At 38.8% G+C, this 144,179-nt stretch overlaps 3 protein-coding genes across 6 annotated transcripts in view; all 3 read right to left on the bottom strand.

The window, feature by feature from the left end:
* Positions 1–47,677: 47,677 nt before the first annotated feature.
* Positions 47,678–102,067, bottom strand: uacab (uveal autoantigen with coiled-coil domains and ankyrin repeats b). 3 transcript variants are annotated; one of them, XM_046840417.1, is made up of 19 exons: positions 101,898–102,067; positions 71,749–71,879; positions 67,994–68,082; positions 67,640–67,704; positions 64,650–64,707; positions 64,290–64,360; positions 62,653–62,759; positions 61,189–61,367; positions 59,933–59,970; positions 58,002–58,055; positions 57,802–57,909; positions 56,402–56,434; positions 56,188–56,274; positions 56,039–56,069; positions 55,870–55,919; positions 52,242–54,929; positions 51,913–52,065; positions 50,365–50,430; positions 47,678–49,604 (listed from the first exon to the last, which is right to left on the bottom strand). In XM_046840417.1, exons 1-19 carry the CDS (start codon positions 101,943–101,945, stop codon positions 49,533–49,535), a joined length of 4,128 nt encoding a protein of 1,375 aa, XP_046696373.1. In that variant the 5' UTR covers positions 101,946–102,067; the 3' UTR covers positions 47,678–49,532. The 3 variants fall into 3 exon arrangements, with proteins under 3 accessions (XP_046696373.1, XP_046696375.1, XP_046696376.1); XM_046840419.1 differs by lacking the exon at positions 101,898–102,067 and adding an exon at positions 72,496–73,004; XM_046840420.1 differs by lacking the exon at positions 58,002–58,055.
* An 8,522-nt stretch (positions 102,068–110,589) lies between these two features.
* rxfp3.3a1 (relaxin family peptide receptor 3.3a1) lies at positions 110,590–112,661 on the bottom strand. Its single transcript, XM_046840517.1, is given in 2 exon segments — positions 110,590–112,252; positions 112,255–112,661. Coding segments are annotated over 2 exon segments (996 nt in total). The 5' UTR covers positions 112,574–112,661; the 3' UTR covers positions 110,590–111,575.
* Positions 112,662–120,362: 7,701 nt separating this feature from the next.
* pias1a (protein inhibitor of activated STAT, 1a) overlaps positions 120,363–144,179 on the bottom strand; it is a 58,217-nt gene continuing 34,400 nt past the window's right edge. For both annotated transcript variants that reach the window (XM_046840515.1, XM_046840516.1), the window contains exons 3-14: positions 136,012–136,096; positions 135,523–135,570; positions 134,641–134,731; positions 134,332–134,466; positions 132,482–132,587; positions 127,094–127,166; positions 126,438–126,599; positions 125,943–126,073; positions 123,594–123,780; positions 122,501–122,640; positions 122,018–122,058; positions 120,363–121,916 (exon numbers count right to left, since the gene is read on the bottom strand). In XM_046840515.1, coding sequence (XP_046696471.1) covers positions 121,647–121,916; positions 122,018–122,058; positions 122,501–122,640; positions 123,594–123,780; positions 125,943–126,073; positions 126,438–126,599; positions 127,094–127,166; positions 132,482–132,587; positions 134,332–134,466; positions 134,641–134,731; positions 135,523–135,570; positions 136,012–136,096 — 1,469 coding nt within the window. In that variant the 3' untranslated portion in view covers positions 120,363–121,646. The remainder of the gene's footprint in view (positions 121,917–122,017; positions 122,059–122,500; positions 122,641–123,593; positions 123,781–125,942; positions 126,074–126,437; positions 126,600–127,093; positions 127,167–132,481; positions 132,588–134,331; positions 134,467–134,640; positions 134,732–135,522; positions 135,571–136,011; positions 136,097–144,179) is intronic.

Below are 144,179 nucleotides of genomic sequence, written 5' to 3'. Positions count from 1 at the left end.
AAGATGTTCAATCACCATAGCAACCAGAGCAGGACAATTGATCATGATTTTTTTTTTTACAAATATTACTTTTACTTAGTCAGATACTTTTGTCCATTTTCCACAGTAGGATTTCTTTTCCAATTGGTCATTACCTATAAAGGAGGCAGGCATAATTCGAGCTGGAAAAGACCAAATTTGAAACAAGTCGATAACTCACTGCATAGAGATTCTTTGCAATGTTTGTTGATGGATTTGTTGTCCATATTTCAGTCAACAGTTATATTCATTAATGAATGTAAAGCAATTAAAGCATGAAACTTTTCTTCCAAATGAGACAAAATAAACTAATTTGCCCCATGCGTATTGATGCACAAGCAGGACAAAGCTGGAGCTCCAGAGAAGAAACAGGGATAACGCTGGACCAGCCTGAAGTCGGAGTTCATACCTGTGTAGGTCTCGACTGTTGGCTAGAGCTGGCCGTTCTAACCCAATCTCTCTAATCCAAAATCATCTGAGCAGCCATGCACTCACTCCATCACCCTGTAATCCCTGTTAATCCCACTGAGTCCACACTCACTCAGTTCGCTGTCAAACACACCACAAACCCCATCAACCAGCACACACCATGTGCATCTGATCACACACTTACATGCACCATACACTAAACAAATGTATATGTATCTATGGCTATATTACAACAGCGTTTTAATGCCATCTTAAAAAAAGAAAAATATTTTAGATTATTAGATTTAAGTCGTAACATTACAAGAACAACGTTGAAATCATGGAGAATAAAGTCAACACTCGAAGCTTTTTTCTCATAGTGCTACATATTTATTGAAGGTGGTACTAAAACGCCTTTGCACAATATAGATGTTTGTCAAATGTGGGATTTTTAATGAAACGGAGAGCAAAATCTGTTATGATTTTGCATAATAGATCAAATGATAGAGAGAGCAAACACAAGAGAGTAAACAGAGGGATCAAAAGAGCAAGCGAGAGAAAGAGAGAAAAATGTTGATTACTTTACATAAGATCTTGAGAGATGTAACTTTGTGTAGAGCTGTGTTTTCCTTGAGCCAAAGAAAAGGTGATAACCTTGTGTATCTCTGTGGTATTTCGCAGCAGTCATGACCTTTGACACCTCAGCAATGTTTTCCGGCTGAAGACACTCTGTGTTTATATTTTTATAAGTAATGTGAGTGCCGTGTCACTTTACTTCCTCTAACTTCTCCCTCTACATCTTCCTTACACTTTTATTTCTTCCGGTCCGCAGTGTGTGTTTAATACTGAGAAAGAAAATGAGAAAAGACGAGAGGACAGGAGGTGCAGTCTAACACCCGCCTTTTTCTTTCTTTCTTTCACTCTCTCGTTCTCTCTCTCTTTTTCTCTCTCCCTAGTAGCAGCAACAGCTCATCAAGCCTTCTCTTTCTAGGGAGGTGGCCAAGTGGAGTGTGACAAATCTCCATTTCCTGCAAGCGTACCGACTCATAGGGCCCCCTGTAAAATTAGAACTCCACGACCATGCTAATTTCATTTCTTGCAAATTAATAAGTGTTTTTTTCTCTCCTCCTTCATTCGCCTTACTCACTGCATTCCTTCGTTTCCTCGACGAAAAAGCATTATTGAGGGAAATTATTGAGGGAGGAAAAAAAAAAAATCAGCTCATGCACTTGTAATGAGCCATTGTTAGGCTAATCCCATGCTGGTTGTCTTATTGTTTATGGAATAAATACTTGATTATCAGCGTGGGAACAAAAAACCCTCTGTTTCGCTGCAGGCCAAGTGCAGACTCGCTCCCCCTCCTCTTCCTGTTGTTGTTATGTTTTTTTCTTTCTTTTAAACAGTGCCATTATATCCTCTCTGCTCCAATGTTTATTGTCATCATCATTATTGCGTCCTGCTTGACGAGAAAACCACTCTCAGTAATTAGGTGATTAATTACTAAAGTAACACAGTGTGGGCTAAAGTACCTCAGGTGCACTAGGTAGCAAATGCTGCATATTCATGAACAGCTAGAATACAGATCAGTGGTAATGGAACAGCACTGAGAGTAGGCAGAGTCAACAAACATTCAGTACGAATCACTGTGAAATGAGACATGGGTCAAGCGCATGAACATCATGCACAATGTCTCCACCACTTCCAGGTCAATTAAAAGCATAATGCTGCATTTGAAGTACTTGGGAAATAGGAAGCCGTAGCTTGGAAAAATATTATTTTATACCTTTACAAACCAGGAAATTAATATGAACACTCCCATGTTCCATGATGCTCAGCAGCAAAGTAGTCAGCTAACAGTAATGACTGATATACAGTTTCCTGCGCAAATAATTATCTAGTTGTTATAGATTCAACAAACCAATATTAATTTATCTAAAGCAAATACTTTTACATACAGTACAGCATAAGGTTTGAAGTGCTACATGTTTACTGATGATGCTGCGCACGGCCATGATGATTTTTAATGTACAACTAAGCAATTGAAGAAGAAGGCCTTGCTCAAGGGTCAAGAAGTGGTATTTGAACTTACAACCTTATGATTGAGGTAATTATGAATGATACCATTCATAATTACATTTGTTAGAATGTATTTTTCCATAGGAAAACTGCAGTAAATACTGTATTTTAAATGGGAAATAAAGCTTTAAATTGCACAACATGCAATCCTAATAATTAGCAGCAGTCAAATGGTTTATTGGTTATTAAGATGATTCAAATGAATAGATTTAGTTTAAAAATACATTGAATTTATCTTCACTAAGCGCTTTACACTGATCAGTGGATCCGGAGTCTATATTCGGACTGCTTGACATGAGGTGAGAATAAACACTGGACGAGTCTCTTGTCCATCATATATAAAATGACACACTCACTCACACTGAGGGGCAATTTAGAATAGAAACCCTCCCAGGGTTTTGAGAGATGGAAGGAAACCTGACATCCTGAAAAACACCCAGGCAGATGTGCGGAAAAAATGTTGCTTTTAAAAAGGAGTTGAGTGTAAACATGTTTGTTAGAAGACATTTTGTAATCCACTCGTTGCGTGTGCAGCATTTATATGTTTGTTCCACACTCCACCGGATATATTTGGAAAGAAAAATGCATTTGAAATAACGGTTGGAGATGTTCTGTACAATCCTTCGGCCCAAATTGGACTGTTAAGGCGATGGCTTGTTCTTTTTGCTTTGTAGCTGTATGTAATGGGCTTGTCTTTTTCAACTCTCTAGACAGCTAACCAGAAGGGCCTCTTGTCCTGCTCTCAGACCCTGTGAGATTCTAATGATGGTCATCTCTGTGATCATTGATGGCACTAAGGGGGAAAAAAAAAAAGGTGTGATGGCCTTTGCTTCTCAGATGCGCACGAGATAAGACAAGCTTTCACAGCAACCAAGGCAACACGGATCAATAGACCAGGACCGAGAGGGGGACGAGACAATAACAACATCTCTCTCAAGATTCCCTCTACAGCTAGCTACATCATTAGTACCTGACATCATTAAGCATGCATTACCAGGCTGCCAGAGAAGCAAAGTGTGAGAAGCTTTGTGTTTAATGAATATGGATGCTCGCTCTTTTTCTCTCTTCCTCTCTCTCCTTTCACTCGACACTCATTCATTTCGGTCCTTTCTACCTCACTGACTCCAGAAAAGATTAGACTGAATGAATTGAACTGAGATCTCAATCCACTGGAAATTGTGAGCATACTTAAGTGAAAAATTCGCTGTGATTGAGTAGTGTGCTCCAGAATTATGGACACAGAGGCACATTTCTCAAATTGCTTGCCCATGAATTAGTAATATACTATTGCAAATCTTATACAAATACCAGTATTATACTGAACAGTTGTCCTACAGTGGCTTTTATGGCATATTATAAATACGTTATCTGCTTTTTAGCTTGCTAATGTGATGCATTAGGTGCAGTTTAATCCTACTTACCTTGTATAATAACCGCATCAGCAACATCCATTTCAGGACATTAATATTAAATCAGCACTAAAAGGAATAGTGCAGGATTTGAGAAACAAATCTCTCTATATAATGTTGGCAATGCATGTGCAGCTACAACAAAAAAATCATCTCAACATGTTTGCCTGTCCTAAGAATAGAATGGAAAATCTGTTTACTGAAAACTAATAATGGAAAACTGAAGGCAGACGTTCAAACAATAACCGCCCCTGTAACGCTCCATACATTTCTATTTACAGAAATATATTGTTTACTTATACAATTAAAAAAACACTAAAATATTCTTTTATTTTTCTGACCATTTTAGTGATTTCCAATAACTATGTAATGTAACACACTTAGAAAACGGTGCTATCTGACCTCTTCCACATACATGACCTCACAGACACTCACAAGTGGCTAGTGATCCTGTCCAGAAAGTAATATAATCCCTTCCACAGAGAGATCATGGACAATTTGGTGCCTTTGGCTCCTGGCCATGGATGGTTGTGACACCTTTGGGATCTGGACAAAAGGGAGAATTTAGAATTTCATTCAGAATCATTCCATCACTCAGGAGCTACTTTGAGCAGCATGATGTGAAGTAGCACTGAAGTGTTAACACTTATAATTGGATAATTGGGTGGTTTGTAAATGGAATACCTCTATAATACTGCAAGAATTAATACTAAATTACATACAAAGTTATTACTTTGAATTTGGATTTAAGGATGAGAAGCTCAGCTCAGATTCCCATTTATATTTAACCATATAATATTGTTAAAATAAATTTGGACATAAATTTATCAGGGTGCTATTTCAATTTATCGCACTACCTTTTAGCAACAACTGCTAGTTTATCTAGATCGGGTGTCCGGCCTAATGTGAAATGATGAATTAGGGATTAGTTTGGTGATCGTGGTGTTGTGTATCCCGTGTAATATTTGTGTTTTAAAATAATCTTTGAACATGGAGTGCAAAGAAACATTTATTTACCCCTTTAAATACATGAACTAACATCCACGATATTGGTTTCTAAAAATTTCTAAAACTTTTTTAAATCACTTATTTAAAACCTATAAATTGAGTAACAGTTGTAGTCAATATCACAATACCACAATATTAAAAACAATAAAAAAGAATGAGAGAATTTAGATGTTGAAACTTCCTGTTGACTTGTGAATAGTCCATATGTTCCACAAGGCTGAATGTGTTTAATGTAAATTTTTATAACCTATAATGGGACCTATATAAAATTCAATGCAGGATATGTTACATGTATTTCAATAATAATGTATTTTTAGAAGAAATTAATAAAATCTTTGGGTATGGTGATAGTAGACTGGGGCAGGTAAAAATGCTGTTTTCTCAGCACTGTAGATTGTATAGGTTTTATAAATGTTTAATTTGAAACAAGTACATAGATTGTTGTCAAGGCCATTTTGCACACATATATGGGACACAAATAGATCCTTACATAAAAGCTTACTCTATATAAAGCCGTATAAGAGCCTCAACCAGGAGCTCCATGCTGAATTCTCAGCTAACTGGAAACTGCCGTAGTGAAGTCAGATGTCAGCGATGAAGCTTTAATTATTCAACAGGAATTTTATGCACAAATATCACAGCTTGCCAAGCCATTTACCATGGATTCCCCAGGGGCTCGCCTGTCATCAAAGATGGAAATTATATATTTATAACGCAGGATATTGCAGCAAGTTTGTTTATAGCTTTATCCATTTTCTAGGGGTATTTTATCAGAAGACATCCAAGCTGTCTACCTTTCATGCCCAGGGCAGAAGACGCACACACACACCGAATAGGTAAACTGAAAGAGCAGGTTTTCCATTATTTTCTAAGGTTTCAGACACAACCAGCCTATTTCCCTGTTTGTGTGCGGTTGGACTACAGAATGAGAAATGGTTGTTTTCCAAAGAATACCTTCATCCAACATAATTCTTTTGTTATACCATTTCCTTATAAATCTGATTTCCTTATAAATTTGATTTTTATGATCTGATTATGTTACAGAATTCTATGCTCTTATTCTATTAGGCCCTAACTAGGTTTAATCTTTAGCAGGTCAACTAGCCCTTCAATTATAGCCACGCTTTTACTTCACATGCATTATCTTCTGTCTTCTATCTCTTCATCCTGAACATCTCACTATAAAAGGCAATGAAACACTGGCAGAATTACTATAACCAATGAGGCAAAGCCTATCAGGCAGTAACGTGAAATGACAGCGACAGAGAAATTTCAGCCTTCAATAGAGACATTAACCTTCAAATATCACACCTAATGATGTCTTAAACTGAGTATTGACACCGAAAATAAATCCACTACATTTATTGAAGCAAAAAAAAAAAAATATAACGTTCTAGCTGAAGTTCCCTGCTTCCTGATCTTAAACTGGATTTCCACATAAAGAAACAGAACTATCATTCTACCCAGCTATCCGGAGACACATTCCGAGATTTAGGACACAGAAAGGTTACACTGTAATACTTTATGGAAAAATGGCTGCTCTCCAAAAAGATTTCTCACCATTTCCACAAACAGAGCAATATCTCACCTGTGAAGGGACGACAGGAAAAATCAGCAATCTTTGACAGCTGAATAAGTCCAGTTCAGTCGAAGAGGCCAGATGCTAAGAATAAGGTTAACGGGTTTCTGAGTGTAAAGAAAGCTTTTTAGATTGGGGGTGTGGACGCACTGCACTTGGACAATATTAGAATTTTCTCTTGCTTACAATAGCCTGGTTTTAGCATCTCAAAATTATGGAGATGACATGACTTCATCTACATTTGACCCCAAATATCCATATGATATGCAGATATGTGGATGAAATATAAAAAAAACCCAAAACCATTTAGTTTAAAATATCGTATCATTAAAATGTTATCCTCAACACCCTCAATGTGGCTCATTTCAGGTTTAGAGATCTTCAGATTGAAATCTGCCTTAAGACAATTCTGCCTCAAACTAACTTGACATTAGTTCTATTCTGGGCTCAATATAATTATACTGATTAGCACTCTTTTATTGTGTAAAAGACTCTGCCAAATAGCTAACAACAAAACTAAGGCAAACATGTTGTTCCTGTATAGCTAACTAATTAGTATGATTTATGTCTTGCCTACAGTAATACTCCCTGTTTGTATTCAAACCTGTTAAATGAACTTCAGCTAAATTTCAGGTCATCTGCCACTTTTAGCAATTAGCACTATTAGCACAATAGCTAACAAAGCTAGGTAACATTAGTGTAGGTTGGTTGAAACGTGCATAGTGCTAGCTGTCTAACTTTAGATCCTTGTTTTGTTTTGTTTTGTTTTGTTTTACCCCTAAAATGATAGCTAATCTCCTTTTTCACAATGGTAGCCTAGATATTTTCCAATATAGCTACCAAAACATTTTTTAGCTGAGTGGTCTTATATTTGTGGTTTATATTTGTATTATGTAGCCAATGTTTTGACTGTTAAAACTCTGTTACCTTTTTGGTGGGTGACTTAGTCATGTCTTATTTGAGACCATTTTGAGCATCATTTTGACTTCTTCGTCAACTGAATGATGCAGAATGGGTGTAGAAAAGCTTGTAATATAGAAAACTATAATACTTATTTATCCAAAACTAGAATGTGTCCTTGACTTTCTATAACATATAATAAAGCTCTAGGCTCTTTTCTGTCTGTGCCTGTAGTATTTCTTTGCTTTGGCCTCTCCTACTCTGATTGACACAGTACTTACAAGGTCAGGGGCATGGGCAGAGTGCTGAATCGAAGTAATGGATGCTTGGCGACATCTTGGCCATCCTGAAACTAATCTGCGCTAGAGATGTAATTGTCCTCGGTCACCACTCAGCCTGGGTTGAGTGCCTAGCACACACTATTATCTGCTATATATTGTTTGTGGTTCAATGAGCCTCCTAGAGACATGATGACACTTTGCTGACCTGTTTTTCTTTTCCTTTTTTTTCTCATGTTAACGTGTTAAAATGAATTGCATGTATGCAGACACACGCACACACCTGACAATAAGCTTCCATAGTTTTTCTGTGCACTTCACATTCAGGATAATAGGATTCAGAAAGAAGCCTATTAATTCGGTGATCAATATATGTATGTATTACATGCAAGGAAAGTGAGGCATGTTTCAAAACGTATGACCTTTAAGACACCATTCTCAGTGTGGTGCATATCTCAGATCAGCAAATGATCACTCAAATTAGCTCAGTGGTTACAGTGATTTAATCCTGGGTACAGCACATTCCCATCCTACCCTGCAGCCAGAAGCAGTTTAGTCAGATTGATCTGTAATTACTGCAGAAAGCCAAAGACCACTCATCCTCCCAGTAATTAAGATTGAAAATGTTACCAATCAGTTCGGCTTAAGGCCATCAGGCTGTTCCAGGGCCAAGAGCTTTCAGCTCGGTGCTGTTATCTCTGTCTCGAATACTTTACTAATCAGTACAGATAGGCTTCTCATCTATGGCGCTTTCAGTCTACATGTCGCTAACCAGGATGGAAAACCGACACCTTTCGTTACATTATACAAATGTGGCTGCCAAGCAAACATGAGACGAGATGCTTGGTTTTACGACTCGCAGTAATGTTTATTGAATTTAGCATTGCCACGTTTTTGTGTAATGTTAGAGCAATTCATTAAAAAAAGGACGTCAAGTCGCTTCATAAAGCAATGGCTCCTGCTTAAAAGGTCATCCTTCTGGGTTTCTGTCGAGCTTCACGGATCAGTTTGTTTTATGAGACTCCTCAGAGTGTGCCAGGGTATTACTGACTTGTACACGTAGCACATTTGAACAGAGCCAGTTTGATTAAGAAGGTGATTTTGCTGCTCCCTAATGAAGGCTAATGAGAATTACAACACTCTAGCTCAAGGGGCATTGAGCTCATTAAGCAATCAAAGAAAATCTTTCTCAGTCACTCACTCGCACACACACACACACACACAACACACACCACCATTAAAGGAATTAAATATGGCCAGAATGGGGGAAGGACTAGATTGCCTATTTATTACCTAATACCCTGTATCTAGATTTGTACTGATGCATCCATTTGTGAGAGTGGACACATTTCACATGGCATTTAAGTCATCATGTGATTAAATTATGTCATGCACTATATATAAAAGACTGGTTATTGGGACTGATTATTATATATAATAATCAACATTGGCTTAAATTTGGCCAAGCATCACACCCTGTCAATGCCACCCCCCCCCCCTCTCTAGTATAGTAACTGTAACATAAGACATAATGCATTATAACACAAACCCCTTTGTACTTCATAAAATGATTCAGCACTAAACCAGGCAGTATAGCATTTTATTACAAGTTTTTCATAAGAAAATCTAGAACAGAAAATCTAAAATGAAAAAGAACGAATATAGAGTGCATTTGGCTTCACAGGAACTGTTCCTGAAAATGCTCCAAACTCACACAAACCTCTCAGTCATTTTGTGTTCTAATCTGCTTAAGTATAAGTAAGAATCCGAGGTCCACGGCAGTTGGAGCGGGTGAAATGATGCAAGAGGACAGAAGCTCTGCGCCTACACACTTCCACAAAGGCTCTTTACAAACTGGCTGGCAAGTCCTCTGGGTTAAATTTAGAGACGCAACACTTTGCTTGCATCGCATTACACACTCGCTGCAGTAGAACAGCATTCGAATGCACACGCTGTCTCCTAAAGACCAGCCTGGGAGATATGACAGGCGTAAGCTGTTGGTTGAATAAATAGATGAATAAAGTAGCAGCTAGCTGTGCAAACAAAGATGGATACACACTCCTCCTGGCTGCGCTGGTGCTGTTGTACACATTAAACCTTCATGGACGCGTGGAACGTGTGAAAGTCGGCGTGCATATGCTCAGGCAGCATAGATAAATTTAATTCGACATTTCCATTGCAGATGGAGTGGAGCTTCTTATGTAAAATACGTGCCGCTTCCAAGGCTAGCTTTTTTTTTATGACACATATGGAAGCAGTAGCTCGGTCTGCTCGTATTGAGTTATATAAACTGTAAATATTTCACACAAGCGTGCTTTTAGAACCGGTGCTAAGTTATATTACATGTTTGTAAAAAGAAAAACATTCTTGATGATCCTTCAAGGCAAATTTTAACATTTTATAGACCTGCTGACTTCGAATCAGCTTCAGAATGAATTAGGACATGAATCCAAACACTCGTTAACAGCAGTTAGTGTCAACAGCACATTAGAGAGAGGCTGCATCAGCAAGATAACACCAAATTAGACACACACAGAGATGGGCTGTGTGTATGAGTGTGTGTGTGTTGGGGTCTCATATTTTTCCCTCAAGATTAGCATATTGGCAGAAATTACGATTTCACACCTTTGTGTTACATCACACAATAACACAGGAATCCCAACTGCACTTGGCAGTCCACTATACCTATTATATTACCCAACCCGCCCCCAAGCCTTTAAAGTTGTAAATTTTCACCTTCCAGATGTGTAATCAGGGGGATTGCTGCATTATTGAAATCAAGAAATCCTGCGCAATTCCTGTGAATTGTTATGAACACTGCAATTCATGGAAATTTCCATTCCCTATAACTACACATGCTGAAAAGCCCACTGTGTATAAGAACTTCTTAAATAGGGTCATAACTACAAAATAGCTTAAGAACACAATCCCCCCAACACACACATACATGCACTGATTTGTGCCTGAGAGTCCCTAAAGTGCTTTGTTGGCTTCTACCCTGTTCAATATTGCATGAGGACGCACAAAGTAAATTCATTCTTATTGTTACAGTAGCTACGTAAACACAACGCATCCACCGAATCACAGGCACATTTAGCTAAACAAATGTACTGGTTTCAGTGTGCTGTCTCATCAGTCCAAAGCCTGAACTACGATGATTGAATCAGTTTGAGGCAACAGCGGAAAAATAAACAGTTGAAAGTGAGCGACAATCAAAGAAAATGAGTTTCCTATCTTACTGCCTTAATCAGTAGAGAGAATCAGCATCCCCCACACCCCCACCACCACCAGCAGCAGCACCATTGAGAATGCAAAGAATTGTACGAGACAAAAATTGAGATATAACCCACAAACAGACTTGTATTCCTACGAGCTACTGCAAGTGTCAACACTTCAGCTTCATTAGCTCTTAGAGATTGAATTGAACTTCATATTCCTTGATATTTGATGGTTGCTTGAGAGCAGATGCAACAAGTACATAATTATCTTCGTAATTAAGCTGCCAAAACAAGCGCACCACCAGAGCACCTTTGAAACACTGAGTATTCCATTCATTAGCATCTCTGTAAGCTTATTAATCATCTAACAGGCAATTAGCCAGCTGTTACCGTTCGCGCCTGGTATGTAAATATATTCCTGGGTTAATTTCTCCCTCTGATAATAAAGAAAACATTATGAAAATTAGCTCTGTGTCTATGGAAATGATCCGTGCTGTTAAATGTGGAGCAGGGGTAACGCTCAGCAACGTTCGGCTGAGAAAATTCCTACAGAGACTCTTCGCGCGGTCAGAGCAGCAGACCACCACCAAGCAGATGGATGACCTCGATGTGGGTCACGTCTACAAGGTTGCTACCATAAGCAAGATGACCTGTATTTCCTTCGAAGAAATCAGACTCTCTCACACTCATAACGAACCTTAATACAAAGCAAACAATGCAAACTATCCATTAGCAAATTAGCTGACTGCCAGGCTGCACTCTGACACTCGCATAATCTTGAGCGTAAATGGGATTTTCTGCTTTCTGACCCATGCCAAAAACCAGCAAAGACCACAAATGACACATGCATAATAGTTCTTAGGCTCCTACAGCCAAATCATTTCTCCCACTGGACAAGCTGTTAATGCAGCCACTGAGAGGGTCGAAGCCTAATGTTTAGACAAGCCTACATTATTCCGACTGCTCTTCCAGTGGGAATATTAGGGACTCAAATACTTAAAAAAAGCAGAATCTGCTAATCTCATTAAACAAATTTGAAAAGCAACATACCCAGCGCATAGGGGATGTGAATAATTAGGTACTAATATACTTTGCTATCAGTGCTGGAAAGTAACGAATTACATCTACTTGCGTTACCTTAAATGAGTAGGTGTTTGTGTACTCTATTTTTTAAAGTATTTTTAAATCTGTATTTTTACTTTTATTTAAAAATGTTTTGTTCAAATATGGTACTTAGCTACATTTTTAAATCATAATAAGTAAAAATATAAATAAATAAAAAAAATAATTTAATCTCGCCACGGAAACTACTGCACTGATTGATTGATGGGTGGAGAACAAACGCGTTAAACTTACTCAAGAAAGATGGAGACGGACAAGACAGAGGCCAGTGATGCAGACTCAGTTCAAAGTAAAATGCAGTTGAATCGAAAGTTGTTTAGTGCGTGCCACACTGTCTGAATTCTGAATCTACATTTGTGATTTCTCTCATTAGCATAAATTACATTATAACAGGAGATTTTAATTTTTGCTGCGAAAGTGCAAAACTCACATTAGACTTAAGTCATGGACTGTGTTTATTTATTTATTTATTTATTTATTTATTTATTAAAAACAACTAGTTTGAGATTTATATCCCCTTTTCTTTTCTGAACTCCACTAGACTCCCCCACCCTTTACCGACTGGTAAAAAAAAACCTACTCTGAGTAACTTTTTTAGAAAGACTATCAACATTTTGTCTATAAGCTCTCTTTTGGCTTTTGGGCAAATCACTATAGCAATGCAAACACTGACAAATTGATGTGTTGTATATGTCACTCCTCCCACCAGCTCTCACTCTCAGTATAAAGTTTTATGGTGGGTGACTTGCTTTTTATAGGAAATAGGGTGAAGCTTATTTCTGACCCAGAAATTTTTTTAAAACAAAAACTATTACAATATACACAAATCACAACATCTTAAAGGTATCACTGACACTAAATGACTATTAAAGGTCCGATTGTCCAAAAATAATTGTTTTATTCTTCCTATGGCAAATTTAGCCTTAAAATCTGGAGTATACACACCCAGTCAGATTCACACACACAAACAGGCCCAGGTGCTTGTTCAGTCTTTTTTTTTTTTGTCATTTTGAGACTGGACGACTGCTACTCTCTGCTGGCAGGTCTTCCTCTGAACGCTATTCGTCCACTGCAAATGATCCAAAACGCAGCTGCACGACTTGTGTTCAACCTGCCCAAGTTCTCCCAAACCACCCCACTGCTGCTCCCTCCACTGGCTTCCAGTACTATAGCTGCATGTATCGGATTCAAAACACTGATGCTTGCCTACAAGGCCAAAAAATGGACCAGCACCCTCTTACCTCAGAGATCACACCTCGCAGATCCTCCAGCACTGCTCGACTACCTTCTCTCAGGGTAAGATGTAAGTATACTTCAAAGCTCTTCTCTGTTCTGGCACAGAGGTAGTGGAATGAACTTCCCCTAGATGTCCGAACAGCAGAATCCCTAGATATCTTCAGGCAAAATGTGAAGACCCACCTCTTCCTGAAACACAAACTAACACTTTCCAAGTTTGCTTTGTTTAAATAAAAACCTATCAACAGAGTTGTAGGCTGATTTATTTAGGTTGTATTCTAGAACACCAGTGTAGATTTATTCATTGCTAGAGACTCAAAGCACTTTTGTACTTCACTCTGTACAATGGCGTCTGCTAAATGCCACGAAGGTAAATGTAAATGTAAACTAAGCTGGATGAATACAAGTGCAAAGGATTAGCTCATCTAATACAAATCTCTACAACATAACAAATCTCTACATCTTGCTGGCCTCTTCTCCAAATATCTGGCATATGAATGGCTACCACGCATCTCCTAATCAAAAGCAATACAAGAAGCTTGAATATCCAAACATGCGTGACTACAGAGTCCTTTATGAGTCCCAGATGTGCACTCTCCCTCTGTGAGAGGTGATTTATTGATGTCTGGCAGGACTACGATTCAGAAGAAATGATGTAAAAAGCAGTCCAGAAGTCACTGTGCTCTTCTTGCTTAATCAAATACATCTTGAAGAATTTCTTTTGTGGACCCATGAGTGCTTTGAATACACAGTACTCACATAGTCTGCACATGCTGCACAAACCAGATTAGTCTGAATTCTGTTATTTCTATCGTATTTGGCACCTTTTAATTGCTGTGGATAAAGTAGTGTTTTAATACCCACCCCCAATCTCAACCTTGTTTCTTCAGACTGAAGCTTTTTCAATTAAAGCTAGTTTCTCTCTTCTCTAATTACTGCCACTTGTGTTGATTTCCTCTCAGAAGGACCATAATTTCTCCTCTCCTCTGCCTTCCAGTGTCACCCAATCAATTAACAAGAACAATATGCAGCCTATTAGAGCTCAGGCCACTGCCCTGGGAAGACGCTTTGTCATCAGCAGGACGAATGATTGCTTAATATAGCAGGCAGGCTCTGAGGACGGCGTTCCACCGAAATCAATAGGAACCGTCAGCCTATATCGTTTCAAACGAGGAGAGTGCAGGCTACAATAAACACGCTCGATAGCGGTGTCTAGCTCACCAAGACGCTGAGTGGGCATTAAGTGTACCGGGCTACAGGGAAGCATTACTCTCAGATGGGCTGATTCTCAGCATTCTGTCCAATAGCACTCTGTCTTTGCTATTGGACACATCCAGCCCTGATCCTTTAACAGCATGGACCTGCAGCTCCTAATGAGCTTCCAGGGAGTTTCTACTGCATGTGCTGTTGATGGGAATTTCCGCAGATGCCGAGTCGCTGACTTGTTAACAGCTTCCAGTGCTCTTTGGTTTTGGATCATCTCCCAGACTTTGGTCTACTTTAGTGATATGAGCTGTTTTGTTGTCTTGTTGATGTGTCCTGGTTTTCATCACCATTAAAAATCTTGTGAGGCACTTTTAAACAAACAGTTTGGACAATTTCTCCTTTACTGAGTAAAATGTTTTCCAATATGTCTGTCTGCATTTCACAGACCACCCAATGTGTCTTTTTGAATCCATCTAGAAGTCAGGAAAAATGGCGTTCTTATGTATACATTATTTTGACAGACACTACAAGTCAGCTACCTAAATAAAGCAAATCCTCTTGGGTTAGCTTTTTGCAGAAAATGCTAAACCTAGATAGCTTATTAACAAAAAGCTAACCCAAGAAGATTTCTGTGAGGAACTTTAACTAACCCTAAATGTTAAAAAACCTCACAGTTAGCCAGCATGCTAACCTGAAAGAATCTAAGATGAAATATCTGCATTTAGTTATATACAAATTTAGCTATTTGTAGTTAGCTATACAAATGTTTCAGAAATTTCCCCACTGTGGGAAGAAAAAAGGTATATCTTATTATTGCCAAAGCTATCCCAATGGCTAGCATAAGCTAGTACATGATTACTGAGGGGACTAAAGCCATGATGGCTATCTAATTTATATTATTTAATGGCCATCATAACTGTAGTGTAATCATTCTTTTTAGGAGGCTATTATAAGTATACATGCATGCAGTATTGTAATCATAGACTATGCCTAATTAGAACTGATTACTTGTTTCAGCTAGCTACTTAGCATTGTACATGGCCAATGGCTTGCTTATTAGGGATAATCTTACAATTATAAGGTACAAACTTGGCAATAAACTTATACACACTTTTATTTAACTGCTATATGTGTAAAGCTGCTTTGAGATAATGCCCTTTGTTAATATGCTATGCAAATAAAATTATTACAATTAAATTAAATTACTAACTAGAATAAAAAATTACTAGAGAATTAGATTTCTGACAGCTGACAGGACATATAATAGTGTTCACCTTGTTAACATGAGGTACAATGGATTATTCTTCTGTTCAGGAGTTCTCTCTAAATTCCCATTGTGCTTGAGAATGCTCCATGTAACATCTGCTCCATGCTTATGTGCTTATTGTGACAAGATAATATTTTCTTTAACAATTTTTTAGCAGCTTCGGGAACACCAGAAGAAAACACAGTGATAAATGTCAGCAAGTGTCGTTCAAGGTTAGCGACATATTCATCACTGTTGTTTGAAATAAATTGTGCAGAATAGATCCTTTTACAAGTTTTGAAGCCGAATAGAGCTGATCACATTCTCTGATCTCTGCTTTCATCTATTTTAACATCCATTTTTTTAAGGGCGTGACTTAAAAGAGAAAGTATTACACGGTAACAGCATCAGGCACCTGTATGAAGTGGTATTTTTCTTATTCTACCTACAGTATAGATTCAGACAGAATTCCGCAGCTACAATGCAAGCGAATACGTATATTTTATAGACCTGTATTTGAAAGAGAATGTAAAGATGACTGATCAACTACAAAATGGTTGCAAAAATGAGTTATGTGTGCATAATTTACAAATACTTCTACCCAAAGATTTCACAATTCCTTTGTGTTTTTCAATAAAAAGATTTTATGTCCTTTTATCAGGAAATGACTTTGAAAATGATTGCCCCCTGTAATCACGCATGCACTCAATTATTTTCCATCTATAAAGATTTAAAGCACTCAAACTATTCACAGAGGAAATCGCCGAATCCAGACCAGTACTATTTAAAATGGAATACTGATGTAGTTACACTTTTTTTTGTTTTGTACTAATGATCAGTTGCGCTTCATGAATCATGAACAAATCGCACGGCCTAAAACTCAGCTAAATGAGCATTAGACTCATGATTAAAAAAGAGGATAAATGCAGAGACTCAATTTAATCATTGCTCTTATCTTCCCTTGCTAATTTTTCCTCAGAGCTCCTCTCGTGTTCGCACAGAGGCAGCATTAAGATTCAGAGAGCATCCCTGGATCCCAGAGCTCCTTGTAGGGTCAGAGAAATCAAAGCGGCACACATCAGAGGAATATCAGAGTAGGACTCATAGATTAGCGCCTACAGGGTCCTAGCACTAATTAAAGAAAAAGGAGAAAGAAATGGTTCTGGGCTGCTCCCAGTGGAAGCGGTGTGGAATGATTAGCTGCAAGTGATCGATACAAGCCATCAGCCTATTGCACATCTCCCTGGGGGACAGAGGGGAGTGTTAGTGAACAAGACGTCTCAGAATTTTAAATAAAAACAAATACTCTCGATGCGGAGGAAGGATGAATTATTGAATGTTGGGGGAAAGGATGGAGGGGGTGAAAGCGGATTTTCAGATTTGAGGAAAAAGGACAAGTGAGTGGTTCTGATGTGAAGCACTACAATGGAACGTGAGGAAGAGAAGCAAGTGAACAGGCCTAATAGAGTCTGACAGCTCGCAAACCTCAGCAGATACGTTGCAGTACACCTGAGGAGAAGGATAGTTTAGATCCAAGCTGCTTCCTGGGAAATGTTGATGTCTCTGACACTTTTGATGGGGTAAGCGTTATCCAACCCCCCTCTGAATCCACCGCTTTCTTTCCCAAGACAAGTATACACTGTCTGAATCAATACGGTTAGACGCGTCTTTAAAGAGACAACATAAAACAGAGCTTGTAACGTGTTTAACATCTGCAACATGCCAGATTTTACAACAAATGAGATATTGGAGGCAGAGGAGGGATTTCTAAGAAGTGTAAACAGTACATACATTGATTCAGTACTTACATTGTTAGGTTACTCAGCATACAGGTCTTTTGCACAACATTTTGTTTACATTTTTGTTAATTACAATGTTCACTTTACGTCTTTTACACAACGCAGTGTGCAATATACAACAGGTTTACTGGTGGTGCTATTTTGTATTTTGTGTATTTGTCTTACACTGTCTTGTGTTGTCTTGCACTGTCTTGTGTTGTCTTACACTGTCCTCTATTATCTTGTACTGTCTTGTGTTGTCTTGCACTGTCCTCTATTGTCTTGCACTGTCTTGTGTTGTCTTTGTACTGTCTTTGCACTGTTAGCACATGATGCAATTTATGTGTGAAATGTTGTTTAATTTCACTATGTATTGCGTCAGCTATATATGGTTGAAATGACAATAAAAGCTTTTTGACTTGACTCTTGACTTGACTACAGCCTATAATTTAGTTAGTATGTCCGATTAATTATTCAGATAATGCAATTAAAATAGGGAAATTTTGTCATTATAAGACTGAGACATATAAACATGGCTCCACAGCTGCTTATTTTTCTGCAAGTCAATATTTCAATATATTCTGTATTTTTTTCTGTATTTTCTGTATTTTTCAGAGATTACTATTTTCATATAAATCAATCACTTAACAGACAAAAGATACAGTATTAGGAGAGTGGATGTTCAATTCTGACACAAGAATTATTATCCTTCTGCTGGGAATATCACAAAAAAGGCTTGAGCCAGTGTCCGCATGACTGATAACTGTACTTAGTCTTAAAATCCCCAGATCCCAAAGTCTGCAAGTCTCTAATGCTTTATTTATAGTTATGGGTTCCTTATTGTTCAGGTTGCCAGATTTGTTGTGTTACAAGAGGGTCTGGAATTGTTTAATTGTAATTTTAATTGTAATTCTAATGTAGTTTGTTTTAAATGTAAATGATTAATGCATACTCATATCTGTGGGCTGACCTTTGGATGTTCTTAATTTTTGATAAAAAAAAACACATTTTATGGCTTTACTTCTGCCTCTTGAATAGTAAAATGGTTCATGTTTTTGGACTTGAATTGAGTTAAACAACCATAAAAAAAATTTCTAGCTAGCTTAGAAATCACACTTAGTTGTTTTGTTTTTTTGTCATGAGACCTTTAAAAATCAGTCATCTCATCTTTTTTATTATTATTCCCGGAGAAAACCTACATGTCCTCTTCCATGTACACATTAGCTATCACTTTGCCTCATAGCCTACATACAGTACTAAAATAATCGACATAGGTGGGCAATATGTTGCAGCACCCCCCACCCCCATTTGTTCCAGAAAGCGATACAAAGTGCTCAGTGTGGGCATGTGCTGGAACTGAACTCATGGTGAGAATTCAGAGCAGAGAGCATGGTGAATGTGCTCTTTAGCGTGGAACAGGCGTGGAGTTTGCAGCGCTAATATGTCGGGGAATGCACGCAGCCCCATGCTGTTAACAGCACGTCTGTTCATAGAGCAGACAACAACAACAAGCAGCCAGGTAATTTCTCCAAGTCCCCTGGTGCGCCAATCATCTCAGTGCACAGCCGGCTGCACCACTCAATACACCAGTGTTCTTACACACACACACATACACACACCCACACATACACACATCCACACCCACACAGACATCATCTATACATCTTTATACATGGGTGCTCTCTACACAAAAGGCTCATTAGTACTTAAACATCACCCACGTTGCACTGAAAGGTATAAATTTAGTCACTGAATAACAAATTTACATGCTAATATCAAGTGAACGTGAATACTGTTATTCTTGTTTTGCATATTAGCTTTATATTTGATTGAGCATTTTCGGTATTATGAATCTTACACCCACACAGCAGCATAATTAATTGTATATTATGAGAGGTAACATTTACTTAAAAAAATATATAAATTATAAAAGTTTATAGAAAAAACAACAAAACACTAATCATTCTGAAAGAAATTCACTTCAGAGATTCAGAAATAATTATAAACATTATAAATGCTTCAAGTCAAATTACTATAAATATTCCTAATTTTGTCAGTTGTAAAACATTGTTTATTTGTTAAATTTACTATATGTATTATTATACTTCTTATACGTATTACAGAAGAAAAGACGTGAAGATTTGCTGTGGAATCTGTACTTAAATTCCTGTAAGTTTCCATGGATTGGACTTTTTTGTCCAGAAAGTCCTACAGATGCTTAGGATTGAGATCTGGAGAATTTGGAATTGAATTATTTTCCTTGAACTCAAATGCCACTTAAATCATTCCTGAATATTTTTTACAGTACAGTAGGGTGCATTATTCCCAATAGGGAGTACTGGTGCCATAAAGGGTGTACATAGTCTGCAACAATGTTTTGTTATGTGTCAGAGTAAGAACCACTTGTTTTTCAGGACCAGGTTTTCCAGCAGAACACTGCCCAGATCACCACACTGCCTCCTCGAACTTGCCTTTTTTCTGGTGCCATTCTTCCACAGGTGAACACCTCAGACACATGGACAGACATACATACATACATAGATTCCAACATGTTTTGTGACATTCTGAAGCAGAACATGATGCCCTCCCTCCAGATACGACGGTTTTCCAACATAATAATGACCCCAAACACACCGCCAAGATGTCAATTTGGGGGAGTGGATAAGGATCCCAGCAACAACCTGTGCAGCTCTGGTGAATTCCATGCCCAGGAGGATTAAGGCAGTGCTAGATATCAATGGCATTCACACAAAATACTCACTCTATGAACACAGTTTTGACATGTTAATTAAGGGATCAATCACTTATGTTGCCAGTTATTTAGATTATAATGGCTGTATGCTGAGTTATTTTCAGAGGAGAGTAAATCTGTACTGCTATACAAGCTGCACATTGACTCACTTTTGGGAGATACTGTATATATATATATATATATATATATATATATATATATATATATATATATAAAGATCTTCCACTCCAACAAATGTAATCCATATCTTCGTGCACAGGGGCATTGTCATGCTAAAACAGGTTTGGGTCTTCTAGTTCAAGAGAAATGAGGGAAATTGAAAAATCATATAAGCATTATATAAAACACTTTTTTTCTTGTTTCACAACCCAACACACTGCAGTCCATTTTAACCCAGATCACTGTGCTTCCAGCAAATAACATTAGCTCTCCTGCTAACAGCCCTTTTAGACACAGGGACAGGGGGTATCCTGTACGTCTAACAGCGCCGGATGAAAGCACAAACAGCAGTCTATGGCAGGCAGCACTAACAGTGTTTCTGCTGTGGAGATGTCAGCTTTAATTTGCCTGTAAATAATTGACTTCCCGTTGTCCAGATCCCAGAGGAGACATCCAGTTTGTTCAGGAGACGGCAGAGCTGTATGCGCTGCAAATTACTCTTTCAGATGTGTGTAACCTCATACATACTCACGCACACACCCAGTGTGTGGTTTTTTTTTTTTTTTTGCCCCTGCCTCTACAGTAATAACCTTCAACTAACCTTTAAACCACACTGAATAATTTAGATCCCATTTTCATATCAATAGAGGAGTCAAGCCAGGCAATTATCTTTTATCTGTATACTTCACTGTCAGACCACAGCATAATAAAGTTTTCCCAAGAGGCCTAAATGGAAAAAAGAGAGAGGGAGGGGCAAAGTAAGGGGGTGGGGGGGTGGGGGTGCAGTAGAGAGACAGTGCCGGGTGTGCCATCGTGATGTTATCTGAAGACATTAATGCAATCATGAATAATGCAATAATGACTGTCAGAACTGCAAGAAAAAAAAGCACAGCCCACATCTGCATTTCATTCCTAATATCCAGATGGAACAGAGTGTGTGTCAGCATTATGACGAGCCCAAAGACAAATATGACAAATTGTCATATCGTTCTGTTCAGTTAGGTGTGAGAGTGTGGAACGGAGAGAGAGAAAGAGAGATAGAGAGAGAGAGAGAGAGAGAGAGAGAAAGAGAGAGAGAGAGAGATACAAGATAGTGCTGACAAGACAGACACAAGAACGTCTTATGAGCCAAACCCCATGAAGGAAACCACCTGACAGTATTGTAGAAAAGTGCAGCGTGCCGATACCCACAATGAAAAAGAGGAGCAAGAAAGTGCTTCTCCCAAAGAGACTCATTAAAATATGCTCCTATATCCAACCAGACTCTTTCTGTCTCCCCACATGCAGTGCTCAGGGTCACACCACCCATGATTATGAAAATGAAAATGAATAAAATCTTCAGAATTTTTAATGGTATTGACAAGAAGATCTGCAGCCTTTACTGAGAAACACGCACATTCCCACTCACGTGCAAAATGTTCACATCATTTTTTACATGATTTATGCAGCTCATTGATTCTATTTTCACCATTCATTTATTAATTAATTTATAATTCATGCAAAATTAATTAGAATATTAATTTATTTTTAAAAGTAGCGATAAATTATTTGCATCACATATGCGATTTCAGCAAAACAGGTAGCCCCTTTAGTTAACTTTTATATGGACACTCAAAAATGTATAATCTTTTTCATAAGGCATGTGTTTTGTGTTCAAAACAAAGATCACAGGAAATGAAAGACATTCAAATGCAAGCCTTTATTTCAGTCTGCTTTATAATGCTAACACAGCTACGTAAGTAAACTTAAGATCACTGATTAGTGTCATTCAAATTGCATTTAGGAATTCATACTGAGGAGCCAAACTATTTATGGCACCTGTGGCATTGATTTAATGACTAAATGCATTTAATGATAGTTATAGACAATAATTAAAAATATTTTGGACACCTAAATGTAAGATTTGTATGTGCTTTTTGAGCATCCCATTCCACATTTACTCTCTATTCACTGTTATAATGATCTCAAATTCTATTCGATTTTGAGTTTGGTTGTGGAGATTTGTGCTCATTCAGCCACTAAGGACTAAAGTGAAATATTGATATAGGGTGAGGAGGCCTGGGGTGGTTGGTGTTCCTAAAGGAGTTCAATAGGGTTGAGGTCAGAGCTCTATGACAGAACACTCAAGATCTTCCTCACCAAATCAGGTGTCTGAAGCTGTCCCAGGTGTTGTGTCTAATTGCTGCTACTGGACTGTACAAATCATAGCATGTGGCGTTTTTATAATCTATTTGCACTAGTAGAGAAAAATAAGCAGAAAACTCAACCATACTGTGTTCAAAAAGTCTCTAGATTTTCTTGTTTAAACAGCAATATCTCTCAAACAAGAGTACATTTGTATTGAGTATCAGCTGAGATACAGATGACAGTCAAGTCCTGGAATAACGTTAATAAATGTATAAACAAATTAAATCAAATCAAACAAAGGTATCAGTTCTCCTCCATAATTTCCTCACTGCCATGACTGGTGTATTCTTATTTCAATCACCTTGAAAATGTCAAGCTTTAAAAGCTATTATGATTATCATGCCATTTCGAAATCAAGTTGCCACGCTGATATCTCAAAAACATGGTATGCAGTCCAATTATTGCAGTTCTGACTGAATTCCAGCATTAAACCAATATACAGTGTTGACTTGGTGTCACAGTACACAAACAAGTGACGATGAGTCAGCAGAGAGCACGCTGCTTTCTGCCCAGTGGACTAACTCTGGGGTCCTATTCGCCTCATTAGCAGGTATTGGCTTGCACTAGTCTCTAGTATGGTTGTTATCTGCTCTCTAAACGAGGAGAAGAATAATAGCAGCTTCTGCTGAAACTCTCCCTAATGTGTTCTGTGCAGTTAGAGAGATGAAGCCTTATTAAACACAAACACACTTAGGGAATAAAACTAATGATGCACCTCCAGCATATTAAAAAAAAAAAAAAAGTTCTGTAATAATCCAAATAACAGGCTCTCAGTTTTACTATTTCCCTTTGCAAACAGGCCCACTTCACAAGCGTACACATTCCTTTCTTCGTAAAAAAAAGCCCAAATAATTATATCAAAGAAAAGTAAATATCATTAAGATGTATCGTGGGTAATTAATTATGATGAATGTGGGCTGCTGAGTGAAGGAGGAGGCAGAGAGGCTCATCTGAGTGGGTGCAGTTGTGGCTCCCTGCTACGAGAGTTATAATAACCTCACTCAGGCGTTTTCTCTTAATAATAACACCATTTCTCTCTCTAATTATGCAAATTGGGCCACGCATTAGCATAACTAGCGTACGGTGTCACCACAAAGGGTGGAATTGTGGAATGCAGTACAGGATTTAAAAGGGGAGAAAAAAGGAAGTCTGTCTGCTAGTGTGGGTGTTTGTCCATGAAGAAATAATAAAGATGTTTAAGAAGCTCTAAATATATTAGCGGAAATAGCACAGGGATCACACAGAGACACACGCAATAAAAACATGACAATGGTCGAGTGGACCTTTATGGAGTGTGCACCTTTTTAACAGTTATAATGTAATATGTACTGCTTAAATGTCGACAAATCCATATTCCATGCTTTCTTTTAACTCGTGTTTTACTATATTGTTGTATGCAAAAACAAGTAGGCCCCGAGTAACGGTAGTTCGACTCGCGATTTTTCGATCTAATGATGACGATAGCGATATGACAAAATTGTGAATATATTTTCACGCAGCAGGCAAATGTAGCAGCATATATGCGGTACTATATCAAGATGTACGCATCTCCCGCCTTGTGAGGTGTCTTATTCTCGCAAGGGGTCGACAGAATTCAGTTGTCTCTATTTTTGTGGGTTTTTTGTTGTTTCAAAGCCCAATTTTAGCTTTTGTCTCTCTCCTTTTTATCAGCATTACTAGATTCTGAAACTCAGAATCTAGTCTCAGGAACTACAGGTGTACATCTCACCGCTCTTTTAGTCCGGCCCCACCCTCCACTCGTGAACTGGCACTTTTCCATGCGCCTGCTGCTAAAAATATACGTATACTGTAAAGTTTAAACAATACAGTACTGTAAATTGTTTTGCTAAATTATGTAAGATTCCTAGGTAGGTTAGGCCATGTCTCAACTTACAATATTTTTTATTACAATGGGGTCATAGGAACGAATCTCCATCGTAAGTCTACACATATAAAGTATATGGTTTTGCTGGGATTTGAACTCATGACGTTCTAAACAGATGTCCAACAGCTTAACCATAGTACAGTATTACATTTTATGGTTAAGATGATGGTTCATGTATTGGCACATTTACATGGATCATTAGTGCTTTCAAATATGCATCTAAAGTGCTTAATAATGTAAATCTGTCGCTCTGTCACGGGATTGAAGCGGAACTGGTGCAAAGATTTAACAGCGGTGCAAATATACAACACAAAGACAAAAAAAGGACAAAGAAACAAAACATAAAACTCCATGAAACAAACATAAATAAGACAATTATGTTTTGGCAACCGAGCGTGAAAACATGGACAAAAAACAACACTGACTGACGACAAAACAAAGACAAGGAGTGCTGTGAAGGGTGAGTCCATATACAAGATTGAATCAGCACGAGCATGATACAAGGATGCAAACAAATGCATGCAAACAAATGCAGGTGGTATGTGGGAACGAAGCCCTGCCCATAATCCTGACAAGATCAGGTAAAAAACTATAACAGGACCTAAAACAAAATGTGAAATATCTTTTACCGAGCTTGAATAGCGATATCAACTTGTTATGTGATAATATTAGTACAAGTGAAAAGATATGGAATGAGGAAACATACCCAAAGGCATGAACAAAAAGGAAATAATATAATTGGAAGGTAAGCTGCAAAGAATAATGCTACAATCTTCCCTGAATTTTCAATGTTTGTGGAATTGAAGATCATGTTTGTCATGTTCAGGGAAACCTTTTTGTTTTATTAGAAAAAAAAAAAAAAAAAGCACATGAAGCCTATATCTGAATTGTATATTCATTCAGTCAGCCAGTTCCACTGCAGCAGAGGGCAATGCAAAGATCTCTGAAACAGGTTTATCTAACAATTAATGTTCTTGTAAAAATATAAAACCAGGGGAAAATGTGATGTCTATGATTATGTTCAAGGACTCATTATTGTGGCTGGAGTTTGAGAATTTCAGACATTGCTGAGCTCCTGAGATGTGTACACTCGAGTTAAACAGAGCAAAAAAAGGAAAATAAATCAAAATAAGTGATTGGCAGTTCTCTGAAAAACAAGGCATTGTTCCTGAGAAAAGAAAATGGACAGACTAATTTGAGTTCACAAGAAGGCTAAGGAAACTCAAATAAACACTCTTAAAAACCACACTGTGCAGAAAAGCATCCCAGAATGCATAACATGCTGAAACTCGAGGAAAAGACCCTGTAAAACCAAATAACACCATGAAAAGAAAGATAACGAGAAGATTCAGAAAAAAGAAATAAAAAAACACACACCGAAGCCTGGAAGGCTAGAAACAAATTCTTATTGCATCCTGAACAAATAACAGTCCACTGAGATGCTCCCTACTCGTTTTCTCCCTCTACCACCATCTGTCTGTCTGTCTTTCCCTATTATTCTGCTCCACTCCGGACGCAACTGGCATGGAGAGCACGACTCCCTGATTGATATTCAGTCCTCTATGAAGCTGCTCAGGAAGGCTTGCTCTCCATGTTCAAACACTATTCCAAGCCCTCCTCAGTCCCTGCATCTCTCTTTCTCTGTCCTCCCTCCCTCCCTCCCCCACTCCATCCTTCTGAAAACACTTCCAGATTCATTACAGTGAGCCTCTAAATGAGCACCCAAAAAAATACTTTACACACACACACACACACACACACACACGCACATATATATATATATATATATATATATATATATACACGTGTACATTCAGCTGGACTGATGAAAATAGAGGAAGGGCCCAGCCTCACTCTGTAGTGTCTAATAATACACATTAAACCCCTGAACCATCTCCATTCCTCCATTCCTCCACCCTATCCCCCTTTCATTAAAGGTGAAGTAGTGCGCTTTGAGAAATTCATTCCCCCCCTCCTTCTCTCCCTCTCTGTGTAGCTGCAGGCAGTCAGAGAGGGTTAGCATTTCACGAATCTGTTCATAATTTAAATGGCGATGCTGTCTGTTGGCAGAGCGTGCTATGAATTATTCAGCGAAACGCCTCAGTCTTCACACAGACAAATAGAGCAAGTTCATGCCTCAGCAAAGCAAACAGCAACGAGTGCAATCAGAATGGCACAATTAATTAGGTAATTAAAGAGCTTAAATGAACATTAGCTTATTAGGAAATCGGGAAACGGCACTGCCAGGCCTTTATTGAATGGCTGTAATTTGAAAACAATAGACGGTGTTAATTTACTAGCCAATTAATTTACAGCTCCTACATGCCAAAATGGTAATACTTACATTTTACATCAAAAGGACTTCAGATCTTTAGAGAAGATCCTACACATATACATAGGGATAGACATCAGATCTGAACATGAAACACACCTACATCAGTAGGTACAGATTTCCACATGCACATCACATTGCTTTTATACACACACACACACACACACACACACACACACACACACACACACACACACATAGCAGGAAGTAAAACAGAGAGCATTTGTTATGAAGAAGCTTTGATTTAGATTCTAAAGCGCTGGTCTTGGTGTCAGACAGGGAATAAAAAAAAATAATAATCATTATTAATAAATGAACACGAGATAAAAAAGAAACGCGCGAATCTTGCTGTTTTATGTGAGTCTTTAATGCAAATGGAATCTAGAATGAGCTGGAGCTATCTTCAGAGACCGTCAGTGTTTTTCACCAAACTGTTATTAAAATTTATACCACCGATGATTTATACACCTTATTAATAGCCACACACAGAGGGAGAGAAGGGAATCGAGATAAGTTGGCTCTCTCGCTCGCTCTCTCTCTCTTTCTCTCTCTTTCTCTCTCACAGTCTCTTTCTGCACCAACTTTAATATCTTTTGCTTCCTCTCCATAGGTTTTTAGCCTCACATCCTCTCACGACACTGACTTTACAAGTGTTGCTCCTTTACCATTCTTTCTCTCGCTCTTTTTTTTCTTTCTCTGTCTCTCGCTCTTTTCCTCTCTGTCTAGGCCTGATTTCATAATTGGACTCATTGTTATTCAAAGCCCTGTAGAACCAATTAGTGCCAGCCCTCCTGACCTGGGCTTCCTCTCCAGCCATGCTAACTAAAGACTTTAAGTGAAGGAGCTGGAACAGAGGTCTGATCTTTTCTTTCGTCTGATTAATAATCCTGTCAGACCCATCTCACACTTTTAAAAGGAAAAGCCTGGTTAAGGCACTTTTTTTTTTTTAATTCCGCTGTCCCTTTTTTATGCCTTTCTATTAATCTTTAATGGTGACTGGGTCACCCGCTCACTTTTGTCTTGTCAGATAAATGTAGTGTTAACAGGATAATGAGCTTCCTGGGGATGGAACGAGCGAGACAGAGTAGACACGGAGGGTGACCGTACCCCTCCACACCCCCACATACACACACCCCTTCATCGCTCACACGCCCTCACACACCCCACCCCTGATATCTTGAGCAAGGCGAAGCTGAGAGTTGAGATGAAAGGGCAGTGAAAACGGCCACGCTGCATACATTCTACCTCATAGTAATCAACACTCAACTTTACTGTTGCTGTCAGGAGCTGAGTGAGGAGCCTATGGGAGAAACCCAGGTGGATTTTTACGTTTGTACTGACACTCAATTTTGTATTCAAATAGATAATGATCACACTCCAAGAGATTTCAGTGTTAGTGACACACAAATGTCATGAGCATCATAAACCCCAGAAATTGTGATAAGATTGCAAAAGAGTCATGCAGAATTGAGTCCAAAAAATAAGCCTCATTCCAACGTTTTAAAATACTGAAGGCTGTAACAGGGTGGACACTTCACACTGGAGTTGTATGAAATCTTTTTCAGAACAATACAGATGCTTCAAAAGACAGTATCAAACATGTCTGTTATCAATTCCCAAAATATTATGACATGCAGCCTTAGATGCGGTACGATTTTTTATTTATTTTTGCTCTAATAGTCAATTGTAGTTGGTTATAAATGTAATGACCTTCAGTATTCACTTTACACTGGTGAGGATTACAGTGGATCTAAAGCCAAGCCCTAGATTGATCCACATGCAAACATGTTTCAGGTAATAGGAGGATATGTGTACACGGGAAGAACATGACAAACTCAGGGACTGAACCATCAACATAGTTTTAAACACCATTACCGACTGAACCACCGTATTCCCTGCAAAAACATAAAAAAAAAAATGTATAACCACAATGAAATTTATAGAAAAGAAAAATAGCTACCAAATAAAATAATGTATATTATATTACTAAAAGTATGTGCACACCTGACCAATCACGCCCATATATTTTGAATTTAGTCCCCCTTTTCTAATGGATAATCATGTAGACCCTCAAAATAACTGTTGCAATGTAAATCTGGTCATATCTATAAGATACACCCTAGATGAATTGCCAGTCCATCCCAGGGCATCACACACACACACACACACACACACACACACACACACACACACACACACACACACACACACACAAAATATTCTTGTAAATGTTTTAAAGTAATTGTGGTATTTTACATTACGTAAATCATCAGGACACCAAACGGAACCTTTGCTATGTTTCCACACGGACTCCCTCTGTCTCATCCATGTTAACCCCAGACTTCTTGTTGCTAGTCTACGCCTGTGGTGTGTGAGAGCCAGGATGCACAAGAAAAATGGTGTGCAATGAGAAGGAAAAAAAAAATACATTTCACCAATTAGACTAAAACTAAAGTAACGAGCCTGTTTTGAAAATGTAAGAAGTAGAAAGTACAGATATTTGTGTAAAAATTTAATGAGTAAAAGTAGAAAGTTGTCCGAAAAATAAATGGTGAAGTAAAGTACTGATACCAGAAAAATCTACATGAGTGCAGTAATGAAGTAGTTGTACTTCGTTACTTCTCACCTCTGTTGGGAAACTAAATAATCCAGGAAAACCAAGACCCCTTCTAAGACATGGGTAACGCCACACTGACACTAATGTAAGCTATAAAAAAAATTAAGCATCTTCCCTGTGGTATTAAAAGGTTTCGAGACTTATTTAGTTTACAAAAAGTACTTTATTTATCTACATGTACACACTAATCACCTTTAAAATAGTCCCCTGGCACAGCAATACAGCGCTCCTACTGTTACTGCCAATTCTGGAATGTGTCCTGGAAGTTTTTTTTTCAGAGAGCCCCAAACGCCTTCTGCAATTCGCGCTGGATTTCTGCAACAGTTATCTTTGAGCTGAATCTTCATCATTGGGAAGGAAGAGGGCGAAGTCCGCAGGACCCAAATCAGCAGAGTAGGTTGGGTGCAGAAGTGAGATTCTCAGATGATCATCATGCACAAGTTGCCGAATGGTTTCAACATTTTTGGGGGTTAAGCTTGTTAAAGGCATTTCTGATCTCTCGTTGTCTTCCGCTCTTGAAGCACGTGTGGCACTCAAAACACCTCAAATGACTCATTGCAGCATGACGTATGTCATCTCAAACGTCTTTGTAGCAGATTTGCCCAGTTTTACACATTAGTCTTTGTTCTAACCTGCTATCTATTATGAAATCACAGACGTGGTAACGCACGTGGTCAGAATAACACCAGTCAGCAGCATTAGTCTCTAAACTTTTTAATACCACTTTGTAGTTTGAAATTTAATATGAAATATCAATCAGAGTCTATTAACAAGTGCATGTCAGCATGATTGTACTAATAAGAAAGGAGGCAGGGCATGTGTACTTTTATATCCCTCACAGTCTGGATAATGGGCTTCATGGGTTCAAATTTTTACAAGATCTACCATGTAGCAAGTAAATAAAACGTTTCTGAATGTTTTCTCTCATCCCTAATATTACTCACAGTCTTTTGTATAATTTAGTATGGGTGTAACGGGACACAAAATTCACGATTCGTACCTCGGTTTTTAAGTCAGGGTTCGGTTCAATTTCGGTATGGTTGAGTGGAAGAAATAAAATTGCTTTTATATTTATTTATTTATTATTGTTTACATTTGTGATCAACGGTTTACATTTTTTAAACAATGAAATTTTTTAAACATGAAATAAAATGCCTACTTGGTTAAACAATATATTAAATACTATTTTACATTATTTTATACAAAGAAATAAATTGATTAAATAAAATTAAATGAATTGAAAAATGTCAGTAAATAGTGTACATTTGTTAGAAACCATCTGGGTAATAGAGATGTGTATGCATGTGTGTGTGTGTGTGTGTTTTACATTTAATATTTAATTTTCTAAAGATATGATCTAGTTAACTCTTCTACTTATTTCAGCATACTGTAACAAATGTCTTTTTCCATCCTTCATTAATTCACTCCCTTGATATGTGGAATTGTCAGGATTTTCTTCTTCTTGAAGCTAGACACAAAATGCTAAAGAATCCATAGTGCTAGCTTTAGGCGCTATCCACTTCCTGGTTAGTGGCTAACGCTAGCGCTATGGATTCTTCAGTGTTTTCAAGCAGGCACAAAACAAATCTTATTTCGGGTACAGAGTGAGAAGCCACAGTGACAATGCACTAACTCTAGTTTATTTCTATACCCCTGGCATTGTTGTTTATGCTTTAAAGTTTTATAATAATAGTAATAATAAATGCACTCGAAGTGCGTGGCAGAGACTAAATAAACAAATACGTTCCTAAGGGAACTCAGATTTTACCTATGTTTCACACGGAAAAAGAATTGCAGAACCAAAAGCCCTGTACTGAAAAATTTCGATCCCTAAGGTACATTAAATAGACATGTATTTGAAAAGTATTAAGTATTGTAATAATTGGTAGAAAGCTGTAGACTAGAAAAACACATGCTGGAGCTCTTCATGACCGTAATAATGTGGAATAATTTAGAATGAGAAAATAATTTTTATATACAATTTGTGAGCAAATGTTTGTCCAAATCAGCATGTGTAATACAAGCTAGTGATTATTCCACTTTAAAAGGCTGGATGGTCTATTTATATTGAACCTGCTTTGTACTGAGTGACAAATTGTGTCCTAATACAAAGTATTTTTTCCCCGCTGCTCACCACAGAAAGCCATTTTTCTCTGATACTGTCCAATATTCACATTTATTACAGAGACAAATCAGTTTCATTAAATGTGGTCTGAGACAGATAGGATCTCAGTGCAACCTCAAGTCCTGGCCTAAGACCAGGGGAAATTGTTTCTTGATAATTCCTCTGTGTCGACATCAAAAGCATCGCCACTGGTCCTGTTTTTATTGCTCCCTCGTCTCTCATCTCACGGAGACATGCACATCAAAGCAGTCCTTTCCATATTGTAATATTGCGACGGGATTCACCCCACGGCTACATGTTTGTGTGGTTCGTACAGTCTAACGCAAAAGTCCCGTTTCATCTCTATTCAAAGCCATGGGAAAAAAGAAGCAATCTGTTGAAGGAATGGGAAATGAAGAACCCGAGCCTTCCTGTTTTTTCTTCTCTTTTTTTTCTCCCTGCTATGGATCTTATGATGGGAGGGATGTGGACTGTGGAGGGGAGGTGGGGGCAATGTATAAAGAGTATCTCCCACATAAACCAAAAGCCTCTGTGGCTTGCTTACAGACAACTTTGTCTCTTCCGCTCTCTGTCTCTCTCTATGTCTTTCTCTCTCTCTCTCACACACACACACACACACACACAGTTTCTCCCTTCAAACACACATTTCCTGTCAGCGTTAGCAGCCCCACAGGGAGCCAGACTGAGATGGGGGTCAGTCTAATCGCCCACACAAGCCACTGCATTAAATCAAGCGGCTTGGGCCACAGGAGCCATCTTTAATTGTCTCTGCCATTTCACCACACACATATACAAACACACACACACACACACACACACACACACGCGGCTAGTAAAGAGAACGGTTACTTACAAACCACACCATAAACAAGGCCTATTTGCCTGACGTTGCTCACCTCATAATCACACAGGTCCACTGATGGTTGATTACATTCTAGCGCATCAATTCCAAGAAACATCAACAGCACAAAAGCAGAACTCGTGTGGTTAGCACCTAGCTTTGGCTTAACATCTATGATCAGTGTAACAGATAGCAAGGCGTGTGGTTTTTTTGTAAAGCAGAAATAAAGTTGCAACAATTATGATGGTTACTCTGACCTTCACTCTCAGGGCTACTGAACGAATAAGGAAGTTATTACCTAGAGACTAAAAGAAATTACAGACAGTCCTATAAATGGCATGACATCCTCCACTACAAAAGATGTGAACTCATAAAACTGTAACAGGCAGAACGAAAAAGAAGCAGCGCTGCGGTCACAGTTTTGCCTTGGGTACGGTCTGGTTGTGAAATTCTCGATGATAAGGTGGTTTAATATGATGTGTTCTGTAACAGAAACTGACTCACTAGTCAAAACCTCATGGAGAAAAAAGAAAAACACAAAACAAAAAATATTATGTCAAGACTGGAAGTATGGGACATTACCCATGAATGTCCCTCTGTTCAAAGTTTTTTTAAACCTTTAATCCTGATGCAAAAGCAGAAGAACAATTTTCTGCCAACAATTCAAAATAAAACAACAGCATGATGCTTTAAAAATCCCCTCCACTCCATCAAAAAAAACCCTTAACCACAAGACACTCTCCTGGCAAACTCTTTACCTCCTTCATATCTCTGAAAAATCTGCAAAGTTTGTTTTTCTTAAATTCTCAACTCGAGATTTTAACTCCTCAATAATCAACCTTCCTTTCCCATCGCTTCGTCATCCCTCAGTCAACCAGAAAAAGGGGCTCTAAAGGTGCTCTCTCAGGTCCCTTAAGTGACGGCAGACCACTTTTCTGGCTGTAAATCTTTAACGACGAAAAACAAAGTTTTAGTATTTATGAATGGCAGCTAAACTCGAGAGTGTTGTTCAGCACCTGTAGTGCTTTTAAAAGATTCAACCTAGCACTGTTCTCCCTCTGGCCGTCCTCCAAAAGTGATATGGACAGCCCACCTTGGGCCGAGAGACCCACTTGCAAACTGTCTGCCTTGTAAACCAGCGCACTAAGAAAAAGGTACAGGAAGGAGGGAAACAGGATCTCGGTGTTCATGCCTGTCTGTGCTTACTGAATCAGGAGCAGATGGCATGTCGAAAACACGAGGAAATGTTCTAGATTACAATCTTTACAGAGAAGTGCAGAGGGTAGCTAAAAGAAAACATATTTACAGTGTTTGTTGTTGAATGACAAAAAAAAAAAAAAGCTGAAGCAAATGGAAAAAAAAGTTCACAGAACATTCCAAGCAGCAGAATTATGATCTACTGTGTCTGATGAGCTCAGTCTGCTTGTAATGAATTTAACATGCCTCAAATTAGTTTGACAGCATTCGGCCTGTGTTCATTAAAGTGTCTTATGCAACAATCTAAAATGCCAATTGATTAGAATTCCTAACAAATGTAAGGTTTTTCTTTGCCTGGCATTGTTGCCTGTTGCTTGCTGTTATTCAGCAAAAAAGCACAAGATAACAACTGAAAAACTTCATGAAATTCCTGCATTCATAGAACAAAAAGCGTGATTTGGTTTGTCCTTCTGGAAGAAACCTAACAGTTTTTATGCGGAAATCTGAACAACAAAGGGTTTTAAAAAACGTATATGTACTCATTTACATTTACATGTATTCATTTGGCAGGCACTTTCATCCAAGATCTTCCTGTTCGGCTGTAATGGTTGCACCAAGGAAAAGAGAGTAGGTAGACTAAACTAACATCTATACAGTGGAGGACTTGCCTGCAGAGCCCTCAACAACAGAGGTTTTTTTTTTTTTAAAAAGGTACATGTACTCATTTACATTTACATGTATTCATTTCCAAGACACTTTCTCTCCAAATTGACTTCCAGTAGAGGTGAGCATTAAAGGTGTGGTTAAGGGCTTAACATTGTAGTAACGGGAATTGAATTCGACAACCGTCGAATCAGTACTGTAGAGCCCTAACTGCAGAAGCATCACTTCCTCTTTAGAAAACTCTAAGTCGAAACCATTCGAGGAACTCCTTTTAGCTAACAGTGTGTATGGAAATCAACTCCAAGACTAACAAATCTGCTTTAAAAGGATTCCCTTACTCATAAAGAAACTAGAGCACAACACAGACAAGAGGAATGCAGCCAAACCCCATCAAAGATCTCCAAGCCACTCATGTTTTCACCCAACCTATTGTGAGCCATCAAAACCACTGCCTTGTGCACCCAATTCCGGTACTGTTACTATAAAATCCGGACAGTAGAAGTCTTTCAGGACTCTCCAGAATGCTAATTACTCATATTCAACCTTTTTTTTTTTTTTAACGTAATTCCCCACCACACAAACCGCTTACTGAGTCATGTGCAAAGGCCCTTAGGAAAGGAACGAGACTCCCAAAAGAGGGAAGGGAGAACCGTAAGCAGTGTGAGAGAATAGAGTTCTCAATCCTTCTCTCGGGGGCTGTACTGGATCTTGTATACTCGGGCTGTGAGAAAACTCTGGCTTTGTGGTTTGTAAGAACAAATCATCCTTCGGATCGCTGTAATAAATCCTGATCTGAAGGTCAGAATAGCAAAACTTCATATTTTATCACCCACAAAACAATGACGAGGCTTGAAACCACCACTCATCGTTATTATATGAAGAAACAGCTCTTCACATAAAGCAAAGTTAAATCATTTTTTAAAAAAGAAAGTAAAAAAGTGAGCACCGAGAACAGTGCTTTGGAAGACGAGAAGGGCAGCTCATGTGGATACTGTTGGGCAACTGACAGGGCTATTTGTCAGTTATTGAAGTCATGAAAGGAAACCACACGCTGACTGAGCTGTCCTTTAGCTTTTACTCATCACGTCAAAGGCCGTGTATATAGAGAAGTACTTGTATCTCACGTCCAATGTCCTCAAAAAGGACTATTTTAAGTAGCACACACTTAATCATCAGTGTAATCACATTGTATATGAAGGGAACAGCTCGCGATTCCCAGCAACGCTAGCTGCTTAATAATTCCATCATTTTAAAAGTGCAAATAAGCAAAGCCTTTGGCTAGAGAAGATAATTAGTCCCTCCTTGAAAAGCACCGATACACACCGCCATCAAAAAGGGAAACAAATGAGCTCTGAAACCCTTAACATTTGACACTCGAGCATAAAGAAAGTCAGGTGGGTTGGGATCGAACAACCACATGGGATCTATTTCAGGCTCCATTACGTTTGGGGTTTCTACTCCTTTCCCAGCTCTTTGAGTTGCACGAACTGTGTGAGAGAGTGCTGAGATCACATAGCTGCCAAGGTTGTTAACCTGCAGGCATTTGTAAAGCTGAGCCGGAGTTGCTTTATTAGCGGAGTGAAATAATCTCTACCAAAGTGGCTGAGATGACGACAGGCGCTGATTTACAATCGCTGTAAATCTGCCAGGATCTGAGCTGCTCCAGCATGCATCATGAAAACTAATAAGTTGTGGGACACACTGCCAATGGCTCTCGATTCATGCAGATTTCGATCTCGTAACATCTGCCAGAGTCAAATATTTTATGTCTCGAGCGCCACAAAGGGGCCTAGATGCCTTTTGATACTCGCTCTCATTCTGCTCGGGGAAGAAAGGCAAGGCCTCCAGTGTACTTTCGTCATGGGAGCTCTACCTGTCAGAGTGCAGTCCAAAGCCACAGGAATGGGGGATTCAGATGGAGTCTGATCAGAGCCAAATGGAGGCCTCTGGCTCGGTCTTCATCTTTTTAAACGACTACTTTCTCCTGGCCCACATCTAACTACACTCTTAAGTGTTGTGATCAGATACAGTAAGAGCTCACTCTAGACATGTGGAGAATGAATACAGCATGAGGACTGAAAATAAATAAATCCCTTTATAAGAGAAAACGTGAAATTCTGCACCAAACTGAATGCCACAGAGATGTTTAACATGACAGACGTGTGACATACGGCAATTCTGCAAAAAGTCGTTTGAGGTGTATTGAGCGGCACGCGTGCTTCGAAAGCAGAAGAACGTCTCTGGAAGATGATGAGAGATCAGGAAAACCTTCAATGAGCTCAACCCCTGAAAATGACAAAACCATTCAGCAACTTGTGCAGGATGATCGCCGGGGAATAATCCACATGATCTCACTTCCGCACCCACTGTACTCGCCAGATTTGTCTCCTGCGGACTTTGCCCTCTTACTGAAGATCCAGCTCAAAGGTTGCCATTTTGACACCACTGTGATGATCCAGCATGACTCGCAGAAGGTGTTTGACATGCTTCTAAACAAAGACTCCCATGACACATTTATTGTGGTGCAAGGGAACTATTTTGAAGGTCATGGTGTGCAAACATAGATAAATAAAATACTTTCTTGTAAACAGAGCTAGTTTCGAAAATTTTGATACCGCCTTGTATGTTCAGGGATGATGCATTCCTGGTTAATTTTTTAGCTTACTTTGGTACAGTGTGGAGTTACCCATGTTCTCGCTGGGTCTTGGTGGGGTTTTCCTGGGTTTTTCAGTTTCTACAAGACTCTCAAATACATGTAATTGGTAATTCTAAATTATAGGGATGAATACACATAAAATATTTGTGTGTGGAAATGATGCCCTGTGATGGACTGGCAATTTTATTTTGACTGCATTGAAGGTAGTCGTGTGTAAACGTGGATAAATAAAGTACTTTCTTGTAAACAGAGATATTCTCTAAACTTTTTGATTCCACCTCGTATTTGTAGCAACAATTTTGCTACTAATACCACATCCCTCACAATCATCATTTGGTTGTCATACATAGCTAAGCAGAGTCTGGCATTTCTAAGCAACCTGTATTGTACAGCAGCTTTAAATTTCTGGATCCCTATTTATATGTTGATATGTGAAAATTAAGTAATGGCACTAAAAATGCATCAAGTAAGCAAAACAAGGGCTCTTGCTTTTTTTCCCCTAAACATTAGCACGAATGTTTGAAATGGTCGAAATGCTCTTAACATCTCACAAAAATACAATTGATTACCAAAATCTAATCTTCCAGCAGAAACATACATAATGTATATACCTTTAATACACGTACACTTTTGGACACATTAAAACCTGTGAAAAAAAACCCTTAGCATTCTCTTCAGTTCCATTGCCCTCAATTGGAGCAGTTTGCTCAGGTAGAGTAATTGAACAATGATTAGTTCTGACATCGAAGGGCAACTCCACCCAGCAGCCACAGTCATACCTCAGTGTGTTTACTCTTATAATCAGGACTGGCGGTCTGCCTCTGATGGGAACGTCAGCCCAGGATCTGCCACAACTATTCCAGCAGACGTCACAGCTGCGGAGGCTGGGTAAATATCGCAAAAGTGTGATTTTTGAGTTGTGCTGCCTGTGAAGCATTGTGCCAATCACCTGGCAGTGTTGAAGCCAACAAAAGTGCACTAAATCACACAAATATTTGACAACAGTCCATTTCACCTGAGTAAATAGAGACACAGGGCCAAAATATTCAATGTTGAAAGAGAGAGAGAGAGAAAGAGAGAGAGAGCTGAAGTCAAAGTGTTCTGGTGAGATCACAGAGATGTCTCCCAGAATGTTTTCAAGGTTTCCTTCAGATAAGAGCCAAGTCTTTATTCACTCATCATCAGAGAGGGATGAGTAAGATTTCGTCAACAGTGCATAATCAGATGCACATGCTTGTGAGGTCAAAAAGGAAGTAGCTCACACCATGCAATACACTTAATCCCTTGCATCTACTGTGGTTACAGAGATTCCACAATGCAAGCCCGCCCTCTGCAGGGTGAGGCTGAAACATCACAAAACTCATTCCTAAGCACACTAATGACACCTGCAAGTTTGCGCCCCTAAATAGCTTCTATAAAAGCCAGGGTCATGCTTCTCCAATCCGATCTATTCCGAAGTGCAGACATGCCCCAGGCAGTGCTTCAGCTTGGCTAGCTATGCAGATTACAGCCCATTTCACTGGCAACTCTTTTGCTATTAGCGTGTAGAACCTAATGAGGCAGTAGATGGTGAATATCTAATGGAGTGTGTTAGCATGGTAATTAGAGGGGGCCAGTGGCTGAGCACAGGGAGGGGGTGTAAAATTAGAAATCTTGCAACGCTATCCATTCACCTGACATCCGAGGTGCAACATTTCCCAAGACATCCAAAAAGTTCTTGATTTCACCTCCTAACTGTAGAGTGCAAAAGTTTTAACAACCCCCCTTTCTTCCCCCCTTTCCTCTCTAGTCCCTAGGGAGAAACATGAAGGAAAATGTATGCGTATTTTATTTAAAATGTATCCACACTATATAGATCAAAAGGCAATTAGGCTTAGAGCTGTAGTAAATCATTTCTTATTACTATTTGTAATTATATTACTATTATTGTCTATTAATTATGATCATTAGTGCAAGATTAGGTAAGATTTACAATTTTCGAAATAATAATTCGTTTCATTATTTCTAGCTTAAAATGTCCTATTTGTAATATTTACTATTAGAACTTGTAATTATGAAGGAACAATTGTGAAACCTATTACACTAAAATTAGGAGGTCGTAGCTTAGTGGGTAAGGCATCGGACTTTGGATCCGAGGGTTGGGAGCTCATATCTCAGCCACACCAAGCTGCCCCTCTTGGGCCCCTGAGCAAGGCCCTTATCCCCATAGCTGTTTAGTTGTATGAATTACATAAAACATGTAAGTTGCTCTGTGCAATGGCATCAACTAAATACCAGAAATACAAATGTAAAATGCCTAGATGGTAGTTCTTTTAGCATTTAGCCTAATGGGTGTGCAAACTTTTGCTCACAAAGGTATATTGAATTATCAATCAAGAAGCATTAAAATTTTGAGGTGTACACTTTTATCAATAACCATACTATAGTTTGTGGTGTTCAATCGTATGTTTAGACCCTGCTTATAAATATCGGCCCTTTATTTTATGCATCGTAGGTGCCCTTGCAGATTGGATTGGATTGGATTTATACAGCACATCCAGCCGCAGTGGATGTTAGAGCAGTGATAGCTCTGTCGATGGAAGCTTTGGCTTCTGCTTAGTACTCACCTGAATATTTGTTGTGCAGATCACTCATAAATATTTCCCTTTGCCTATCTATTGAAGCCAGATTTTGAAAGGTTTTGACGTAGTCTCTCTGAAGTTGAGACATGAAAGTGTGGACTCTGTGCCGGCGAGTCCTGCAGACCTTCAGCTCAGCTGTAAAAGCAAATCAGATCTGTCGAGCTGAACCTGCCAGGCCCTGCTCCCCGCAGGAACCCAGCACCTCGCACAGGGAACCATCCAGAAACATCTAATCAAGGCATTTGCATTAAGATTCAAAGACAAATTTCAGGCTTAAAGGAACAATCAAAAGGCAGACAGCAATCACGCAGCAATCACGAGCCATGCTAACCGGGGAGTGCTCCGAATAAAAGAGGTGAGATTAGAGAGATTTAAAGCAACATTAGAAGGAGAAAACCCTATGCCTTGCTTAATGATCGAAAGGGAAAAAGGAGAAGGTAATTGAATTAAAATTCAGCACAGGATGCCTAGACATTTACACAACCGCTACAATTTCAAAAATCAGTCCTCTATTAAAGGTGTCAATTTCAAATATTTCCCCTTTTGTTTCTCAGAAACCAGTACAAATGCATGCAAATCTGAATTTGAATAATTTATGCCAGCAGTTAATAAGATAAACCAAATTATACAGACCAGTCTTAAATTTGGTGTGAACTCCAAAGCACATGGTTTGTATCTCGCTCTGTTTTCATCTTCCAAACTGCTCTTGATTATTTTAAGGACTCCAAGCTAAGGGTTACCAAATGTGCCGGGATTTTAAAGGGATAAATAGACGGATGTAGGTTGCCCTACTTTACAACCTGTTTACATCTTGTGAATTCCTTCCAAAGAACAGGGGAAAAAAAGGCTTTCATGTCAATAATTGGACTGCTGGACAGCAGCCCCATGTTACAAATGCACTTCTACTTCCATGCTAATGACCAGCAGTCACACCACTCCAAGTTCACCCAAAGCACTCTGGTAAAGAACAAGGGGAATTACGAGTAAACCAATACCTTCTGCTCAGCTCTGCTGAGAGGGAAACGTTCAGGAACATTAAACATCTTCAACACCTTCAGCAGCGCGCCTCGGCCCGGCAGCCAACTTCCTGCTGGAAGTGTTATTAGGAAGGAAACACGCGAGGACGTATGTGTGGGAACGCTTAATCAAAAGAAATGCTTAGCTGTGTAGTGGTTGTGAACGTGTGTGTAAATAAAGCGATAAATACAAATTTTAACTCAATTTTGAAAAGATGTCAAAACAGCAACAATGAAAGAGAAGGAGCTATTAGGGGTTTTTTAGGTTGTTGGAAATTTTGACAGAAAAGCCACTGTTTAGTTTTAAAAACAAGCGTTAATAGTGATTTGAGTTGGATTGACTTTAATTGCTGTGAACCACATGTTGACTTTGGAATAAAGCAATGTGTGTCTCTTTCAGTAAAAACAGGCATTAAGTTTTTATTTAATAATAATAAAAAAAAAAAAATGTAATAACAACTTGGAACCATTATGGACAACCAAGGTGTTTAACTTGGAGGCACATTACCTTGTTTATGTCAGTATCAGGAGTTATATATGGAATATTGGAATCGTTTGCTGGCTCACAGCCCCAAGGTTTGATCCTGAGCTCAGGTTACAGTCTACACACTTATAGTCCAGACATTCGTTGTCCATAAATTTCCTTGGGGTTCTACAATTTTCTTTCACCACAAAAAAATAAAATAAAAAAGTAAGTAGGCAGATTGGTGACTAAATCGCTCCTTAGTGTGAATGTGAGTGTGCATGGTGGCCTGCTATGAACTGGAACCCCATCTACAGTGTACAGTGCTCCGAATCTACGTTGACTAATCAGGATAAAAGTTCCTATTAAAGATTATGGGATTTTGCCACTTCACTCACATTTACACCTCTAAATAAAGTTTACTGATAATTCATATTGTAGAGTTTTTTTTAACGCAAGTATCGTGAACACATGACGGAGTATGTTCTGCTCTGTAGACACATGCAACAACATGAGATAACACTGATCACACATGAAAAACAAATGACTGAAAATAAATTAAGAATGTGATCCTGTGGTGAGGTACATTTTAGTACCAAAAGAATGTGAGGTCTGGTGTGGGTGTGTTTTAATTAGAGAGTTTGTTATAGAAATTGTTGTGATATTGTATTTAAAAAAAAATCTGATTAAATGGCCACACTGTAAATGCATTTCTCACATGTTAATAAATGTGGTCTTCAAAAAAACGTTTTGTATTTGTTGAACACATTTTCTGTTTATTCTGAATCGCCTTAATGTGAAAAGTCTACTACATTTGGGAAAGTGTGAAACGTGTAAATTTTACATTCATTTCATTTGGCATCCGTGTAAAGTAATGAAATCAAATCTAATTACAGTAGAGTCAGATTTTATTTCAGAAGACATGGTGTAAAAAAACTTTCGAATGCAAGCGGTGATGAAACGGAATGACAGAACAGTCATGTGGAGCAGATGCTTCTGGATCACAAAGCACTTAGTAAATATCAAAATATTGCCTCAGAGTGAGAAAGAGAGAAAGAACAGAGCAGAAGTCACAGCTCTCCTTCACTTCCAACCTTTGTGCCTGCGGTTTCCCTCTTAACAAGCCTGTAAAGAACCACAGACCTTTTCCGCAGAGCTAAAAACCAGGCCACCACAGGCAAAGCCCGCCTCTTTAAGACGATAAAAAGCCAACACTGGGTTCTGCAGCGATTCCAAACACCCGGTCAGTGATTCTGCAAGCTTATTTTGCTAAACCGCGGACACGGCCTCATGCTTTCAGCCCAGAGTAGACATGGGAAATGCGGCCCATTTTCCGTTCTGGCTTTGGGATTAATAAGAAGTTGGGCTTGGAGGGAAAAGAGCCGCATATGGTTTTGCTAAGTCCTTGAGTGAGAAGAAGAACAAGGAGGGGGAGCGAGCAGATACACAGGGCATTAGTGGTTAACCAAGAGCTAATGAGGGAAGAAGAAAAACAGTGGGCTCAGATGAAACCATTTAGCGTGCAGCGTATAATGTCCTTATTGCGTTTCAGGAAAAAGATGGCGTGTCATGTTAACCTCCTCTAGTGTAATTACCGTGCGGTTAAAACGGTCTGTTTCGAATCAGCGTTGACAGCTTCGGATTCTTAAACCTGTGTGTTCTAATCAGGACGCTGGACCGAGCGACGGTTACGTTTATATAAGCGCGTGTTCCAGCTGCCTATTGGCGCAATTGGAAGTGTAAGTTATAAGGGCAGATCTGGGACGGTTTAAAACAACAAACGGTTTCGCAGGGTGCAGGGCTGCTGTGGCGAACACTGCTCTGCGGTCTGGGCTGGCACATAAAAGCAGATCTTCCGATACCAGCAGTGCTGAGGGTTTGGCTGCCGTAATGGACCTCTCCCATGGCCAACCAATAAATCCTAACAAATGAAAGGGCCTCTCTGTCTGTCTCTTTCCAGTCCTTTTTCCCTCCAAATCCCTCCCTCCTCTATTCCTCCCAGGTGTTGGAGTGGCAGGGTCAGGCCAGGATCAGGGAGGATCAGAGCGGGAGACATGTTGAATCCATCCACCCCAAATCAGGTCCATGTGTCCTCCAGAGTGCCATTATGCTATAAATGAACTTTATAGGGGCAACTAAGTGTTGGGAAGTCTGCAAAAACATTGGAGTGGTGGGGGGTGGAGCAAAGGGGTTTGAGGGATCAGCTCAGAGGGGACTAATGAGAGAAAGAAAGAGAGAGAGAAAGAGAGAGAGAGAGAGGACAACATGCTCTGGACTATACACTGCTCACTGGCTGGCAAATAGTCCATTAAGGACCCAGACTAAGACAGCACAAACCCAAAGAGGAAGCAGAGATGATGGCAAAACCTTTTAACCGACCTTAGAGCGTTAATGGAGAGAGCACAAGAGGAAGAGAGAGGAAGAGAGAGCAAGAGAGAGCGAGTGAGAGACAGCGAGAGTGAAAGCGAGAGCGAAAGAGAGAAAGAAAGACACCAAAATCCGTACACTAATATAAATCTTATCAAAATATGGTGTTAGAAATGTACCATGATTAAAGCAGTAGCACATCTACAAACACCAACTCCTTATATAAATGCAAGGGTTTCGGGGATATTCTGTACACATTTAGAAAGATTTTGAGCAATTTCGCTTTGAACATTGCAGAAATAAGATTGCTGCAACATTTCAGAAAACCGTTTGTTGTACAAATCGGTCGATGTTATTAACCAGGAAAAATATTAATGGATATTTCAAATATTAAAAAATGATTCACTGTGCATTAAGCTTTATACACCATAAGGACAAAATTATCGGGACACCTGCCCTTTCCTGCCTTATGTGGTACTTCTTCAATCGGTTATCACAAAACTCCAGCATGACACCTCCCCCGTGCACAAAGCGAGCACCATGAAAGTAGGGTTTACATGGATTGTTGAGGAAGATCTTGAGTGGCCTTTTTCAAGAGCTCTGATCTCATCCCTACTGAACACCTTTGGGATGAATGAACACACTCGCCTCAGGCCTTCTCACCTCACCTACATCAGTACCTGGCTTTACTAACACCCTAGTGACTGATGAACACAAATGTCCACTCCAAAATCTAGTGGAACACCTTCCCATTAAAGTGGAGGGAATTATAAGAGCAAATTAGGACTAAATAAGGAATGCTATGCTCAAAAAACACAACATACTTATGACCAGGTGTCATAAAACTGCAGTTTAAAAGCCAAAATATACACTGAATCATAAGGGAGAAAAAAAGAGCAAGAGATAACAGGACAGGAGCAGAAAGTCAGAACAAAAAGCAGCTCAGATCTGTATGACGTGGATGGATCTGCAGACACAGTGAGGCTAATAAGCTGCAGCCCTGCTATGAATCACAGCACAGACACACTACAGAGTAACTGAAGCAACTAAGCGCATCAAAGGCGCATGAACAGAACGATGCCCCCCTCCCTCACCATGACCGCCAGGGGAGCCGTTAACCAGCAGGCCTACGCTGTGATCCTTACAGCAATGATTAATGAGCACGGAGAACGACAGTGTGTGTGTGTGTAAGAGAGAGAGAGAGAAAGTGGGAGAAAGTGAGTGAGAGTGTGTGTGGGAGGGAATGAGCGAGAGAGGATGTGCAAGATAGAAGGAAAGATGTGAGAAGGAGAAATAGATGTGTATATGAGAGAGAGAGAGAAAGAGAGAGAGAGAGAGAGAGAGAGAAAGAGAGTATTTGTATGTTTCTGGTTCTACTTATGGTCTGGAAATGAGATTAAAGGGAAATCGCCAAACAGATTGAATTGTACTTGCAATAATTACTGTGAACAGCTTATACCACATAGGCCACAAATAACAGTCATAAAAAAAATATATATAATCAAAAAACTATGGTGAGGAGAAAAAACAGAGGGAGGAGAAATAGGCTGCGATCTTAAACCACTCTCTCACTTCCTTAAGCAACCAAATACAAGAGAAACATTGGATTCATTAGAAAGTAGAAAGCATGAGGTTAAAGCTCAAATACACTCAAAGGATTCGAGTTCAAAGCGTTGGAATGTCCTCCGTCTCAAGCAGAGCCACATGTTACAGCTGATAACGTTCTCGCAGCATATGGACTGTTTCAGAGCGCAACCACTAAACAAGCTGAAGACGAAGATGACAAAACATTGAATTAAAATAGAATCTCCATATCGCACATCTGAGCCGATGACGAGCCAGAAGACAGTGAAGCAAAACAGATACAATGAAAACGGACATGATATCACTTACCAGGCATCCACATCTATGACTACAACTAAAAAAAAAAAAAAAAAAAACAATCCAAATATTTTTTTACAGGAAGCTCAATATTGTCTCTCCGGTAAGACTCCAGATCGGGCTTTATAGGTATTTGTGGGATAGCAAACCTTCCAGCCAAACACCAAAGTATAAATCAGTGCAAGCCACAAGATAAAAGAGAAGCCTTCATGCCAAAGAGCCCCTTGTCATTCCTGCCATGATTGTGTTTAAAGTAAAACCACATGCACTGACAAACATGAAGTAAAATGAAATGAGAGAGCGGCGCATGGACAAAGCATGATTTGATTAGTGGCTTTTGAGCTGGAGGCTGAGGACATCCAGCGGGGAAACTGAACCCTGGATTATTACGCTTATTCCTCTTCTTATTAAAATCATCATATTGGCATTCCTATTATTTAGTTTCTACTATACTTCTGAAATATTCGACATAGTTTGATAAGGCCTGGTTATTTCTGGTCAGGGTTGCAGTGAATTCCTCTCCAAAGAACACCGGACACTCGTTCACATCTATTGGAAATTTGCAGCATCAACCTATGGCGTATTTGGGGAGGTGGAATCAAACCCTGAGAACTCTGAGGAAACCTGAATGGACAGCCAAGTCAAAGATTAAAGAATTCCCATTGTATCTGTAGAGAAGGCAGGGGGCATCACCCTCAAACTCATTACATCTTTAATTCCAACTAAACAGTGTGTACATTTCCTGTGTGTTGTGTAGACTACTTAACAGTAGGTAGATCACAGAAATACCACAGCAACCCAAAGCAAAAGAGCTACATTCAAATCCAGGCTGAAAAACCTAATACAGAACTACTGTACCACACTGCCAGTTTATTAGGTACAACCCCAAAAAACATCCAAAATGTGGATTAAATCAAGGCGAGCATGTCTAGCAACGGTTCAGATGAGCGCTTAAAAGCAACACTGCCCTTAGTAAATTTGATTACAGATTAAGGTTGGCATGAAGTCAACATTTGTCAGTTCTGGCATCTATTAAACATGAACACAGTGCTTGGGACTCACCATATCAAATGTTGAGCTCAGTAGCTCAACATGCCTAACATTCCGCACGAACATGCCTAACATTCCGCACAAGGACACTTTACACCACACCTTACTGCACATGGACACTTATGGACAATCAAAAACATGCCTAACTCGTTTAATGTTTACTGTTGTTTACTGGTTAACTGCACACTGCCATAAAATATTTTCCGTGTATGTGTATATATAAGTATATATGTAATGTATGTATATATACATATATATTTAGATATCCTGATATCTTTATTTATCTGCCTTTTCTTACTATATTTTTCTTTAAATTTTGTTATTATATTTATATTTTTATCCCCCTTTTTTTACCCTTTTTTTTATTCCCTCATGCCGGACCGTCGTTAAAAGCATTTCACTGCATGTCGTACCCTGTATGTATGTGTATGTGACAAATAAAATTTGATTTGATTTGATTTGAGCTCCTACTTTTATACCAAAGACTGTTGAAAGAACATTTACTTATAATCTTATACTCCTGTACTCATGTTAGTCTCACTCTCCAGTGTTCTGGATTGTTAAAAGATTTATGATTAAACTCTTGATGTCACCCAAATGAGGATGGGTTCCCCTTTTGAGTCTGGTTACTCTCAAGGTTTCTTCCTCATTACATCCAAGGGAGTTTTTCCTTGCCACAGTCACCATGGCTGCTCATCAGGGATAAATACACACCATTCACCTTGACTGTTGATTTCTGTAAAGCTGCTTTGGGACAATGTCTGTTGTAAAAAGCGCTATACAAATAAACTTGACTTGACTTGACCATATTGTTAAAAAGATGCAGGTCTGAACCGGGTGCAAAGGAGACCATACACCAGTGGTGGACAAACGTTAAAGTAGAAAATATGACTCCAGTAAAAGAGCTCTGTTTAAACTTTCACTTGAGTAGATGTACAAAAGTATTTGCCTTCAAATGTACTTAAGTGTCCAAAGTACTATGATTTGTTATGGCTATAATGTTACTATTATCAATTCGGTCACAAGACTCTTCGTTTAATCAACTCAGTTTATGTAAAAAGACTTCACATTATTATTTATTAATTCTTCACATAATTCATTTTTTTATTCATTTCATTTTTACTGAAAAATTGGACGGTTCCAGCAGATTTGAATGCATTTTAACCTTTTGTTATGTTCAGGGGATAGAATATTCATACACTCATCCTCAATTACTACTCATCAGCTTCTCAGGTTATATTTAGAAAATAAATTGAGCTAATAAAGTTTATGTAAAGGCAGGGGGTCTGACGGATCAGAACACAAAAAAACATGTCCTTGAGCTTCTTTTCTAGGCTTCTCCTGTTGTGCAACACACTGAATTACCAGGCTGAGACATTTTAGTCTAATGCAGGCACTTTTATTGATGTAGAAGTTTACTAGGTGTTTAAAACAAAACAAAAAGAAAAAAAAAAGGAAAAAGATATATAATTGTTGGGATTAAAATGAAAGCAAACTGAAAAATAAAATAGCAGAATTTAAATGATTAGGCTCATATTGTAAGATTTGCCATTGTCTACACAGAACTAAACACATCAGTTCATATATAAGTTAGTAAAAATCAGTAGCCCTTTTATGCAATAAATTAACAGCACAGACAATTAACACATTAAAGCGCAGTTAGCGTGTGCCGTTGTTATATTTTGTTTATGTCAGTGCTAAAGTCTGGTCAGCTAGTGGCTTCTAAGGTCAGCTAGTGGCTTCTAAATCCACTGTATTATTTCAGAAGAAGAGAGAAAAAGCGACATAATATGAAAAAAATACCTTGAATAGGTATAGTGTTATTCTAGTCCAGTCCTGCTGAATAGTATTACCATAAACATGGTGACTATTAATCAAAAGTAGTACAAAGCTCTGATAAAAAAATATCAGATTTCGGAAGCATCAAGAAAAATAATAATCACCACAAATGCATCACATCTGCAGCTATACAGTGAAACGAATAACAAAGAGCTAGTCATGTAGAAAACTTGGCCTGCCAAGTCACACCACAAGAGGGCAGCATCTTCCAAGCAACAGGGGCAGTTATCTAGGCTGTGTCTTGTTTCACCCAGAGCCTTGAACATTCACTGACTCGAATCCGTAAAAGCACAGCTGGCTACCACATCATTAGTGATTTACCCGTGATCAGGGCTAATCGAAATTGAGCCTGCTTTTGAGCATGTGTCAAATCATTTGGATCTTAAATTTTGTCCCTGACCAAAAAAAAAAAAAAAAACCAAACAAAAAAGATAGGAGACCTGCTCCTTGAAGTGTTTTATATGAAAATTTTAGCTCTTTCTGTATGTATTATTGAGTTTTATAAATTGAAAAAGGAAAAAAGAGAGATAGAAAGGCGCTTTATAACTTGTCACATATACATTATAGAACAGTCAAACTATTTCTTCGCATATTCCCAGTGATTTTAGGAGCTGAGGTCAGAGCATAGCCAAGATACAGCTCAAACACTGAGGCTTAAGGGCCTTGCTCAGGGGCCCCAAGAGTGGCAGCTTGGCAATAGCTAGACTTGAACCACTGACCTTCTGCTCAATACCCAAAAGCCTTAACCACTGGGTTACCAGTATAGAATAGGAAATCCCACAATGCATTGCAGATAAGGGGACACTGGAAAATGTGCATGTTTTTTTGCATAGGTCTTTCCAATGTACCTCCAATGCAAACCTATAACACCAAACTTGATTATTCCTGCTAGACATTTCTTAAACGCTATATTTAAAGCCATCATGAAGTTAAACTTTCAGGGAAAAAGGTAGTAAAGGCTTCTTCCCCACAGCTTTTGTACTGGTAGTACCTTCTACATATTAAAGTGAATGGATAAGACCTTTAAAATTACTTATAATAGAAAAGCTGGATGTTGCGCCGTTAATTAGCTTTTAGGTTTAATTAAATGGTACACTTAATGAACCTTTCCAAGTAAAAAGACAAAAGTTTCGAAAATTGCACCACCCTCGTGAGTCAGAACCCTAAAGTTGAATAAAATCTCAGATTCATCATAATATTATGCAGAAGTAAAGTACTATAGTTCTTAAAACAAAAAAAACACTGCAAAAGCTACTTCTGAGGCCTACGATGCGTATCCTAATCTGTTTTTTTAGAAATATCTAATATCCTCCGATTCTTTTTGACTAATCCTGTTTTCTAACTGCACACCTTCAGTGGATTGAGTGGATTTGAGTCAGAGAGTGTCTCTGGGCCGGGTTCAACACACAAACTGCTGCCTCATGCGGATAATCTGCAGCAATGCTGCCTGAACGTCTTCATCCATGTGACCCTGTAAAACACACGTTTTGACGTTTTAAGCTTGAGGTGTGGTTTAGCCTTTGTGTACGTACACACACACACACACACACACACACACACACACACACACACACACACACACACACACACACTATATATGTACATAAAAACATTTTAATCACATACATCTGAATGTTTTTACCTACATATTTGTTATACCAACTCTATTCACCATGATATTTGCTGAAAGCCCAGGCTTCCCGGAAATATTAATGTGCATTAAAATTATTATTGCCAGTTTTCTCATCATTTAGCTTTTGAATAGGGAGGATACATGAGATTTTTGTGGCAGCCTGGATAAACTTTCTGCATGGTCAAATGTTTCGATAGTTTGGAGATACTATAAAAACTACTTTAATAAAAGTGTCATTTTAAGATTTTATTCAAATTTTCCAGTTTCAAACAAAAGCAATTGAAACTCGCGCTCTCTTTCTCTCTGTCTCTGTCTCTCTCTCTCTCTCTCTCTCTCTCACACACACACACACACACACACACCTATTTCTCCCTCTCACATCTTTCCTTCTATCTTACACATCCTCTTATGCTCATTCCCTCTCCTAAACACACACACACACACACACACACACATATATAGAAATTATATATAAATATAAAATGAAAAAGAAAATGCCACCTCACAAATAACCTGAGACAACTACGTGGAAAGATAAAGCTCAGACATTTTAATTTGCTAGAACACACAGGTGTGTATGTGCACAATCAAGACGTACCTGTGCAGCACTGAGAAGATGAGTTCGATAAATTGAAACCACCTCTCTGTGTTGTCTCTCAGCATCCTGTGAAAGCAAACGAAGAGCAGATCAGCAGGGTGATTGTGAGTAACGAGGAACACACATGTCTTGTGATAATGTGTGTGTAAATAGTGGTTGCGGTTTTCCCGGGGAGTGTGCGTTTGTGAGGGAGTGAGTCAGAGATTGTGTTATTGTAACTCCATTATCCTCATTTCTTCGAAGTTCAGAGTGGTATTGTCTCTCTTCATTGCTCACTCAGATTCACTAGTCACAGTGATTCAAAACCACAGTTCAATCCATCCACAGAGCATCAACTTTTATGAAAAAGAATGTTGTGTGGATCAAATGGATCAAACTCAATAAAGTACAAAACCAAATGTAATAAAGTTGGGAAACGGCTTCAATGAGGCTTTTCTTATTCATGTAATCCAATTTCTCCTGAGACTCTCAGCAGTCCCTCTTTGGCCCAGATTCACCACAGTAACTCATCCAAGCACATAATAAAAAAAATGGATTTGGTCATGAATATGAGAATTTCATTAACATTTTATTTTTGCCAGATGACCATGCAGGCAGGCTAAAAGGAGGCATGTTCACTCTTTGACAGTGTAAAAGTGACTCATCGATTTAAATAAAAATGTGCATCGGATTGAAGTAGTAATGTTTATCGCGAGGCATTGTTTTTAACATATTTGCAGTAAAAACGATTTATTTATAATATGATTATTAGTAGTACAACTATATTATTTAGAAACTGACTATTAATTTGTGTATATATGTAAAATATATGTAACCAATATTTTATATGTAGACTGATTTCTCCTCGTTAAACTGTTTCTCAGCACCACTGCCGCTATATATAGTATCACAACACTAAGGAGATTAACATGGCAGAGGTAGAGCTGCATCTTCCTGGAGAGAGAACAGGAAAAAAAACGCCTGGTTTTAATTAATCTTTTGGTTATGATTTGCTGTCTGTCTGAACTAAAGAAATAAAAGTGAACTGTCTGTACCATATCGAATTGCATTATTTTTGAATCGCATCGCACTGCATTGTAACGGGGGTGAATCTTATCGCATCGCATCGGTAGCTGCTTTATATGCATCTTTACGGTATCGCTGGATATCGAGACCGAGATGCGAATCGCGTCGGCCATAGTTATGGAGATGCACATCCATAATATATCCTGCTGCACTGTACAGGACTTAAAACACCATTTCCTACACAACACAGCAGTCATTACACACAAGCCAATCTGACAACACAGATTAGGTACTGTTAATGTAGACCTAGAACAGGCAAAAATAAAAGGTGCATCACGTTAAACATTGAATTGCAGTGTTCTGCAGTTGTTTTTTGGTCGGGCCGATTTGGTCTAATCACTATTGACTGGCATATTTATTTCCATTGTAACCAGACACTATTGTTTTATGCCAAACTCAATCATGTTTAATTATCGAGCCCTACTGTTATGTGCCCCATGTTTGTAGATGCCCTGGAAGTGTTTAGCGGAAAGTGCTACTCACAGCCAGCTGCTGCTGGAGGCTCTTGACCTGCGCCTGGAGTGTGTCAATGTGTTGAGCATGTCTCTTGTTGGGAGTGTTGCCAGTGTAAGCCAGCTGGGACAGGCCATTGAGAGCCTGCTTCAACCTCTCCACATCTGCCAACAGCTCTGTGATCTGAAACACAAGGATTCTCTTATTTAAAACATATTAACTGACAAACAAAGGGTTCAAGAGGATGTACGTCGCAAAAACATTCGCCTACATACACCAGATAAGGAGCTGCAAGAATCCAGACATGCATTAAAACAAATGTTAATACAGAAATTAGGAAAGAACACCATAATCCTTACCCTTTTGTCTTTAGCCTCGGTCTGTTCTGAGGAAGTCTGAATCCTTTTCTGGAGGTTTCCAATGGTGTTCAGTGAGTCATCATATCTTTCTTTTAGATCTTGGATCTCTTTTTCAATGGAAGCACTCTTGGTCTGCAGGGCCGTCGTCTCCATCCTTGCTCTATTCTCACTTTCTTTGGCCTGTGATGCTTCTTGGTACAACTCCTCGCATTGCTCTTCTAGACTTAAGAGTCGATCACTGAGCTCACCTACCTCCTCCTCCAGCCTCTGCTTCTCAGCTTTGAGCTCGGTCAACTGACCTTCATGGCTGCGAAGATCCTCCAAGGCATGTGTTGCTCTGAGTAGCTCTGTCTGCAAGGTGGCTACATCCTCAGCCCTCTGGGCACTGGTCTCCTCTTCTTCCCTCAAAGCCAAACGAAGCTTGGCCACTTCATGTTCCAGGGCCTCTCTGTCCTGGCTGTGTTGAGCCAGTAGGTCAGAATCAGATCTGTGGCTCTGCAGCTCTTTCTCCAGATCATGGACATGCTGGACCTTCAAATTGCAGACCTCACTGAGGCGCTTGCACTCGGCCTGGGCCTCCTGTAAACTACAGGTCAGAGAGTTCCGCATGGCCTCAAACTTCTCCAGATGAACATACTCATTATCTAGACGCTGCTGGAGGTTCTTTATTTCGGTATTGCAGAGTGAGTTCTGTTCCTCTAGTTCAGCTCTCTGAACAGTTACCTCCATGTACTGCTGTTCCAGTTCCACTAACTTCAGACTCAAGTTCTCAATCTGGCCTTTATAGCTATCTTCTATTTCTCTGTATTTTTCACTGGAGACGGAGACAGCCTCCAGTTTCTTTTGCACAGACTCCATCTCTACTTTCACAGTCTCTTTGCTTTGTCGCTCATGTTCCACATCAGTCTTTGCACTTTTGTATTTCTTCTCCATTTCTGCTAGCTCCTCGTGTAGATCCTTCACAGTGGTATTAAATGCCTTTTCCTTTGCCTCCAGTACACTAACTGGCACAAATTTACATTGGATGGCTTCATGAATAGTGTCTAGCTCCTTCTTCTGGTCTTCAATCTCTCTGTGAAGTTTTAAAGTACCTTCTTGAACAGACTCATATTTGGAGACAGCATCTTTAGCTCTTTTTTCTGCTTCAGCTAAAGCATTGTTTAGCTGCCTTTTTATTGCCTCGTGGTCAACAATGCTGATATAGTCCTTTTCTAATTTCACTTGCAGATTATCTTTTAACATAGCACTTCCCTCTTTCACCTTCTTAACCTCATCTTCCTTCACTTTTCTATCTTCCTCCAATTTGTGAATTTCAGCCTTGGATTTCTCCAAAGCTTCATGCGACTCTTTTTGCACTTTCTCATACAATTCTCTTTTAACAAACTCTGACTCCAAACTCTTTTTCAAAACAACGTACTCGGCTGCCACAACCTCAAGCTCCTTCTCTTTATCTTTGTACTTCCGCTGGAGATTCTCTAGATCCTTTTCCATCCCTGCTTTATGGGCTGAAAGTGCAGCCATCTCACTTTCGTACCTTTCGCTGGGTATGTAAGTGCTCTTCAGGCTGTTCATATTTTCAGCCAGAGAGGCCTTCTCCTCCTGAAGCTTCTTCAACTGCTCCTCAGCATGATTTCTCCTCTTGGTTGTCTCATCAAGCTGGTCCTTAAGCTCTTCAATAGCAAGATTTAGGGACTTTTGAAATTCCTTGTGAATCTCAAGGGGAACAAACTGTGTCTGGAGGTTCTTTGTTAGCTCATGCAACTCTTCTCGAAGCAGCTCCCGCTCGTCTTCACCTTCCTCAACCTCACAGATCAGAGACTGACATTTTGAAGTGACATCTGCCAGTTTTTTCTTTAGAACATCATTCTGTTCCTCCAGAGCCACCTTGAGCCTCTCATGCTCCTGAAAGGGGATCGAGTCACGGTGGTCCATCTCCCTGTGAAGATCAGCGACCTCCTCCAAAACACGGTCGTAATCCTCCCGCAGTTCTACCAGCTGCCTCTCCTTTTCATCCACGGCATTAGTCAAAAGGTTTTTCATGTTGTCAAACTTCTCTCCAGGCACCATGGAGGACAGACGTTTCTCCATTTCTTTAATACGACCCTCCATTACTAAACGAGTCTTGGCGATCTCATCACCCTCTTCTCTCGCTGCATTCAGCTCAGCTGTCAGCTTGTCGACCTCCTCAGCCAAAACACCCTCACTCTTTTTATACTCCTCCAGAGCCTTCTCGCTCTGCTTCAGATGATTCCTGACCCGGCCGACCTCTGCCGATGCTCCTTCATATTTAACCTTGACCTCATTGAGCTGAGCTTTGAGATCATCCATCATTTGGTTGCCAATATGCTCCTTCACTGTGATCACGTGCGCCTGTAGCTGCTTGACCTTTGATTCAGAGTCCAGCATCCTCTTTTGGACGTCTCCCAATGCCCCCTCCAGCTCCTGAATCTGTTGATCTGCATCGCGCTTGGCAGAGTCACGACTCTGAACCAGTTCTTCACACTCCTTGGTCTTTTGCGTGAGTGCTGCCTGGAGGCGTCCTACTTCTTCCTGTGTAGCCTCCTGCTGCTTACGGGTGGACCGTAGCTCCTGACGTAATGCCTCCCCCTCATTAGGTGTTGAGATCACTGGGTGAGAGAGTTCCAAGGGCCGAGATAGAGAACGAGATGGAACAGAAGGCTGCAAAACCTGCAAATCAAAAAGTGCAGATATCAAAATTAAAACTCTGCAGGATGTGTACTACATAAACAATCTTAATAGATATTCCTGTTTTTGTCCTGGGGTTGTTTTTATCTGTGTGATATTTTGGACACAACACATTGTTAGGTGTGGACATTTGTATTACTACAGTGGAAAAAAAAAAAAACATTGATGCAATTCCACCAAAAACACAGCCAACTTCACCTTTACATGCAGTGTCTTGCCTTTAAGGCTATAAATCACATTTCCACCATAGCTGAAATAGGTGACAGAAGAAAATGAGAATGATGAATCACTTTCCACTAAACACCTTGGACAGTACACCTGGTTAAGCGCAGTGGCGGTGCAGAGGTACTGAGTTTCAATCACAAAATCTCACTACTGTATAACACCAATTAAATTTGTTTATTTTTCAATATTAATTAGGTTCCCTGGTGGTCTAGTGGTTAGGATGCGGCGCCCTCTCACCGCTGCGGCCCGGGTTCGATCCCCGGCCAGGGCCCCAGCCACTCTTAGTGTCCCGGTCCCAAGCCCGGATAAATGGGGAGGGTTGCATTAGGAAGGGCATCCAGCGTAAAAACATGTGCCAAATCAAACATGCGGATCATGAATACGGATGATCCGCTGTATATATATACATACGTGTGTGTGTGTGTGTGTGTGTGTGTGTGTGTGTGTGTGTGTACATATATACATACATGAAACATGTATTTCAGCAATAAAAATTTTAATTTTACTAAAAAGGAAACAAATGACCCGTCTCATTTTCTCTTGTATATTAAGTATTGCCCTTTTAAAAAAAGAAAAAAAAGAAAAAGCACTTCTTATCCAATTAATCGATAGAATAATCAGCAGAATACTAGATTACTAAAATAATCGATAGCTGCAGCCCTAGTAACAATAAATCATTCGAAAACGCATATTTTACCTCAGGTGAATCCAGACTTTGAGCTTGTCTGACAAGAACAGTTTCTTTTCCTGCATAGAAAAAAAAAAAAATCCACATTAAGTCTAATTTACATAGTCAAATTAATTCATACCCATGTATCCTGGATCTTTCTCAAACTTAGCAGGAGGCCCAGGCCTTGCTAACTCACCTTTAATCACAGATTGGCCCGAGTACTCTCCCTGCAAAATAAAATCATGTAAATGTATTCATTAAGGGCATCTTGTTACTGTGGTTAGAACACCGGCCCCATGGGGCTGCATGGTGTCTTAATATTATTTGCCCAGCCTAGACACTCACCAGATGGCTCCGGAGCTGAACCTTCACAGTGTCAGAAGCTGTAGTGTCTTTCTCTCTGGCAGACAGCATGCGCTTCAGATGCTCCCTCTGATTACAGCAACAGGATAAAGAAGTGAAAGGGAGTCACTCAATCATCTTTCATGCTTGTTAAGAAGATTTTTGGAATCAAGTTGGGAAAAGGGCCGTGGAGAACCACTGACCAAATGCAAATTACCTCTTTGTGAATATCGTCCACCATCGACTTCTCCTGTAATGGGAACAAGATAAAGTGAACCGTGGGCGGTGATTACAGCAGCACACATTAGATTACAGATCACTTTGTGAAAATAAAAGAAATGATAAGCAAGACTGTACTACAGTGCCTGTCAAAAACTTTTGCGTTTTTTGAGAGACGTGCATGTTAATTCACTTTATATGCAACAAACTGGGTAAAAGGCAAAAAGACACCATAATTGGATGACTACAAGATTGTTCTATAACCAAATGATTCCAAATTTTGTCTCGAACACAAGAAACACCAAACTGCACCAATCTAACACACACACACACACACACACACACACACACACACACACTCCAATGTGCGTTACTTAATTATTACAATCTTGAACTCACACACACTCAATACTCATTTCAATTCATACACATTTATATCTATAGCACCACCCATATTTGATTATAGCTGTTTACATGCTGTTTTTGCATCTATTTGATTGCTGCTGTTGCTGTTTTGCACAACATTGTGTGTATATATTTTTACAAGTAGACTCAAGCACCAGGGTTCTGAAGAAACGTTGTCTCATTTCACTGTGTACTGCGTCAGATATATGTGGTTGAAATTACAATTAAAACTTCTTGACTTGACAGTAGAAGATGTTATCAGACTGTCTCACCCCCACAGTTAAATATGAAGGTGGAAGCTTAATGGTTTGGGGTTGTTTTGGAGCAGGGAATGTTTAACACTTATTCCGAGTAAAAGGAAAACTGAACCAACATGGCAACCGATCCATATTTCAACACCATGCAATTCTGCTTGGACTGCGGCTCATTGGTATCAACTTCACCATACAGCAAGACAATGGCCCGAAACATATTACTATTAAACAGTATTATTTTGTAGTGTAATTTAATTCAAAAGCTTCCAGAAAACTTATTTTCAGCAGCGGAGCTTTCCATTAGCATGAATTCGTTTATATTCTCCAAGTGCTTTATCCTGGTCAGTGTCAATGATGTTTCACGTTACTTTTATTCATTCTTTAATTTTAATCAATCGATGATTTCTTTCTTTTACTGTCCAAACAATCCTCTAAATCAGTGGTCCCCAACCCCTGGGCCGAGGACTGAACGATGTTTCTGAACGATGTTTTATTTTGGAAAATTTCCAGATTCACTCCTCCACATCTGTCTATGACTCTTAAAAGAGCCAGAATTCCCATCAATGCATTCTATCTTGCAATTTTTATTGGATAAAAACATCATAGCCTTTTGTTCTTGTGCATGGATTCACAAGTCTAAAGTTGAATAAAAAAACTTTTAGTTGAAAAGGTTTTCAGGTGTCATTTGTATTGGCAGTGCATGGGGTCAGAATGTGTGCATGTGTGTGTGTGCACATACCTGATGAAGCTGCTGCTGCAGCATACTGACTTTGTCTATTAGAGTCCTCTGGTCATGATGATACTTTCTAAGAGTCTCCTGTTGGCTCTCATTCTGCTTCTCAAGATCCTGAAAACACAATTTGGATAAATATTTCCGATGGAACTCTGCCACCCAAAAGCTTGATTTCTAGAGTCATAAACACAATCAGTTCCACTTACATGAATAATCTGTTCCCTGTTAGATGATGCCTCAAGAGCAACATTCACAGACGGCTACAGACACAGAGGAGAATAAAAGTCTCGGCTGAGCTGTGTGGAAATTACTACTAACACTGATCAGACATCCAGCTGTTGAGTTTAAAAAATATAACCACTGTTGTTCTAGCTGCTAAATGATTTTATAACCAACAGTGAGTATTATGACCCTAAAACAATGCGATTCATTCCTCCGCCAGCAGGTGGCGGTAATACATAGCTGTAAAACGACCCCCATGTCAACAGTGCTTATTGCATCATCAGCTAAGGGTGTTTTATTGCACAACTCCATCACTCCAGGCTTTAGATCTAATCCAAGCTTTACAGCATAACCAAAACCTTAAAATAAAACTTACAACATTACATATTAGATAACAACTGTCTGTATAACAACAATCTGTAAAACTATTTGGAAAACAGACCACCACATACAGCTGTGAATGAAGAACACAAACTGTGTTTAAAACCTCCATTATCTCCATTATATTGCACTATATCAAGTGTCAGCCATGTTTTTTTTGTAAAAATTTTGAGTAAACAACTTAATTCCCTGCATTTTGCTCACTTTTAATAACTTCCGATATGGAGTGTACATTCAATGTATATTCGCTAAGGCACAATTGTCCATATAAGTGCAAAATACAATCATCTCTTCTGGAAAAAGGAGTTTCTTCAAAACCAAAAATTAGCAGGCCCGAGTAAATTTTTTGTTGTTTGTGCTCTGGAGTCAGTTTGAGGAAAGTGATAGGAAAGCTCTTGACAATGTTCTGTACATAATATACGTTTATATACTTGTTTATTCTTGCAGATTTTTATTTTATGTTTTTTTAATAAAGAAAAGCAACAGAACTGCAATTTTTAACAATATATTCTTTTTTATATTGAATTTATTTTTATATAATAAACCTAATGGTCAACAAACATGACAAAAATAAACCACTGTTTACACATGCTATTTACATCTAAACTCACTCATTTTCATCCCCTTCTTCTTACATAGTGAACTCAACTGCTATGCCCTTTATAGACATTAAATGAGTAGTTCTGGCAGAGAATTGCTAAAGCGAATTATCGGAAATAAACACAGAATTGAAGCTTTAGAGTATAATAGAAAAAAGGATCCAAATTTCTCACAATACACGTCTTTTAAATCTACAGTAATCAGCTCAGAGCACAAAACATCTAAATAATCAATAAGTTAATTAGGTGGATTTAGTGCTCTTTTTTTTTTACTTGCAGATTATCGTAATTTTTTAACGATAGCAGAGTTAAAGACAGTTTTTTTTTTTTGCTGATCGTGCTTTTTAAGTAATTTTGTAACTACACAGAGCAGTCATGTGTTCACCCCTCACATTTTTGCAATGTAGTATAATCGTTTATGATCTCAAGGGACAATACTATAGAATTGAAACTGTCCTTAAATCAACATACAGCCATTATTGTCTAAATAGCTGGCAACAAAAGTAAGTACACCCTAAGTGATAACAGCTGTGAGTTTACCGTGTGTAACCGTGCAAAGCCACACGTCCTTTTCATCATGTTCATGTTTTTGTCTGCTTCACAGGACCAAATAAATTTGTGCATCTTGTATTTGAGCAGTTGAAATTTGATGCTTTGAGTACAAATCCCTCATACTAGCCACTGGATGAGGATTAGAATTGTTGATAAAGATGCCTTGGCTATAAGAAGATTGGTGACACAGTGAAACTGAGTTACAGTACAGTGGTCAGGGTCGTACAGAGGTTTTCAAGTGTCCAAAAGTGGCAGCTTTGCAATACTGAGGCTTGAAACAACCTACAACCCTCTGATGCTTACCCAGTGAACTACCACCTGCCTGTGATTGAAATTACACATACACACACAGAATATCCTGAAGTGTGACTATATTGCAGTACCTGTCGCTTCTTCAGTTCCACCCTGCTAGCTTCTTTTGCTGTGAATACAGATTAGAGAAGGGTTGAAATATTCATGTGACCACTCACTGTGTACAAAATGACAAACTGCATTCATCAGACAACAGAGTTCACATCTGTAATGTGGGATTATCTGCAGTCACAATGAGGACCATGTTTAATCAGATAAGGAAGGTTGGAAGGAAGGAAGGTTGGATGGATGGAAAGGAAGGAAGGAAGGAAGGAAGGAAGGAAGGAAGGAAGGAAGGAAGGAAGGAAGGAAGGAAGGTTGGATGGGTGGATGGATGGATAGGAAGGAAGGAAGGAAGGAAAGAAGGAAAGAAAGAAAGAAAGAAAGAAAGAAAGAAAGAAAGAAAGAAAGAAAGAAAGAAAGAAAGAAAGAAAAGGACACTGACTTATATAACAAGCAATACAACGAACAACACACACACACACCCACTCACACACTATACCATAGCTGCTCCATGCTGTGAATGACTGGCTGACACTGTTGCACAGCTCGATTTTCCCCCAGAAGTGTCTCTGCTGTTCCACTAACATTAAACACTACATTACACCACATTCTCACACCTCAACCCCCCCCCCAGCTTCTTTCTGCAGTACACTTTTTGAAAGTCATAAACATTTTTCTTACTCCAGCCTTCATTAAAACTGTTAAGATACGTCAATTGATCATTCCTATAACTCTACACTGATTAAATCAATAATAAAATTCTTAATTTTTAAGAATCTTTGCCATCTAAATTTGTCTTTATAGCAACGAGGGCAGGTTTCTCTCATTTTTTAAGAAAACCATAAATCTGGTTAACCATAAAACTGAATGATGTCCACAGTGCTGCCAAGAAAGACAAATTAGGCATCCTATTAGGCAAGGACAAGACAATACACCTGGCAACCAGATATAAAAATAGACCAAATACTACTGCTGTTTTTCGAACTGAAAATGCTAAAGTATAGTTTTTAGTCTTCTGTACCGCTCTTACAAAGAGTCACCATTCACAAATGCTGCAGCCAAAAGCGTACATTTTGGCGTTGCAGTAAAAACTATATCTGCAGGTGTCCTATTAGCACACGACAGGAAGAAAACACTGCAGTCTGAAGACATCATTTCTTGACTTTTAATCATTGTATACTTATAAAAGTAGGCATGCAGATGAAAATCCTAGAAACAGCAGCTCAAAACGACTGGAAAAAAAAAAAAATCACAAAACAGTTGCTGCTCAATGGGGTGATTTTACCTTTCACTTTATCCAAATAGCTCCTGATGAGGCTGATGAGTTCTGGATTTTTGCTGAGTTGGGCATAGTAATAACTGTTATGGCCCAAGCTGTCCACAACAGTGACATCAGCTCCACTCCTCAGCAAAACCTCTACAGCTTCCTTACAGGCAAATTCACATCCCAGGATCAAGGCGGTTCTGGAAGCACGTTAAATTTGCATGAACACTTCAGTGCTAGCAATATTCTGCAATAGTGCTGCCATTTTTGCAGTGAGAAAGATGTTTGTCATTTCTGTTCGAGCTTCAGGGTAAAAAATTGAAGTTTACCAGATAATGAGTACCGTATTTTCCGGACTATAAGCTGCTACTTTTTTCCCACGCTTTGAACCCCGCGGCTTAAACAATGAAGCGGCTAATTTATGGATTTTTCCTGGGTTTTTCCCAGTTTCACAAACTTCAAGCCAAAAAACTGAGCCCCATATAATTAGACCAATGAAATTGCAGAACGGGTTCAGGTGAACCAATGAAACTCTTTATATTAAATCAGATGCGCTCCAACTGAATCGGACCGCACCACATCATAAATATGGATGAGGTTCCACTGACGTTTGACCTGCCGCTCACTCTGACTGTCTACAGGAAATGCGAATCATTCGTCACGGTAAAAACACGAATTAACCTGTGTTCTGAGCTGCACGGCATCGGGAGAAAAGCTTCACCGATGGTGATTTTTAAACACACGATGATGCCAAAAGAAAAACAACTGAGATAAATTATTGTGAAAGGAAGGAGGAAGACAGTCAACAATGACTGATGTTCAAAATAAAAATCTTTGTCAAATTCAGTGAGTGCGGCTCATATTTGGGTGCGCTTAACAGTCCGGAAATTACGGTAATCACAATTTTTATAAAATATAACACAAGCAAAAATTGTAAATAAAAATGACTGAAATGACATTATATACTAACATATCAGGGGCATGCTTTTGTATCACTGATAACTTTGCTGTATAGGTTTAGTTACAAACAGTTCACTGATTAATCTTGTATTAATAAGTAATGCATAAGATGTGAGTTATCATCTATAACAATGCATCAAATGCATCTTTCTCTCAGCTGGGAAAAAGTTGCACATGTGTTCAAATGATAATGTCTACATTAATTTCACCAAAATGCATCACTTTGTGTTGGCTTTGATTGGACACACCCAAAACCTACAGAACAATTTAATTTTAGAGCAATATCTGAGGGTCAACGATTATTTTGCAAGTTTTCCTCTGCAATCAATAAAGTGATTTTTCAATCAATATTTTAATAATAAGTGCTTATTTAAAGCAGTTGAAAAACTAATTTCTGAGAACACTCCTCAGGAAAAGCTTGGCATCCTGGGAGAGCTGAAGTGCACTGGGGTAATTTTACAATCCAGATGTTATACTTTGAAAATAAATGTAAGAACTCATGACATGCTGGTAAGATTTCTTTACTTGTTCTGCTTGTCGCGCACTCGGATGTCAGCTCCGCGCTCCAGCAGGAGCTGACAGATACGGGGATGACACATCTGAGTGGCCAGCACTAATGGAGTTCTTCCATCCTACAAACAGAAATAGTGCAGAACGTCATTCATTGACAGCACATTACAGACTCAGGAATAACTTATAACTAAGGAATAACAGGCTGAGCCTCTGGGGAAAAAAAAAACCCCATCATGAAAAGGGAATACAGTTTCCGCAAAATCTCAGCTTTTCACATTATTATTCAATTCATAACAGATTTTAATGATTTATCATGCCAGAAATTAATGCACTGTTCATGAAATGAATAAGCAGTTACTAAGCACATTCTTCACAAAGCCACAGCTGTAATACTACACCTGCAGTACAGAAAAGCCTTTCATAAGTAACAATGCAATGATACCACATCACAGACACTCAAATATCATTATGTACATTTCCCATGCGCCCACATACCCAGAACTGGTAATACTGTAAAGCTGGGTAATTTTTTTTCCAAATTCAATCATGAAAGCTTATCCACAATGATTTTTTTTTTATTACATATTACAGCATCCTTCACAGCAAACAAGGCAAACAATGTTTTCCTTTTTAAATAAAGGATATAAAAAAAATGTCTGCACAAATTTGTTCTAGATTTTGAACTCGGTGATCCCTTCTTTCTCAACAGAGTAAATGGGGACTTCTGTTACATGAAATGACACCAGACCTCAAAAGAATTGATCCCTCTTTACAGACAGATTTCAAATCACCACATCTTTAAATGAGTTATAATGTATATACAAGTATTAGATTTATTAAGCGTCTATTTTTCTTCTTCTTGCGAAAGGCATTTGAAAACATCAATGGCGTTTTTAATTTTGATTTAATGAAGTGCAATATTTTATATAAACTTGTTCATGTGCTATAATCGGATCATCAGTTTTCTTAGAGCAGCTTGGTGTAATTCAGCCTTTTCTGCTTTTTCTATAAATCAATTGATGAGAAAATACATATAAAAAGTATATTATATGAGATTCATTTCTCCATTCATTCATTCTTTAATCAATCCATCTATCTATCTATCAATCTCTCTCTCAATCCATCCATCCATCCATCCATCTGTCTATCCATCCGTCCATCCATCTCTCAATCTACCCATCCATCCATCCAAAATACAATGATATAAAAAAAAAAAACAACAACAACAACAACAACAACAACAAGAATAGGTAGACTTGAATGTGTACTTATATAAAATGTATTTTTATTTGTAAAGTGCTTTTAACAAATTTTCTTAAAGCAGCTTCACACAGAAGATTTGCTCCTCATCATTTCATGTTTATTCCTAAAGAGCTGTGGCAAGAAAAAAACTCCCTGAGACTACATGAAGAAATCTTGAGAAGGGAACCACCCTCCTCTGGGTGCCACCGAATGTCCATTCATTACAGTTGCATCACTGTTGAGGTGTGCAGTGATAAGAGATTAATTGCAGAACTGTTCATGCACCCTGTGGTCCTTAGCCGGTGTCAGACTGTTTATATTATGGTCCAAATCCATTCCCAAACTTCTTCATACTCTCAGTAACTTCATAGATTTTTAGACTGTTCATGTTGTGATTGGATACTTACGAAATCACTAGCATTGACCGAAGCCCCACTGTCACACAGGAGTTTAACACTGGAGGAGCAGCCAGCCATGACTGCAGACAGGAAATAACAGAGACATGAGTCACGAATCACAAAACAAATTAAAAAAAATGGAACAGTCATTCCAACAGCCCAGTTTGGACCCTGTACCATCTTGCTGACATTTATTCATTACACGGTGATAAAGTATGACCTGTAGATTTAACTTGTTCGGATATACTACAAGCTTTTGAGCTGCTGGGAGTCACAATGTTCATCACAGCAGTGTGGGAGAGAGAGGAAAAGGTCAACAAGACAAAAGGTCTGTTAGAGGGAAAAAAAAAAACATAAAAAGTTATTCACCAGCATCGTGAAGGGCTGTTTTTCCCTGCAGGTCCACATTTCCAACAGGGCAGTTATGCTGCAACACACAAACACATCGATTTTACAAAGCACTGTACTGCACTTCCACTGACCAGAATGTCTCCAATTTTTTTGTCCATCATTTTATTTTCTAGTTCAGGTGAAACAGCTACACATGCTTCATATGTGTAATATTCTTGGGAATTTTTTTGTGATCGATGAAAATCTCAAACTAAGAAAACGCAAATATGAAAATATAACAAACAAAACCGCTTGATCGTTATACAAACTTTTAATTTAAAGGTTGACAGATTCATCGGTTTTGCCAATTAATCAGCGCCGATTGTTGAATGCTGGAACTATGTGTAGAAATCAATACCCATAGTTTTTTCGGGCTGCGTTTGTGCTGGAGCGGCTAAGTAGGTCCTCTGCCATTATACAGTACATTAGCGGCCTCTAGAGGCGAATCACTGAAGGCACGCTGCTTGTTTTGCGTGACAAGCACAGAGATCGCAGACACTTCAGATGCTCGTTTATTCAAATGTTTATTTCATTTAGCAAATTTTTATGATTCAGTAATGTATTTTTTTTATTTTGTAATAAAGTTTAGTACTATTTTACAAGGAGAGTTTTTTTTTTTAATCCAGTATACATTTATAATTATTATTATAAATTATTATGATTAATCATCAGCAAGTACAATCCACCCTAGCTTTCAGTATCGGTAAAATCCACTATCGGTCAAACTTTATTTAAGATCATTACTTGCTCATTAGACACAGTGTTCATCACAGGTTAAAGAACTTAAAATTGTCACACTTTACCACTTTATATAGTTATCACAGATGCGAAACCTTTAATGTTATTTGTGTTGGAGAAATTCTTTCATTTGCACAAATTGGCTTTCCTATTGTGAGTTTTCAGCATTTACACACTCAATTCAATGTCCTGCAAAGCTGACACCATATCTAAAACAGGCAACAAAAAGTCAGTAGATTAATTTCAGCTCGTATTTCCTCTTACTGTAAACAATCTCCAGCACTCAGTCTTCTGTGGTCTCCCGAAATGATGCAACCACTCAGCACTGAGCATGTGATATCAATAAGAAATGTGTTTCTGATTTGGCTGTTGCATCTGCACCTTTGCTGTGGTGTTTTTGCTTTTGCTGTTAAATGTATTTACGTGTAACCAAATCAGTAAGACTGGCTGTTTACAGGGTTGACAGATGTAAACTAATTCCACAGAGTTGGGATACACTGGTAGGTACATGTTCAGGGTTTGGCAAATTGTATATCTTAGTTTACTGGTAAGTCATATCAAGGAATTATGAGTCAAATAGATTACAACATGTGCTGTGATTAAACTGTTGCATGTGACCGAGTGTATAAATAAGATATCGCAAGGCTAATTTATGATGTTTATTAAAGATCGTTTGAAAAATCAAAAATTTCGTTACAAATGCATCCCATGGCTTGCGAATGATGCGAGAGGTTTGACTTATCCTCAGGAGATCATCAGAATCATGGCATTGGTGAGCTCATGCAAGAGGAAATCAGGTGAATAGTGCTTTCCTCCCGGGGTGGTACACTGTCCCAGTGACGCAACATGAGCATGAGTCTCAAACGAAGCAACTGAAAGCCTTTCACGCTCCCAAATTAGTAGCTGTTATTCAATAGGGGAGATCTAACTGGAAGGTGGGAATTAGCCAAAAGCTAATTTGAGATTTAGAAAAATAATAATATAGATTTTTTTTTTTAAATCATCATCACAGCCTTACTTTGGAAATACAAGTATAGTCATGATTTTTGAGAACACAATTTACATGTCCAACTTAGATCTGTATGTATCTCCACTGAAGCTATATAACTTTGCTTGATTAAATGATTAATACTTTGGCTGCATTTAACATTCATCTGCAGTTCAAGTACAGAAAAGGTGTTGCTATGGCACTATCACTGCGCCCCCCCCTTGCTAAATCTTGCTTATTCTCACGTTGCTTCTTTCTTTAATCTGGACAATTTTCAGCTTGTTTGGACATCCTGACTCACTATAATGCTATCTTAATCATTTCCTTCCTCGCGCCTTCTCTCTCCAGCAACAGCCTCCCAAAAGGGCAGTGTGGTCACATGATTGAGCTGTTAACTGCACCTCGATCTGCTCGCTTAAGGGGGCGAAAGCACAGGGTTGGGTTACACTGGCCTCTATGATGACGGCACAGAAATACAGATGGGAGGTTAAACTAGCGATCTCCCCTGTCAACACCCCAAACATCAGAGAGTTCTTCAGGGCTTTTAGCACACTCATTAGGTAGCTGAGCAGAACAGGTTACACTGACGTCAATAGTTGGTAGGGGGGTGGGGGTGGGGGGGTGTCTCCAATTATTACCATTATTACTCAGGAAACAAATTTACTGAGTAATAATTGTAAACACTGTTGTACTCTTGGAGTTTCATTTGTGTATAAGCATAAAAATCTTTAAGGTTTTCTATCAACATAGACATACAACGTCAACATTGAATAGCTGCTACTTTTTTAAATCATGGCCCAATCGCTGTTTTTAAGTTTTTTTTATTTGAGAGAAATACGCATTGCGTAGAGACAAACTGAAATAAAAAAGCCAATTTTTTTGACTCCTTGCCTTTCTGAACCATCAATTGGACCAATAATTCTTCACATCAGTTCTCCGAGCCTCTGCCGGGTAATTATCAGATGTCAAGATGTGAAAGTAACGTGCGATTGTGACATGACAGGCCCGAGAATAGAACGTTCAGAAAATCCATCATAAGAAAAACAATTCCATTCCCTCTGCACACATGAGGGACAAAAGACATTCTTTATGTACATTAGATCGTCGTTTACGGTTCTGTTATTTTACAATATATAAAAACTCGACCAAATTTACCCATGAAGTGGATGAAGTGTTCACGCTGTTATTATGCACTACATAGAAAACTGGTGCACAGATAAAGAGGCGATCATGAGCACATTACCTGCAAAAGCTTCTGCACACACAAAGAGTGTCCATTTCTTGCTGCTAAGTGCAAGGCATTTTTTCCTGTAAGGATAAAAACAGTAATTGTTGCATGTTATGTCTGAATGGCTGAATCGTCTCAGTCATAATTGCATATCTTAGAAAAAAAAAAAAAGCTGATCAGCAAAAAGGGGCTGAGTGCCACCTGGGACTTTCAAGCATCTCCACATTTTAGTTTTTTGCATATTTGGTGTATTGGCATGATTTTCCAGAGCACATTTCCTTGCAATCCGTTTGACTGGTAATATTTAATATTTACCAGGGTGAAGCGCAAATGTATAATAGTGTCTCATAAGGAGTGAAAAATGAATACCTGTGGCATCATTGGCTGTCACATCAACACCATGGCCGAGAATGACGCTAAGGCAGTCCAAATATCCTCTGGTGGCAGCGAGATGAAAACTGCAGAAAGAGAGAGAGAGAGAGAGAGAGAGAGAGAGAGAGAGAGAGAGAGAAAGAATTTAAACATAGATAAAGCAAGAAAAAAAAAAGGACAGAATTTTTAATACAGTAATATCCAATTGCAGGAAATTGAAGAAAAAAGCACGTGTCATGGGGAGACAGGAGAAGCCGGAATGAAAGAGTGATAAAATGGCCAATGTGGTGCTGAAAATTGATGCCTGCTGTAACCTGCCGCATCAGCATTCCCAGAGGATGATGGGAAACTAAATCCTCAACCCTAAACCTCTTATCATGGACTACATACAATATGCATTAACTCTATCCAGAAAAAAGCATTTTCAGCATTTTCCCCGAACCCACATAATACATGCCTATAGATTTGAATATCTGGATATCTGTCTACGAGTACAAGAGCGGGAGATTAAGGAATTGATGGGACATGTTTAACAGGCAAGTGAAACGTTCAGCCTGGCTGGTATATCATAGAGGTCATGGATGGGAATAAAAGTATTAGCTCTTTCAAATGTCCATTTATAGGGAGTGTTATTTTATTGCTGGAATGTCAGGAGAACCTAGGCAGTTATTACACTCCATTCTTATTTAATATTGCTCACCCAAGCTTTAAAGCTATGCTAGATTTAGACCCTGAATTCTAACTGTCCTGTCATAAATGCAGGGGGCATTATTTACAGCAATGGGAAGGATCAGAAACAATCCAAGCAATCCAATTATGTCCACCGCAGCTCATTGTTGTAGCATATTATTCATACTTAGGAGTCAACACCAGCCATGGAGCAGTGAGCAGGCTCAAGTGGAACACAGGGCATGTGTGTGTTCGAGTGTTCAGAAGTGTGGGAAGTCACACAATCTGCCATGTGACTTTAGGAACTGTTATTAAAAGCGGTGTTGGGAAGAACTCTGGGCATGCCGCAGCCTTGACCTGAAGGTCTGGATGCACAAGCCCTAGTTAAGTGCGCAGATCGCACCCCCGGTGTAACATGAAACCCGAGTGACATGCTGTCTGCTCCCTGGCTTACAGTTACATCATGTTATTCAGGTGCTATTATCGTCACATAATGGAGAGGAATGATTTTTTTTGGATATCGCTACGAGTCAGGAGGCAGTCAGGTGGTCAGCTGATGTAATGAGGTCATTGAGTATATTCTGCAATGCTCAGGAAAGTCATTAGGCCTTGGATATGCTGCTGTGGAAACCATTGGGGGCAAAAGACAATGATTTGAATGACAAAAAAGTTGACAGCTGCTCAGAGTCCTGACAAAAAGATCAGCATGTTTCTTTTCAAATGTCCAGATCAACACCGGCTTTTGCTGTCTTTTTTTTTTTAAAGAAATGTATAGCCCAACACTACAAGCTTTCAGGAACAAATCTCAAAAAGACAAGTAAAAGCAACCATTCATTGTGGCAAAGCATGACCAGAGAGACCGGAAAAGAACTCTGACCTGCTGGACTCGAGCATTAATTCACTGTTAGAGCTGCCACGTTGTTGACAGGCAAAGAGACGAGAGGGCTGTTCAGAACCCAGACATGTCATTCTAGCTTGGCTCCAGCTCCTTCCGTGCCTCTGCTGGATGCGTGACATTTTTAGAGACACTGAAATGATGTGTGTGTGTGTGAGTGTGTACACGAGTGTACATGATGGAACTTTAGAGACCCCCTGAAAAGTAGGAACATGACCGTGTGAACATGGACATTACTGCCTATATCACTAGGTCATTAACATTATCTTTCACACAGAGAATAAAACCCTGAAAAAACGAGAAAATCTATATATTTTTACACACGACTAAAGCTATATTAAAAGGGGTCGTATTCATGGAGTCTACACAAAAATTGTTGCTTTAAACAAATTAAAATTTCTGGCTTCACGAGATGAGTCACTGTGATGTTTCTCAACACAGGAGAAGCCTTTTAACAGTCAATAAATAAAACTATGAGTGTTAGCTTAGTCTTTTAGTCTCTTAATTCAAAAACCTCGGAAAATGATTTTAATGTTCTCCATCAATTAGCTGTCACTTTGTTCTTTGTATGCTGTCTGTATTAAACCAGTTTGCCCTCTAAAGATATGAGCTTCTCTGAGCCTGAATTTCTCAGTTACCTAGCAACATTATTCTCAAAAGTATAATTTCAAGAATTCCATCTGAAATAACTATTATATTCGAAAAATGTGTCAGGTTTTTAGTTCTGACTGCAGGGAAACTTGGGACATGCAAAGTGTGTGTGTGTGTGTGTGTGTGTGTGTGTGTGTGTGTGTGTATTAAAAAAAAAAAGAACAGTGAAAAGTTCCTGTTTTTGTTTGCATTTGGGTAATCTTGAATTAGCAATGCTAATCACTCTCTCCACAGATGTGCACCTCAAACCCAACCTAACCTCCCCCCACCCACAGTCTTTTTACTACGTGTATTCCTGTGGGCCAGGCAAAACACATTTTTATTAAAGATAAACACTGCACATATAATTCGATCTAAAATAGTGACCCACAACTGCAGCTGGACTACAGCGCACCCTCCCTGTGGTCTCCACAGCCACCGTGTCCATCACACGCATAACGCCAAGCTGAAACAACACGAACATGAAATCAGTGTGTGGCCATTCTATATATGAGCAGTGGAATCCTTTACATATTAAAGGCCCAAAAGCATGTGACCCTTCATGCGCTCTTGCAGCACTTGACCTCCCACGTCTCTGGAAGGTCTCCGTGCTCCACCATAGGGCAGGTTGCTGCTGACGAGCCTGCTTCATATATCAGTCAGTGTTTGTTACCTCCAGCTCTGTTACGCTGCCTCGCCACCCTGGCGACTTGGCCGTGCTGGACGCACTTGATTTAGGCCTGAGAAATTCCAGAGATTTATTACAACTCCGGGCCTCTTCTCTATGCCGGCGCACAGGAAGAATCTCACACATGGATCGAAATACCCCAGGGTCGAAAACATCTTATGGTCCCGATTGCAAAGCAAAACAAAGCAGGCATTAAAAATGAGCTAAACATTGGCACACTCTAGACTTATTTCAATGCCACAGGGATTCAAAGTGGTATTAAAGGGCATTTAATCGTAATAAAAAGCAACCAGCTCCTGACTCTGTCTAAATGAAAGTATTTTCCTTATGCGTCTAGTACTTGTACAGCAGTGATGGGATGTGCTTCAATTCTATGCCGTTTACAACTTTTTTGGTTGAGTGGATCTGTTCCACAGTGACGATTCTAGACATGTCTGTGTCTACTGGTTGGTTACAGCAAGCCTCAGCCCAGATTAGACACAAACATGGGCCAGCGAGGATTCTGTAAATACCAGTCATTTTGAATAGATTATAATTACTCCCATATGCTGCTGCATAAACACGCAGCACTCAGTTTGGATTTGGCCCTTTAAATATAACTTTTTAGAAGGATCAGAGTTTATCCACTTTGCTTTTTTTAATGAAAGAGAAATCCAGAGCTTTGCATTTATAATTAAAAGAAGAACCAGAAACAATATAGTTTATTAGAATAATGCAATGAGAAGGAAACATGGCCGGACATTCGGATCGTCCCTGGAGTCATTATTAACCTCTGACACCTAAACCGATTAAAACTCGCTGCATGATTTTGTTGAAATGGATTATCCTCTGTGTGTGTGTGTGTGTGTGTGTGTGGGTGGGTGCACTTACGCAGAGCGGCCCTCCACATCTAGTTTAGTGGGGATGATGCCTTTCTTACTGAGCACAGCGGACACCTTCTCCACTTCTCCTTTTTCCACAGCCTTCATCAGCCTGTCATCATACTTATTCCAGTCTGTGTTCTGCAAAACAGAACAAAGAGGACAGTGCATTTAGTAGAGCGTAATACTTTTAAATACAGCATCTTCCGTGCATTAGAGACTGTCAGCATGGCTCAAACTTTTAGGTGAGCGAAAGTGATTCGCTGTCAAGTAAGAAAAGGAAATTTGGCACTTTGCGGAATGGAGCTAGACCAGTTCTTGAATAGCACTGTTTTTTTCCATGGAAAGCATTTGTACTTCGAACTTGTTAGGAAATAAAAAAAAATTATTATTGCAAAATGTGTGTAAGAATGCAACTTGACAAGTAAAAACAAGACAAAAAAATCCAGAGGCTTTAAATATCGCTTCGAATCAACACTGCATTCTCCAGGAACATTCCGGGATTCTTAGCTGCTATGGAGAAAGTCATAAGTCACTCTCATTTAGCAGGTCAGTCCAAAAATCACACACAAACGCACAAGCATGTGCGTGCGCACACACACACACACACACACACACACACACACACACACACACACACACACACACACAAGTTTCTCAGTAAAGTTTAAACAACTCTAAGCAGGATTACAATAACTGATCTCCATCTTAAGAAATATTTGTTCTACAACTGTCCTCGTGTTCATTTGATACCTACAAAGTACATGGAAGTGCATTTAAGCCATCGAGTCATGGTGCTGGTGGTGCTGGTGATGCTGGTCCTTTACGCAGCTGCTCAAAAGATATACAAATAAAAAGTAAAAAAAAATAATAAAAAGTTGCCCCCCCCAAGTGGCCCTGTTGGAGGAAAAAAAAATACACTCAGCCAGCGAGTGTGTCCCCGTTTAATCGGGTCCTGTGCTCCAGTAGGCTGCCTGCACTTCGCTGAGACCCAAGAGTCCTCGGCCGATTCTGCTCGCTCCTCCCCGAGCCTCAGCCTCTCCCTGTGCTCTCATCACGTCCTCCCATACACACTAACACACACACGCCTGTGCACGGAGCTGCTGCAAAGCAGGGGCCAGCCCTGGGACAGCAGCTCCTCCTCTGAGAGACTTTCACTTCTTCTCTCCCGTTTTATTGCTTTTTTCAAGCTAGTTTCAGGACATCCTGCTTTTCCCTGCGAGATAAAGACTCTTCTTCCTGAGTGCTCCTTCTTTCTCTCTGCGCCAAAATGACAAGGTCGTACAGCTCTTGGTGGTAAATATGTGATCTCTTCGGGGTCGAAAATATCCCGGTAAACATTGTGCAGATGGGGACTTCTGACTGGCTACCTTTTTTTTTTGCCCCCCTCCGTCCACAAACCTTTCTCCAATGACTGATTGGGGAGCAGGCACTAAGAATAACCTATCCTGACATGCTCGACCTATGAGTAACCGCAACGGTGGCGGAGAGTCAAGACGGAGGCCAGCCAAGCAGGAGGAAGCCCATACACACACACACACACACACACACACACACACACACACACACACACACACAAAAAGCTAGAAATATAAACCTATGACAGATTACAAATTTGGATTTAAACTACTCTATTGGATGACATACTGAAGCGAGTTGTCTACACCTCTCGCAAATTTTCTCTTCTCATGCTCCGAGTGACGGCAGAGCTGCTGATCCAGACGCACGGTAGCAGGATTAGGTGTCGTCCTTTTTACAATCGGCTGTCTGGGAATCTGCAAAGCCCCCTCATCTCCATCTCTCTCTGCACCTTCATGGTAAACACGGCCTATAAAATCTATTTCAAACAGAAGTCGTCATCCTTTAAATTGGAAGACTGAAAAACATACTGGGGGAGGCCATAAAAAAATGGTGGTGGGGGTGTGTTTAATTTACAAACTTGATTCGTGTCTCACACACACACACACACACACACACACACACACACACACACACACACACACACACCCTTCCGAGTCCGAATGGAGCCAACTAAGTGGCAGCAATCTTCAGAAAACGTGAGAATCTCTGTACACACTCAAAAGAGTCGTATGAGGGGGTCGGGGGGGTAAAGAGAAGGGGAGGGGAAAGGGGTCACTTTCTAACCTGCTCTGCAACATGGAGACAAAGGAACCGAAATGGACACATGCCTGGTCACAGAAATACACGCATGCATGTATGTGCGTGTGTCTGTGCATGTATTTTTGTTTTGTCTTGCTGACAGGACAATGAATGATGGCCTGGAGGTGTTTACAGCCTATTCACTCAACGTCACTCTAAATACGTGACGGACAAGCGTATTAAAGCACCAGATGTGAGTAATGATAAGTAATTGCCGACCAACCAACGGGTAACTAAGCAGTTTCATTTTGGAATTTTCATTAATACATTATGCATAATACAACACAAACTGCTTCAAAACACCAAAACTCTAGGCTGAGGTTAGAAGATTCTTTCAGACATTCAGGCATAAAAAGACTTAAAATGTGGAAGCCATTCATTGTCAATGTGCAGTCGGATGAAACTAATTAAATAAACCAGTCAACTATAATTTATCATTATTCTGCTGATAGACTGTTTGACTTGACCCATTAAACTGTATGTTCAACAGCCACAAGAGCCAAATCAGAGCCATTTTTTTTGAGTCAGTTTTCTTATATAACAATCAGACCTAACATTATGACCACCTGCCTAATATAGTGTTGGTCCCCCTTTTGCTGCCAAAATAGTCATGACCCATTGAGCATTAACAACATTAAATTCTTTAGAAATTTGAGCTACAGGAGCTCGTCTGTTGGATCGGACCACACAGACCAGCCTTTGCTTCCTACATGCATCAATGTGCCTTGGCTGCCCATGACCCTGTCGCTGGTTCACCACTGTTCCTTCCTTGGACCACGTTTGATAGATACCGGCCACTGCAGTTTTGGAGACAGTCGATTAGCCAACACAATTTGTCCCATTTCCTGCTTCTAACACATCAACTTTAATGACAAAATGTTTATTTGCTGCTCACCAGTCATAAATGTTATGATGTCTCCCTTGATAGGTGTATATTTACATTTACATTCATGACATTTGGCAGAAGCCGTTATAACAGACTTACAACTGAGCTGGTGAGGGTTAAGGGCCTTGTTAATGGGTCCAGCAGCTTGGTGGTGCTGGGATCATGACCTTCCATTCCAAGGTAAAAAAATACCTTAACCACTGAACTACAACTTCCCCTAAACCACCACTTCTTATTTAATAAATTATATAATCTACTCGAAAATGATGTCATCTCTATTAATATATATGGTCCCAGAGTTTAGAAAAAAAACAACTGCATAACAAAGAGCCCACACTAAGAACACATATCGAGTTTAACAAAACAGCTGAGAGCTGTTAAAGATTTTAGCAGAAACTCGCATGTGCAAAGCCCTGTATTCTGCTGGGTGTGTACATTCTAACAACAAAGACCTAGTAACAAAGACCTGCCCAGGAAAAGGGTTGGTCTTGTAAATAATGTTTTGTAGCTTCAGGCAGCTATATATACAGATATAACTCAACTAGTCGAAAACCTTTTGCATGTTCAGGAAATGAAATACTCTCACTGTGACTTTGTTACATGGTTAATAATATCCCGTAATTTAAATACTCTCAAGCTACATGATTTTTGTTACCTGGACATTTTAGCTAGACGAGCTACACAATATTAATTTTATATAATATATATACTAGCTACACAACATCAAAGGTCAAATGTATGCCACCTAGTGATTAGGTTATAGTGTCGTCGTCCCCCCCCTGCAAACTCTGTAGTAAAACGGGTCATGATGAAAAGTTCAGTGATTAAGACATGGCATCTGTTCATCAGCCCTGTTCAAACCACCCTGTTCAACTGCTTTTATTGAGAAGAGTTTACAAGCAACAAGAGCTCAACCATGAAGTAGAAGACCAATCAAAGCCAACAGAGCACATAGCACCTAAAAACCACTTCTCATTGAATGCATCCCTTACTACTAAGGTTTAAATCCACCTCTGGAAGCAACATCAGCATAACATAAGAAGTGTGTGTCAGGGGCATCGCTATGCGCAATGCCGAGCATCGGCTGAAAAGACGTGATACACACTGCTACTGTAGCATAGAGGTGTATGTTGCACCAGTATGTGAGTGAAGGGCGGAGCCAGAGGAAAGGAACGGTGAGAATCCCACCTGTGGCTGATTTGGCTGATCAGTGTGCTCCAGTTCAGTGACTACCGAGGAGGATAAAAAAGAAAGAGAAAAGAGCCTTGGGGGAGAGAGAAGCCAAGCAGAACTGACTGTGTGTGTGGGAATGTGTGCGTACGGGTAGCAGTTTAGTACATTGAAAAGTAGGAGTGAGTACTAAGTGTGCCCATGTCAAATCAAATCAAATCAAATTTTCTCACATACACACAGAGTACGACATGCAGTGAAATGCTTTTTTAAAGTTAAATGTATGTATGTATGTATGTATGTATCTGTCTCCATACCACCCTGTCCTCTACGTCTGCCTCTTTCACACCAACTACCTGCATGTCTTCCCTCACCATATCCATAAACCTCCTCCTTGGCCTTCCTCTTTTCCTCCTTTCTGGTGGCTCCATCCTCAGCATTCTCCTACCAATATAACGCATGGCCCGCCTCTGCACATGTCCAAACCATCTCAATCTCACCTCCCTCACCTTGTCTCCAAAACATCCAACATGCGCTGTCCCTCTAATAAACTCATTTCTAATCCTGTCCATCGTCGTCACTCCCAACGAAAACCTTAACATCTTCAGCTCCACCTCCTGTCTTTTACTCAATGCTACTGTCTCTAATCCATACAACATCGAAGGTCTCACCACAGACCTATAAACTTTCCCTTTCATTCTTGCAGATACCCTATGGTTAATGTAAATAAATTTATGATTTATTGTCTTTCTAAACCAAAGAGAAATGAACTACCTGTACCATGTTGAATTGTATAGCAGCATTTATTTTTTTTTACATTGCATTGTATTGCATTGAAACACAATGTCTTGAATCAAATCGGATCACACTGCATCGTAATGGGGTGAATTGTATCGCATCACATTACATAAGTATCGGTTTTATATGCATCTTTAAATGTATCATATTGTTGGCATCGAGATGCGAATTGGATCGGCCTTAGTTGTGGAGATGCACGTACATCACTGAACGTAGTGTTTTGCATATAACATTAAAATTGCTTTCAAATGGCAAATAACTGCAGTGTAAAAAGAATAAATCACTTCAGGGTATTCTGTTCTGGGAAAATAATAAACTTCAGCATATAACACATCACACGATCATGTTGCTAAATATTGTAAAGCACTAGTTTGTGCTTAATTCGTCGTCAAGTATGTAATAGTAAATATGCCAATGACAATTCTGAACATAATGTGGATATTATTTGGTGTAATGATTATATTCAGAACAAGGTACAGACCAAGGATTAACAGCTGTGTCTGTATACTGAGGATCCAGCGGCACAGGACCTCGGATTCTTATAAGGAGCCTAAAACATGAGCTTTGAACACGTGTAGAATTTCAGAGTTTTGATCAATAAAGTAAAAAAAAGAAAGAAAGAAAGTCTGAGCAAAGCCAAGCTGGTTTTGTTATAAAACCTCTTATCATCACCAGCTAACCATACAATAAACACTAAAGCAAACGCTAGGACAAGTATGCTTGGGTAACACACTTCCTTTCTTCCTCTTCTTTGTTTATTTCACGTGACTCAGCTTTTCACAGAGAAGTTTTGAGAGAAAAAGATAAGTATGTGTACTTTACACAGCATGGATGATGGGTAAGGACAAGCTTAGTGCAAGACGTCTGGGTTACTGCCAGATGAACGTGCACCAACACAGAAAAAAACTGGAGTGAAGGTGGCAGCTGAGCCAACAGCTATGATCATGAAAAGCACAGACAAGTTCAACACAAACCAGCATTAACATACCAACAAACCACTGGTGTAGTAAAGAACATTGATTATATTTTACAAATGCAAAGGGTGGGTCAGTATTTCATATATTAAGCGAACAGTGAGTTCAGGAACACCCAAGGCCCACTGATGTGTGAAGCAAAGACTAATCCACCCAGTCTGATCAAACATAAGAGCATCAGAAATACAAATAGCTGAAACAGTTAATGCTCGCTCGGATCGAACACACAGTGTTCCCAACTTGATGCGTATGGAGCTACACAGCTGCAGCCCTGTTAGGATGTTGACTCGTTTCTCCCACAGAAAGCTCCAACAATGGACACGTGAACATTAAAACTGGAGCCATGATAGAGGGTTGCCTGGTGATGAAGCACATTTTCTTTTATATCGTGAACATCCTGGAAAATAGATAACACCAGGATGTACTATCAGAAGAGGGCAAGACATTGGAGGCGGTGTAGAGCTCTGGGCAATGTTCTGCTGGGAAAACGTTGGTCTCAGAATTCATGTAGATGTTACTTTCACACATACCACATACTACATAAACAATGTTAGAACAAGTACACCTCTTTATGGCGGCAATATTCCATGAAGGGCATTGGCACATTATTGTGTCATGAAACACTAAAAAAATTGCAGTCATCAGCTATGTTACTTTATGTGCAGATTAAACAGTGATTTATAACTACTAGTTCCTATTTTTATTAGTCCAAGATAAATTTCCCAATAATTTTAGGGGTTTTTTGTATGCATTGTGGAATGGGAATTCTGACCTTTCATACCGAAAGCAGAAGATGGGAGGGAGAGAGATTAGTTGCTTCCTGTGTGAATGGCTGAAACTGGAATGTTTGTGAGTTCAGTAGGGTTGATGCAATGTAACAATCAGTCATAGTGTATGTTGTATTTATTTCCATCCATTTTTTTTTTTTACTTATTGAGTTCTTTATTGCAGAGTTTCAACATACCAACCACATTCCACTAGACAATGCAAGACACACACACACACACACACACACACTTAACAGAAAACTAGAAGTCGGCCAAGTAATTAGTTAATCCATAGTTGATTGCTGAAACATTGCAAGACTGCATGCTGCACGGCGATCTATTGGTTGATTCATTAGTTGGTTGGTTCAATACTTGCTTGTGTGTTTTTAATGGCTGAATTATACAGTAATATTTTTTAGACCAGGGTAACAGACATTAAAAACCCTTCTAGCAGTTGAAGCAAGTTTGCTCAGTAGTGACAGATACTGAGCTCATCATATCCAGGTTCTAGTGGACTCCTTCTACATGATTTCAAAACCTTTCAAAGCAGAACTACTTCCTCTTCCCTTAATCAAACACCACATGTCAATGTCAAGGGAACAGCATTGTTAGAGCTTATACTGTGCACCTTGGAACATTTTAGACAAATGAAGACACACAAAATCAATGAGGGGAGGGGTCAAAGATCAGCTGTTTCTTTTGGCACAAAGTCCACAACTCATCACTTGCCTTGAGGGTATACGGTGACAGACACGAACTGCGCATCACTTTGAGATACCGTCCAAGATCATCTCACTGCAAGAGATAAGAACTCTCTGTGCCTCAGTGACGCACACAAACACCAGCCGTTATAAAACAAGTTCAAACAGGTGCTCATTAGCTGGTGTTTATATACCATGGTGCTTGTTGCTCCAGATTACTCATTTCATATTTATCTTTCCAACAGGAGATGGTTCACAGTTAAAAAAAAAAAAAAAAAAACACAGGCAGGGAGTCATGTAATGCAGGAACATCCAAAAAAGACAACCCACAAATGCAGAAGTTCCACATTGCAGTGTGAGTGGTGGTGGCTGGCCATCAACCAGAAAAAAAATACACATTTTAAAATAATTTATTAATTTGATGGTTTAAATGTTGCAAAGTAGCCATGTAAGAACAGCTTTAATAAAGAAATCTCTCGTGTCTCTCAACCGGTCTCAAATAATCCATTATGGAGTTTTTCCATGTGGAAAATCGGCAAAAGAAATCCCAAAACATATTGTAAAAAAAGAAAGAGGTGGAGATATAACACGCACACACAAAGATCAGGCATAACATTATGACCACCTACCTAATATTGTGTTTCTGCCAAAAACAGTCCTGACCCGTCGAGCATTAAGAGCTGCAGTTTTGGAGATGCTCTGTCTGATGCCCAGTCATCTAACCATCACAATTTGGCGCTTTTCAAACTCGCTCAAATCCTTACGCTTGCCCATTTTTCCTGCTTCCAACACATCGACTTTGAGGACAAAATGCTCACTTGCTGCCCAATATTTCCACCCACACACAGGTGCCATGATGAAGAGATAAATCAGTCTTATTCAGTCACAGGTCATATTGTTATAATGCCACAGTTAAGCCTGATTTGTATATACATAATTTCAGTATTATATGCACAGAAGTAATAGAAAAAATCTAAGCTAATTTAAAATTAACAAACATCAACATTCCACAAGACAAGAACAAGTTTAATGGTTAACTTAAAGAGTTATGATTGAACAAACCTCTTCAGCACCCACTTTTTTGTCTATTCACAAAAATATCCAAGCACTTTTTTACATTACCTTCAGCATTTAGTTGAAAAACAGGATATGACTAGCCTTATTGCATGTACTTGAAACTTTGTACATCGAGAGGAAGGCAGTAGACAGTCTCCTCATTGTGTTTAACATTCAGGTACTTTGAGAAAATTGATGTGGCCTCCATTGCATTTTATGGACCTGTACTAATGTCTAAGCTTATGAAAAAGTCTTACTGTTACTGTTCTCTGTACATTTGCTCCTGAACTAAACTCTCTGAACTATTCTACTCAACTGATCATTTAATAAAAATAGAGATTGCAGCTTGAGACATGGCAGTTAAAAGGATGAAAAAAAAGATATGACGAAAAAAAATGATAAAAGAAGAAATGGAGTACATTGCACCTCGCTGTTCTATTATACAGTGCCATGTAAAGTTTAAAAATTAGTTAGCCTTCCTGAACGCTCAAAAATATATATATATATATATATATATATATATATATATATATATATATATATATATATATTCCACGGGTCCTGTGTATAGGTATATTTGTTCAAGTTAGAATTGTCTCATTTAGTTTATTCCCGGTGTTTTCTGTAGCACCTTGATCCTGAACGAATGTTGCTTTATTTCACAGTGTACTAAACCGTATATGGCTGAAATCTGAGTGGTCTAAAAAGGCAGATAACAAAATTTCACACACAATGTTCTTGTAAATGATGTATAAATAAATCTGTTCGCTTCCAGCTTGCTGAATGAGGCCCAGTCAATCTAAAAACTGATTTAAAAACGTCATTGACAACTGATGTTGCCCAGTTGTTAAGTCTGTTCTATACTTATTCTATCTACTTTTGTACGAACCACAGCAAATAATTCTAACCAATTGATACTAATCCTTCTGCAGTGTCAACAGTTGTAGTATAGCAATTGTGGGTTATTCATTAATACCCTAACCCCAACCCTAACCCTAGCCCTTGATTACACAGTAGTGACCGAGACCTAACCTGTGATTAGTGACTCTACCAGTAGTAGTAGCAATTGAGCGATAATTCAAGGTTACGCTGGGAATATAGGCAGATAGCTATACAGACTGTCGTTATGCTGCCAGCTAAACGGCTGCTTTAATTAGACCTGCTCTCCAACATTCTTACCCCCACCCTTAGGTTATGTATGCTGATGATCTTAGGCAAGTGTGCACCCAGACGCCTGCTCGTTGGTATGCTGAAGTAAGGCTGGGAGTAGCAGCAGGAGGCCCTTGTCGGTATGTAAACTAGCTGTAAAAAACAGCTTCAGGCTATACGGCATCTCCAATGACTGATCTCCATGATTGGCACAATAAAACGAGGCACACTGCTACCGTGGCAACATGAACACACTTACCATGCATAAGAGGCCTCAAGTTGTGACCATTATGCAATTATGAGACTTTTCTGATGAGATTTACGCTGCGCTCACCCTCTTTCTCTTCCTCAAATGCACATATACGCCTCGTAAATGTGATTAATTACCGATCAATATGAAGAATGATGTACAGCACTCTAGAACTACCATCCCTCATTATTAAACCCCATGTGTCAAGAACAAAACAAGAATGATGAAATGATATTAATATTAACTGCAGTTTGGTTAACTGTTGACTCATCCAAAATCTAAAAAGAAAAACTAGGGCAACAAGTGTCCAGTTACAGACTCCCTTGGTGGTTCCGGTCTGGTCCTCTAAAACTCTGCCCTCCCAAAAGAGAATCAAATATCCATTAGTGAAGAACTGCCCATTGCTCTCGCTCTTACCCAGTCTCTGTGGGGAGAAACCAAGCTGAGCATGTAGTCTACCCGAGCTTTCCAAAGTCTTGACAGCTGTTCTGTAGCATCAGAATGGTCTGACCTTTGACCTAGGGGCCAAAGTGTTCCCCTGCTATTTTCCTCCCCATTTCTGCTATCAAGTTATAATAAGAAGGATCAGCTTTCCCAGTCAACTCTGGTCTCAGATCTCATGGATTTTTTTCACTGACCACTCAAAAAAACAGGACTAATCAGGGCACAATGTTAAGACCCAATCTTCTATGATCAGAATAAATTGCTTATTAGTGCTGTAGGAATTTCAGATCCTGATGTAAAACACGAGGCATTTAGTCTGAAGAGATCCTGGATGGGGTGCCAGTTCTGTGTGCGGGCAACATACTGGCAGACCCCCCTCATTCTTACATAGGAACAACTGAGAATCACCAATCTATATGCTGAAATTTTTGGGAGGCAGAAGGAAACCTACACAAAAACATAGAGAAGCCGCTCTGTAAATGAGCTCTGGCTTAACCCTGGGCCCTGAGATGCAGCAATGCTACAATGCTTAAATGTCACCTGGCCTACTATATTTACATTTCAACTCCAATCAAACGCCAGTGAAACAGCACCTTTTTAATACGAGGTGCTATCAAAATGTTTTGAGACTAATCTAAGTGTGTAAACATACATTAACTAAGTACTTTCTTGTAAACAGAGCTAGTCCTAAAACCTTTTAATACCACCTCCTATTTGCACTTTTATAGTATATTCAACAAATCTAAAAATACACTGAAATAGTTTTCCTAAAAAAAAAAAACCCTTTCTGAGCAGGAATCAATCTGGTGTAGAAATCTACATAAAATCGTTCCCCAGTCAGAAAAAACTAACATCACCAACTAAGCAACTTCACAAGGTTCTTTGGTTTCAACTAGAACTATATAGTGATGTCATGCAGCTCATGACCATAATTATTCCCCTCATTTTGTTGCTCAGATCAACACAGGTTTAAAAAAAAAGGCATCAATCCAAGAGCCGCCCAGTCACTTCTGACTACGGGGAAAGGGGTTAAGATGCAGGACTTCTGGTCAGAAGGTCATGAGCTCAAATCCCACCACCACTAAGCTGCCACTGCTGAGCCCTTGAGCGAAACCCTTAACTGTTTTATGAATGTGATAATAGTAAGTCACTCTGAATAAGGGGGTAAAATATAAATGCAAACGTCTGAGGTAAGCTGAATGATGCATAACTCGTCTATTATAGTCTATAAAATGTCAGTTCAGATCAACTACGACACTCAAATCTAGGACGATCAAAACTCTAAATTTTTTCATATTAAACATTTAAACACACGAGAGTCCACTTTGTCTTTAGCAGTGGCGGGGCCATTATATTATTATGCCTTGCTGAGAACAAAACTCCAAACATGCCAATTCTCTCATCATTAGATATCAGAGCTGCATTTTATGTGCAAGTCCAGCCATATCACACTTCCTAGCAGAGGAGCCAGACTGAAATCAAGGACAAAGAACTGAGCAAATTCCACTACCGAGAGCTAAAATGAGATGTTTTTGTTCATTAAATTCTAAATCTGTACAGATAAAAAAAGGCTAAAGAATAATCTACCATGTGACTTTGCACACGTGACATTAATTTTGTGATAAAGTGCTGGTTAGATTAGCCAAATAAATAAGAAATTGCTTTATAAACTGGCTGCGAATAAGGATTTTTCGGATGCCAGGGATAACGCTAGGCAACCTCACATGCTCCCGAATCCTGCTTACTCTGGCATGAAGCTGAAAAGCTGGAGGACGAGAAAACTCACCTCACACAAAAAATGTGTGAAGATATGTGAAGATCAGCGTGTATATAAAAGCAAATTCGAAGAGAAAGGAGGAAAACATGAAAGACCAAAAACAATAAAAAATAAATAAATAAAATTCCTGCAAGAAAAAAATGAAAAGCTAAAAAAAATCTTAAATAGTGAAGAAAAAAGACAGACAAAGTGACAATGAAAAAAAAAGTACTGAGTAATATTGAATGATAGAATCAAAGAACAAATCAAAGAATTTTTAAAATAAATGCCTTGGGCAAAATAAGGTTCACTGTTTGGACAACAATGATCATAAACTATAAGTGAATTGGATTAGAAAACTGAAAACTGGAACTGAAAATCATAAGTGTATGTAAGAAGTCAAACGGTTTAAAACATTCTACAGTGAAACAACCCACACAAATGCAGGAATGTGCTGATTAAACAATATTTACATGCCCAAGGTCACTGCTTCCCACGAGTCAGAGGGACAGTCTTATTAAGGACATGCCCCAATGTGTATTTAACACTAAAGCGCTAAAGAAACAAACCCATTCAACCTGAAAGCTTGACCTTATTCTCAATAATGAGGCAAAAAATAGACTGGCAATGTTTTTTTGTTGTTTTTTTTAGCAATTTAGATCAAAAGAGTAACTAATGAGACATGATATGTTAGCTTTTAAAGGTTTATTTTATTAGTTTAAGATTAGATTAACATTGCTAACAGCCAAGGGAAACTACAAGGTGGCAGTTTAGCATTAAGCTAACATTTGAATAAATCACCACACAGGCCTTAGCATGGGATACTCTGCTTATACCGGAATTACAACGCTAAATAAATGAATGTTACACACACACACACACACACACACACACACACACACACACACACACACACTAACATATACATACACATACAGGGACAGATGTTCAAAAATGGATGAAGCTAAAAAGTTTGCCTAATTCCACCTTTTTTTTTTTTGTTTTTTGCAATCCGCCATTTCTGACTTTATTTCTCATAAACATCCAACATTTCTGGTGCATCCTGTTGGTGTATGAACGAAGCTCCTCTGCTTCATCTGTCTTGTTCGGTCTCCTCCAGAACTGATTGTTAGAGTTTTTTCCATGGATCGAAGGCTTAAAACCTTGATTGTAACCCATTTTATTTTTTTTTTTAAAACAATAAAAAATATATTATGCATGGCCTCTTAGGACTTCCAGAGAAATCGGAAATTGATTCATTGTGACCTGTAAAATTATTCTAAAATTTTCCCCCACATTTCCTGTAAACTTGTTTTAATATTAAGCTGAAACTAGTCTACCACAATTTTGACAAAACATATCCCATATCAAATACACCAGGCATAACACCAGGTGTAAGATAGGGTCCTTGTAACAGTGACCGAATCCGACAAAATGAGGCATGAACAAACAAACACACCTTAGTCTGAGTTTATGATTAGTGACAATCATAAGGACACGTAAGGACTTGTCTTTAGATGCTGCATCTATAACATTCCTGCTTTATTTCTTTTAGTGTTTTTTTTTACTTCTCTCCATACATCCATTCTGTGTAAAAAAAAATCTGGGATTTACAATTGTAGAATTCATGTTGTACCTCAACTCTCCTCTAGAGGACAGCACTAATTCCAACCATGAATCAGCATCATAATCAGAATAAGTATTATTAAAGTATTTATTATAGTTTACTAATAAGCAATTTAAATAAATATCTGATGCAGTAGAATGTAAACTAAGAAAAGAAAGAAAAAATTATTTTGCATCTGACCACGTTTATCATAAAAAAGTGAGGCAGGCCCGATTGAGATGGTTTGGACATGTGCAGAGGAGGGACATGGGGTACATCAGGAGGAGAATGCTGAGGATGGAGTCACCAGGAAGGAGGAAAAGAGGAAGGCCAAGGAGGAGGTTTATGGATGTGATGAAGGAAGACATGCAGGTAGTTGGTTTGAAAGAGGCAGATGTAGAGGACAGTAGTATGAAGACAGATGATCACTGTGGCGACCCCTATAGGGAGCAGCCAAAAGAAAAAGAAAATTCTGTTTAATTTCATTTTAATACATCAGCTGAGTTTTGCTATAGTCTCTCGAATTGTCCTGGTAAGATCAGAGTGTGTGCGTATATGTGTATGTGTGTGAGTGTGCGTGCATATCGGTGTGTGCCACATCAGCAAAGAGATAAGCTGGAGCCCCACCCGTTGTCCAGACACTGCTGCAGGACTTCCCACAGGCTCTAATCCCTGTCCGCTAAACACACACACACACACACACACACACACACACACACACACACACACACACACACACACACATCTACCTCACTACAAATGCTGCAATATACATAAACTGCAATATTCACAAGAGATAACATGCACGTTCACACTTCCATACATTTTCTCCTTGAGGTGACAGATTTGCTGAGCTTCAGCGGTATACACAAAGATAGATCACCTACATACAAGTCCTCACATCCAATAATCACCCTAATCTTTACACACCATCTTCTGATAATGCTAAAAGGTGTTGCTATTAATTATACTTTCAGTGTGAGTAATCGCATTTAAATTTAGACATGATTTCTCTCATGTTTTCAAAAATGTGAACACAAAAGCATGTATTGTTCAAAATTAACAAAGATTGTGGCTCAATTTGGGCCGATTCCTCTTGCCAAATTGTCTTTAATTACACAGGTTTACAAGAGTCTCTCGTATGGACTCACAAATCAAAGTCAGGAAATCAGCTAGGCTAATTGTTTTTCAGTGCTATTTTCCTTCAGCTATCTTCTTTTTCAAAACAAGGTATTGAGTTATTCTGCATTATAGGGCAAAAGGCTTCAAGGGCTTATGAGTGATGAGATTAGATTCCCTTATACATTGTTCACCTCAGTCACTTGCAGTCGCGTATCCTAATATTCCGGCCTTCAGAGGTCACTGTGGGTGTGGTGTTCTTGGGATCGCACACACGCACACACGCACACACACGCACACACGTACACACGTACACACGCACTTCTTTTTTTCTCCAAACATGCCATGCTACATTTTTCCTATATTATTGTTTCACCTTTTGTTTCAAAAGTGTTTGGGTTTTTTTCTGAATGACATGCCTTGACCCTCACTTGAACCCCAAACCTGTTCCAGCATTTCCCTGTGCACAAAGCCAGCTCCTTGAAGGCATGGTTTACATGGGTTGGAGTGAAATGTCTTGAGTGGCCCTCTATAGAGCACTGACGTCAACCCTACTGAACACCTCTGGGATGAATTGGAACACTGAACTGCACTCTAGACCTCCTCACCTCACCTACATCACCTGACAGTACTAACACCCTTGTTCCTGAATGAGCACAAACCTCCACAAACACCCTCCAAAATCTAGTGGAACATCTTCTCAGAAGAGTGGAGATTACTATAACACCAAATTGGGACTAGATGTGGAATGGTATGTTTAATAAGCACATACAAATCTTATGGACAGGTGATCACAAGCGTTTGTCCAGATGTTGTATGTGTATAGATTTGAAGTGGGTAAATGTAATGAAAGGATATTTAAGAATAAATACTCAAAACAAAAGCTTCAATTGTGATATTTAGCAAAATCCATATTTTTGTTTTGTTTTTGTTTTTTCCCTCTGCCTTTTTCGCAGGCTAAATCATGGTCTAAAATCACTGTTTATTATGTGGCATAGTAGATTTCAGGATTACAATATAATTATCCAAGTCACATCCCCAGCAATCTCACAACGACCTTGATTTCCTACCGATGCACTAAATCCTTGAGTGAATAATTGAAACATGAGATTGCACCAGGTTAAATACAGAATTAAAGCTAATTAACTGGTATGATCTGCATTCTAATGTGGTACCAACACCACGGAGCAGGCTGCATCAGAATCCATACTACAGGAAGCTATTTTCAGTCATTTTACAAAATGAAAAAGAACCTTTAAGTTTAATATTTGCCCACATAAGCTTACTTTCATTTCACAGAATCATGCTCTCACATGCTCATCCTTTTCAGCAATATTTATCTTTAACTGAGCAATCAAAGAGGGCAATCGCAACTATGCCAGATGCCAAAACAATTCTAATTGTGTTACTTCTGTATTTTGAGGAAAGAACTTATCTATAAAAAATAAATACAAAAATAAAAACCTGCGGCAGCAAATCAATAATGTGTAAATAATATTATATTATGCTCAGTTGTAAAGGGTTCTTTTTACTTGACATATGTACTTTTACAGCACAGTGAAATTCCTTCTTCGAATATAGCAGCGATGTTAGGAAGCTGAGGTCATAGAACAGGGTCCATAATAGGGTGCCCCTAGAGCACAGAGGCTTAAGAGCCTTTCCCAAGGCCCCAATGAGTGGCACCTTGGCCATACACCAGAACTTGAATTCCCAACCTTCTGATCAGCTACCTAGAACCTGAACCACTGAATTACCAACCTCCTAAGTTTTTGCATATCCCAGCTTGTCAGGAAGGAGGGGTCAGAGTGCAGGGCAGCCATGGTAAGGCACCACTTCCCTGTATAAATGATCAAATTTGTCTGAGAGTGTATACACCAGAGTGATTGAGGATTTAGGGCCTTTCTCTGGGGCCCAAAATTGTCAACTTGATAGTGATTGCATTTGAACTCACAACCATTCAATCAGAAGTTGAATGTATAACCACTGACATACCACGCCCACTTGATTTGCCAGCAATGGAAAAAGTACTGACACTAGAGACAAAAAATGCAAAATAAACATGTTTTCACAAAAAAACTGTATCAACAAGCACATAATATAAAGACATAATCCAGATCCTAAACATAAATATTGGACACAAATACCTCCACATGATGATTCCATTAAAAAAGTTTATCATGGCAATCCTAGATCAACAGAATCAATATAAAGACACATCCTCATTATCCTTGCTGGAAACCTATCTAACAGGTCAAAGGTCTAACAGGTTAATGCACTTTTAACAAACAGAAAACTATCAGCATTTACCACTTACGCCATAACTACTACCAGGACATTGCCAGAAATATCTAATGCTATTAGGTAAAAGCATTTCTGTCACTTTTTCTTTTTTTTTTTCAATCAAATGACATTTCAAATATATTCTGTAAAGCATTCATTCAGAGCACTTCATAACTCTGCTTGGCCATTATAGCCTGCAAAACTCCAATTATTTAAAAATATATTCCACCTGCATGAACCACAGAGAGCCAGAGAAATCAGTCAGTTCTTGATCACACCTGCAACAGCCCTTCAGAAAATAACATGAGCTGAATTTACAGAAAGGAAAAAGCTAAATAAAGTTTGGAAGCGTGCATAAAGGAAAAGAGAGGCAGTATGAACTCTGCTATGAAAGTTAATGTTACCATCACTGGCATTTGTCATGAGAGCTGCGATCGCAAAGTGCGTATTTCTTGCTCAATACGGGTTAATGCTATGGTTTACCTGGTGGTGTTCATCAGTGGTGTACGAAGTACACAAACTTAAATTCAAGTAAATAGTAAAAGTGAAATTGCTCCCTTTACACTTTCACTTGAGTAAAAGTACAAAAGTATTTGCCTTCAAATGTATTTAAGTATCAGAACTACTATGATATATTAGGGCTATAATAATCATTTCTGTCACAAGACTCTTTGCATAATCAACTTAGTTTATGTAAAAAGGCCGCAGATAAGGTCATGAGTGTTGTGGCAATTTACATTTGTTCCTCTCAAAATGTTTGTGCTAAATAGCTATCCACTGAATGTATACAAAACAATCAGGATGACTGCAAATCAAATTTATTTCTGCCAAGGAAGTGCTAGCATAGAAAAACAAATTTTACTTCATTATCTTATTGCAAGGTATCTCCCTTATCTTGAGTCTCGCCCAAAAAAATGTCATAGTTTGAGCCCATGATGTTTGTCTTGTTCTGAACTGATAGAAGTAAAACCCAATGACTTATTATAACCTTCCTGACAGCACAAGCTAGTCAGATATTTTCCTCTCACCAATCACCTGTGGAATTTCCATCTACAGACGCATACTTTTTTTTATCTCATTCTGAGAAATCGTCCCGTGTGAATTTAAACAGAAGCAGTTTCTACTGTAAAAGACTGTAGAAATGACATTCCTTATAATCTTACATTCCAGTAATCATGTTAGTTCTCTCTCTCCAGTGTTCTGTATTGTTTAAAGATTTATGATCACACTCATGAGATCACCCAAATGAGGATGGCTTCCCCTTTTGAGTCTGGTTCCTCTCAAGGTTTCTTCCTCATAACATCTAAGGGAGTCTTTCCTTGCCACAGTCGCCATGGCTGCTCATCAGGAGTAAATGCACATCGTTCACCTTAACTGTTAAATTCTTTGAAGCTGATTTGAGACTGTTGTGAAAAGCGCTATAGAAATAAACTTGACTTGACTTGCCCATCCGGTACAAACACAGATGTCACAATCAAAGTCACACTTTTGTTTCATTCTTATGGTTGATGTAGAAGCTCTTGACCAATAACTGCAAGATTCTTTACTGCTGCCACATGATTGGTTAACCACAAAAACATTTAGGTGTCTTCAATAAAGCGAATGTTAGAGAAGCAGCCATTTTTACATGCGTTACAACTTCGCAATGTGAGCAAGCTGTTATATCTTTACCATAGTAAATCAATGTTAGAACACATGCTTAGTTTTGCTAAAGGTGCAATATGTTGCCATGACAACTTTGTTCTGGTCATCATGACAAATATATGCACGTATGCATTTTGCTGAAATACAGAATGATGCATAATTGTATGTGATTGCAGACTACAGAATAATGAGTCATGCTGAAAAAAACATGAGGACCTCAGAAGAATGGAAGTGAATCATGGTCATATAAAGGTGTGTGTGTGTGTGTGTGTGTGTGTGTGTGTGTGTGTGTGTGTGTGTCAGGCAGGACATGTGTGGGCAAGTAGATGAGGATCTTTTTACTAAAAAACAGGCCTATTGCTGTTGCAAGGACATTCCAAGTGTGTTCAGCAAAAATGTTTTTAAAAGGAAAAAAAATAGTCATTTGAACATGAGCACCAGCAGCGGATGACACACTTGGTTTTAGTTTAGTCACATTTTTAGAAATGCGCGAACTGAGGTGCATTAGATTTGTTTCTGTCTTAAAAGATAACTGAGCATTACAAGAAAGGAATTGAAAGTAAAACTATTAGCTACTGGCTCATGTAGGTATAATAAAGTAATATTTTATAACAATTACATTATTATATTGTTACAGATTTTTTTTTTACTGTCCACTGATGCGGTTATGAACATATTACTATATTATTAGTATAGTTATAACACTACTTTATAGAACAAATACAAGACACCTTCTATATGCATTTGAGATATGAATTTATACACACACACACACACACACACACACACACACACACACACACACACACACACACGCTAGTCATTTTAATGCGGTAAACAAAAGCACAGCGCTGGATGTGACCTTTCTCTCAGTCCGAGAGACATTTCTATTGCATGCATTAGCTGTGTAAGACGAGCCGATATGCGAGGTGCAGTCGGAGCTCATGCTTTGTCCTCAGGCTGGCCCTGAGGGAGGAGGAACTTTGGAAGGCGGGACGGAGAGAGAAAGGGATGGAGGAATGCAGTGATCAGGTTCTCAGGACAGAGGAGGAGTGAGGGAGTGAAACCGAGGTATGCAGAGGGAACAGATAAAGCTACAGGCCTATTAGAACTGAGAAACATCTGGTGAGCATATTCCAGCATTCCTCTGATACGGTTCTGCTGTGAACCAGTGAATGGTGACCTATTCAAGAGTAGTTCAATCTTTTAAAAAGCTTGAAAAAGAAATAAATAAATAGCGAAGCACAAGTGCGCACAGACAACAAACAAAACGTTATATTGCCAATCTGTTTAAAAATAGCATTATGCTTTCTAATGCAATATTAATCAATTTCATACTATTCTTTTGATTTGGGCAGGATTTTATCTTTGAACACAGCCCGAAAAATACGGCAGGCCTAATTGCTTCAATTCATTCTTTTTGACACAAAAAAAAATTAAATAAAATAATAAAAAAACACCAGGTGCCGCGATCAAGAGCCTTTCGATCTAATAAAAAATAAATAAAAAAAAAAAAGACACCTTTTCCAAAAACCTCGTACTGACGAGACTAAGACACGGCTGCGATCGGCGCGGGATGCCCAATCTAACCGCGTCGGCCCGGGGCCCCTGAGACTACTTGCTTCACGAAGGGGATAGGGTCTGCGCTTCTAGACTCCACATCCATGAACATCTCCGATTCACCTGGTAAAGTTAGAAACTTAATTTGACTTTTCTCCTCTTTGATCGGCATCTTACAAGGACAAAATGCTATATTTGAAATATCATCAGTAAATCTCAGCACGTGCTTTACGTTTGTAAATTGCAGGTTTTGGACCTGCTTAGGGGCAAATTCTTTAGATGTTTTACACACGGCTGTCTTTCTATCGCGCATCACACAGTACTCCTACACGCAGGGCTCAGACTACATCATTATCTCTGTTGTGCATGTAGACAGACAGCAGGGAGAGAAAAACTATCTGAGCAGAATACCATTGACTTAACCCTTAAAGACTCCACATAGGGATTTTAATTCTGGATTATAATAACCTTGACCTGTGATGCATTCTAACCTTATTGAGAAAGGTAAAAAGAATAATTTACATTTTATGGCATTTGGCAGACGCCCTTTTCCAGAGCAACTTACAACTGAGCAGGTGAGGGTTAAGGGCCTTACTCAAGGGCCCTGCAGTGGCAGCTTGGTGGTGCTTGGATTTAAACCAAGGATCTTCCAATCCCTTAACCGCTGAGCTCCCACCTCCCTGAATCAGTGTTGCAATGAAGTATGGAATTACTTCTATCATTCCTCTAATAAGCTGGCGGGAATCTGTTCAATATTTTAACCACATTCTACGATATATGACCAAATGTTTGTGGATACCTGAACATCAAACCCACATTTCCCAAACTGATGTAACAACACACACCAATCCAAAGGAAGTCTCTGTATTCTCTAGAATGCAATATTTCCCTTCAACAGAACTAAAAAGCACAAACCTGATCCAGCATGACTGTTTCTGTGGACAAAGCAAGCTCCATAAGGACATAGTTTGTGAATCCTGGAGAGGAAGAACTCAGGTGGCCTGCACAAAAAGCCCTAATCTAGCTTTCACACCAAATTTACAATCACATAATTTTGTAGGTAAATTTGCATATTGACAAATGTGTTTTTTTTTTTATTATATTCTTGAGGTACTGAAACTCAATCTGAGCAGAGCAATGTTTATCGAATGATGTTGGCATTTCATTATACAGGAATGTTCTCGGTAGATGCAACCACAAAGACAAATTATTTTTAGTTCTCCATCTAGAACTTTAAAAGTCTGGTTTTTCCACATCAATAACCACAATAATCAGCATATCATGAAACTAGAAACAGGAAATAACGTTAGAACCAATCAGATTACTCAAATGAACGTGGACAGCTTCCACAACTGATGCAGACCAAACAACGGATCAAGAAGGATCCATGAAGAACAGGTAAGGTCATGTTACTGTTAAAGGCACGTTTTAAACTACAAAATCGGCTTGTCCCATGGTGAACATCATTTGCTGGTGCGTTGCTGAATTGCATTATCTGTATGGTGCTTATATGAAACATTCACTGAATGAGGAAAAGGAAAAGTCATTGTTTGTTACAGCTTTATTGTATGTCAAACATATAATTAAGCCAGTTCATCTGCAGCATTTGCATTGAAAAAAAAATTATAATAATGCCACACATAGCTGTCACACCCTGTGTCGTTTTTTTTTTTTTTTTTTTTTTGCGTGTTTCTATTACAATCACAAAAATAATGCATGGCAAAGTGAGCTAGTAAACACCATGTTCCTAGTAAAACCAGTTTCAGATTATCTGGAGTGGGAACAAACAGACGGCTCTTACTCAACACCTATTTCGATTGAATAAATCACTTTAAACTACCACACAAACACTCAGACTAATTTAAATATTTATTATTTAAAGCAACCAAATTAAAATAATTCAATTGAACAGAATAAAAAAAATGGAAATGACTTGAGTTAGGGTTCGGAACAGTCTCGAGTCTGTTGGGACTTGTTTGTTTTGAGTCACTTTAAGAGCTGCGTAAAAAATATAATCATATGCTCTGTAAGATTTCGTTGATTGAGTTATGACTTGCAGCCCGCAGCCATGGAACGGCTTTCACCTCAATCACACTCCCACCGCCTAGAATATCCAGACACTTACTCAAGATAGGATAACATTCTGTCCACTATTACAGTTTTCCAGCACTCAGCGTGGGGTCTCACACACGCTCAGCTACGCAGAGAAGCTTTTTCACTACATTCACTACAAACATTTTTCACTTAAACATACCTTTGGTGTAATCAGCAATTGACCGTTCACACAGTTTTCTAAGCTACACAACCACTCAATTTTCAGCAACTGCGAGTGCGAGTTATACTTGTAGCCTCACTATTGTTTTACATATAGACTTTATTAGAGGTTAATTAATAGTGAATTTTACCAATACCGATAGCTAGTTTGGATCCTATTTGCTGATAACGGATTAATCGACTGTCTAGATGTCCGAACTAGAATTGAGTGTGCTTTACAATTGTTTGTAATAAAATAATGTGCGTCAGTCAATGTCACTTGAGAATGTACTTTCTTGCCACATCTTAATAGAGCATGTCTATGAAGTTTATATAAAAGCCAAACAAAATAAGGAAATAAGCAATAAGGAAAAGAACTGTCATGTAAACTGCTGTTTGAAGGTATAATTGGAATAGTAATAGAAGTACTGTAATTATGTTATAGCCAAAAGTTCCATAATTCCAAAGTATGAGGCGATCGGGTGATGGAGGAAAATGTATGTAAGAAATTTAGAAATACTTTTGAGCTGTCTAAGACAAAATGACTGTAAATGTGCATTACTAATTGTTTTTATATTAAAGGGGTCGTAACACACACAGTTTTGACCAATCTTATGCTAATCTTCAGTACCTGTAGAGTAGTACTGTATCTTCATATCTCAAAGAGTCTTTAGTTCGATCAGATTTATTAAAGAAAGATACAGCTTTAAGCTTCTCTCCGAAAACAGTTGAGCTCCCAGAGGCGTGCTGTGGGCGGAGCTAAAGAGTGACAAGCATGTGCAGCTTTTGCGTAGCCATTGTCTACGAGTTCTGACAGTGCTGTAAATGAAACGGAAACAAAAACTTTATAGTTTAAAATAAACTATAGCTACCAATCAGATCCAGCCGTACATTTCTGATTATCTAATTATACACCAAGAACAACAGCATCGACAACGACTACAGAAGGACGTGTTTATACTGGTAAATAATTAACAAGGTTCTCCTTCCCTCACATCCAAAAACACACTTTTATGAGAAATTCTCGTCCTGTGCAGAACTGTTGATTATTTCCGTTACAGAATGAAGCACAGTGATGAGCATCCTGTTGCTCTGGTCTGTGTGTGCATGCTCTTCCAGGGGAAACGCCCATACAAGGATTTCCGCCCTTCATGATGTCAAAAACTAAAACATATACTGTAAGAATCCAAAAGTTGTGTATTTGGCACAGAAATACTTTTTTTTTTTTTTTTACTTTGTTGTATTTTGCATGAATTTTTACATTTGCTTGATTCATGTCCTAGTTACAGTAAACATGTTTGTCTCTTTCTCATTACAGAGTCATTTGTTAAAACTCAATGTAATCGATAGAGTTTAGGCTCTAAATGTTTTTACGCAATATCCCTTTAGGGCGTTCGTTTAAAAACCAAATGAGCATGGAAGTGCAATTCCTAACGCACACATGACTTTGGAAGTCTTTTCTTTCTCAACCCACAGTGTATGCTTCAGTTCACACAAGGTACTACCCAAGTCATGGTTTCCCAGCTGGATTAAAATGGACACCATGGTTAAAAATATACTTGATGGCCATTAATTAATGCAAAAATAACCTTGATCATGTTTGTGCTCAGAATTCTCAATGCAAATGGGAAGGCAGGAAAGGGACAAGCGTGACATAATCTCGCTTTATGATCTGCTAATTGCTTTAATTACTTTGTTAAGATGAAACTGATCACGCTGAAGCCAGACTCTCAGATATTATGTGAAATACACTCCGAGCTTAAATGCTCTCGGGAGATTCACGAGCAGATCTCCTCTATCTGACACTGGAATGCTGAAATATTACACAGCACCCTGTCAGGCTAGTTTTACACAAATGTTTAAAGCCTGAAGAAGGTTCAGAGATTATTACACAATATGTACTGTGCTTGCCGAAGGCTAAAACAGCACTCACTGAGATACAGGGAAATTCTGCTCTGTGAGTGACCTAGTTCACTTCTGTAGATGTTGACTGGCTCTTACCAATAGCAGGATTTTCTGCTCTGGACATGCCAGGTGTCAGACTGTCCCAATCAGTGTCCGGTGTCCTTAAGTTACTACTGAAATGTAGATGATTGATAACCTTCATGCATGCTTGATACATGATAAATGTGTAAGGAATAAAACGTGTGTATTGCTATATAAATCAGTCCCTGAATGGTGTAACGAAGCCCATCATGAAAGAGACAGACTTACCACCCCCAAGTTTGTTGTTATTTATTTTTTTATTTGTTTATTCATTTATTTATTAAAAAACAGCACAGTCCTCGAACACCAAAGCAATTTGCAAAATATTTGCTCTTTTGTTTTATTATAAGAAACATCAAATCATGCTTTTTAAACATTGACAGTTACTTTAAATGTTGTTTAATATCCATGAGGCAAAAATATATTACAAAGAAAAACTTGAACATGGAAAAAGTCACAGTTCTGAAGACTTTCTGGTGGCTTTTATAAGCGCTGACGCTGGAGACTCCTTACAGAAATGTTGACCATAACATCATATTTTTTTTTGTTTTTCAGGCGAGATCTCGTGTGGGACAACCGACAAAGAAGTCCCTGGGAATGATCACTTTTTTCTAACTCTGGCATAATAGATGTGTGTAGATATAAACCTGGGATTTGCCTTGCTGATAGCACTGCTCTCAGAGCTACTTCTGGAGAACAAAACAATTACAATCGGGTTTTAATGAATAAACAATGTTTTTGATAAGAAACACTCTCCAATAACGCATTCACACAGCACATCCAATATAGAAGAAGAAAATTACAGCAGCTGTTGTTTACTCAGTAGCCACTCTTGCATGATGTGTGTGCAATGCTGAATAGTCACTAATCCATGAACACCAGAGATTACTCACTCATTTACTCACTCACTCACTCACTCACTAATTCCTTTTTATTAAGCAAAAATCCAGAAGCAGAAAACGATATCATCCATGTCCTTTCCGCTGGCCTATGCATCCTCAATTAATCAATGTAAAAAATAAGTCATTTTTATTCTTACAGGGCAGCAGGGGCTTTCTGGCTTGTGTCACATGGAGCACACGGAGGCTTTATATCACACACATGCCTTTGCTCACACTGAACAAAAAGAGACGTGTGTATAATCTGGCTGCAGAAAGACATTTGAGTTGAAATGTAGCTCAAGATAAAAAAATAATTATCTTGAAATTAATGTTTTATATTATTTAGTTATATAGTATATTAATATATACTAGATATATACAGTACAGACCAAAAGTTTGGACACACCTTGTGTGTCAAACTTTGGTCTGTACTGTGTATATATTATATATACAGTACAGACCAAAAAAGGTTGGACACACCTGTTCATTCAAACAGTTTTCTTTATTTTCATGACTATGAAAATTGTAGATTCACATTGAAGGCATCAAAACAATGAATTAACACATGTGGAATTATATACATAACAAAAAAGTGAACTGAAAATATGTCATATTGTAGGTTCTTCAAAGTAGGCATCAAGAGAATGCCAAGAGTGTGCAAAGCAGTAATCTAAGCAAAAGGTGGCTACTTTGAAGAACCTACAATATGACATATTTTCAGTTGTTTCACACTTTTTTGTTATGTATATAATTCCACGTGTTAATTCATAGTTTTGATGCCTTCAGTGTGACTCTACAATTTTCATAGTTATGAAAATAAAGAAAACTCTTTGAATGAGTTTGAATTATATAAAAGTTGTAAGCGTCACGTGACCATGATTAATATAATATATACAGTGTGTATATAATATAATATATACACACACACACACTGTATAATATAATCATGGTCACTTAATGCTTAAAACGTTTTTTTAAGGATGTTCAGGTTATAATAAAACACACCAAACCAGATGCCATGATGTCATTTGTTAGCTTTAAAAAATTACCTAGCTAAGCATCTCCAACAGGTGACTTCTCAAAAAGAACATTACATTTTTACTAGCCAGTTTCATGATAAAATTATTATAAACTCTGCATGTTCGTGCTGTAAAATTTTTAGTCAGCTTGTCAGCTTCACTGAGACTAAATGAGCACTACATTCCCCTGGACCGATTATGCCTCCTAATTACCTATAAACAGAACCATTTCTATTGGCTAGAAAAAGCTTTTAGACATTTCATGCAAACAAGTTTTTTGCTTGCTGTTAAAAATCACTGGACGTCTGCTATGTATCTGGTAAACTGGAGGTGTCGCTGACATCCAAGTAACGTGTTCCGCTCAAAAGTCTCTACAGGCTAAATATATAATAAACAAACACGGCTATCAAATAACTAACAATGCCCTTTATATAAAATGGGCCGTAAAACAATAGGAATAATTTGTGTAACTGCTTTCACAACATATAGATTTATCGTCATTTAATACGAAACTAGATATTTATTAGCCAGGAAGCTCATGTGGAGTTTTATAATGTAGCATTTATTAGTATGAAGAATTTAAGTAATACGTGTAAACTTACTCCTTTATAGTACATACAGTCATCAACCCCATACACTGACTGCAGCTTCACTTACAGCTACCTATATATAACAATCCACTAGTATGGAAAGAAAAAGAAAATTACTCAGTAATGTAATTGGTATAATTTTGTCTCGATGCTTTTGACATTGGAAGAACAGGAGATTAATAAATCTAATCAGAAGAGCAGGACGGATTGACAGATTCATTCAAGGGTCTGTTATAATGTCAAATAAAGGTATAAAGCCAAAATACTTACATATACTACAATATCATTCGATGGTTAGTTTTCCGAAAACAAACACTAAGCAGTCATATGCTAGAATAAACAATTATAATCAACCTGAAATCCAATAACCTGGAATAAACTCATCCCATCTATGCTAAAGCAGTTTAGAAAGAAGAAGGAGATACAGCGATTGTTTATTACGCTGAGAATTATAGTACTGATTGTCAGTGTTGGACAATAAAGAAGTACATGTAATTCATTACTGTACTTAAGTAGCTTTTTTGCACATCTGTCCTTTACTGAAGTATTTCTTTTTGGTTAGACTTTTACTTTACGGCAAGTCGAATATCGTACTTTTTACTTAAGCAAACATTTTGAGAGGAATAAATTATTAAAAAGGAATGAAACTCCTAATAAAAGAAACTACTGACTCTAACTTGCCACAAAACCTTTGGCCTTAATTGCACTGTTTTTCTTTTAAGTAGTTGAAAAGGAGGTTTTGGGCTCATGATATTTGTACTGCATATCAATCTGTGTTTGCCTCATTAATATCATTCTATTAATAGATCGCTGTGCCGAGAGTAACATTAGTGTCTTTTCACATAAACCGAGTTGATTAAGCGAAAGTCTTGTGACAAAAATTATAATAGGAAGATTAGAGCCATAATAAATCATAGTACTTTGGATACTCAAGTAAATTTGAAGGCAAACACTTTTGTACTTTTACTCAAGTGAAGGTTTAAAGGGACACTTTTACTGGAGTCATATTTTATCGAGTGGATCTCTACTTTAACTCAAATACATGGTTTGTGTACCTCATCCACCACTGCTGAATAGATCACATCTCTGAATTTTTTGTGATATCACGTAAAAGACCAGTAAACAGCAAAATGTGTAAATTAAGCGATTTGACGAGCCCACACAGTGTGTCATTATAGCAGAGGAGTTGGCAACAATACACTTTTGGGAAATGATTGTTGCACACACACATCACATGTATTGTGGCATAGCTGGATGTTATATTTTCCTCAGAAATAAGAGAAGCAAATCACACACCTGCATATAGAATTACTTTGTATCTCCAGATGTTTAACTGCTTTGTCAGCGGTTCCAAATCAAATTTTTTGTCTTTAAGTTTAATTCATGTGTGTGTTTGTGTATGTTCAGGACACTTGATGGCTCATTTGCCACTTCCCAGGGTGAATCATGAACAGAAATCATCTTCCAATCCCACAAGATAGCGCTTTTTAAGAAGAGGTGCTGCGTGTTGAATAAATCCCAGAAGGGCTGAGAAACACTGATAAAGCCGGCATTACACATCACTGTGGCTCTCTGTGGCTCTGAAGAGCTTTTTCACCCCCATTCAAAGCACAAGCATGACAAAAGGCCTTTCAGTAAGTGGCCTTCTTCCCCGAAACACAAAGCTAGGCTCAGGCATTCATTCACATGTAAATGGAAGAGGAGCACAAGCACCAGGCCGGCACAGCCCTGAGCTGTGTTTAAGTCCAAATCTGCTCCTGTTCTTTGGTTTCCTTCACACAGGCATATTCCCCAACCACGTTTTCAGGAGCAGAGGAACTGGTTTTCCCACAAATTCACACAGAACATGGAAAATTTAGACACGAATCTCAGCTCAGGATACTGGAGTTGTGAACTAGCAAGCCATAGCAACATATTTATTGTTTTGGTTTTGGTTTTTAATCTAAATAATGTCAGCTCAAGAGTTTGGTACTGTACATATTCAGCCAAAACATACACCCAGCCCTTACATTTCTCTCATAATTCCAGGTTATACACAATCTTCCTAAAAATCTTTGATAAACTGAAAGTTTGACAATGGTCCTATTTACTTGTTCTTTTTCCATATTATCTGGATTGATACCTTTGTTTTCAGATACAACCGTGTTTCATTTGCAATGTAAATACAGGTATGTTTCCATCCAAAGAGACGTGGGGATACTAACTTTTGCATCCCCGAGACTAAATTATGAACGAACCAACATAAAAAAAAAAAAAAAAAAGGGTTGATTGAAATTGTTGGATATTTAAGTGTGTGAAATATGAAAAGAAATTTCAATGCCAGAAACAGTCATTTTTTCGGGGCAAGGCACAACAGGTAGAAACAACAAGATGTCACAATCAATCATATTTTTGGATCAAACTGTAAAATGTGTTGTTTTCTTCCATCTCCAATTAGAAGCAGGTTATAAAACCAGTTACAAAATCGCTGGATTTGTTTATGGCTTTACATGAGATTAAAATAATTATTACATTTATACAAAGACCAACACCTTCACCCCTGAGCCCCCACTTCCCAATAAACACAGTCAATTCTCAAAATGACTTAAAAATAGCAATGTTTTTTTTTTTTTTTTTATTTCATTGCATTATCATATATGGATGTTTATTTGTTTAGAAAACAACAACTGATATCACAACTAACATTATAAGCGGTTTTGTTTGTATTTTATTTAGGTGCGCAAACTGATGCATATGCAATTAACCAAATCCTTATTTAAATAATAATATAGTAATATATATTTTTTTTAATATAAGTAACCAAATACTAGGGTAATTATTTTTTATTTATACTGAGTTCAATTGTTTTGTGTGGTTTTAATTGTTTGTTTGTGTAATAACATGCATGAGGTATCAGTGTAATAAATACACAGGCAGTATAATGAGGTCATCATATAAGCGGATTTTCCACTAAACCCCGAAACTCAGTTCCCAACACTGTCCCTGAAACCGAAACCGAATTAATCAAGAAACGCATCAAATCGGTTTTGTACAGAGCGCGCGCCTCTGTCCGCCTCCGCGCGCGTGTAATCCCCGACACGGAAACTTTCCCAAAACCAACTTAAACTTACTGTGATGGTGACTTCGTGCCTCTTCAGCCGGTACTTCAGGCTCTTCATGCTTGCTGCTCCTCTGTCTGTCTCTGATTAAAAGTTCAGGTAAAGCTGGAGAGTTGAATAAAGTCCAGGAACGGACTTTTCACGGTGCACGGCCTCGTCCAACGTGAACGCGCTTTTCTACATCAAACCACAGACTGCAATTTTTTTCCTTTTTCTTCCACCTGACGCGGACACAACACTGAGCCAATGAGCGAGAGGAGAAATACAAGCTGTAGCCAATCAGTGACCATCAGCAGGGCAGGACTTCCGTGTCTGTTTAACGTGGAGTTACAACCTGCCCCCTGATGACGTCACTCGCACCTGAGCATGAGCAGGTCTTGCTGTTGATTCAGGTGGTGATGTGTTTCCACACGAGGTTGTAAAAGGAGTGAAGCACGCACCAGTTTCTTTCTAATATTATACAGCTGCGTAATGTGTGTACAATCCAAATGCCCAACTTTAAGAATTGTGAATAAAATCTTAAGTAAAAAAATATATTAATGATGATATGAAACTGTGTTTATTATCTACAGGGAAACTGAGGCTGGGGCGGGGAAGTGTGAAAACAGGATAAATGAAGAAAGAAAATAAATTCAAATAAGAGATAAGACATTTGTGCATTATGTTTAATGGAAGAAATTCACACACATATATATATATATATATATATATACATATATATATATATATATATATATATATATATATATATATATATATATATATAAAGAAGCAGAGTAATGAAGTGTTGCATTAGTTAGACTGGAGAAAGGAAAAGCAGCCAACAAGCACTCAACACCTCTGTGAACTCCTTAATAATGTTGGACCATTCCAGGTGACTACCTCATGAATCTGACTGAAAGAAATCCAACAGAGTGCAAATCTGTCATTAAAGCAAAAAGTGGCTACTTTGAAGAATCCAAAAATATAAAGATTTAATAGTTTTTATAGTTTGGATATGTTCTGTATTAATGTATATTGCAGAAGAAGAAAAAAAAAGCTCTGAAGGAGAAAGTGTGTTGAAACATTTGACTGGTACTATAAGAATATTAAAAAGCAGTTGAACAGTATACTCAAATACCTACATCCAGTTCAGATGACTTGCAGCACTACATGTGTTTTTTTTATTTTTTGTACACTACACTATAAAGTAAAGGTCCTTTTTCCAGAAATAGTTTTTCAAGTAATTGATTGACTTTTTCAATCAAACTCATCAGATAACTTTTTTTTATATCTTATGTTAACACTTGTGACATTTGAAGTCAGTTTGTCATGTCTTGCTGTAAAAAACATATAACAGTAAGTCCAAACACGTTGCAGTCAAACCCACACACCTTTAATGATTACAATACAGTACAGTGTAGATGCTTTTGCTACTTATATACCCACAGTATATTTGTTGCCCTCTTCTGGCTTTATTGAGAATAAATGAGGGGTTAAATTATACCCCCACCCCACCCTCACCCTGGTCCAGTGAGGCATAACAGAGCACTTAGCAAAGCTCCAGAGCAAAGCATACTTTTGTGTTTTTTTTTTCCAGAACTAGAAAAAACACAGTCTGTGCATGCTCACTCTTTATTTACTCACATTTTCACTGAATTGTGACATTTTATTGCTTCTTTTTGGGTTTGAATTAAAATGCCCTTAAAGATGGCAGATTCTATGATGTAGAGTACGGCAGCACCTGAGGTTTTTTTATTAAGAAATGAATATGATCAAATTAATAATAAAAAAATTTGTTTCTTCTTCGAGACTGTAATCGTCATCTCACAATTTAGGATTGAAGAAGTTTGACAAGATGGAATGAAGGTAAGTGAAAGCAGTATATTCAAATAAATACTAAATATTATTCACATGTATCCACTTGTAATCTTCTTAACGGAGTGTGATAATTTCTCAATAAAGACGACATTATATTAATTACCGAACACAGTTGTAGAGCATACACACAGTCTTTCACTCACTGATGCAGATTAATGACAGCACTGATCTTTATTATCACCTTTTGTTCTATTTTATATGCTCTTGTTTTGGTTTCATTTTAATTTGTGATTTCAAGCTTGATTCATTTTGGGATAAAAATAGGAATTAATTTAATTGGGAAATGAGTATTGATGAAAATAAAAGTCAGTGAGGAAATGAAATGAAAGTAATTGGGGGAAAGTATTGTGAATGTCTGCAAATATGTCCTTTATCATTTAACCTTAATTTCATCAAAAGAAAAGAGGAAAAAACTTCAAGGGTACAATGACAAGTTTTTCATCCCCAGAACTTAATATTTTACAGCTTTTATTTAAACTGAATTAAGATGATTAAAGTTTTTTTTTAACTTTATGGTCAGAGTGATGATGATGATGATGATGATGATTTTATATCAAGTTATAAAAAGAAGAAGAAGAAGGAAAAAAACCTAGAATGCATAAGAACTAGAATGCTGGACACTTTTACATACAAAACAACATCTTAAATACATTATATTGCTAAATAAATTCTAAATTATTTCTAAAAAATTTTTGTAAATATAACAGCAAATGGTCAAATATATACAAGATATAAAATTAAAAGAAGATTAAACTTTCTTTCCGCTTCTCCCATTAGGGGTCGCCACAGCGGATCATCCGCATGTTTGATTTGGCACATGTTTTTATGCAGGATGCCCTTCCTAATGCAACCCTCCCTTATTTATCTGGGCTTGGGACCGGCACTAAGAGTGGCTGGGGTTGGTTCCCTGACCGCGGATCGAACCCGGGCCGCAGCGGTGAGAGCGCCGCATCCTAACCACTAGACCACCAGGGACTCAATATAGACTATAGATTATAGATTGTAATAAATGTTAATAACATGCCAGATTAGGTAAATTTGCCTTGGGCATTATTTAAAAATCAATAATTGTGCTTAAGAAGTAAAAATTTCATACTTCATCATAATACGTTATATTAGCCATCGTTAATTAGAACACAGGTTGTTAGGTTTTCAAAAGCAGTAACAGTTTTGCAGCTGTGGGTGATGCACACAAAATATTTTGCTGATCAATCAAGACTTCTGATTGGTGTTGGGATTTAAAAAAAACATGTAATGATGTTTTGTTTTGCAGACAATGAATTAAAAAAGAAGATTTGACTTTGCTTCTTGGTAGTTATGGTGTATGTATGTAGAAAGAGGGGGATAGCACTTTCCTCTGATTGAGTCAAGATGTGTTTCAGCATCAGCACCTGTGAAAAGATGCAAATGTTTGGCTTCACGTGTCTCAGAGGAAGCACGTGTTAGCATTAATCCACTCACCAAGCTGATGGGTAAAGAATAACAGACAGGATATCAAACTGGGGAGAAGAAAAAGCAGTCGTTAAAATCAATCTGTATGTAAATAAAAATCAAAGAAACAAATATAACATTCATACCGATAAACTGGGGACCTGTAATTGAATATCTCGTCATGTTTTCTGCTTACTTTTAAAACATGGAACTCTTTACAAGAAATATTTTTTTTCTATATCTACATTATGCTATACTTTTATGGTACCACTGCTATGATGGAGTTTTCTGAATTTACTGGTCCTAAAAGAAGACACTTTATTAAAAAAAACAAAAAACATTGCTTTCGACATTAAACATTTTGCTTGCCCAGCATGATCTTAGCCTTTTGCAGAATGTTAACGGGCCTAACATGCATCCATTTATTGACATTTAATGTCAGAATGATCACAAAATCAGAAATAAAAGAGAAGTCCACAAATGAATGGCAGGCAAAAGCCCTTTTCGAGGGTTTTCTTAAAATCCTGCATTATGTTTTTACACAAAATTCAAAATATTTGCATTTCATATTTAAATTTTTCCATGGTCAAAATAATTACAAAATTAGATGAAGAATTCTGGAGAAAATTCAGAAAGGATGTGATAATCTGATAACCATGAGATAAAAACTAGTATTAAAATAATAAAAGCAATTAAATAAATGATAAAGAAAAGATAAAGTCCAGTTCTTAAACTGTCCTATATATATATATATATATATATATATATATATATATATATATATATATATATATATATATATATATATATATATAAAGTTAGTGAGTTATAGAGCTTTTTGGCACAAATGTTTAATATGAATTTTATTTCAAGTTTAATAGTAATTTTTTTGTAATGAAAGTCTTATATAAGTCTTCATATTTATCATTATATCCGATTTGTACTTTCAGAGATAGAATTCCTTTTCGTTTGTGTTTCTGATAACATTGCAGTCATGTCATGTGAGATTTGACTTTTCCATAAACCTGGGATGAGATGACATGAGAATCAATTTGGTATGTATTTACATCTGTCTAATCCTAAAACATTGTTTCATTTTCATTGTGAATTTGCACTTGTGTTTTGAGGGTGTATTGACATGAGCTGTCATTGGGTTTCTATTATAAATGAGCAAAGCAGCCATTGATTTGTTTTTCACTTGAGGGGTTACAATGATGCCCAGAGTCATCAGCTATAAGCTTTAAATAGATAACATTTAGTTGAACCCTGGAGCATTTTGTTTATTGTAATCAATGGTAAAGGCTGTCTGCCAAGCTTAATACCTTCTCTGACTGTTCAAACATGCCTTGTCTGTGTGCTTCTAAATAGCAGCCAAAAGCTCTCTAAAAATGCATTTTTAATCATCTTCACTATCCTGAGAACACTTGGCATGCTGGTATGCATAGATTTATACCATATCTTTGAGAGACGGGAGGAAACCAAAAAACCAGGAAGAAACCCTTTTCACTTCAACAACCCTCAGCTCTTTAAATGTGGCCAAAGCCAAAGAGATGGTGGTGGACAACAGGAGAAAGAGGACCATAACCAGTGCCAGGTTAAGATCTTAAGTTGATGATTGACACCTATAGATGCCTTGGTGTCAATCTTGACAAAATGCTGAACTGGAAGCAGACATTTACTTCCGAGAAAGCTCAGGTCCTTCGAAACTTGCAGAAAGATGTTAGGCTTCTACAGCCAGTCTTTTTTGCAGCAGTATGCAGGGGAGGCGGCATCAGCGATGGAGATGCATCAAGCTCTGAACAAGAAAGCTACGCACTGGACAGTCTTGAAGAATTGGTGATAAAAAGGACAACCAATAAACTTACAGTATTTTTGCACAACAAACTGCATCTATGACCGTTAGCGGAAGACTCATTAGGTTCCGCTGTAGAAAGGAACGTTGCAGGAGGTTGCTCCTACCAACAGTAATCACATTGTACAACAGATGGGCGGATTGAAGGCGGTGAAATGAACTTCCCCTAGATGTCTGAACAGCTGCGTCTTCAAACGTCGAGTAAAGACCTACCTCTTCCTGAAACAATGTTGTTGTATTTTCTTTCACTCAACAGAGTTTTGGCTGATTGGATCTTAAGTTTGTAACCTAGTGAACCAGTGTTGATTTATTCATTGATTAAAAACGCAAAGCACTTTTGTACTTAGCTCTGGATAAGAGCGTATGCTAAATGCCTTAAATGTAAATGTAAATAATGTGCTTCAAGTCACGTTCAGGATTAGGTCAATGTACCATATCTAAAACAACCATTATTCTTATCCATGTGCTCTGGCACTCTACTTCCATAAATTTTTTTGTTTTTACACTGTTTTAAAATGGTTTGCATGGCACTGCTTTTTCATATCACCTCAAATCTATCTATCTACTCCTTTCTCTCTCTCAAAACAATACAAGACAAATACATTTAAATTATGGAAGAATGTCATTGTCACGCTTTGATCAAGTCAGAGGCCAGGATACAAATATGACGTTTATTAGCCCTGGGAAACAAACAGAAGCTAGAAAGCAGCATGTACCAGAAACCTGGTTTATTCCAAAACACAGGTAGTCCAGGGATGATCGCCAGAATGAACCGTAGATCGGACGGTGAGCGAGTGCGAACAGACACCTTATAAAGGGAGGGTGCAGATTGGAGACAGGTGAAGGTTATTAGTATGGAGGTGAGGCACTCGTGTTCCCGTGGCCGGTGGTTCCCTGACAGTCATTGATACCTTTTTATTACCTTTGTTATTCTTCGGGTTTGGGCGGATAAAAGACACATAGGAAGTATTGCAATGTTATCAGGAAGAGTGAACTCTTTCTAGTAATAACATACAATCAGTGGAAAATATAAATGTTTTGAAATTCACTCCCAAACTCACAGAGCACACAAGCTGAGTTAAGATGAACACGGAATGAGATTTATTCTGTAAAACAGGAAGGCCGTGTATGAATTAAGATGGATATGTTTGTAGTCTGAGTTCTGTTTAAGCAGACGGTAGGGTGTAAGTACTGACTGAGGGGTGGCAACATTTTTGCACATTTATAGTTGACATGAAATACAAAAAAAGAAATGTGAAACTCAGATTTTTTGTTTCTTTAATATTAATTCCTGTTTTGAATGCTAAAACACAATACAATTTAATGCCAATTTCTTTATATGATTGCATGTTTTTTGTTTTATGCACCCCGCAGGCTTGTAATGCCATATATAAAGTTATGCTCCCCCACAAAATTAAATTTTGCCTAATCCCATCCCTTTAAATTATTTAGGCCATGTGGACTAGGTTTTAAATTATGCAGCATTTTAAGATGCATTTAGCAAAATGATATAAAATGAGTATTTATGATTGACCAACATACGCAAGGAACAATTTTCTTGATAGGAAGCATATAGGGAAAATATTTGATTCTCATAATTACTGTGCTTGTAAGGTTGAACAAAAAGTTGTACAAGGAATGGAATTCATGAGGAAATCATCCTAAAATGGCAAATGAGGAGCATACTGGGTTTATTTTGAGACCAGTAATGAAATTCCGTTTATCTATGAATTTATGTTCAGTAATAGCTGTAATTGTGATGGATTCTAAAATGGGAATACTTGTTGGGAGGTGGGAATAGACTGGAGATAGAAGGCTAGTTCATCACAGGACACCATGTACACTAAGTATAGCCAACATGAACAATCCAGAGAACCCTAAGAAAACCCATGAGAACACGAGAGGAACATGTACAACAAAACAAATCAAACCAAACCATGCAAGCCACAGAAAGATGGATGTGTGTTGAACTATCGTCTTTTCCAAAGTGTACTCTATGTCCCTGTGATTTAGAAATGATTATATTATAGGGACATTAATTTGTATTATATAGGACGTTTTGGAGACAAGTTGAAGGAGGCGAGATTGAGATGGTTTGGACATATGCAGAGGAGGGACATGGGGTATATCGGTAGGTGAATGCTGAGGATGGAGCCACCAGGAAGGAGAAAAAGAGGAAGACCAAGGAGGAGGTTTATGGATGTGGTGAGGGAAGACATGCAGTTTGTTGGGTTGAAAGAGGCAGATGTAGAGGACAGGGGGGTATGGAGACGGATGATCCGCTGTGGTGACCCCTAATGGGAGCAGCCGAAAGAAGAAGAAGAAAACTCTGTGTCACTGTGATAGGTTTACCAAGCACTTCCTCTTTTTTTTTGTTTATCTTATCCTTCTTATCTGTAAGACTCCACTCTTCATTACTTCAAATGAGAGATGCTCACAGTGGAGTTACCCTAGATAACCCTAATTTGCACTTCAATGGTAATTTCACAGTTTAATCCAGACGAGAACTTCATAAAAACTTTAAGTTTTTTCATAAATAAATGAACTACTTTTTTGCAGCCTCCCTATAGGCTGCACTTACTTGGAGCAAGTGTCTGTTTTGAAGCAGAAGGAACAGAAAGCTCTTTAGATCGATCCTGAGCTGTCGGTAAAGATTTGTTCACGCTGTCTGGTCTTGTTCCCTCTCCTTAAAAATATGCCCCCAGGTGGACTGGCTGTACAAACTTACCCCGAGGTGTGAATGAATGTGTGAGATGGTGTCTCGGTGTCTTTAGATGGATTGGCATCTCATTTAAGATGGATCCTTGTCTTGCATTCAGTGCTCCTAATAACAATAGAGAGAAATCTGACAGGGATCCAAACATAGAAATGTACAGTACAGACCAAAAGTTTGGACACACCTTCTCATTCAAAGAGTTTTCTTTATTTTCATGACTATGAAAACTGTAGATTCACACTGAAGGCATCAAAACTATGAATTAACACATGTGGAATTATATATGGAATTATATACATAACAAAAAAGTGTGAAACAACTGAAAAATGTCATATTCTAGGTTCTTCAAAGTAGCCACCTTTTGCTTTGATTACTGCTTTGCACACTCTTGGCATTCTCTTGATGAGCTTCAAGAGGTAGTCACCTGAAATGGTCTTCCAACAGTCTTGAAGGAGTTCCCCGAGAGATGCTTGGCACTTGTTGGCCCTTTTGCCTTCACTCTGCGGTCCAGCTCACCCCTAAACCATCTCGATTGGGTTCAGGTCCGGTGACTGTGGAGGCCAGGTCATCTGGTGCAGCACCCCATCACTCTCCTTCTTGGTCAAATAGCCCTTGATGCCTTCAGTGTGACTCTACAATTTTCATAGTCATGAAAATAAAGAAAACTCTTTGAATGAGAAGGTGTGTCCAAACTTTTGGTCTGTACTGTATAGAGAACAAGACATTCTGATTTACAGTTGAAATACATGGATTTTAAAGGATGAAGAAAAAAAAAGAGTGCAGAAGACAATCCATCCATTTTCATATATATGTAATATTTATTTATTTATGTACACTTGGTTATTTCTGATCTTCGGGTCTTAAATTAGATGGCAGAGTCAGAGACAGTACTGGAACCGTATCGTGAAATGAGATTCTTGGGAACGTGGCAATTTTCTTCGAAAGGAGATGCAACATTCACATATAATGTGTTCTTCAGGCAGACATGGTAGAATCAAGACATATTTAAGGGTTCCTGTTGTTTCCTTCATTTTAATTCAGATCCTTCTGGACATGGACTAATGGAGTAATGAAAAGCAATTTGATGTGAGATGGTTATGGATAAGATTATCAGCCCATTATTTCCGCACAGCGTGAAACAAATCTTGCTAACTTTCCACATTAGATAAAAAATATATTGTTTATGTAGATGAATCAGACTGGTAAAGGAACATATTTCACTTCTGATTTCTTGGTATTTATGCCACAGTGATTACATTGTCACGCCTCATTACTCTGAATAGTTTAGAATAAAGTACATTGCTTAGTTTTGGTAGTTGTCAATGTTCTCCAATTCTCCCTGAGGTTCTCCTTTAAAATAAGATAAGACGTTCCTTAATGGTTCTTCGTTCCTTAATGGTTCTTCTAGACCTGGATTCTTAACAAGCTTGGAAATAAAAGCACCATAGCTTTCCTTATCCTGGTGTGGTGCCATCACAAGTACATCTTCTGTGCCTTTACTATAGTATCTTTTAAATTAATTCAAGAACTGAATCAGACCGTAATGACCACTGATGCACCTCCAAAACTTGGAATAACACATTTTGATGGAACTATACAGATTTCTTTCTTCTTATTTTGTGTAATTGTTCATAATGATCACAAAAAATAACCAATGCACAGTGTGCTCCAAAGGTCCAAGAGCACTAGTGGAAATGCAGAACAATGTCTAGACGTCTGAATACATGATTAGACATGAAGAAAATTTACAGCTTATTTAGAAATGTAGTCATAGTGCCGAATTTTCAATATTAAATATTAAGCTTTCGATTTATCTGTTTTAAATATTCGTTCATAGGCTGAAAAAGTCTCTGAGCTTCCGCCTGAACTCCCGGCGCGTGAGGCAGTAAATGACCGGGTTCAAGCAGCTGCTCGCGTGCGCCAGACACACGGTGAGAGGGAACACGTATGTGTGCACCACGTAGTACGCCCTGTCCCAGCGCGCGGCGTTCAACTTCACCAAGACCCCCCACAGCGTCACGGCGTGATTGGGCATCCAGCAGAGGAAGAAGGACAGGACCACCACGGCGACCGAGCGGGTGACGCGCGCACGGGGCTTAATGCTGCGGCGGCGCACGAGCCTCAGCAGGAGCAGGTAGCTGATGGAGACGACGGCCATGGGTATCACGAAGGCGAGCAAGATCTTCTGCAGGTGATACGCGGCTAACCAGCGCTGTCCGTATGGGAATCGTAAAAGACAGAGCTTCTCTCCTGCCACCTCGTTGACCGTGGAGAAAATGGGGGTAGGCGCGGTGGCGGCGGTGGCCAGCAACCACAGTGCCAAGGCCACGAGCTGGACCGGGGTGCGCGTCCTTGGCGCGCCAGCGCGCTCGCCCAGCGCGGACACCATGCACCTGTAGCGCGCCACGCTCATGGCGGTGAGGAAGAACACGCCCGCGTACATGTTCATCACCGTGGCCGAAAGCACGAGCTTGCACATTACGTCGCCGAACGGCCAGCTGAAGTCAGCGCGGCGTCTGCGGCCCAGAACGGCAGCGTGAGAGCGAACTGGAGGTCCGTCGCGGCCAAGTGAAGCACGAACACGTTGGTCTCGGACCTCCTGCGCGCCTGCCTTGCTCGAATGAACACAAGCACAAATAGGTTGCCCACCAAACCCGCGGCGCACACCACCGCGTAGGTAACGGAGATGAAGCAGCGCAGGACGGGACTGCCGTCAGCCGACACGTCGATGTCCTCCAGACTTCCGAAACTTAATGTGCTGTTGAATGGGATGCTAGAAAAGAAATCCTCCGTCGCCCCGGTGTAGGTCATCCCCCCGACGTCCCCCATAGCATCTGCACCTGCTACGGTTTGGAGGCGCACGCAGTGCGTAACCGCGCGTAAAAGCGTGTGGTGCGCGCCAGGACCGGAGCCGGGTGTGTTATCTGAGAAACACGCCTCTCGACCACTCTGATTGGTTGGTGTCAATAATTGTGGCACGTCACAGTGTTTTAGTAAACGTCACGTTATTGAAGATAAGCCTGACCATCTCACTGACACGTGCCAAAACGCACTAGAGATGGCACATGACATCTCTAACATACAGAAGGTCAGGGTTTCTGCCTCATCAGGCGGTTTTATCTGCCACACACACACACACACAAGTTTAATAGAGGAGCCTTGATTTAATTGATAAATGTTCTCAATCTTGGGTGAATTAATACTAAAAGGTGTTGAAGCCTTGTTCCTGTCTCCATCACTGAGTAAAAGTGTGGTTCTGTAAAATATCTTTGGCCGTTGGTTGTTTTTAATTTTTCCTAGAAAACTGCAGAGGCATGGAGAGAAGAAGCAGCTGAATAAACAGGGACAGATGTTTCGAGCAGGGATGGACAGTTTGAAGCTGATGATCTTTTGTGTGTGTGTGGTTGTTGAATGCCTCAACAATGATGGATTTGTGATGAATGGAAGTTCGGTGCCACCCAGATGAGGATTCCCTTTTGAGTCTGGTTCTTCTCCAGGTTTCTTTCTCTTCCCATCTCAGGGGAGTTTTTCACCACTGACTCACTTATTAGGATTAAACTTATAGGCGCGAACATATACATTCATATTTTACAACCTATTTATCTCCATGAAGCTGCGTTGGGACAATTTCCATAGTTAAAAACACTATAGAGCACTATCTAGAGCAACATCTTTATCTAGAGCAACTTACAAAAATTATTTGAAATCCCTGTCAATAAAAACATCTGGTACTGGTTCAGGTCAAACACAATCTCTGAAGGTGTACAAGAATACTATCTCTGCTGGTTGCTTGTATTTTCTGTGTTTTTGTTGTTTGTCAAATTGTTGAACTATACAATCATCACCACCACCATCACCACCACCACCATCATCATCATCATCATCATCATCATCATCATCATGTGGGAATAAAATATATATTACATTTTTAACACTTTGGTCTCTCTCTCTCTTTTTTTTTTTTTTTACTTTTAATGATCTTTGAGTTAAAGACAATATGTGATGTAAACTAAAGCATCCATCTATAAAAGTTGGTCTGAATTGAAACACTGGTCAAACCCTGTTATTTTTACTAGCAGGATTTGTAGCATCTATAATCAGCAGTCAAACATTTCTGCAGTTCACACATTCTTCTCCTGAGGCCTACAAATGCTTCAGTGAATTAACAGTGAATTCTTAGAATAATTTGTGTTGCTCATAATAGAAAAGTTTTTCCAATAATTCAAAATAATAATAATTTAAAAAAAGCTAAATGATTTCATCCGAGAAACTGGCATCCTGCCGACTTACACAGAATGACTCAAAAGCTAAAATCCAAAGCACTTAAATGATTTTTTTTTATCGAATCGCTGCACCAAAAAGCAAAACATAGTGTTTACTGCCCCCTGCTGTTACATTGGCATGAACAGCAAGGTCACAAAAAAAGCTGAACCCTTTTCTACCAGGAAGCGTTTTGCATTTGGTTTCTAAGAACTAAAAATCTGAAAATACATGTTTCCAGCAAAACATTTTCTCCAAAAAACAAATCTACCATGGAGTCTATGCTCTTTTACACTAAAAGTAATACATTTTTTTGCCAATACCTGACAATAAAAATCGTATGTGCTTCTGGGAAGATGTTCCACCAGATTTTAGAGTTTGATAGTGAAGATTATTTGCTCATTCAGCCACAAGAGGTTTAGTAAAGTCAGGTACTGATGTAGGTGAGGTGAGGACGCCTGGGGTGCAGTCAGTGTTCCAATTCATTCCAAAGGTGTTCAGTAGGGTTGAGATCAGAGCTCTATAACAGGCTCAATTTAGGCACAGGGATACGGTCATGCTGAAACAGGTTAGGATCTGCTGGTTCAAATGAAGAAAAAATTTAATTCTACCCTTTTCAAAGACATTCTATACAATTGTGTGCCTGCCAACGTTGTGGTAACAGTTTGGAAAAGAACCACATTTGGCAGGAAAGGACAGGTGCCTGCAAACTTTTGCCAAAACAGTGCATGTCATGGCATATTTGCCCCGTTTCACGCAGTGTTATGTTTGCTCTTTGTTCTAACAGCTGCATTATAAAATCGAAATAGCACCAGTTAGCACTATTAATCTCAAAACTTTCTGACAGCACCATGTACTATTGGATGATTCCTTTCTTCTTCTTTTTTCTACTTCTTCTTCTTCTGCTTCTTCCCTGTCCTGCCTTGAAATTCACCACCTGCATGTCTTCCATCACCACATCTATAAACCTACCTCTTGGTCTTCCTCTTTTCCTTCTTTCTGGCAGCTCCATTTTTAAGTCTTTTACCGATGTACCCAATGTCCATCCTCTGCACATGACCAAAACCATCTCCATATAGCCTCTCTCACCTTGTCTGCAAAACGGCCTGCCTATAATAAACCCGTTTCTAAAAAATCTTTTTTTGCAACCTAACACTCTTATTTTGCAACCTTTTAATTTGACCCTTTTTAAAATATTTATATATTTTTTTTAGAAATACCATTTTGCTGTGTGTAGTTCTATGTCTATGCATGTGACAAACACATTTTGGAAAAGTAAGTCTCCTAAATAAACAGCACTTAATCTACGCAGTCCTTGAAAGTAACCAAGAATGGATTTTTTTCCAAAATCCGGATCAAATCGGAGCCCTGGTTTGCCTGGAAAGAACCAATTCATTAGAAGACAAAAAATAATGTGGATACCTGACCATTACACCTACTTGCAATTCTCCCCAAATGGTTTAGCATTACAATACTATTACAATTTCCTTTTTATTGGATATAAAAGTGGTCCCCAACCTTTTTTGCACCAGGGACCAGTCTAATGCAAGACCACCTGATTTTCCGTGCAACCTGCCACCAAATGATCCACATGTTGGGGGCAAGGAAACCGTGATCTAACCGGACCAGACCTGTTCCAGCATGCCAACACTCTTGTTTACAAAACGAGCTAAATGAAAGCATGGACTACCAAAGGTTTAGTGAAAGAATTCAAGTGCTTTCATAGAGCCTTGACCCATAACCCCCAGTGAACCACTGACCTTTAGGATGAACTGGGAAGTTGAATATACCCTCCAGGTCTCCTTAGTGGTCACAGATCCTCAAAGCTACACTCTAAATGTAGTGAAAAGCCTTTCCAGAAAGTGGTTATTATAGCAGTAAAAGGGAAATACATCTAAAATAAGATTTTCAACAAACAGATGTGGGTGTGATGCCCATGGGTGCCAAAACCTTTGATCAATTTAGATATAGAAAACCACTTGTCAATGATTGTTTATTGAGAATGATGGTAAAGATTATATTTTCATGTAAATTAGTAATTATTTAGCTCACTTCTCTCCAGCTGCAGATTTTCCACAAAAAACTGTGGAAGTGTAATTAACACCTGGTTCAAACTGGACAGCAATGAATTTTATTTAATGAGACCTTTTTATTGTTTCATAGTTTGAAGTTATTAAACTACTGAGAGGCCTTGGGGAATTGGATGCTCAGAATCTCAGATTCAACGATGTAACAGAGTAGAATGAAAATTTCACCTGTTAAAACTCATTTAAGGTACACAATATAAACAAAAAATTTGAACATCCCATTCCACATTTAGTCCCAATTTCCTGTTATAAAAACCTTCACTCTTCTAGTTCCACTAGAACTAGTTTGCTTGTGGAGATCTGTGCTCATTCAGCCACAAGGGTTTAAATTCATCCCAGAGGTATTTAATGGGGTTAAGGTTAATGTTTAATAGCAGGCCACTCAAGATCTTCTACTCCAGCCCATTTAAACCATATCTTCATAGAGCTGGCTTTTGTTGACAGGAGTATTGTCATGCTGGAACAGGTTTGGAGATTTTATGCTACTTTATCCAGAGACATCCAATATAATTGTGTCCCTCCAAATTTATGGCAACAATTTGAGAAAAAACATCATATGACTGGAAAAGTCAGGTGCCCCAATACTTGTTCAGAACATGGTGTAGTTATAAATCAGGTTTTCAACACGCAAGTATGATTTCTATTTGTTTATATTCCATAGTAAATCATTTTTATTTCTAAATTCTTGTTTTGCAACTTTAACATCCGAAGCTGAAAATGCACCCGCTTACCTCAAAGCTCTGATCGCTCCTCCCTGCATCATGTCCCATCAGATCTTTAAGCACAGCTCAACTGGTGAGAGGTAGGATTTCTGTTCTGGCATGAGGTGGTGGAATAAACTTCCTCTAGATGTCCAAAAAGCTGAGTCAGTAACCTAGATCAGGTTTCTTCAAACACTTAAACTAGCAGTTAATTTAACTATTTGTTTTATGTCGTTATGTAAAAAAAAAAAAAAAAAAGTGCTATAATTTCTCCAATGCTAATATTATCCTAAAATTGCAACCCAGTGAACCAGTGTTGATTTATTCATTGAGAGTCTTTGATGCATTTTTGTACAACGTTCTGCAAAAGGGCGTCTGCTAAATGCTGTAAATGTAATTGTAAAAGGTTTACTTTTCTACAACTCAATCCAATAGTATGAGATGGTATCAAAAGGTTTCCAGACTAATGGTACTAACTGGTGCTATTCTGACCAGCAGATTAGAACAAACAAAAAATTCTACATAAAACAGAGCAAATCTGCTACAGAGACATTTGACATGACACACCTTCTTCTTTCGGCTGCTCCCATCAGGGGTCGCCACAGCGGATCATCCGTCTCCATACCACCCTGTCCTCTACATCTGCCTCTTTCACAACAACTACCTGCATGTCTTCCCTCACCACATCCATGACCAATATAACTCATGTCCCTCCTCTGCATATGTCCAAACCATCTCAATGACATGACATACACCAATCTGCCAAAAGTCTGCGGACACCTGACCTTTGCTGCCATACTGTGTGTGGTTCTTCTCCAAACTCTTACCACAAAGCTGAAGGCAAACAATTGTATAGGACGTCTTTGAATGCGGTATAATAATAAAACTTTGCGTTCACTTGAACTTGGAAACCCAAACCTGTACCAGCACGGCAACATCCCTGTGCAAAAAGCGAGTTCCATAAAGATATAGTTCACGTTTTATAGATGATCTTTAATAGCCTGCTGTAGAGCTCTGATCTCAACCCTACTGAACACCTTTGGGATGAATTGGAACGCTGACTGCACCCCAGGTCTCCTCACGCCACCTACATCAGTACCTGCCTTTACATAATTACATATAACAAATATCCACAAGCACACTCTAAAATCTAGAACTTCTTCCCAAATGAGTGAAGGCGAGAGGTATAAGAGCAAATTGCAAACTTTTGGCAAAAGTTTAAGACACGTACCTCAATAGCGGAAGACGAAGACCTTAAACGAGCTCAACCCCCTGAAAATGTCGAAACCATTTGGCAGCTTGTGCATGATGATCTTCAAAGAACAATCCAAATGATCTCACTTTTGCGGACTTCGCCCTTTTCCAGAAGATGAAGATTCGGCTCAAAAGGTCCAGCGTGAATCACAGGCTTTGGAAAGAAGATTTCCAGGGACTGGGACACTGGGCGTGCTGTATTACTGTGCAAAGGGACTATTTAGGTTCCGTGGTGGTCTAGTGGTTAGGATGCGACGCTCTCACCGCTGCGGCCCGGGTTCGATCCCCGGTCAGAGAACCAACCCCAGCCACTCTTAGTGCTGGTCCCAAGCCCGGATAAATAAGGGAGGATTGCGTAAGGAAGGGGATCCAGCGTAAAAACATGTGCCAAATCAAACATGCGGATCATGAATACGGATGAGCCGCTGTGGCGACCCCTAATGGGAGAAGCCGAAAGAAAGTTATCGTGTGTGAACGTAGATAAATAAATCACTTTAAAGCAATTTTTATTTTGTAATACATAGTACATAAAAAAGTATATTTAATCAAACAAACAAATCAGTTATGTCAGATTTCTTTTTTTAAATAAACACATACAAAAGTTTAAGTCAATGTATTTATTACATCTAAACGTCCCTAAATAAACAAGTAACATTTATTAAGTAAACAATTTCTTCCAATGCATGTAATAAATATTTTTTTTTCCCTTAGTACTTTATACAAACTGACATTGTTCTACTATACAATATTTCTTCCACATCTCCTTTTAAAAAGCTGTTTCTCTTATCGGACATGCCACAGACAGAGGAAGTGAAGTTTAAGGCAGTGAGCGCAGATGTCAGCTTTTATGAAATGAAAAAAATATATCAAATCAAGTCGCAATCGACGTCGACTTCATAGCAGGGTTTTTTTTGTATGCGAGGGGGAGGGGGGTGGGATTCAACGAGATGTTTCTGTGGGTAGGAATACAAACATCACAGAAATCAATAATCATTTGTGTTCTACATCAAATCAAATCAAACACACGCACAACTTCCCAGTCAATTATTACAAAACACTCACAGCAAGTTGACGGATGAAGCGTTGAGATTTTGTGGTTGAGCAAATTTCTTTTATGAATAAGATCGGCTATCCGTACAGAATAATGAATCGAAAAAAAAAAATGGTCGAACAACCATATGGATGTTAATGATATGTTTATAGTCTGGCGTTGAACTGAAAACGGACAATGTTAGTTTGACGGTGGAGGCGTGATCCACAGCATCGCCTACCGAGATGTAAAATATGACCTGACGTTTGGTCTTTAACACTGTAAGAGAGCACGTAATCTAAATACAAATCTAAAACATAACGCAAGACTCGAAAGCACACGAGGCTGCGATCGTCTGTTCGTCTATAATACAAAATAAAGCTTATGTTCGTGTGAACGAATGCAGTGTTTTTCCGCGAGGGAATCACTTCTCCCCTTCCTAAATGGAACAAGTGGGATTAGGAAAATGTAGGTCAGTCATGACATTACACGTTAAACCGTGTGATGAACACCTTCTCTCCCGGGCAGCTGAGCGGCGCGGAGATAATGGGTGCCGAAAGGTATTTGTTGCGTACGTTGTCGAGCGTAACGAAAAACTATTTCTTGAGGTCATAGCGTGATAAAAGAACAGAAAAATACTGTTTTGAAATGAAAACCGTCAGTCAACATGGATACATGGCTGAATAAAGAGAAGACCATCATTATCTCAACTAGAAAGTAAATCAGGGGTTGGGATAAGATCGTAAGCAACAGCAAGGCTTGTACACACACACACACACACACACACACACACACACACACTTGTTGATATATGCCGAATGATCTCAAGTCAAACAAGGTACATTTAACCTTCACCTTTAAATGAACCTTTTTTATTTAAATATATATAACTATTTTTTTAAATAAATATATTGTTCTTTAACAGGAAGTGTAAAAGGTCCTGAACATTCAAGCCACAATTCGAGACGTCATCTCATTTACCGGTTATGTCTCGGAAATGTTTTCTCTGGATCTTCCTGTACTTTTCTGATCTACTCTGTATAAATTATGGAAAGAGATGAGCAAGTGATGCGAGCAAACAGAAATCGAATCGACGTCGCCGAAGTATACGTATTTGCTCACTAAAGCCTCACGATGCCAGTGCAGCTGTCACCTCAGTGTAACAGATCTGCATAGGAACAATACACACCCATTTAATAGAAACACAACGCTGCAGGTGGACATCACAACGCTTGTACGATCACCCGAATCGTTTGCACGTCTAGGAGCTTTTGTTGATGATGTTGATAAAGTTATACGAAAAAAAAAGGCCCACAAGGTACACGAAATGTTACTGTTTCTATCCTCAAAGTGTAGGGGGTTATTAGAGTGTATATTGCTATGTTTATGAACAACAAAGCTTAAATAAAATTCCCAATTTTAGCCTCAGTTGGGTGAGTTGGAGGTTTCTGTGTTATTACGAGCAGATTTATTCCGGACACAAATTTCTACGCAATTTGTTCGATTCCAAGGTCATGAGATGAAGGAGCAGAGTTTATTATAAGGCTGTATATAAAGCTTCTCACATAGATAGGAGTTCACTGACACACACACACACACACACACACACACACACACACACACACAAATCAGCAGAGTGAAACAGAACTGTGTGTGTTAGACAGAAATGTGGCAAATTTTGCATTAGAAATAGTTCAAAATGCAGAAAGAAAGAAAGAAAGAAAGAAAGAAAGAAAGAAAGAAAGAAAGAAAGAAAACAGAAAGCAAGAAAGAAAGATTTTCTGTGGCATCGCTTTTGGCATTGTGCAAAAAAAGTGGTCTGAAATATAAAAAGTGATTTAGCACAAACTACACAGATGACAGTACAATCAGAGCGACGGGGGTCTGCTCTTAATTATAAATAAATGTAATATAATTACGAAGAGGAGAAAGAAAAAAAAAAAAGCGATGGCAGGAGACGGCACATTCCTGAAGATAAAGAAATGCTTAACAGTTCACATACTTCATATAATTTAAAAGTATTACAAAACCATCTGCAAGCTGAGAAACACTGGCAGCACTACAGAAGCGTGTCTCTGTCCATCTGGAGTGTCCATGTGGACGGGGGACAGGCAAACACGCCGCGATGTCCCTGTGTAGGAGGGGAACACCTTTGACGTGGAATCAGAAAAGACACTAAATATAATGTAGCAAAAGACCAATAAAGATATAAAATATTATAACAGTATAATCAGGGGGGGTGGGGGGTGGGGGACAAGACAGTCTCTGATGAAAAGAAAAAAAAAAAGTCTCTTTTTTTTTTTTTCCATGGAAGAAAACCAAACCTTTAGTTATTTCGCATAATAGGAAACAAAAGTCTTTCGAGTTTATATATATACAAAAAGTAAAACTGAAAATATATTTGTTCTCTGTACATAGCAAACGTTCATCGTTTAGGAAAAAAAACACAAAAAAAACCTCAACACCTCGATTTCTTCTTTTCTGGCTTCTTCTTTACTTTTTTTTCTTTTTTTTTTGCTTTTCTCCCAACACCAAATGTATGGAGTCTGTTCTGAGCGGGACACTGCGGATCAGTCTAGAGAGATGATGTCAGGGATGGAGCTGTAGATATCTGATCCGGAGCGGGGGATTGTGGGTAGGCTGCTGCTGCTGGAGCTGTTGCTGTTGCTGCGATTGACGTTCAGAGCGGCGTGAACCGCGCTGGCGCTGCTACTCACCGGTGTTCCAGGAGGGTCCAGGAAGAGCTGAGAGGAGCTGTACGGCAGGAAACGGTTCAACAGGAGGTCAGGATCCTCGGGGGCTGAGGCGGCCGCCGCTGCCGCCATCACCATATTATAGTGCTGGAAAGAAAAAAAAAACAAGAGTAGGAAAAAAATTTACTTTTTTTTTTTTCTTGTTTCAGCGAAGTAATATCAATCTTTCGGAAAATGATCAGTCTTACCTGATGATTCTCGCCTTGTAAAAACGAGAAAAAGTTCAGATCTGTTGAGAAATGAAAACATGATATGTTAGGTGGACAAAAGTACAAACTGTACTGTGAACTGAACTGTGAATATATTCTAAATTCGAAGTTAAATATTTAGAATTCAAAGCACCTTTTTGTTACTTAATTGTAAAATCAGCTTTAAAAAACTAAATGCTTTTAAAAAAAAAAAGCTTTTAAATGGCATCTATTTGCTTTGACTTTTGCCACATGCTACAAAAGGTTTTCATTGCCAAAGAAATAGTTTTTCAAAGCGACTGATTAAATAATGACTAATTTCGTTTTTCATCTTTACATATTTAAATAAAGTGAATGCAATGAGGATGCAAACAGTGAATCTGTCTAAAAAAAAAAAAAAATAGTGTATTCTTACTTCCATACAAATGTGTGTGTGTGTGTGTGTGTGTGTGTGTGTGTGTGTGTGTGTGTGAGAATACGCACCTGAGAGATCGCTGGGTGTAGGATAATAGTGGCGGTAATCCTGTATTAGCGGTGGAGGAGGGGGGATGTAGTTGGTCTCCACTTGTGGCATGCTGGGGGTTCGACTCGCAGGAGACGCCTGAGTACACAAATTCAACACTCTACAAACACACACACACACACACACACACACACACACACACACACACACACACACACACACACACAATGTAAATTAAAAACCCAAACCATATCAAATCACATTAACAGCATTTTTCCTAGTTGTATTAAAATGCACTTAGATTTAAACTTTATAATTAAAAAATTAAATAAAAAGTGTAGGAAAAATGTCCAAAGTTAAATTACAGAGAGATTGCATGCATATTATCTCCATGACTATCTGACCATTGCGTTACAAATCGGTACATGATGAACGAAAACGTTGTTGAAAGTCATACTGTTCAAGGCACAAACATAAGCATCTATCATAAAGATATGATGATATGCAAGGAAAAATAATAAGTCACAGAAACTAGGTAATTTACTCCTGATAGATTAACTAACGCGGTGATTTGGAATGTTACCTGTCATTGCCCCGCATTTATTCTGAAAGAATTTTATTCAATTATACTAATTTCCCCCTTACTGAGGATGGCAACCTGACTTAGGGTCAGGAAGGGGAAACAGTAAAACTAGCTGTGTGTAGAGAAACAACTGTGTCAACATGATTCAGTTCTACTTCATAGACCCTGAATTCTTGAGGTCTCCAATAACCAGTGACATCGGTATTAAAGAAACTGGCACTGAAACTCCACAAAGTGTGAGGTAACTACTGCTTTGATGAACTGATAAAGTTCAGTACTATTGTACAAGGTGTGTTATGCTTGTTTTTTTAATTCAGTATCAGTAAAATCGGTCAACCTCTACTTAGTACAAGACTAATTTAACGAAACAGTTGTTAGGATTGAAGTTAAATATAATTTTTTTCTGATCTTAATCTTTTCTGATCTTAATCTTAAATAATCTTAAATAATCTTCCTCACTGTCATATCAATAACAAAAAGCCAGAACGGCTGACCCACTGAGTATATCTCACAAAACCACTGCAACTCACCCCTTGTTCATCTGTGGTGATACTGGTGAGAGAGAGGGGCAGTTTCCCTTTACAGGAGGTTCTTCCTCCTCCTCCTCCTCCTCAGAAGAGCTGTCCAGAGTCAGGTCGATCACCTCCACTTTCTTACTGCCACTGCCGTTTGTGTGAGAACTGGATTTCTGCTCGGGTGCTGATGGTTGACACCCACCTGGCGAAGGGGATGCACAAAAAATAAAAGGCTGAGCAGGAGGACAAATGAAGACAAAATAAATTTCTATAACTCTACTGCACTGTGAAACAGACTAATGAAGCAAGAGCTGAGATGAGATTTATCAGCAGCCTGGTTACCTCATGATTCTCTCTCTCTCTCTCTCTCTCTCTCTCTCTCTCTCTCACACACACACACACACACACACACACACACACACACACACACACACACACACACACACACACACACACACACACAGTCATTTCAGGAGCCAATTTTTGTCTTTAATGAAAGTGATATTTAATAAATTAATTAATTAGAAAGTTTGACATTCATTTCAGCATAGCCGACTTTTTCATATTCCCGCAGCTCATTGACTTTCCAACGTTACGACTTTAAAGCTAAATTAGTTCGGCTCTGTGAGGAAAAAAACTATAAAACTAAACTAAGAAGAGAGAACAAAACAGACAATGCATCCAAAAGGGCTGTCATCCGATTAACATATTTCATCATGATTAATTAACTCGTAATTAATCACAAATAAATCGCACATTTTTATCTGTTCTAAATGTACCTTCAATTAATACTTTTACTCAACATAGAGCATGTAAACAAAATATTCTTGTAAATGTTTTATAGAAATTGTGGTGTTGTAAATTAGGTAAATCATCAGAACACCAAACGGAACTTGTGTTATGTTTCCACACGGATGGTTTTAATTGCCGGATGAGCGCAACATGGTGAATTTTGGTGCTCGATTTCAAACTTGCTGCATCAGCAAAACAAATGTTTAGGTTATTATTATTAATTTATAATTTTTTTTTTTTTATACCTGAGGAAGAAAGGACATCGTGAATAAATGTGTGTTACGTTCAAGGTTTCAATTTCGCCTCTTTTATATATTTTTAAAAAATCCCCTAGTTGTCGCCTAGCCATCACAATTTGGTCGCTGTCAAACTCGCTCAAATAACTACACTTGCCCATTTTTCCTGCTTCTAACACGTCAACTTTGAGGACAAAATGTTCACTTGCTGCCTGAAAAATTCCACCCACTAGTGCCACAGGTGCCATGATGATGGGATAATCTTATTTACTTCACTAGGCATAATGTTATACCTGGTCGGTGTATAAATATGTGTGTGTGTGTGTGTGTGTGTGTGTGTGTGTGTGTGTGTGTGTGTGTGTGTGTGTGTGTGTGTGTGTGTGTGTGTGTGTGTGTGTGTGTGTGTGTGTGTGTGTGTGTGTGTGTGTGTGTGTGTTGTTTTAAATGTCTTTAGTTGAGATTAACTAAGACAAATACAAATAGAAAAGTGCAAGTATTTGCATTTAAAATGTTATTTCTGAAACTAAAAACAATATATACAGGGCTGCAACGATTATTTTGATAATCGATTAATCAGACGATAATTTCCTCTTCGATTAATCTGAACTTTTTTTAAATTCAATAAATTTTTTTATTGAATTTTTTTATCGGTTAGTTGTTACAACTCTAAAATATATATAATTTTTTTTTTTAATCAAAATAAAATACGATGTTTTTATTTAGAGTGCACAAGTGTAAATATTTGTCTGGGAGAATACACATCTAACAACTTATCTGGAAGTCAGTGTGTATTTTTTATATAATCTTATAGACAGATGCACAGAATGAACAGAATGTCACAGTTTCCCCAAATAATTTAGGTCATTGATTTGTGAGAAAATATTAATGTTGCAATAAAAGAAGCAAACACAGTATTTGAAATGATTTAACATAAAAACCTTCAAATAAGCAAACAAACAAACTTTCTGCCTGCACCCTTAAGCACAATGTGCACTTCGAAATTCAGCTGAAAATGATTAACGCTCCTTCATAAGTTAAATATAATGGAGATAATGAAATAGATGAGGGAAGTCTGAACACAATCCAAGCACTGAGGTAATCAGTTTAAGTCCTGGAATTTCAAAATAATCATCCGATCAATAACAGAGAATGTGATCTGCTAAACCAGAACCAAGAGTAATATCAAATCATTTAGACAAAAATATAAGCAATTTATTCATGAATAATGACAAACCCATTCCTCTGAGACTGGCTCATCTGTTGTATTTATTGTGTCTTATTTGTGTGTACACAACAATTTTAGAAAGAATTTGTTAGAAGGAGAAAACAAAGTTACCCTCGACGCCGTTGTATGTAGCAGAAACCTCCTGCACTTCCTTTTTCGACCTCATGGGGGCCCAAGTGCCATCTTCCTTAAACTGAATCTCATCACAGTCTACACAGCTGTTCAGGATCTCCATAAACAACCTACGCGTATACACACGTATACACACGTACACACACGTACACACACGTACACACACGTACACACACGTACACACACGTACACACACACACACACACACACACACACACATTAAAGACAGGTTATGAATGCTTATATATACTGCTGGGATACAACAGATAAAATGTGATCGATATTATTATAAAATATTTGTCAAGAAAGCGTTTAGTTTCTCCCTTTTTTTTGTATTATGACCTATAATTTGATTGTCATTTTGCTTTGCAGATGATGAAATAAATAAGTCCTTGCGATAAGTCACTTGTAGTCTTGTAGACAGTGTCCTTGATAATGAACGTTTGGAAGCGCAGGTGTGGTGCGTAGACGAACCCGTCGATGATGAGGTGTTCGTATGGTGCTTTCTTGTCACAGACGGGACACACCCAGGTGGGCTTCTTTTCGTTCATTTGGATGTAGAGTGTGGCATCGAAGCACTGCAGGTGGGTACACGTCAACGATCTGCACGGGATCATTAGCCGCATCTTTCCCAGCTGCGCGTGCAGACATGGAGGCAAAACACACATCCCGCATGGAAAAAGATAAACATGTGCATGCATAGACACACACAGACTCACATTTGCAGACAAACCAAGCAAAAGATAGATCAGTTCTGCATGAAACACACACCCACTATTGGAAAAGAGAAAAGAGGAGGATCTGAGACTTTTTTTTTTTTTGCCTGAATGTAAAATCGTTTATGGATCTCAGTTACATACAGTTTTCAAACAGCATGTTATAATGAACTAAAGGCAAACCAGGATTTTTAAACCGGTGGTGTGAAATTTAAACCCTCAGGCCTGATAAAGTTCTGGCCTGTAATGCTGCAAGCCCGGACTTGTAAAGTACCTATTAGAAGGGTGTATAACACAACATTCATGATGTGCATGTGTGTGCACATGTGTGTGTGTGTGTGTGTGTGTGTGTGTGTGTGTGTGTGTGTGTGTGTGTGTGTGTGTGTGTGAGAGAGAGAGAGAGTGAGAACCTACGGACAGAGTAACGACACTCGCAAACTGGTGGTGGCAATTTCACTGTCCGGATCTGCAGTTAGCTTTTCTTTAACTGTGGAATATAAGAAAGAATTATAGAAAGAATTAGAAACGTTAAGACATTTATTGTTATAATAGCCTGCACTTTTCTGGTAAGATGTTCCACTAGGTTTTGTGCTCATTCAGTCACAAGAGTGTTAGTAAAGTACAGATGTAGGTGAGGTAATGAGGCCTGGGGTGCAGTCAGCATTCACATTAATCCCAAAAGTGTTCAGTAGGGTTGGAGCTCTATAGCAGGCCACTCAAGATCTTCCTCTCCAAATCATATTTTCATGGGCATGTTCATCCTGAAACAGGTTTGGGCTACGTTATCCAAAGACAAAAGATCTAATTGTGTGGCTGGAAAAGTCAGGTATATATATATATATATATATATATATATATATATATATATATATATATATATATATATATATATATATATATAATAAGCAGCCAGAGGTGATGGCGTATTGAGAATATTAAAGAATATGCTTTTGGTATTACTATGTAGTAGGAGTGCAACGGTAAATAAATGACACGGTTTTCAAGTCACGCTTCATTTCGATTTCGGGACAATTACGGGGGAAGAAAAGCAAAACACAACATTGCTTGTCGTTTCTTTTTTTTTATTTATTTATTACCGTTGTTTATTATTAACATTTGCGAACATTAATAATTTACTTTTTTTTTTTTTTTTTTTAAACAATTTTAAATACAATGGCTTCTTGGTTTAAAAAAACCTATAAAAAATAAAATAAAATAAATCATATTAATGCGATACTTTTTTATTATATTGATTAAATGTACCCATATCGCTAGACAATTTGTACTGCATATGTGAGGAAACCACATGACTTCCCGTCACTGCCAAAATGTTACGACAGTTTAACGATATGTATATATACTCAATTTAATCAGAATAATAAAAAAAGTGAATTGCATTCATTTGATTTATTCTATTTTATTATTATATATTTTATTTTTGTGAATGTGAGGCAGAGACTAAACAAACTTGCGGTCCGACACGTAATATGCTCGTGAGGGAACTTAGATTTGAACTATGTTCCGCATTTAAAACAGGAATTGCTTTCGGTATACATACACGGTATTCCATATACCCCTATTATGTAGTATTTTTTTCCTTTATTTTCTCTCTTTAAGACAAAAGACGTAGCCTCACGTCACCACCATAACACATTGCATTGCTAACGAATAACTGCGCAGTATTTTTAACTCATTGTCACAATAACATATAAATAATTCAGTGCTTAAAAAAAAAATTATTCTATTATTCCTATACAAACTGAGATGCTTCTCATCCCGTCTCATAGTGATTTATCTCAATATAAGCTTAAGTTTTGTAAGGTCAGGGGTAAACTAGGTCAAATCTGGGTTTGATTTCACTTTAATTACAGCTGCAAGGCATAAGATTCAAAGCAGAACAACCCAACCCCTGTATATATCTCTCTCTGTCTATCTCTATCTTTCTCTCAAACAGTGTGATATCATTTTTTGGTTCGTCATCTGTATCCAATAAACTGTGTACATTCAGTAAGTTCTCACTGCATTGTGAGTAAAGCTGAGTGAGTTGTTATTAGAGTTGTATAGAAAAGAACAGTACAGGAGCTTTGGAAATCTTGGGCTTTGGATAACGTGAAGCACCTTCACGTCTTTCCCACATCCTAGAGAGTTGCAGTGTGGAGAAGCCCTGAAAAGGTTTACCGCCCAGGATGTTACAAGCATAGGGGCGGATCAGTGATGGTTTGGCCTGCAACATCATGACATTTCCACGGTCTGCTACTTGCTCCAAATGGGCAGATCACTACTAAGTACTACTGGAATATTCTGGAGGACGATGGTTTAAACATTGTACCCTGAAAGTGGTGGTGTGTAATGGATGGTAATGAACCACTGCACAGTAAGAGTGGGGGGGTGGGGGAACGGTAGACGTATTCAGGACTTTCGGTACAGTGCACATGTGTACCGAATGCCCTCACAAACATATTATGTGGCGGACCGCAAGTTTGTTTAGTCCCGCCACACACTCGCAAAAATATTATATATAAAATAATGAAAAAATGTATATAATAAATGAATGAATGCAATACACTTTTTTAAATATATTGATTAAATTGAGCATATAATCATATCACTAGACTGTCGTCAATACATTGACAGGAAGTCATAAATCTTGCGTATGTGCAGAACAAAATCCCTCATGCACAGTACAAATCGTGTTTCTGGTACGGATCGATTAGCGCAGTCAATTTAATCAATATACTGTATTCAAAAAATTTATTGCATTCATTTGATTTATTCTATTTTAATATTTTTTTATTTTAAAGCAAGAAGGCATTTCATTTTAAAACGGTTTAAAAAAAATTTGATGTTCACAAATGTTAATACAGGATTTCTGCAGGTTTCACCGAATCCTTTTTTAGACCTTTTTAAGACCGTTAAGAAAGAAATTAAGGACCCAGATAATGACATCAAAAACACACACAAATACGTTGTTAGCAACTGCCCTTAACCAAGCCCTAATTTTTTTTTCCAAACCAAGTATTGCTAAACTTGCACTTTCCCATATAAATAAAATTAGTTTTATGTCTGTGGTACAAACCAAAAGAGATTCACACCAATAAGAAAAATTACTGACTGTTGCATGTTGGTCTGATTTGTAGTTGTAATACAGCGAAATTATATTTGGACAATCAAAAGAAAGAAATACAATACCACAAAAACAAACATGGACATGGAAAATTAAGACTTCATTAAAATTATTATATTAATTATAAGACCTAGAACCGTGAATTTAAGATTTTTTAAGTCCTAAAATATATATTTTTTTAATTTGAGACTTTTTAAGACCCCACAGAAACCCTGTAATAGTAATTAACAGCGTAAAAAAAATTTAAATACATTTTTTTTTTTAAAAGACAAAAAAATTTATGTTTTGTATTTCTTTCCCATAACTGTTCCAAAATTGAACCTAAACGTGACTTAAAAACCGAGGCACGTCCCGAACCTTGAATTTTGTGTCCCGTTACACACCTAATACACAGCAACACTTGACAAAGTGGTTGGATGAAAATGGAAGTGCAGTTGAAAATCTCCCATGGTCTGCACTGTCACCAGATCTGAATATTATTGAGCAGCTTTGGAGTGTTTTAATGGAGCGAGTCAGGAGATGTTCTCCTCCACCTGCTTTATGTAGTGACCTGGCCACTGTTCTGCAAGAGGAATGGTTCAAAATCCCTCTGCCCACCGTGTTAAACTTCAGTCCCAAGATGAACTGATGCTGCACTGGCCACAAATAGAGGTTTTACACAAGACTATTAAATTAGTGTTTCCAAAAACAGGTGTTTCAGGTTCGTTGTCCAACCCCTTGAACCGAACCACCACTGAATAGACTATATAAATAAATAAATGCCTCAAATTTGTGTGTGAAAATGGTTATGTAGATGATTAAATTTTTCCTACATCTGTAGTTAATATGTAATTACTATAAAAAATTATTTTGCTATCTTTGCCTCTGTTTCTCTAAAAAGGTTTCTCTCCAAATGTAAGCAAAGATTGAAAAAACTGAGTTGACTATGAGCAGTGTGACATGACCTAACACCATGTCCATATCATAAACGTGCATAAGCGCCCAGATGGGAGATCGAGCTAGTTTGAGTTGCGTATACTTCACTTCTATCCTCAGCCACAATAGCAGAATCGCGCTAACGCATCATTAATCAGCGTCTCATGGCAGTGTGGTAATAAATTAGATGAGAATGCTATTTTGTAGACCTACCAAAAGCCCAGGTGCTATTAGTCTAGGATTTACAACCTGCTGCGGCAATTACAGAAGCATTCTTTTAGCTCTAACAAGGCACCTTTATAGGCTGCTGCATGCAATATGTGGCCATCTGAGCGTTTCAAGGACTGAATAACATATCAAATCTGTTCAATTTGTTTGTGCAGACCATAATAAAGGTATATATATATATATATATATATATATATATATATATATATATATATATATATATATATATATATATATTAAAACACCAGTAAATTCTTTAATATGATTGGATGGAAGGTGTTGACTAATTTACATTGGGGATCTTATGGTAGTGAAAGCTCTAATTTGCTTGCTCTAATATATGTTTCTATGGCAACCACTAAACTCACAGAGACTTTGTGGAGGATGGAGTGTGTGGAGATTGTCATTATTCAGCCACAAGGGCATTAGGAAAGTCCCCTGTAGGGTGAGGAGGCCTGGGGTGCAGTCAGTGCTTCAACCCATTCACTAGGGCCGAGTGAACACCTCTACAGCAGACCACTCGAGATCTTCCAGGCCAAATGATGCAAACCATATCTTCAGGAAACCCCTCGATATATCCATAGGGGCATCCTATTTTGGGGAGCAACCAGATGTGGCAGGAAAAAAAAAAAACAGGTGTCCCAATATGGTGTGGTCAAACATCAACAAGCACTTGTTATGGCAAAGTTTTTGAGCGCCGGTCGGCTTGAGTTTTTTCCGGTGTGTTCCGCACCGATGGCTCTAGTCGGACCGCGTCAGCAGTTTTTGGAGCTCGTCGGAAAAAAGCAGAACTCCGATTGGCTATTCAGCTTAGTGAATGAGCACACACGAGGAAAAAAAAACTGACGAAAGCAAACAGCGAAAAAAAGCAAAAAGAGGGAGTCAAGACATCGAAGACCAGCTTATCAACATGGTCCACCATATTTGTTTCTTTCTTTCTTCATCCACAAGAAGAAGCCTAAGGGTTGACAACGTTTGTATCGTTTGCAACTCAGAAGAGATGATTGGGGAAAAAAAGCTACCTGAATTGCGGCAGGTGTAAATGCTGCTTGCTTTATATATTTACAGTTCTGGCTCTTGTGGCTTCCTTGTTTGGATGCGAATACAAACTACTAAGAAAGTGATGATCTCTTGAGCAAGCGCAGAACGTACGCGCTAACCGGCCATCAGCTGTAGTCCATCTGGTGTGTTCTAGTGTAACTTTTTTTTGCACTGATGCACGAGCAAAAAATACATTCAGGGGGCCAGAGGTTCTGGTACGAGTATCAGTGGCAATAGTTATGTCACTCCCTGACCGTCTGTTTATATGCATCGATTGTTTGATGCAGCAATGCTTTAGCCTTAATGCAGCAGAGCCCAGAAAAGTGCAGCAGAGCTTATTGATTTTAATGCTGAAAGACACCAGATTACACCTTCCAGGTAATTATCTGGTTTAAAATAAAATCTTCAAACTACTATACCAGATGCCCTTGAGATGCCCTAGAATTTGGGCACTGCAGCTCTACTTAATGTTGAATTAAGGCTGATTTTCTTACTGAGAGCTCGGGAGTGGTCTGGGTTTCTGATGCCCTTGGCACGGAGTCTCTGTAACAGTGCTGTCGATGACTGCTGCTTCACCAGATACACGGCCATGGAGTAACACTGTGAAACACACACAGGAATATGCATGTATGACCAAGTCCACAAAATGTGACTAATGTTTTTTTCAAAGCCATAATCTTAAACATTTAAAGTCATTTGCTGGGACTGAAACAATAAAACTCGGAGTGCATCCTTATAATCTCAGCATGTGCCGTGTAGAAGTGATGGTAATGAGATGATTTCTCTTTTGTATCATGTATTCTAGAATCTCATTTAGTAGCTACAGTCATTTAGAAACCAGCTAGGTCATAACCACAACAGTCATAATTCACGAGGCAGCGACTCGAGAATGCACACTATGGAATGAACTAATTGCTTTACCGCGATATACAGGGCTCTAGGGGTCAAAGTGAGATTTTCATGCACGGCTTGTTTTTTCACTCTCGTTATACTAAAAAAGAAAAAAAAAAGTCTCGGGCGTTATTTCACTCTACAGGAATGTTGCATGCATGTTCAGACTCATTCTGTAATAAACATCAGTGGTATGGGTATCGTCCCTTATTAAAACAAAGAGTTCGAGCAGGTTGTTGAGGATGAGGGGTGAGAAAATGAAGACATCATGTGGATGAATTAATCTGCAAGAATCAAAGAAACATTTGAAGAATAATATTAGGGACAAATATCTATTGTAGGGACAGAATCCAACCCTAAATGCACAGGTAATGTTGAGTAATTGGCTGCAAATCCGTTAAATTGTTATTAAATGCATTTTTTTTTACATAGTGGATTTTTTTTAAACATGGCAACAAACTATCTTTTCGAAATCCACTGATTCATGGTTTCGTTCGGCAGCAATTTTGGTACTTAAACAAACTGATTATTTCGGATCAGATCAGAGCGCGGCAGAGATTATTTTATTGCTCATAAAAAAAGTATGCCTAAATAACTAAATACCTCTTGATGCTGTTACATCATAAATCAAGTCTTGCTTAGCTCAGTACATTTCTGAAAAAAATAAGTGCATCATGGCCATACATGCCTTTAAATTCACTCACAGTTTCATTTCAATTATTGTGTATTAAAGTACTGAGGCAAAGCACAAAGAAACGCTTACTGTCTAATCACATAAATATCAAGCAGATTAGTGGAATTGTGGGTTAAAGAATTGGGGTTATAGAAATAATGAACACTATGGCAGCTGCAAAACATCTGGCCTGCACCTGAAACACACACTCAGTGTCTCTACGGGACAGTACACAGTCTCTAACACTCTCAGTGTCTCTACAGGACAGTACACAGTCTCTCACACTTTCAGTGTCTCTACGGGACAGTACACAGTCTCTAACACTCTCAGTGTCTACAGGACAGGACACAGTCTCTAACACTCTCAGTGTCTCTACAGGACAGTACACAGTCTCTAACACTCTCAGTGTCTCTACAGGACAGTACACAGTCTCTCACACTCTCAGTGTCTCTACGGGACAGTACACAGTCACTAACACTCTCAGTGTCTACAGGACAGGACACAGTCTCTAACACTCTCAGTGTCTCTACAGGACAGGACACAGTCTATAACACTCTCAGTGTCTCTACAGGACAGGACACAGTCTGTAACACTCTCAGTGTCTCTACGGGACAGTACACAGTCTCTAACACTCTCAGTGTCTCTACAGGACAGGACACAGTCTGTAACACTCTCAGTGTCTCTAATGGACAGTACACATTCTCTAACACACTCAGTGTCTCTAAATGACAGTACACAGTCTCTAGCAGTCTCTAAAATCAAATCGGATTAAAGCCTCACCCTTCCGATCTCTGATGTCCAGGACACTACAATTGTGTTGGGAACAGTAGTGGACAGTCTGACCAGTGAGGTAATATTGATGGGTCTGCTGGGACGCTTTGGTTCAACTCCATTTTTGGTAGGAGGAAGGTACCCCTGAGGACAAACACACACACACACACACACACACACAAACAGAATGTGTACCAAATACACATTATTTAATTGAAAATCTTTTTCCTACTAATGAATCAGTTCCTAAATAAGATATGATTTGTAAAAACATGCAGTGTTCACAATGTTTATGCATGGATTATCCTTGTTTCTTACCGGAAGATTGCATGGTTTCCCATTGACTTTTACGCAGAGGTTAGGAGGAAAGTGGTCTTCTTGTGGACAGCTGGTTTCTGATAAACAAAACCTATGAGAAGAAGACAAGAACTATTATTATTATTACTATTATTATTAGTGGTGGACAAAGTACAAATGTACTTAAGTTAAAGTAGAGGTGCACAAGGTAAAATTAGACTCCAGTAAAAGGGCTCTGTTTAAACTTTCACTTGAGTAAAAGTACAAAAGTGTTTGCCTTCAAATGTACTTAAGTATCCAAAGTACTATGAAATATTACAGCTATAATTTTCCTATTATCATTTTGTCACAAGACTCTTCGCTTAATCAACTCAGTCTAATGATTCTCTTAGCACTATATCTATTAATAGAATGATATTAATAATTCAAACACTGATCGACATCAATTGAAATCATCAGGAGCCCAAAACCTTCTTTTCACATACTTAATAAAAATCGTGTGAATGAGGCCACAGGTGTTGTGGCGAGTTCGAGTCGGAAGTTTCTTCCATTATTTATATTATTATGTTCTGCTTGCTGTTGAACTGACGCTGAACTGTATGTTGGTGATCAGTAGATACACCAAGCGGCAATCAAAACAAGTTCAAAACAGAGCGTGCGCTCGACCCTGATTGGTGGATTGCTGCGTGTTTTTATCCGCTCAAGAACGACTGATTTTGTGAAATGCAGTTAAGTAAAAAGTAACAAAGTTCACTTTGAAATGTAGTGAAGTTAAAATCTCGCCAAATGGAAATACTTCAGTAAACAGATTACATTTACTTCCTTACTATCCACCCATGATTATTAAACAATATACCTGCTTTCTGCATTTAGCCTTTGATATGAAAAATGCAGTTTACTTACCTTAACTGTACTTGTACCATGAAGTCACATTTGGTCCCCGAGATGTCCCTTGGGGACACAAAAATATCTTAATTAATAATATTCCAATTTACAGATGGCTAGGTTTATTTGCAAAGGAGTATGTTTCTGATACAAATGTTAAACTACACAGTCTCCAAGATCATTAGATCCACATAAGAAAAGCTGCATCTTCCTGCAACCTCACAAACTCCTGAGAATGTCACAAATTCTTCCAACTACATTCTACAGCATAATCAGAAACAGTGTGATGAAACTGCAAAACACACATTATTTAATAATATGATAGTATATACAGTAAATAAATGCATTTCTCATCACCCATAAATCAGAGACAATACATTCCCAGAGAGCAATGAAAATAAAACACTTCAATAAAAATACAAGACAGGCACCCGTGTAGCCAAACAACACGCGTGCAGAAAATCCTATTTTCGCCGCAGCAACCCATTATAATAACGTGCAACTTACATAGAGCTGCTGATCTGTTGGACTTGCTGTGGTGTTAATGCAAAAGCAAAACACGTTTCCTGAAAGCGCTGACTGCTGTCTGAAGCTGAGAGAAAGAAAAAGAGACGAAGATACGTTAGCATTTTCAAATCATATAAACAAAGTAAAAAAGACAGTGTATTAAAAAAAAAAAAAAAAGTGTGTGTAGCACAGTAATGGTTCTACTGGCTTTATTTTCCATGGGTGGTATTTAAACAGGGATGACAACACTGATCTAGTGGTGAATCCATTCTCTGTTTAGCACACACTAGTAATACCTAGTGCTTTGACCCCTTCTTCTAAAATGTTCCCCATTTCTAACCAAAACTATGCTTTACAACAACACTGGAAAGGTGATCTCTCTAAAGGTATGCACGTGCACTTCCAGAAAATACTCACGCCAAAGCCCCGGCTATGATTTCCACTGGTTTGAGGATGAAAAGAACAAACAGAGTTCTGACAAACGATGTGCACGTCTGGTATTTGTTATTGCATCTTCAAATGCTTATTACAGTAGAATGAATAAACGCTCTGCACTGTGACATGTTTGAAAAGTGTCGGTGTAGGAGTATTCAGATCCTTTCTTGTATAAACAGGGCCGTCGCTTTCCATCTGCTCACTTAAGAAGAAATATTGTACGTTTTTAATATTCTTAGCGCGAATCAAAGAGAAGCCAATACCGAGGGCCCTTATTAACAGCCGTCGTGAGTCATACTGCCGTTGCAGCCCTACTTTGAACTGGAGATTAATAATTCATGTAAGCTTCAGCAAAAGTATGCCCAGGTCTCTTGCAAAAAAAGTGCTGGAGAACGTTCCTACAGGGTTCTCCAGGCTGTCGGACGAGACGTTTTTGTTATTAGAATCTGCCTAAATTTATTACGGTTATAAATATTCTTTAGGGTCTATAAGGGCGACTGAGCACAAAGAATTTGCCATAAGGAACAATCAGAATACAAGCTGTATTAATACGACTCAAATTTGCTTAGAAACGCAACAAACGATGCATGCAGGGCAAAAAAATGAGGTTGTGAACCATTAATCATACAGCTACAAAAAGGCCAAGCAAATTCTGGAGGCAAAAAATAGCAACCCCTGCTTATAACATTGTAAAGCTCTGCAATGCCAGAAGCTAAGCAAAGAAAACACTTCCCTCAGGAGGCCGTTCTTCAAGCACAGCTACATGCATCAACCTATGTGTCTACGATAATATCGTAATTGTTTAAACCATGTGTGATTCGACATTAGAGGTCGACCGATTGATCGGCCTGAATTGTGGGATTTTGAATTAATGGGCATCGGACGATTGTGCTGCAAAATGGTCTGAGGCGCACCTGACAGCGAATCGTGCGCGTCCATTCTGCGCTTGCGTGAGGGAACGTAATTCTCTCATACCAGCAGGTGGCAGTAGTCTGTAATCGGCATCCAATCAGGAATATCGAAAGAGCTTTGTCTGCTTAGTTACAAAGACAAAGCAAAAAGTACAACGAGCGTGTTACGATTATGCTGAAGAGCCAATTATATTTCTTATATAATTCGTTAGTGAAATATGATGCTATTTTTGAAGAGAGAATGAAAATAACTTTTGGAGAGAGATCGCGACTTCTTGAAATTGTATTGTTAATCAGTCTAATCATTCAGCTGTAGTTTAGGCTACAGGCAGGCACGGGGACCCACACCTGGTAATAAGTGCACTGATTGGAGACGCTTGTGTTGTTCAAAAAAGGTTTCATTCAAGCAATTTCCTTTTATTATTAATTAACTGTTAGATGAAAATCTGCATCATATATCAGCCATCAGCTGCCCTGATTTCTAAATCTCGGCATCAGCCAGAGGAAAAACCCATATCGGTCGACCTCTATTTGACATTAATCTAATACATCTTAAAAACCCCGAAGAAAACACACCTAGAGTGTGAACGCATACATTACGTGATGAAGTCTATTAGATTAAACTGGTGCACCTGCGAATGTAAAGCGTGTTCTCTCACTGCGTGATACGATCTATTAAAATGCATTGAGAATGATCACAAAATTCAAGCTATAGGTTCAGAAAGTGCGTTTCATATGGTTAATTAATATCACACAGAAACTGACGTTTTTTTCCCTGCAAAAATCAGCATGGTCACAAATGCTATACTGATATAAGAAAAGAAATGAATATTAAGAGCCTCACGTTTTAGACACCACAAAAATGATTCCAAACAAAGCTGTTTTGTGTCTCTGAGCAATAGAGAGTGAGACATTGCGATTGAACTGAATTATTTAAAAGAGTGATTCGTTCAATCGCAACAACTCACTTATTAAAAGTTACCTTCACATGTAAAGTATCTGCGATGCAAAGATGAATTGTGTTGATGCTGATTTCATTTGCTTCGTTACAGTCAAAATGTTTTATTATTCTAATTGCCTGATTACAAGAATTTGACTCCGAGATGATGCGCGCACACACACACAAAAAAGGTTTATAAAGGGAAAAAAAAGCACAATAAAACAAAGCAAAAAATCGTCTCATTATCGTTAGCGATAAAATCCCTCCCTAAAAATATAGACACACTGATTGATACCTTATTGTCACTGAGGGACTGTTTAGGAACACATCAGCTGAAATATTGGTGGTTTTACAGTACGAGGGGGTGTTCCAGTCAAACCGGGACTTTTAATTGTACAGGTATAAAAAATTATGCTAGCTTAGCGGTACTACATGCAGTAGTTAGTGGCTAATGTTTCCTATGACTGATAGGTGGCGCACATGTCGTGGGTAGGACCATAATTAAAATAGCAGCCAACAGTGTTAGTGCATGGGACGGCGTGTGGAAGACTTCCAGCACAGTATGATGATGAGACGCTCAGCCGCAGTAATGAAAGGAGTAAATGTCCGTAAGTGCCGATCCTGGTTGTAGTGGTTCCGTATTGATGAAGCGAAGCAGGTGGTCCTCGGATGGTCCAGGCGTCTTTCTATGCCGAATTTTTCCGGGCATTAAACGTTTGGATATGTGTATAAATGCAGCAGGGGAGCATGTAAAAAATAAAAGCAGTTTTCACTCTTTCCTTTGTTTTATAAACTCAAAAGTCCCAGTTTGACTTGAACAGCCCTCGTATACGGTAATGTTTTATGCTCTGCTGCGTATTTCCCGAACTAATTCCAGGGTCACGATCACGGTCAAACTTTAAATCCTTGTTCAATACGAGGCCAATTTTGCTGGAGCTCCGACAGCCAAGTGCTAGAATTATAAATATGTTGTTGCTGACATTTGTTCTGTGCTTTTTGCTTGTTTTTTCCCCTTTACAGTTATTATTAATATCATTTTTATATCTTATTCTTTAATATCAACAAGCTTTAGAATCTCAGCCGCAGCTGGATCGTGTCGATGACCTTGATCTGAATTAAATTGTAAATGGAGACGAGGATATGAGAAAGCGAAGGAACAGAAGGCTGAGAGAGTGAGAAAGGAATGAGTGAGGGGAGGAGAGATGAAATAAAGATGTGATTCTGAGCAAATGGTAGAAAAAGCGAGTGCAACTGGTTAAAAGAGCACGGGAGGGCGATAGAGAGAGTGTGCATGTGAGGAATATGGGAGTAGAGTGACAGAGAGAGAGAGAGAGAGAGAGAGAGAGAGAGAGCAAAAGAGAGAGAGAGAGAGTGTCTTCTGCAAACTATGCTTAGCCTTCCTGGAAAGCTGATCATGTGACCACAGAATCTTTCACACAATACACTAATCAAACACAAACAAATCAGTGTTCGAATGATGAATGTGAAAAGTGTACACATGCGCACACACACACACACACACACACACACACACCTGCTGTTTTTGTGTGTAAATAAACAATGCAATCTATACAGCTGAGAGCTGCTGTAGATAGAAGCAGACTAAAATATCTAGATCCAGTGCAACCTCTATTCTTTCTTTCTCTCTCTCTCTCTCTCTCTCTCTCTTTCTTTCAGATACACACACGAAGACGTACAAATGTGCACAAGTTGTCTCCGACTAAACTTCACAACAGTGATTCTTATTTATGTGTGTGCAATGAGGGGAGAGATGGGAGGGGGAGAGGGGGCAGAGGGAAGAGAGAGAGATAAAGAGAGAGAAATATCAGGGGGCAGGAGAAAGGTTATGGAAGAGAGAAAGAGAGAGAGAGAGAGAGAGAGAGAGAGAGAGAGAGAGGGAGCAGGAGGAAGATAGAGAGTAAGAGAGTAAGAGGAGAGAGAAGGGAGAAGTAAAGGGGAGAAACAGAGGGAAGGAGAGAGGAGGAGAAGGAGGGGAGGGAAAAAGGAGAAGGAGAGAAGAAGAGGGAAAGGGTTAGAGAGAGAGAGAGAGAGAGAGAGAGAGAGAGAGAGAGAGAGAGAGAGAGAGAGAGAAGGAGGGAGGGAGGGAGCTGCCATGTCTCCCAGGTGTTGTTATGACGGTAATTACTGTTTATTTGCATATTCACCAAGGCCCACTAATGAAAGGGCAAAATATGTACACACACATGCATGTGCACACACACACACACATGTACACACACACATGCACAACTACGTCCACACACACACACACAGAATTTCCTATCATTGCCTACTCCCTGTCATTCTATGTACCCCTTCATGTGTCACGGGTACAAATTAATGAACCTGCAGAAGAGGCTCGACAACACATAATTACACTGATATGCATTCTCTCATGAGGAAAGAGAGGGAGAAGAAGAAGGAAGAGGGGGGGGGGGGGGTGCAAAAAGAGAGAGGGAGAGAGAAACATTTTCTGTAGTAACATGTCACTACCTGAGAAACAGCAGGTGGAATCTTCACTATTCCCTCACATTTTTTTGGTACTTCTCGTTATTGTGATTACGTTCAGTGATGATGTTGCCAAACATTTCCCCATTAACCCTCAGACCCTCACATCAATAAGCAAAAGACAGGAAAAGCGAAGTTTTGAACACATCTGCATCGCTAAAGACGGATTTATTAATATTTCATTATTAGTGGATGCGCTAGACGTTTATTATTTAGAAAGTGGGCAATTATTGGTCGGCAACATTTTATACGTAGGTTGATTTCTCGTCGCTGAACTGTTTCTTGAGCGCGCTCTTTCAGCACCGCTGCTGCTACATGAATACGACGTAACACTACAGAAACCGAGGCGTGTCCTGAGAATACAGATTTACATGGCAGAGGTAGAGCTGCACCTTCCTGGAGACAGAACAGGAAAAAAGAACGTCTGGTTTAATTGAATCTTTTTCTCTATTTTTTTTGTTTTCCATACAAAGGCCTGTTTCTGAAAGGGTCATGCATCAGAAATCAGAAGGCACTGAAGTAAATGTATGATTTGCTGTCTGTCTGAACTGAAATCCGATCGTAATAGCGGTGAATTGCATTGTAATTGTAGCTGCTTCGAAAGTATCTTTAATGTATCGTGTTGCTGTATATACATCGGCATGCGAATCGCATCCACACCTTTTATGGAGATGTGCATCCCTATAAGAAAGGGATTGAAAGAGAAGGAGAAGCGATATGAAGAAGAGAAACGGAACAGTGAGAAAAGCGGAAGACAGGAAGTCAGAGAGGAAGATGAAATGAGTGGAGAAAAACAGAAGGATATAAATAGGAACTGGGGAAAGAAGAATGAAAAAGATTTTGGGAGAAAGAACAAGAGACAGAAAGCACACTATGGCGTGTTTTCTCTCTCTCTCTCTTTCTCTCTCTCTCTGAGCTAGAGTTATAAATAGCCGTGCAGTCTCTGCCATCTGATGTGTTATTACAATGGATGCAGGGTTGAAGCGGAGGCCGCGTGTGTTTCACTCGAAACCTGAAAGAAACCAGAGGACCTCTTCATCTCGTCTACGTTGGTCTCATTTCTTTATAACGTGTGATCCTGCCTGTATTGAAGCTCGTTATCTTTGTATCGTTGAAGATAGAAAGAGAAAAAGAACTTCTAGCTCTGTTTTGCTGCGCGTTGCGACGCCTCTGTTTCTCATCATGCTGTCCAGAGAACGCAATGAATTCAGTGCAAACAGAAGAAATAAACAGTTTGGGAGGCTTTTTCATTTCAGCCCCTCTATTTTTTTGTGTGCTTGTGTGTGTGTGTGTGTGTGTGTGTGTGTGTGTGTGTGTGTGTGTGTGTGTGTGTGTGTGTGTGTGTGTGTGCTGCAGAGGTCAGTGTGTTTATGGCATGGTACAATGCAGATTATGATGTCAGAGTTAATCACTATTTTTATGTGAATAGAGATTACTTGTGGCTGAGTTGATAAGAGGCGACTCTGTGTGTGTGTGTGTGTGTGTGTGTAGGGTAAAGCAGTGTACAGTGTATTTAGCACAGCGTGTGCATATGGGAGGAGGCTGTAATGAATAACATCTAGTAGTTCAACAACTTTGTTAGATTATTTTAATGTTGTGCATCCAAACTTTCCTTTACTGAGATGATAGGCAAAGAGGACATGCATCCTTTACTAAGATTAAACAACAGAGAGGACACGTCTTCTTTACTGAGACTAACAGGCAGAGAGGACACACCTCCTTTACTGAGACTAATAGGCAGAGAGGACACGCCTCCTTTACTGAGACAAACAGACAGAGAGGACACGCCTCCTTTACTGAGACTGACAGGCAGAGAGGCACGCCTCCTTTCCTGAGACTGACAGGCAGAGAGGACACACCTCCTTTACTGAGACTAACAGACAGAGAGGACACGCCTCCTTTACTGAGACTGTCAGGCAGAGAGGACACGCCTCCTTTACTGAGACTAACAGGCAGAGAGGACACACCTTCTTTACTGAGACTAACAGGCAGAGGACACACCTCCTGTACAGAGACGGACAGGCAGAGAGGACGCGTGTCGTTTACTGAGGCTTACAGACAGAGAGGACACCACTTTTACCGATATTAACAGGCAGAGGACACGCCTCCTTCACTGAGACTGACAGTACTTTGGAACACTACCTTCACTCGGGCTGATCATGGATTGAGATCTGATTAGCCAAATGCAAAACCATTCTCTGTTTACACATGACGAGTAACAGTGTTCCTGTCTGTATTATTCATAATAAAAAAAGTCAAGAAACAAGAAAGAAAGAAAGAAGGAAGAACTTTCTGGCGCAGCACATTTACATTTACATTTACATTTGCGGCATTTGGCAGACGCCCTTATCCAGAGCGACTTACAACTGAGCAGGGGATGGTTTTAGGGCTTTTGCTCAAGGGCCCAGCAGTGGCAGCTTGGTGGTGGTGGGATTTGAACCTGTGATCTTCTGATCCAAAGCCCAATGCCTTAACCACTGAGCTACCACCTCCACATCTATAAATGCATCAATGCCAGAATTCATGAAAAGGTCTGAACACGAACAAGCCTCGTGTTTCATATCAGCGTACAAGCATGAAATTATTGATCCTGTCTGCAAGTTCATATCACTTAAGAACAAGATGTTCAATTAGGGAAGCGTCCCCGCAGTAGCCTTCCCTTTTCCTGGGTAAACAACCCTGAAAACTGGGAAAATGAGTGATATACGCCTGGTGTGCTATTAGCTTTAATGAGAACAAAATAATGAGCATAAAATAATCAGAGTAAGATTCACCACGCCGTGCCAAAATTATACAGCGAGAGAGAAGCAAGAGCGACAGCAAGAGATACGAAGGTGTGAGTGGGGTATAACAGGAAGGAAATATGTTGCAATCCAGCGAAAGATAAAGTATGATTCAGTTACAGCGGTCAGACAAGTCATTTTTGGGTATTCCTTTTTAGCAGACAATTTATACTCATTTAATGGGAATGCATGTGTTTTCCTACACATATTCGTAAAAATTAGGGGTCGACTGATTAATCAGCGCAGATAGTTGATTGCTGCGAATATTGGCTCCATACTGATAGCTTTCCGGGTTGCATCCGTTGCTGGAGCGGCTAAGAAGGTCCGCTGTCATTACGAGAATGGCCTTTAGAGGCAAATCACTGACATGCTGTTTGTTTTTAGACAAGACTGCATGCTGCACAGAGAGGGACACATTTATTATTTATCATTTTATATGTATTTATTTTTATTTAGCAAACTAGCTTTTAGTAATGCAGCAAAATCAGTTGACCTCCATCAATAATCTAATCCAGTGATTTTCAACCCCTGTCTGAGGCAATACGATGAAAGTTATCTTTGAATGGACTTTTAATGGGGATGTGACTGCAC

This window comes from Silurus meridionalis, chromosome 26 (genome assembly GCF_014805685.1).
Source record: "Silurus meridionalis isolate SWU-2019-XX chromosome 26, ASM1480568v1, whole genome shotgun sequence".
In the NCBI taxonomy this organism is placed as follows: domain Eukaryota; kingdom Metazoa; phylum Chordata; class Actinopteri; order Siluriformes; family Siluridae; genus Silurus; species Silurus meridionalis.
Note: the sequence above shows the minus strand (reverse complement) of the source record. Positions and strands in the feature narration are given on the sequence as shown.

What these genes read in the sequence shown, in the direction of transcription:
- uacab (XM_046840417.1), bottom strand. Translation starts at nt 101,945, where the DNA reads ATGAAGAGCCTGAAGTACCGGCTGAAGAGGCACGAAGTCACCATCACA. An exon ending in GACAGCCAATGATGCCACAG is followed by an intron (nt 67,705 to 67,993) that starts GTATTCATTTTT and finishes TTATCCTTACAG; the next exon opens with GAAAAAATGCCTTGCACTTA. An exon ending in AACAGCCCTTCACGATGCTG is followed by an intron (nt 64,361 to 64,649) that starts GTGAATAACTTT and finishes TCCTGTCTGCAG; the next exon opens with TCATGGCTGGCTGCTCCTCC.